Below are 144,179 nucleotides of genomic sequence, written 5' to 3' on the forward strand. Positions count from 1 at the left end.
CATATTCCATTTAAATCTCAAAGTACTAATTTATGCTAAAACCTTTTAAATGGAATGTGTAAGTTTCGCTATCCATCATATAAGGTAGTAACCAGTGGCAATGTGTCACAGAAAAGATATGAAAATGAAAAGAGTCAAATACTTTAAGAATTCAAGGTATGTTTCAAAGACAGGTAGGTATCAATACCCTCCCCCCACATTGTGTGAGAAAACTGTACAAGTATTCAGACAATTAACCCCATGCTTAAGCTTCTATGAAAGTCTCTCGGCAATACTGTTCTGCAAACAGAACATGTCTCTGCCTTCTCTAAGTATTTTCCTCTATAGTTACAGCATTTTCAACTACTGTTGTTGACGGCTATTTCTGATCGAAATGAAATAAAAATTATCCCCTGCAGGTATTGTTCACCTTTTCTTTTTCCCTATGGTCAAATGAACCCAGGCATTCATGACCAATAACAGGTGTCCAAATTCCACACACAATCTGAATCCCAGTTATCAGTTTCCATCCAAGAACTTGAGCTTTCCTGATCCCACAACTTCTTGATTTTATCTGCCACGTTTCACCCATATTTCACTCACAGCCTTTGGAACAATGCAAATACTTTCACATGTGCTACCACCAGATACAAGCAGCTTTTGCCACAGGTATTTCAGCAACCCTTAAGGAACTCAACTTAGTCTTCAAAGTGACTGTACCACTGGAGTCTCAGGCTGTACCTGCCTCCCAAAATGGGGCTTCACCAAACCAAAACAGACAGGAACCAGCTTGGCATTTTGGCTGTAACACTGTACCCTGCATGCAAGATGGGCCTAGAAAACATTAATGAGTTCTCCAGAACAAAACTCCCCTTCTAAAAACACTCCCACCAGTTCACTTCTCCTTTCTTAAGTTTTGCTCACAGCTCTACCAATAGTTGATCTCACACATCTACTCTAACAATCAGTGGAAAAAGGAATGGGATCTACATTTCCAGTCCACCTTTGAGTAATGCATCCATGTGCTTCCACTTAGAATGGAGAATATTATTGGAAATGTTTGGCAGATAAACCATCTTGTGCAAAAATAAATGTTTTATATATCGGGTTGCCTTTGTGTCCCCTGCTCTGCACATATTGGAACTAAAAACAAAGGCACACCGTCACTTCTCAGTCCTCAACAATCTTCTTCTTCCTCCCCTGTCCCCCCAGTATTTCAAGTTAGGTGAAGCAGTTCTCCCACACCAGCACAGAGAGCAGCCATAAGAAAATCTTGTGATTATACTGGGCAGTACATTATTACAGTGGTGATAAAAAGGGTAACTCTATGTAGCCTTAACTGGCTTCTAGATTTGCAGTCAAAAACCAGCTTAATTTTAAGGATCAGATTATGATTCTTATTACCTTCCCATCATAACAAAGGATTCAGATATTACATTTCTGTCTTTATTAACTGATAATTTATGTTATTTTGGGTGTCCACTGCTTTGTTTCCTTAGTTTCTCCAAGACAGAATGAAAAATTTCATTCCTGAAAGCTTTCTGATTTTTTCCTTCCCCCCAAATTTATTCGGTTTCATTCTGCTATTGAATGTAAAACAGCTGGACAAGAGCAAAAAAGGAGGGAGAGGGTGCTCCAATGGCCAGGATTAATTAATCAAAGAGGATATCCGTGCCTCCTACTGGCAGGTTTGCAACTCTGTATTTTGCTTCATGGATCCTTAGCAAAATCCAGAAATAGACACAGGACAGGGAAATGAAACAAGAATGCGGAGGCTGCTTTTTGTTTGGGTTTGATTCTAGCTTCCTCCTATTCTCTTCCTCCAGTCTTTCAAAATAAGGAAAGAAAAGATACACATCACACGACCCAAATTTATACTTATTTTCATTTTAAAAGAAGATTCACTCCTATTTTTTCTAATACTGTAAAGGCTGAACACTCAACTAACCCACTGCGTTTAGGTTTCCCTGAGTGCTTCACAGAGATTTGTTAAAGATATAAAATAGCACACCAAACAATGAAAGAGCTTGTTTCCCCCACCATTTCTTTGAAAGCTACTTTGTATATGTTCCTATGCAACAAAAATTAAGTTTATGTGTAGGTGTTCCATGTTTTTACAAACTCTACACTCCTTAGTTGTTATAAGATTAAAACAATTTTCTCCCTCAGTAAATGCTTCCCTTGAAAACCACTGGAAGCACATAATTCATCTGTCCATTTATAGCTTCTATTTTCTTCCAGGCACTGAGAAACTGCTGATTGTGATTGTTGTTTTCCCTTTTAAGAAGCCAACGTTGAACAAGTGACAGATAAGACAATTTAATGTTTCAGTGACCATACAGATCAATTTTTCATTTATTCTGAAGTTTAAAAGAAAAAAAAAAGATAGGCAACCAAGGTACAATTGCAGGGATTTTGTTTAGCAAATTATTCTTCTATACCCAGAAAATTTAACAGGCACTCTCATTAAACCTGCAGGGAGTTTTAAGGTAGCTTTAGTCCTAATATTTTTCAAAAAATGCATTCAAAGATTTTTCCCCTGAATCATTTTCTTCTCTATGGAATCTATCAGAAAGGTTTGGAGATACAGTACAAGTCTTTAACTGTGAATAATAGAAAAAGAAGAAAGAACAGAAATGTATTACCACAAGCTGCAGAAGATCTCAATAAAAAGATAGATAAGTGAAAAGGGAACATTGTGCAGTTTCTGTATTGGATAGAGAAATGGAAAAACCACACATATTTGGGAAAGTCTTTGTATGGAAAAGGTACAGGATTGGTATCACCTATTAGCACTTACCCATTCCACACAAGTCATTGTAGGGTGACGGGCACTTGATTTGCTCTTTCCACCCATTTCTTCCTGTTTTTTTCTCCCTGTGGACCTCTGCCTTCTGTCCCTGCAGGACCCAAGTGTGCCAGCTGATGTGCAACCCAATTAAACAAGCGAGCATTATAGCATCATGTGTGGGCTGGCAAAGTGTGTGTACTCAGCCCACTCACGATTGGGTCCCAGCAACACGATGGCCACACACTTCATACAGGTTCAAACGTGAAGACACTTAACACCAGTGCAATCTGTTGTTCTACAGCAGGAGACCCTTCTGGAGAGAGGAGGGGGCTTAGGTATCTGACCTGGCTGTCCTCAGAAAGATTAAGGAAGAAGGCCACCTAAGTCAGAATCTCCCTCTTTCCGTTTATTCATAAGGAGACTGAAATTGGATGCCAGGACTGTTTACCTGCACCCAACCCTGCTGCCAAATAAGATGGCACTCGCAGGAAGTTGTGCAGTCTTCATGCTGTCTTCCCACAAAAATAAAAACTGAAAGATAGCTAATCAACATTGAATAGTCAACAGAGACATCTAAATTGCTATCAGTAATATTCAGTGTTTTCAGCTTATTGAATACATGCAAGAAATGTAAAACTTATCTCAAGGATTTTCCAATGATATCCCAAGCAATCTTACAAAGGTCCTGGAGATTCTATGTTGGTTTATATTCACAAGTCTTTTTGCCTTTGCAACTGTAAACATCAGGGAACCACTAAAAACCCCAGAAGTTTAGATTCAGAAATGTAAGAAGCAATCCTAGAGATAAGCCTGTTCACTTTTTTTAATATTATTTTTATATATAACATGAAAGCTACTAAAATAGCAGAAAATTCCCATCTTTGTTCCTTATGAGGCAAAAGTTTTTTCTGCCTTTAGGCTAAGTCCTGCTCATTTTACTGATGGGAAGCAGCATTTTAAATCCCAGGGATGGATATCTGTGAGAGTAACTTAGAACATGAGTCTATAAATACTAATTCTGCCCAAGTATTGACTGCAATATTTTTCCATGGTCTTAACTGTTATTTTCATGTTTAAAAACGTTGCAAATCTTAAACAGTATTAATGAATGTTTCTGTGCAAGTTTTGCAGTATAAAAGAATTACACTACTATCAGTACCCTGTAAATAACCTTTGGCTCTGCTAAATGTTAGAAGCAGGCTTTATTGCCTCATATACTACTCTTGACCACTTAATTAAGTCCCACAAAAGCTAATTAATTAGACATCACAGTCTCTAATCATTCTGGAATTTGCTCTATTATGTTCAGCTGGAATATCCTCTTTCCTCAACAGACCCCCTAAAGTTTAGATGAACACAATAAAGCACTTCGGGTTTTTCATTCTCATCTTTCCAGATATTCAAGATCAGGGTGGGAATATTTCGATTTTATAATAGATTTCTCCTAATTAACTCTGTCTTTACTACAGTGGATGTTTCCATGAGCTTGGAAGGCTTCAGCCTATTTCAATGTTAGTGTTCTAATGTTTTAACATAACGTTGCCAAAAAATCATTCTTAAGAAGTCAAGAATTCCAGCAGCTTAACTCAAATGACTGCTACTGCTGATATAACATGCATGTCACACACATAGGTATTTTATGAAGCAACTTATCAATTAAGCTCAAAAGCTGTACCTCCAAAATTTTAAACTGTTTTGTCAACAAGATGCTGTAAAGTCAGCTTGTGCGTCGCAGTAGAATGAAAGTACCAATGAGAAACAAGCTGATAAATTGGTTTGACTAATCATTAAAACCCATCTAGTATAATCGTTTTAGTTGATCTCGTTTAAGTCATTCCGTGAAGCTGCCAAGAGAGTTCAGGGACAGGTCGATCTTCTATTCGCATCATGCAAGGATCAGGCAGATAAAATCCGATCAGTTACCTGAGCATTCTTGCATTTATATGTAATTATTCCCTGTTGTTTTAAAGCTTCCATCTGGAGGAAAGAAATCTGTTCTGCTCCCGACCTTTTCAGACCTCATGTCACTGTATTTAGCTTTAACAGATGGATTCTACTGATCTGATATGAAGATAGAAATAAAAGATTGAAAACATGAAAAGAGTGGAAAAATATAGAAACATTAAAGCCTTGAATTATTGCTAACTGCAGGTCAGTGGGTGAATCTTCACTGGATTCATGGGTCATTGATCAGGCCTCACAATTTGTTCCTGCTCCAAACTGCAAAAGAATTAAAAAGACTATTAAGAAGGTGACTGGCACTGCCTTCCTCTGATGCACAAGTCGGTGAGAGCAGGAAGAACTGCAACACGCACTGTATCTCCAAGGTCATGACTACTCCTAATGGACAGCTATAGTCTGAAGTAAGTACTAGTTCTGACCAACACTCAGATCTACCTTGTGGGAAACAAGAGCAATTGCTCTGAGCAGCGAGGACTCCTGCAGAAGAGCAGAATTCTTCCTATCTGTGCATTTTTTTTCTACCTGTTGTTGGCCAGCATGAGTAAATCAACCATAACTTTCTTGCAGACTCATATTACAAAACACTTCAGTAAAGGGGTTTATTCTTCCTTCATGAAAAAAAAACCAAAAACCAACAAAAATCCAACAAATCCACACCTGGAAAAATTACAACAATCAATAAGAAATAATGAAAGAACTTCTCAGAACAATGTACACATGAACTAGCTACTCACAAAGAAAGGAAGCAACTAAACTTTTGCAACAGGAATATTCAGCTTGGGCACGCATTTTACATTAAAGGAGTAAACTGGTGAAGAAACATTTCTGAATCTTATAAATGGCAAGGAAATTCAAAGCAAAACCTGATTCTCTTGGTTCAATTCACTTTGTCTGCTTTACGAAGATACACGGCAAGGCAGGATGCTTGGACTGATGGATGCTGCAGGTTAATATAACCCTAGATAGTTTGGGATAGGCTACAACAGCATAAGTTCCTGGGCATATTCCCAGAACAGTAGAGAGCAGAGGAAATGTGCTTGCAGAGAAGCCTTGTCCTCCTCACACACTCAACATTCGTGAATTATACATTTTAGGCTATCTGATGTGCTGCAATATGTGGATATAATAAAATAGGGAGACAAAGACAGATTTCACTAACTGTCTTTAAAAAAACCAGCATTACCTTCACAGTGTTCTGCATTTTTTAACTGTTTTCATCATTAGAATAGCTTCTCATCACAGCTTTACATTTCCAGGAACTGCATTTTAAGATGTTAAAAATGTATGTCTGATGTGTACATTTTTTCACTAACTGCTTTGTATGTTATCACATGAACAGCAAATTAAATTTTTCAGCGTATAACAAGAAGCAATTATCTACTTTTTCAGACATATGTGCATTTCTGAAACCTGCTGAGGATCTGCATATTTTACAATAGAAGACACCAAGTCAAACTACACCAGAAGACAGAGGACAGAACACAGAAAATCAGGATTTGATATTATCAAATTGGTAATTGGTATTACTAGTGCACATTTGCATAATCACAATGCTCCCATTGGAACTATTTGGCAAAAAGTCTCTGTGCTGTCATTGTCACCAACTTTCCAAAACCAGTCAATGTTCTTAAAAGAAAGCTAAAATTCTTTGAAGATGGCAGGAAATTAGTAATAAAGAAACAGCAAGCATTCTGCTTCATGCTCTTTGACTCCAAGTATTAATGTAGTAGCTCTATATTCATAATACAAGAAAAACTACATTTTCAAAAAATCCTATTAAAAGAAAAAAAGCATCCCCTCTGGAAATTACCTTGTGGGCTTCCCACCTAGGCAGCAACTGCCCTGCATGCCAACTCCTTTTTATGACAACGTAATGAAAATCAGACCTACAGTACAGAGCCAGAAAGTAGATCAGGCAAGATATTGACTAATGTGACTCATTATATTTTTCTAGTTAAATTTTCTCCTGAAAGAAATTAATGTCCCACCATTACCTTCCCATTTCAATATTAATTTCTTTTGAAAGATAGGAATATTGTCTAATAAACTATGTAACACAACTTTTAGGTCTCCCTATTCAGAATGTCTGGCTACTGTAATAGTTGTCCTCAATGAAAATTAATTTTTATTGAAGTATTGGAATGGAATTACACTTCAATTGTTCTTGCTCTCGTAAAGTATATCTCCCTCTCAGCTGTCAGTTCCAATTTTCTACTGTTTCATAGCTACAATTTTGCTGAATACAACAGAAAGGCACTTGTTTTCTCCAGAGCTGAATTTCTTTTGAGTTGTCTTTTGAATCAGAGATAAGGGCAAAGAAAAAAAAAAAAGTGTTTAACATTAATAAGAAGGGATGCAACTGTTTCCTATTATAGTCTTCCTGGTTAAAAAAGAAACAAAACACAAACCCACACCCTATCATCACAGTGTGACTACAGCTATCAAGTGATATAATTTCCTTTATTTTTTCCTGTCCTTAATATTATTGAGCATTATTAACCAGTTGTTTGTTATTATCTAACTGCTACCTTTTACTTCAGCAGTGGTTTCACTCCAGAGGCCAAAGCAATTCCTGCACATAGTGACTTTTATGTCAATAGGCAACAGTTAAATTCATCAGCTGAAACTGAGAAGTCTGAAACTAGTTGTAAGATCTGAAATCCAGAACATCTTCCGAAAATCCGATTCATCTTAAAGAAATCTAGTAAAGTTGTTCAATCTTGATCAGTCTAATGCTTTGTGCCATTTCTTGGTAAAGCATTTTGAAATCCTAAATTATTTATACAATGGTCAGCAATAGGTTTATGTTTTAAGGGCTATTTCTCAGTTAACATAAACTGGCATAACTTAAGTGAATTCAAAGCGCTATTGATTAACCAAGTGAAGACACCCATTTAAAAAAGCAAATTACCCATAACACCGATGATCTGATTTCAGTCATCAGCTGCCAAGACACCTAAAACTGGCCAACTGCCAAAAGCATGTGGCCACATACAAATATTGTCAGTGTGCTACTAGAAAATAGGTGAGGTCAAAGGAAAACTTTATTTATTTGTTTTTTCTTGTTATTTTTACAAAAATACTTTCACTACAGTAGTAATGAAATAAAATTTTAAACATGTTCTGGACATTTTTTTGTGATTGTGGAAGCATTTTATGTTTTGGAGGGTTACTCAGGATGTTTTGATGGAGATATTTAATATACATTAATGGTAAGGAACAGGTTCACAACAGAGAAGTAGAAAAGATTTTCTTTATGGAAGGATCTGCATTTATTCCTTCTTCTTTCATATCTGGACTGCCCAGTGCCTGGTTTCTGGAACCAGTGCTGTTTCTGCACCAGTGCCTAAGGTTTATTTGGGGAGGGGAGGGAGAAGGACTGCTAATGATCTCCCAGAGATAAATGAAATTGCTGATTTAGTCAAGCTCATTCTTGACCTTGACACAAGACGGGACAGGCAAAGGGAAGAGCTCAAAATAGAGCAAGTGAAAGAAAGGAAGATCAAACGAATGCTCAGGTCTGGCCAAGACCCCCCCTACATTCAGCTAACACCTGGCTGAGTTAGAAAACATGACCAGCCCAACCTTCCTGTTGGAGCCGATTGAAGCTGTCAGCTCCCGGCTTGTCACCCACTGCATCAGGAGGCCCCTGGGCTGCCACAAGAGCCCTAATTAGGCAGAAATGGCACTTCGGCAACTGACCCGCCAGGACCTTTGGCAAAGCATTTAACATCATTAGTTAACATTTTTATTAAAAAAAGTGTGAATGTAAATGAACAGCCAATGCATTTCAATAGGGTTTGTCGGTGGCATTGCACGCCCCCCCACTCTCCCAACCACACACACACTTTTTTGCATGAATAGTTCACTTGTTTTCTCTAAAGGGGGATGGGGATGTAGAGAATGTTTTTCCAAGGGAACTAGACGTGTTCAAAGCAGAAGCAAGGTCTTAAACAATCAGACACAAACTCTTGCCTTTTGGGGAGTGTGTTGGCGAGTGAACAAACAACTAAATGCAATCTTACCTGCAACATGCCTAAGGGGACATCTGAAAGGGAAAGTATGCATAACCCACGCTGGAGCAGAGAGATACACAATCACATATTCATCTGATTGTTCTAAGTGTATTCATTGTCTTTTTGTTCTTTTCTATTGCATCCGAGAATAGGTATCTAACCCACTAAACCTGCAACCCTTTGCAAGAGCTATCAAATGCTACAGCAATGTAAAAGGATGAATGTCTAAGAATATACAGCCCTTCTCTTATAATTTGTTTAATCTTTGCGCATTACCTTTGACAGAAGATAATCAAAAAATACCACTCAGGCATATTAACAAGCTACCTTAATTAAGTCTCCACTGGCAGAAATTTATGTGTTAAAAGTTATTTATTCATGCAAAAGAGCATGCAGCCATGAAACCATTTAGTAGTACTTGTTTTTTTCTGCAGTTTCTTTAATTGAGTTTTCATAATTTATCGATACTTGACCAAAACCCTGGCACAGTTCTTTTGCCAATAAGAGACACGAGAAAATGAAGTAATTGCAATCATTCTTTTTAATAAAGAACTGGATAGGACTTGGAAGGGTGTCCATCCTCAGATATTTTATGTCTGTTTCCCATGAACACGCTCCAATCCATGCTCATTTTATTTCCTTTGAACCCATTAGCTCCTTCTTCCTCTAAAGGATGCTACAAAATACAGCACTGGAGCTGTTTCCTTATGTGAGATAGAGACTACATTACCTTGTGTTTTGTAATTTGCTCCCCCAATCTGTAACAGCCATATGTTATCAGCAACATGTTGCTCCACCAAAGAAAAGATTTTTTTCATTTGTTAGGAAATCATTCCATTACATGGTAGCTGTACAGACTATCACTTATGCCATCTAAAATGAAGTACAAACGTAGTAAAAATTTATTTTAATCTTCCACATAAGGTACTTGGGACGAAGGTGCTTAAGATGTTGGTTCAAAACCCAACCCACCAGACTTGCTCTGCAGCCAATGGAAGGTTACCCTCTTTCTCAGATCCACGTATCAGAAGCTGAAATAACAGTATTGTCATTTTCTCACATGCTGGCATATCCAGACGTTCTGGGCTCTGACTGTTTCTGAACCACGTAAATGCCATATCAGGGGGAAAAAAAACAAAACAAAACAAAAACAAAAAACCAAAACCAACCAAACAAAAAAAACCCCAAAAAACAAAACAAAAAACCCACCTTGGCTACGCACCTTATCCCTGTGTGTTCAGTTTGTTAAATAAGCCGACCTTCCCCCTCAACCCTGGCCTCAGTACAAAGGGAGAAGCCATACACTTCTATACATCACCTGACAGGCAAAACCAGAAGACCATACCTTTGCACTGCATCAGATGACTCACAAACCTCCTGTTCTGTGACTGAGATGCGGCAAAGTTTGACTCCAAAAAGCCAGAACAAGCCTACACAGGACACATTTCTACCTCACAGTACAGACACAACCATTGTTACCCTGTTTAGTTTCTTTTCAGGAAACATCCACCTTGTGTTCGTGCTATGCCTAGTATAAAAAGGTCTGGTTGGGACTCCAGGACCTCTATGCTAATAATAATACACATACACAATAACAAGATGTGTATGTGCAGAGAAAACAAAGAATGTTACACACATGAACATGGTACACATGAATATGCTCACACACACGGTCTGTCCACAGGACGGGTAAAACCCTCTCCTTTGCAAATGCTCTGGGATCTACAGATTATGTCACATGAAAATTCTTAGTCTCTTTGTGTGTGTGTGCATGTACAGACAAACAAGTGCTTTCATTCTCTTTTTAAACAAGTATGCATAGCCTTCAAGGACACTCTAGAAACATTAAAACAACACAGACTTCTAAACATATATTTTTAAAGCACAATACCAAGTCTAGAAATCCACGTAGGAAGCCTGGCTTGATCTTTTGATTCACCTGTGAGAGCAAGAGAGTAGCTAATTTTGGTGGTATTAAATAATTGTTTAACAGTAAATTTAAAAAAAACCACAAAATCTGTATCTTTCTTTCTAGAGCAGAAATAAGAAGAGATAAACATTAAAAAAGTGTATTTCCTGACAACAATAATCTAGTGATTGCAGTTTTTTAGTGGTCGTTAGCTTAAAAGCAGTATTGGCAAAAAGAATAAATGCTCTGTAGGAATTGCCAAAAAAGCTGAATCATACGAGGCTCAGAAAGTTGGTAACAGTAAGGTGTCTGTATCTAACCCCTTTTCCCATCACATGACTATTTTCTAGCCTAGTGCTTCCGTATGGCTTTTCCTCTCCTGCTGGGAACCAGAGGGGTGGGTGAAGGGAGAGAGAGGGGACAGCTTTTTGAAAAGCTTGTGCTCCCTGCCTAGTTTTGGCACATTTTCTGCAGGTGCCTCGCACTATCGCCACAATAGGCTCTGGAAGAGAGGATTCAGACCTGTCAACAGCTACAGGAGGCAACTCCACAGCTTTGTCTTACAGCCCAACTTCATTGTCTGCTGTTCTGAACCCGGCAGCACAGGCACCCGTTAATGAGATGAGCCCCTTTTTCCTCTATTTGTTCTCTCTCTGTTTCTCTTGCTTTTCTGTAATGATTTAACTTGATCGTATTGGTTCCTTTCTAGTGGGGATTGCTCCAACGATCAGATAAGATAATTGCCTGTAGAATACTGCTCAGCAACAACTATTACTTCCTTGGCTGAAAATGTCAGAGCAATTGAAAGCTCTTAGTGAAGTTCAAGAACAAGGAGGCAAAAAAGAAGCAGCTCCTATATACAGATGTATCTCTGTATATATAGCAAGTTTGCAGTAGCCAGCTCTCCTCGATTACCTTGCTTTATAAGCACCACTTTCAGCATATTTTATATTTTCATGACTTTTTAAAGAAGCTAAACAACATAAACACAGGCACCAATTCACATTAGTTATTTCTCTCATTTACTTTGGATTTGCACGTCATTTACTTCAGCTTTGGATGACAGTATTACATAGTCGCCTCTTTTGCATTTTCCCCACTTTCTATTCTATTTCTTAGAAACCTAACTAATGCAATTCTTTTCCATCTTAAAGTATTGTCTATATACAGAAGATGCTGAGGGGAAGCCTGGAATGGTTTGAAGGAGTGGGTGGAGTTATTGACTAGCGCTGTGAATTTAATGCCCTTCTGATTTAGTCTCTTGCTAGCAACAGTGACTTGCCAAACATTCAACCAGACCATGTTTTGTGTAGCTCTGCTCTGTAGCTTTATGAAGTAAGAGCTGACAGAAAAATGCTATGCCATGAAAAGGTCATCACACTCTGAATCTAAATACAATTAAAACAACAAAAGTAGTTTGAGCCAGTATTTAGTTCATTTCTTCATTTGAAACACATGCTGTCACTTCAAACAGACGTGATGTTATGCACTGACAAACAATTCAAGAGCGCACCCAAAGACATGATGCTTTCTATCACTAAAGTATGTAGGCTGTAGAGATTTTGTATTAAATCAAGATCTCCATTTATTTAACTGACAGCACAAAGCAGCAGAAAAAATTCCACATGTAAAAATTTACTCAGAGCAAAATCAGAAAAACTGCACAACCCCCCCCTTATCATCTTCCAAATCGCATTTTTTCTATACTACATATGCACTGTCACCAATAATGCACCATCACAAAGTCATAACCATAAAATCTTTTTAGCATAAATTCTATAAAGAATGAATAGCTTTTGGAAGCTTCTTAGAGTATTGCGAAAAGGATGGAGAGCTGGATCAGCAGCCGGATCACTACAGGCTACTCACATGCTGAGTTGCTGAGGAACCACCATAGGGAAATTCCTTATTCTTTAGAAAGGAACTCCAACATAGACAACTATGTGATGGCTGGTTTATGCAGCATCACAAGATTACAAGCACCCAAATCGATGTGACTGATACCTGGAGGGATCCAGGCTGCAATCTTGCAATATAATTGAACCAGGCTTACACTAGTTTAACTACATGATGTAGAGAACGAGATGCACAACTTGTTTATACATTGAAAATTTCAGAAACTGAACTACCATTTTAGAACTAATTTCATGGTTATGTTTTGTTATGCAGAGCTATGTGCAGTAGGGCTTGCTCCCTGATAAGCTGAAAGAATTATAGTGTAGGCATCCAAAACTAAGAAGTGATTTCTAAAGTCCATTATATAACATGCAGAATTACTTTAAAGCTTTTGCTACATGATATAATGTTTTACAGCAGCGAAGTAAAGGATTCAGCAGACGTGTGAAATACCATTTCCTCTTACTCTTTTCACAAGTATAGTTAGAAAACTCAGTAATTGCAATAGGCTCAATTCTTTCAAATAGACAGTCCTACAACTTGTTTGTCAAAAACAGTGGAAATCCCATCTAAAACTTCAACATGAAGAACTGTGACACAGGAAACTGAGAATAACTGATCTCCCTTTGTGTCGGAAGCTTAGGCTAGCAGTCTGACTCTGGAGCCCTTGACAAAAACCTCACACTTCTAGAGAAAAGCTGGAAGTGGTAATTGCTACTGATGCTTGTCCTGAAACACATGGCCTTTGAATGAACTCCCGTTACAGGGCAGACTAGTGGAGTAGCTTCACAAACACTCCATGGCAGCCTGAAGAAATGACCATTTTTAAGCAGGAAACACAAAAGAAAAGCTCTACTTTCTTTTAACAAGTAGCCAAGAAATTTAAGATGATCCTGTGCTCTTTTTCTTGCTTGATATAGTCAATACTCACAGAACATGGGTAGAATTAAAATACAGAATTGCTAATTAAGAGCTATGCTGTTTATTAAGATATTTTGCTGCAAGCAATCAGCAATTAATCTCAAATTAAAGCCTAGAAACTTTTCAATTTGTAGATCATATGCAATAAAACAATGCAGGGCTTGGTATACACAGGAGGTCAAGAGCAGATGATCCAACAGTCCTTTGTGGATTTAAGCTTGTAAGTGCTAGGATACCATTTAACTTTAAAATAGAGCAATAGTAAGCACTTCTCAAAATAATTTGTGTTATTTACTTACACACAGCTACGTTATTGTTTTAGGTTGTGTGTGATGGACTGCTCCCCTCCTCGTGAATGAAGCAGGTAACTGAGAATTAAGAAACTGGCACAGTCAAAAATGTAAAGGTTTTACACTCTGACAAATACAGTTGTGCACATTTGGTACAACTCCCGGCTTGATCACTAGACATCAGCAGTTGACAATAAATACATCCTCCTTCCTTTGCTGAGGAAAGCGGTGATTTTTATGACGGATGTTTGGACACATTAGGTGTACTGATTGCTTTCTGGTTGAAGCCTGATGAGTTTTACACACTGTCCTTCCCATTGCTTTAAGTACGTTTCACAAAAGGTACAATTGCAGATGCACTGTCTTGCTCCAGTTCTAGAGGGTTTTCTGTCAAAAAATTCTTTCTATCAATTCTTCCCCTCATGTTGCTTTCAGTAGCTATTTGTAAGAAATGGAGACTAGAAAACAGCACTCCTGTATCACAGTTAAAGATACATTCCTATCAGTGCAATATACAGCGAGTGAGCTGTATTTTCAGTGGATAGCATGCTTTTTTTTTTAAATAAATATACAAATCCTCACAGAAATTCAGTCTGACACTGAATTCTTTTCTTAAGCACAATTCCAGTTATGCTCCATCAAATCATAATCTTTCTTATACTAATATCATCAAATAAATTATATCAATACACCATAACCAAACATGGTTATGCAATTTCTATCACTGCAATTAATGCAAGAAAGAGATGGACTGAGTGGAGTGAGTTCAGCACAGGGCACAAAGATGATTAAGGGACTGGAGCATGTTTCATAATAGGAGAAGCTGAGACAGCTGGAAGTCTTCAGCCTGGAGAGGGGAAAGCTGGAGGGGCTCTCATCAATGTATATGGATACCTGATGGGAGGGAATGAAGAGGAGGAAGCCAGACTCCTCTCAGTAGTGCCCACCAGCAAAACACGAGGCAATGGGCACAAATTAAAAAATAGCACATTCAATGTAAGACAAGAATTTGCTTTTTGCTGTGTGTGGTCAAACACTGCAGCAGGTGGCCCAGAGAGGTTATGGAGTCTCCCTCTGGGGAGATACTCAAAACCTGACTGGACATGGTCCTGGGCAACCTGCTCAAGCCTACCCTGCTTGAGGAGGGGAGAGGGAGTAGACGATCTCAGGAGGTCACTTCCAACATAAATGATTGTGATTCTGTAATTTACATCATAGTATAGTTTCAAGAAAGGAAGATCAAGTTAGGTGAAAACTTGTTTGAGAGGCATATCCTTGTGCTCTAGGAATCTGAAATATTGGGTTAATGTTAAACAGTATTTTTTTCTAAACATCATCATATGCATTACCTTACTTTTTGGTATAGTTCTCAATCATTATGTAGAACCAAAAGTATTTTCCAAAACCAAGTTACATTCAGAAGCACAATATTTCTACATTTGCCCACAGGTATTTGATTCCTAAAATCTGTTTATCAATGTTCAAAAAAAGAAAATGAAGGGAGGTTTTGTATTAGAGACAGTCACTGTCTCTATATATGAATCAGCCACTGCTTTATTTTAGAAAATAGGTATATTTGACACCTGAACTAATCCCTTCCGTGCAAATGCACCATGCCTGGCTAGTTTTCCAATAGTCACATCTTTTCCAAAACACAACAAACCCACCAGACTGACCTCACATTCATAGATGGCTTTAATTTTAAGCCACTCTGTAAGAAATGCTATGGATTTACAAGTCTCATCAACTTCCAGCAGAAGTCAAAGGTGTTCAAGCTCACTCAAAAATCTGGTGCTTTCAGACAAGCCACACAACTAGCTTTTAATAAAGTTCTAGCAGTATACAGAATTTATACAAACAGTATTTTGTGGACGAATATACTCAATATTCAACAGATTCAATAGAATCAATAGATTCTTTTCCTTCAAAATAAGGTATATTTCATTGCAGCAGCTGGATGTTATTCAAATAACATTCAAAATGGCTGAATATCTTAAATGGAACTGTGAATATTATGTATCTTTCAGAAGTCACACTGAAAAACTTCAGTTTGCAATCACATCTTGCTTCAAAAATGTGCAATCTTTTAATGCAGGAGCAATATATCCTTTTTTTTTTTTTTTAACTAAATGAATCTTGAACTGAAGAGAACTATTAAGGGCAACAACAGAAATCGGGGAAAATTGAGAATTTTATCTCCACAAATCACACAGCATTTCCCTACCTCAGGGGAACTATTGATATCTTGTTTATAGCAAAAAGTAGGATCAAAATAGTTAGAAATGTAATACGACTTTCATACAAGATCTGAAAATTTTGGGGGGGTTTGTGCAAAAAATGCCAGCAACAGGAGGCAAGTTTCTCAAAAAAATAAAATTTTTTTGAATTAAATAAACCCCATTTTTTTGAATTAAATAAACCCCATTTTTTTGAATTAAATAAACCCCATTTTTTTGAATTAAATAAACCCCATTTTTTTGAATTAAAGAAACCTAAATTAGTGAAAAATGAAGTCAGTTATAAATTTGTATGATCTTATGGGCTTATCCCAAAATGATAGTCAGGCTTTTGCTCCAGATGGTGCAATAGTGTTTGTGACATCCACTTTGAACTGCAATCTAGTTACGTGTCAAGCAGGAGAGTCCATTATTCACAGCATCAGTGCTGGGGAAAGAAGGTTAAAAGTTCAAGACATGCCCCAAGTGATTAAGGTTGTAAAAATCAAGAGATATACCATGGGGGAAAAAAATGCCATTCTTCCTTTTCTTCCATACTCAATTTGTCCCAAAAAATCACAGGATGCAGGAAAGCCCCAATTCTCAAGAGTAATGCAAAAATACCTTTTTATTTGAACTCCTTAAACCCCTTTGCCACCAGCTTCACTTTTCCTGGAAAGAAACAGAAAGACTTATCTAAAAATCTGTCAGCAAGTTACAGGACTTCAGAGTTAACACTTTCTCACTTGTTGTGATATTCACTTCAACTATTAAGTACTTGTAAGTCGTTATGATTTCAAACTTTATTTTTCATGTATCCCACAGATCACCAGTTCATCTGGACTAGTCAGGTTTCACTTCTGAGTCATGTAAACCTTTGATCCGCTAACCAGTAACGGACAACCAGATTGCTTCCAACCACCCCAAAAGTTTCCAGATTTGGAACTGCAAATTCAGGGGGTTTCTAATCCAACATAAAAGGAAAGAGGAAGACACAGAGCCTGAAGAGTGGAACTAAAAAAAATTAGATTAAAAAAAATTTCTGCAAAATTCTTTATAGAGAGAGTAATAAATGGAAAGCTTTACCAGGGGGAAAAAAAAAAAAAAAAAAAAAGGTGCTTTAGTGCTCAGAACCTTTAAAAAGATATCAAGTCATCCTTTTCAGAAAGGTATCTCATTTCAACAAACAAGTTAGAAAAGTAGAAAGGATTAATTCCCTTTAATACATTACTTTTTCTATCCGCTGTTTGAACTGCAAGTTGAAACTAGAACATCAAGAAAACCATTCTGACCATAAAAAAAGTTTATGAACAAGAATAAACTCTGATTTATGTAAAAGTAAGTTTTTCTTTAGCAGTAATTACCCAGCCTCAGAACTAGAAAACTTAAGTAAATGTTCCTGCTTTTCTAACTCTCTGTTCATCTCTAAGTTTGATTGCTGCTTTGTATAAATTGCAAATGTATTATGGCTACATCATCTTTGAAATTATATCAATACCTGATATGCAGTAACTTACATATGAGTACACAATTTTATTTTCATGTCATAAAAAATATTTAAATTAATTTCACAAAGCTTGACAACACGCAAACTCTGTATATATTTATAAGTGCATTAACATTTCAGAGTATGATATTGACAGTATACTGACAAAAATCCCTATAATCCATCATGTCAGCATCCCTCCACTAGGTAGGCTTCAATAATGCCTTAAAGCTTATAACAGTTACTTCAAAATGCATCCACAAAGAAATCATGTAGTAAACTCCTCACATCTGAGACAAAACCTAGCATTCACCAATAACCTGTGCTTTACATTAAAAAAACCTACATGCTACAAAACCAGCTATATCACAGAAATTAGAGGACAATCTTCTGTAAACTCAAAAATCAGCTCAAAAACTTGTCTTTAAACACTGTGTTCCGAATTATATTTAGAGTTGAATGATAAATCAAAGCCAATAAGCTCTCACATTTTGGTTTAGCAGGCTTCTTTGGAGAAGGCGAGGCTCACCCTCGCACAGCAGGAGCTGAACAGACCCACAGGAAGAATCCTCAAACTTTAGAAATAAATTAGTACTAAAACCCACTCAGCTTGAAGTAACCATTGGAGCGGAGAATGATTACTCAAGGCAAGTGAACTCTTATATGAGTACTCTGGAAATTAAATAATAATGCTAGAAGGAAAAAAACCCCAACCACTAAATACTTATTAAAAATTTCCAAATATCCAGTATATATATTACTCAAGTTCTTGGAAGTTTTTTATCTAGACTCAAAGCCCAATCTAAATTTTATGTTCAGCTGTGTCCCAGGACCAAAGCTTCTGTTTACTCTTGTACATAAAGTTATATTTAGCTTTGTTACTGGAGCTTATCCTTTACAGAATACTAAGAATTAAAAGAAACACTACAGAAGCATTTTAGGTGTAAAAAGGAAAAAAAAAAGTGCCTTTTTTCATTTAAGAAATTTAAAAAAACCTAAAACAGTAATGTACTTGTACAAGAGTATTTGTATCACTGAGCTAAAAAGGCAATCCTGATTTTATTGGAAATGTCATGCAGTTTTTATGTACTCAGACTTGACTTCAAAGAAGACCCCGTCAGCGGAATGAGCACACATTACTCTTCTGTGAAATCCTACAAGAACACAGATGGCAGTGAGACCATGATCTTAATTGATTTAAGGGGCAAGTTTGTATCTTTAAAGCAACATTTTAGAACAGCAAAAAGCAAATCCTTTACGTGGCACTTGAGCATGCTGTATTACACCTGGTTTTAGAGTGCCCCAGATTAGCACCACATACAAATACTCAAGTGAGATACAAAACATCTTGCAAAAAAAGGAATGCACACAATACAATATCATAAATGAGAAATAACTGATCATAATTTATTTCCTGGCACAACAGTTATAGTAAAGGCAAGAGGTGATAAAAAATTAGGTACAGCTGTTCTCAAAAGAAACACAAGACCCACTTCTCTATCCACCAAAAACACTATATGATCTAAAAGATTTTGAGAGAAAATCTGTTGAGAAGACATCAAAATATTGGCTTTTATGTTTCTGGACACTCCCAGGAAAGTGACGATTGCAAGCTTATACAGATGGCTTTGTCAATTTTAAATGTACATGTTGATGTAAGTGAGGCATCTCCACTGTTTAAAAACAAAAAAGAACGACTATAGGGTGTCCTTTGTACCTGGTCATTTCTCAAAGGCCAGAGTCACACCAATCACAGGCTTTTCCTCACTGGGTTTGTTCCTTGAGGCTTGCTACATATACTTTGATTAGAGAGTTTTTAATTACACTTTAGCCTGTTAGCGCCATGGGGCCAATAAAACTAAGAGAAATAGAACTAAATTCTTTTCATTCAACACAACTGTTAACTAAACACCAATTAATTACACCCACACAAGCCTAATGAAGATAATGGGGTTGCAGAGAGTTCACCAATGGTATGAAGTGGCTTGCAGTATCCTAACCTTAATCAGTTAACTACTTCATAATAGGTAGGATCATAGGATAAGCCAACCTCTTTCTACATGCTTACAATTACTGTTACTGTTAATGGAAATTACATGGCCATACAGATAATTCATCTAATGTTCACTCGATCATGAACCAAAAATGATAAATACTTGAAGGGAATCCTCACTAGTATTTCAAACAGTTTATTTAAAAAAAAAAAAAAAAAAAAGAGTGCAAGGTTATTAAATAAACAAGAGTATCAATCTGCTTCAGTTCATTGCTTTCCTAAAGGCAAAGCTGACAAGCTTCTTATCCCAGACGGTTGATCAATACCCGTAGAGCAATACATGAAGCTGTTTCTCCATGATGCAGTTTATTCAGAGCCCTTTAAAAGGCAGAAGGTGGGAAACTGATCTAGAGGCACTTGAAACATATCAGAAGGTACAGCTCTCGCATCGGGTTGTACTGTCTGGTGTGTCATGATGCTCTCAGAGCACCACACCAGCACCGTTACCTCCAGAAGCCTGTTCTTCCAGGGATATTTAATTAAACCAGAGCTTTCTGGGCCAAACGCGTGCATGAGACACAGATCTGGGACAACTCCACTACTGCCACCCAGCCAACCATCCACTCTGAATGAGGAAAGCCCAACGAGGGATTCACTGCCCGCTGTCCTCAAGGAACGAGTAATGCCAGTTTAGAGACTTCTTCTGAGGAAAGAGCTTAAAAAAAAAAAAAGTGTTTAACTCTCTGGAGAGGTACCATACTATTTCTGAAGGATGTGAAAGGAAAAGAAAATGATTCAGTGGGGATTTTTCTTCATTATCACCCAACCTAGAGAAGTGAACACACAATGAGCAAAGGTCTACACATATTGATTTTAGAGCTGAGGAAGTGTGCAGCTAACAGCTTTTTAAGTATCTCCATTTTCAGTTACTTCAACAAAATTACCAATGAACAGTGTAACAAAGTGAAAGTTTCTGTAGGAAATTGCAGACTAAAAATGATCATTTAGGTTGTGAAACGTTTCTTTTCATTGAAAGCAGAGGGCTTTTAAACGCAGAAGTAGAGTTACTGGGGCATTTTGCAGCGTTATCCTCACTAGACGTTTCACAAACCATAATCTGTCTCTCTTTCAGGACGATAATCTTAACACAATTTTGTTGTTCGGAGACTTTTAAAACTAAAGAGTACCTGCTCGAGGCATTCTGACTGGGAAGACCATAACCAGCCTCTGAGGGAAGCGCCAACACACGGCATTAAGAAAACCGAACCACGCCCCGGCTCTCCAACCGTGCCGGGCCCAGCAACGCAGCAGGGCCAAGATGTTCATTAGCGGCTCCGGGGAAGCGAAGCGCCGTTTACCGAGCGGCCCGGGGGACTGCGGCTCCCTGAGGGGCCGCCGGCTCCCTCTCCCGCCCCGCGGCACGGGGCGCGTGGCTCTCGCGAGAACACGTGCGGCCGTCGCCTAGCAGCCAGCCCGGCCGGCGGCCGCCGCAGCCCAGCTATGGAGACCGGCGGGCGGCGGCTGCAGCGGCGGCGGCAGCTCATGGGGCCGCGGCAGGAGGCAGCGGAGTATTACCGAGGCCACGGAGTGCCGCAGAGGATGGAGGAAGCGCTCAACGCCCTCTTCCCCCTGCGCCCCGCGGATCTCTACGGGGAGCTGGTAGCGCGGGGAGGGGAAGCAACGCGCAGGCGCCCGCCCCAGCTCCTCCTGAGGGGGGACCCCGCCGCGGCGGGCTGAGGCGTCCGACCCCCCCGCCGGGGTGAGCGGTACCGGAGGGGGATCTCCTCGGCGAGCAGGGGCCTTCCTGGCCCCGTGTGGAGCTCCCCGAGGCGCCTGCTATACCGGGCCTTCCCGTAGCCCCCTCCCAGCTACCTGGCGTGGACCCCGGGCTCCCTCCTTGTCCTCAGGGAAGGGGGGCGTTGCCCACCTCATGGGCTTTATAAACCCAACAGGTTGATGCGAGGAGCTCGATATCTCTGCGATGACAATTAAGCTGAAAATAATTTCCAGCTGACTCGGGTGGGGTCTGTGGTGGTTTTGTTTGTGACCAGTGACACTTTGACACTGGGCCAAATACATTTCCGCAGCAGCAGGACTTTCGTCCTATGCTGGTTGCTTGTCTCAGCACGAAAACAAAGTATGTTGCCTTGGGAGTGCACAGGTGGACATCCCTAATAAATCTGCTGCTCAGCATGGTGGTGTCTGGGGCCAGTGGCAACAAGAGTCTGGGTGCTGCTGGTCACACTGCAGCTGTGCCTGAAAAGCAAATGAGCCGCAGTGGAACTGCCAAGAATCAGACTAATTTTATCTGTGCCCAGTTGGAAAAATACTGTAGACAGTAGTCCTAATGTAACCTTTATTAGTGGTGATGCTGGAATTGCCAACGCTACAGTAGTGAGCAACTCTTGAAAAAAATAATTTCTAGTACATTCTTTCACGTGAAAGCACCTGTGGAAATGAAACATTTCATTACGTCTTATACCGTTTCCCATCTCCAAGTGTTTTGCCATCACCAGTGGAAGGGACTAGAACTGGAAACACCAGTTCTAGCCTTGCTTGGTGTTTGGCGTGTTCCTTCCTAGGAAACAGCTATAAGTGTTTCCTAGTTTTCCCATTTGGTAAATCATGGTTTGGTGACCGTCTCCAATACCAGACTAAAGAATGAAACTAGTAAGGGAGTATGTAGTAAACCTCAGGTAGCAACTTAATCCTTTTTTTAAAGCAACATTGGTGTTTATTAAATACGGACAGAGCCCCGAATATACTCTCACAGTTGGATGATGACAGTTCAACAGGCCCATTAAAGACCATGTTGGAAGAAGTAAGAGAACTGCCTGCCAGAAGCCCAGGTTTTCACTTTTCTCACAGGGCTCAAAGTTTGATAACACAAAATCCCAGATTTCCCATGGAATAGTGAGCCTTAGCTACATCAGTTGTCTTGTGTCCTGTGTGGAATACCCGTAACTCGTACAATTGTGCCAGCCTTGTTAGCTCAGTTCTGTCCAACCGAAAAAAACACTTCAGATTAGGAGAGTTTGGTCATCGTGATAAATAACCTGACAGCGAGTATGTTCTGTAAGAGAGGAGCCTAGAAAAGGAGTGGTTACCAGTGTTACTTAGAAGCTTGCTGGCAAGCTTCTCTTCCTTCCAGATTAAATCTTCTGCTATGAAGGTCTTTAATAATTGCAGCGGTTGAGTGTTGAAACACATGAGCCACTGTACATATGTATTTGATTAACCAACTTTGAAACATTATTAGATGTCTGGGACACTAAGTACTTTCTATAAGCAAGAAGTATGTTCTGAAAATACTTGTCATTTTTCCCTGGCTGCAGCCAATGCAAAATTTTATGGGTAGCATTTCACATGAGAATTTTTTCTGAGCAAGAGGATTTTGGTTAGAGATTGTTTCTAGTATTTTTATTAGGGAAAAAAATTAAAATATTATTTTAAAGCTTAATAACTACTTGTTAATAGGTAAATACATGAAAGCATGCTACAAAAAATTTAATATAACAGTAGGATTTAGTAGAGTTCTATATGGATTTCTAAGAGTTTTTCTTGACCAGGATCTTTCTTCTCTTCTAATGAGAGAAAAGAAACATGTATTTTTTTAAGATCTTATCCACAGACAAAATTGTTATTTGAAGCAGCTCACTGCACAGGGGAGGTGGATGCTATGTGAATTCTGATAGAAATGAGTTTCATGAGTAGCACGATGGCTATTTTTGTTATTCAGTGTAAAGCCAAATAGGCTTTGGAGAAATGCCTATTTTGTAGGAGAGTTAAGGAGGCCTTGATACTCATCACTAACTTTGCCAAATAAAACACATGTTCACCTAACCTGGATATGGTTTTGGATTTCCATGCTTAGATATGAGTTGGATCCATTCCTTGTAATCTCTTTCTTAAGCAGATAGTATCGAGCTATGTGTGCAGTGTCACAGAAGTATTTTGAATACTGGAACATATAAATGGATTTGCTCAATGGTGGATTTGATTGAAATACATTTAATGGAAATTAAAAACCTCTTTGCATAGAAATTGACTTTTAATGAAGTTCTTTCTCTTTCATTTAAGGCTAACTACTTTTCTAAATTCTCAAAAGCTCCAGTAATATGCAAATTAGTTGGAAGAAAAGTTCTTGATGGAGTTGGTCAGCCAACATTAGAAGTAGAAATATACTGTACAGTTAAAAACTATCAGAAGGTATGAGCTGCTTCTTATTTTATTTATTTTAACAAGACAATATCAGGGAGAGGTATTATTCTACTCATGTCCTAAGGAATATTTTATTTTCCATCTTTAATGAAAGGGTATGAATCTCTGGGACTCAACAGCTGAATGTTGTAACTTAGAACAAAACTGTCATGAGAAGTTAGACAGTGGCAGCAACTATAAAAGCTTTGTTTTCCATCAATTAGACAATACTTATCTGTATTATATGAGTGGGATGTTGACAGTGCATCTTTATACATTAAATTTTTGTCTGTCTTAATGATCATGTAGCTTTTCGTTACACCCCATATCTAGCCCTGCAAGTTCATTTTCCTTTTGATCCTCATATTTCTATTTCTATGATGGTGTTTCATGAAAAATATAGCACAGGTGAAAAACACAGAATAGGTGAAGGCACTTTTTTACACTGAGCTAATAGGCTGATGTGGGTGATCGTGAAGTCAAACATCCGTCTAGCACCTGCAATTCAAAATTGATGGTGCATTGCCATCTCTCCCCCAACCTGAAATATTCAAGATACTGTCTTTGCAACTCTAACTATTGTGGAATAATTGTTTATATTTTCCCTCAGTTAAACTATGTTTCACTTCATTCTTGAATTAAATATAATTTTGTAGATATTCACAGTATGTAAAGTTAATACTATTAATGCAGGCAACTGTGATATTTGTAAATTGTATCTTCATTAAGTGAATTTTCTTAAGTATCATTTATCCTTCAGCAGTACAGAACGGTAAGATTAAATTACCTAAGTAAGGCAAAATGTAACTGATCATGGGGGATGGCATAAGCATGAGTGCTGATGAATCCTGGTACAGCAGGCTACCACAGCTGCAATAAAAGATGTCCTAATGACCGTATGCTCTTTAAAATAACTCCATTCCATTCTGATAACAAAATATATGTGTAAAGCAGATCTGCAGGAGGTTTTTGCCTAAGTACTTATAATGTAGTTCAAGACATTTGAAAAACATCTGTGATTAACAAAGTATAAGAGACTAGGAAGAAGGTGCTGGATGAAAAAAGATAAATAGAGCAAACAGTAGATTTGGAGACAGGTACTTGTAGAGTTGTTAAGGACTTAAACTTACTAGTCTTTCAAATGACATTTGCAAGCTAGAAATTAGTGTTCTAAGCCTCTTTTCATTTTTTTTTTCAGAGGATTTGTTCCACTGTTATGTCTTCTCATTCTCAAATACCTGAAAATGCTTTACCTGAAACAACTGAAGCTGATGAGAAAGAAAGAAATGACTCTGTTAACACCGCTGTGGAATGGGTCAATGACTCACTGAACACAATGTTAAGAGACTTGGAGCCCACTGACCAGTGTAAAGTTGATAAGATCCTTGGGTAGGTTGCGCTTATTTTGCAAATTATTGCATTTGAAATATATACCATTAATTTATATTGTGAATTAAAAACATATCGAATATTCAGTGTGTTCTAGTATTGTTTTTTATACATTTTTAATATGTGATGTCTATCTCATACATTGCACTATATTATTTCCTGCTTTTTTCATAATTATGATATGAAAATCATGCTGTTTTTCACAAGGTTTCATACCTGTGATACAAAAATATCTAATGTCTAAGAAAAAAATCTCTAAACATGTTCATGAGTCAAAGGCTCTATTTAAGAAACTCATTAAGTGCCGGTTTAATTCAGCGGGGATGTTTTTTTCAGACTGCAGCTCCACTTCTTCTGTTCATTGCACTGCACAATGGAAGTGGTACCAAAGGCCCATGTGTGTCTTTTGCACTGAGCTTATCCACAGACAATGTATATACATATTAGTGTGTTCTTTAGCCTGTGTCCGGTGTCTACTTGTCATACATCTAACAATATTTTGAGCCAGTAATCTTTATGTCTCTTTCCTCAGTGAATATTTTACAAAACAGGCAGAAGAAAAAAAAGAAATTCAAAAGCAAGAAGAAGAAGAAGCAGAAGTCACTCTTGCCCTTACTTCATGCACTCCATCAGCAACAGCACTACCTGTGGGGAAAAAAGCAGCAAAACCAGGTTTTAGTTGATTTTATGTTAATACTTTCTGTAATACAGACATTGATAAGGGTGCTAAAATACTTTCTGAGGTATTCTGTGGACACTGAACACTTCCGAACACATGACACAGTGTCTCATGTTCAAAGGGTTTGATTGCAGTCTCCGCAACTTCATTCTGATCACAGCAGTTTCTACTGCAGAAAGGAGAGAGGGGAAAATGCAGAGTTTTCTCATCATTCACATGCATTGGTTGAACAGAGTTTCTGCCTTTGTTTTACAGTTGGATCAGACAGGAGGTTATTACTCTTCTGAGTGAGGAATAAGAATGGAGGAGGATGCAAATGAAGAATAAAAATGAAAATTATAAGGAAAGAAAAGGGAATCACAGAATTGAACAGGAAAATGAAAATAGAATTAAGATGGAAGTGGAAAAGAATGGAAAGAGGGAGGAAGGGAAGTTTCTTGCTAACACTGAGGAAAGGAGTAAATAAGGTGAAAAGCAAAAAAGAAGGAAGGAAGGGGATGAGATGTGAATGATGGGCAGTACAGAGTAAAAAGAAGTAAGCAAACAATGCTACTAAAGGAGAAAATTGCGTGAGAGTAGAGAAACAGGGTAAGTATACATGACAAAAAAAAAAAAAAATCCAAAGAAAAAAGCACCATGTTACCTCCATGTACACATTACCCTCAGGAAAAAAAAAAAAAAGGTTTGTTATCATTTATTGGAACGGCAGAAAATTTTGGTAAATTATTATTTGTTACCAGTTTCATTTCAGCTGTCATATACTATCAGTAAACCCTGCCAATTAATGTTAGATGTGTGCACAGTAAATTCACCTTTGACATGAAATGTAACATCTGCAATTGTCGGGCCCACCCAGATATCGTCATGTTGTATATTATACTTTCAGTCAAGCTTCTGCTGGTACATATATTAGTTGTTTTCATTAATTGTGTTTTCTTTATATTTGATTGGAACATTGACTGTAATAATGTTAGTGCTAGAATCAATACCTGCCTATTAGGAGCCAATGATTATAAAGCTACTTGTTGTTAGAGGAGGCCACTCACAGATGGTGACTTCCAGTAGCAGATGCTTTCAGAGGTAGCATCTATGTTGTAATTTCTGCAGGTTACAAAGCAGTGTAGTGGAAAGGATCTCTGCAAAACTCTGCAGTTCGTCAGAGTTGCTCAGTACTTGATTACTAGTATCTCTGTGTGTAGCTTTTAATCTTCAATGTAAGAGGTATAGAATTTGTGTATGGTACACAAATGATGTATAATCTAATCTACATATCCAATTAAGGTCCTATTAAGAACATTTTCTCATAAAATACCAGGTGTATCCTGTAAAACTTATGTTTTGTTGGAATCAAAATTTTTATGGCACTCTTATTAGGAACCAAAGTAGTTGGTAAGATTTACAAAAGAAGTACCCAATGCATGTGATTCTTGAGAACCAGAGGGCTTATTTGGGTTTCACGTAGGTGCTTACTGTATGTGTTCATATAAGCTCTGTAGGCAATAAATATGATGGCGGAAACTGCTGGGTTTCAAGCATTTTGACAAAAGATACTCTACTATATCTGAAAGAGAAATAAGTTCTTTTGAAAATTTAACAAGACTGCATGTGGAATATTTAAAAGACCTGTTTTCTCATTGGAAAATACAACTGTAATAGGCCTAAATTTTCTTCACAGTCATTTTTAGAAGAAATCAAATTTGTGCACTCCCAGGCAGGTTAGAATGTAATCTTCCAAGTTGTTTATGCAGAAGCTGAGGAGATTCGGAGGTAGGAGAAGGTATAAGGAGGATGGTAAAGAATATTGAAGTCATGAATATAAAAAGAACCTGAAAATTATATAACATTACTGGATATAAACATAGGTAAATAAAAATACAGATGTCAGTGGCTGCAAGATCTCCAAAGAAATGCATTTGAAATACATTTGACACCAGAGTGAGGACAGATGCTTTGCTTACTTGTAAAGTCATTTTGTATAAAACACCTGACAAGATTAAGTTTGAAAAAAGAATTGATTCTTTTGTAATAAACATTGAGTACATTCTGAAATGACTCATATAGCTGTGATACATCAGCACATGTTTTAAACCAAGAAAATATTTAGCTGATCCTCTCTGTCTTGTAGGAAAGAAGGTGTCAGTTGCAGAGAGAACGATCCCACCTGCAGAACCCATTGAATCGGTGCTTCGTGGCAGCTTGGCCATTGGGGGAACCTCACTTGCTATAGCTAAAGCTGGTGCCACCATTAGCCGTATCCCATTGTATTTACATATTGCACTGCTGAAACATGATCAGGTACATGTGACTTGTTTATTTTAGCCCAGTTATCCCAGTTATTCTAGGATTCTGAAGCCAGCAGTCCCTCGTAACAGTGGTATTAAATATACCTCATAGATTACACCCTTAAGACCATTCCCTGTAGCAATCTTTGAACCCTGTGCCATTATTAAAATATATAAGAAATTATTCTCATTTTTAACATTTTTATTTCCACATGGTACTCCCAACTACAGGATTTACCTAGAGAAATGACTCTACCACTCCCAATGGTTACTCTGTTGAACTGTGAAAAAATTCCACCTGCCAAACTGAAATTAGTGAAAGAAGTTATGCTTATACCGCCAGTTCAGTTGTCACTCAAACAGGTACTGTTTCATTTTCATTTTTATAAATTTATTCTATAGACTTCATATAAACTATGTATGTATATAAGTATATAGATCTTTTCAATATAGTCTTTACAAACTGTAATTTTCATTTTTTGTTTGCTTGCAAGCCCAAAGTTTTAACAAATGTTAGTACAGAGTTCCAAGACAAGCAACATTAAAAGAAGTAAATAGATGAAGATTTAAAAGAAGATATGTGAATATTTCAAGTTAAAAATGTATGTGTTAGTATAGAGGAAAAAATCAGTGCATTGAAGAAGATGTAGGGGAATTTTGTGTTACACAACAATAAGATATGTTAACGTTGTTTAGAACATGATTTTACTTTAGTAGATTATAAATAGTATCAGTTGATTGACAGAGCATACGAAACAACAAAACTCGTAACAAACTCACAGGAAAGCATAAAATCTTTGGGAATAAATTGCTTTAAAAATGAAATTGTGAAGATAGAAGGGAATACAAAGCAGAACAAAATCTATTCAAGGGGCAAGAAGGATGGATGAGACAGACTGGATCAACCCTCTCTTTTTGTTTAGCCATGTGTTGCGTTAAAGAATGTACCTGCACAAGATGCCTACATTAGGGTTGTGGTTTCTACTTTGTATGCTGGTGACCTAAACAAATAGCTGAGCTCAATTCTCTTTCTTTTTCCTTTTCCTTTAACTTTTTAGAATTGCCACTAAGAGCTCTTAATAAGGTTGCTGATTCTGTACCTTTCAGAGACATAATGCCTCCTAGTGCTCATGGGCGAGTAGCAAGCTGTTTGCTGCAGTGCGAAAAACGTAGCTGTTTGTCCTGTGTTGATGTGTTGTCAGCTGTGACTGGCTTCTGCCCCCTTCAGTACTCCTTTACTGGCACAGTTAAAGAAAATCTGAAATGTGATTTAGGAAGTTAGCATTAAACTTCTGCTAAGTCAGATAAAAAGGAAAGAGTCTTGTGTTAAAAGCAATGGATTCATTTAGTTGAAGTGTTTGTCCATTCCCCAATATTTAAAATGAAGATGGTGATGTTTTCCTGCTTCCCAGAAATGTTCTAAAGGTAGATACATTCAATTTTGTCAGAGTTTACAGCTAGGGAGTCTTAGATAGTGTCACAATTGAGAGCAGTGATTAACGTCTTCCCACTTCTCAGATACTACACAGACCCAAATATTGCTTACTTGTTAGATTTGGGAAGGGTTCCTTTTGGGGAAGAAGAGACTACTTTTATTGCCACCCCATTCAGCAGCATTATCAAATATTCCTGTTCATTCCACTGCTGCTAACCCTTTATCATTGGACACCTGACTGCCTTTTGTGGGTGGGGGTATTGCATTAAGGAAGTCTATAATAATTTTTTTTAAAAAGATGTTGTATTAAGATTTGCATTTAGAATAAGTGTTTTCTCTCTTCTGATTTAAGCTGCTGAAATGAAATAATTTATCTTTCTTTTGAAGATTACTGTTGTTTAATTTCAGGGCATAGAAAGAGTTCTGGATATTCAGAAAGAATTGATGAGACTGTTGGAATCCACAGGCAAAGTGGTACAGTAAAAATGTGTAATAATAATGGGATGTATTTCATTTGGTCTTTCTGCAACTATTGTTTTTTTAGGCTTAAACACGGAACATTTAGCCTATTGTCAGGCTTAGTATCATGGCACAGAATAGTTGTTTCTCTGACAGATGAATAAAACGTTGGCCATTTGGGGACATTAAATTAATGAAGATAGAATAACGCATTGTTCTAAGCACAGTAAGACTTTCTGTTTACCTGAAGAATTATACTGGGTGTGAATGGTGTCACAGCGATATACAATATATGGTTCTGATCTTGCTTAGTCTGTCACACACACAACATGTATTATTTAAAGTATTGTTACTGTAGTTGCATATCAATCTCAGTATGTGCATATGCTTTTGCGAAGTGAGGTTGTTGGGTGTCTCCAAGTACAGAATCTGGATTCTCATTTCTGAGATCCCCTGTTTTTTTGATGGGCTAGGTGGGAATCTTGAAAAACAAATGATGGTTGGGGTGATGCCCACATGAAAATAAAGATTGAAATGAGCTACCACCACAAAATAAAACTGGACAGTTACTGACAGTATTCAAGACAAAACAAAAGTTATTTCCTGACGAATATTTGCAGTCCCTTTAGACCAAAATTCAGTCAATTTTTTTATTATTATTATTATTATTTTTATTTTATTCTGAGGTTTCTGTGTCATTTTTTGACTTTTCCATGGCATTGATTTCTTTCTTCTTTCACTCCCAGCAGTCCAGCCCCCAACTAGCAGACAGTAAGAAAGGCAAAGCACAAAATGCAGGAAAGAAAGCCCCGGTAAGAAAAGAGATTTTCATTTTAAGCCTTCAGCAAGGTATTAACAACAGCAGGGAACAAAAAAATGTTCTTCAGAAATTAAACATTAATCTGCATTACCATTTTGGAAAGGTTGAGGCAAGAATTTTAAATATTCCAAATGCTCATATTTTACATAATAATTTGGATTCTTCTGACTATACCTTGTCTTCCTGTGAAACAATAACAGAAAGGGGAAATTCTTCTGGAATCTGGTCATTTTTCTCATATAGAAATCTCAGTTAATTGTCCAAAGGAGCATTTGCAGGCCTGTAACACCAGCAGAGAGCATGCCCTCTTGATTATGTAGGCCATAAAACTATTACCTGTACGACTTGCATATTGTTCTGTTTCCTAACTGAGAGCGTAACTCCCCTTTTAATCGTGCTGCATTAAGTTCCTGGTTCCTGTTTGAGGGTACAGATAATGGCAGATGTGAACCAGTAGCTAAAGGGCAGCACTCACCATAGCGCAGAGGACATTATTTTATATGACTCAAATGATATTTTTTTATCACTTCAAAACCTGTGGTTTATAGATGAGTTTTCTAAATGGGATGGAAAGGCCATGCCGGTTTTGCTCTTCATTCTGGTGATTAAAATATTGTCAGGTGAGAAATGTTGCTGTAGTGAAGGAACATTTATATATGCTCTGTAGCTAGGCCTCTGTTCTAACCACTGTTAGAGTGGTTAGAACAAGACAAGAGTTGACAAGACAAGTGGTTAGAACAAGACAAGAGTTGACAAGAGTTGTCTAACTCTTGTCAAAACCGATGCCTTCCAATGGACTTCTCCAGTCTAACCCAGGATTATATCCTGCTGCTTTCTGGGCAACTTTTAGTGTCATTCTTTATAATCCAAAATTCATAGACTCTAAAGCGAAAAACCAGTGTTTGAAAATCTACAAAAAATCCAACAACAGAAGGACACATGAAATACTTGCTCATTGGAACTCTGCTTGTGGCTTGTGTACAGGAGCACTGTTCCCGAGGCAGGCAACTCCATGCAGCTGTGCTAGGGGTATTCACCTCTATGAAATGTGTTCCTTCTAGAAGTCTTGGAAGATTCTAGTGTTTCCGGAACACTCCATAGAGGAAATATGAATGTTATAGTTGGGAATGAATGAGTAAAAGCTGTTTAAAAGGGGTTTTGTGACAAATGGATGGTCCACAGCACCGGAAACATTTACATAGCATCAATGACAACTCAGTGGTGGTTACCTTTTTGTAAACCAATACTGGCCATATAAGAGTGAGAACTGCATGACTAGACATACTTCCAAGGGACTAGACATATTTCCAAGGACTGTTACCTCTCTGCTCATTAGTACTGGGTTACCCCTCATTCATAGACAATTGTCCTTACAGTTGCCAGTGCGATTTCTGAGAACAGATTTATATTTTGTTGACAGAATGCAGACTGAAATGACAGTGAAAATATATATGTATTTTGTATATACAAGTGTGCAAATAAAGTGATTATTTTTGTTTTACTTTCAGCCACGAGCCTTAAAAAGAATATCACACTTAGGTTGCCTAATAACAGGATACGATAGTCTAGAACAACCGCTGCTCCTGATGCAAACAGCTTGCAGCAATCTAGGTCTGGAGCTAGGAACAGACATGTATTTAGGAATAAATTGTGCTGCTCATGAATTAATGGATTACGTAAGTTATTTTCAGTATCAGTTTTGTTGGTTTTTAAAAGGAATGTAGCAATTTGTTAACATTATTTATTATTACATTGCAAACTAACCTAGAAGCTTCTAACTCCATTTTTTAAGGTAGCAATCAAGCAAACCAAAATAACTGTCTCTGCATTTATAAATGATGGTTGAATCATTCCTACAAGTGTAGCGGATGTTATTGGGTTGTGAGTGCAAGGGGACAAGACACACAGACATCCTTCTGGTAGCTGGGTGGAGCAGTGAGAATGCATGTATTCCTCCTCCACAGCTGTACCAGCGTATTGGTGGGGCACCTGGCCTGGAATAAGGCTGACTGGCCCAAGGCAGACCTCCGTTACAGCTTGTGTCCTGCCTTGCAGGAATCTCTATTGCTTTCGTGATTTAACTTAAATCATTCAAATGGTATAGACCTGCCTGCATCATCCCTTTCTCTGTTTACTTACTAAATAAAGATTTTTCAGATCAGTCTGTGTCAAATATAGCAAACTTTTTTAATGGGCAAGCACCTACTACATGCTTTTTTTAATAAACCAGCTTCATGTCACATTACATCTCAGACAATTTTGAATTAAATTGTTAAATGGCAAATCCTGGTGGATTTTTTTTTTCATTTCATTTCATTTTCATGTCATAAATGTAATAATTGTCTTCTATCCACCTTGCTTCCAAGGATGCACAAGAAGAAACTATTTACACAAGTATACTTCTGTAATTCCTTCACACCACTAGATGCTTATTTCTCCATGTTATTACACTACATCTGTTGTTTTCTTCCAACTACCTTGACCTTTCTTTGTATTTTTGCTATGGTATGTGTGTATACCCACAAACGTTCATCTCATTGTGTATTGACACTCATTCTTTAACTCTTATTTTTCAAGATTTTTATTTGACGAAGTTTGTTTATTTCTAGCTGAAGTCTTAAAGTTCTTGTTGCTTGTTCCAAGACCAAACAGGTTTCTCTAAGCAGAAAAAGAAACCTCCTATTCCATTTAATAGCTAATAAGATTTTATGTATTTGGGTGTACTATAGTGAGAAACCTTCCATTATTAATGTCTTTTGTGAAAGCAGTTGCTTTCCTGACAATTCGTGATATCTGTATCCTGTACTAGAATGAGCAAGATCTTAGCCAATGAATTAATAGTAATTCTGTAGCTTTCTGTTATTGAACTGTTAAATTCACTAAAGTGATGGGTATTCTGGCACAATTTGACAGTGTGCCCTTAATAGTCTTTGTACGCTGCAGTTTATGCTTCCCATAATGACGAGACTAGTTTTAAACTAGGGGTTTTTTTGAAAGAGAAAAGATGGAAGGAAAGGCAGTATCTTGATTTTGAGGACTGAGGGTGCACTCCTTTCCCTTAGCAATATTGTCTTTATGAAAACAAGCACAAAAAATTAACTCTTTTTGGAACTGAAAGGTGAGATTTTTTGTGCAAGATTTAATAAAAATGTCAAATATTGCTAACTTTATAAGAAAGTGGGTTAAAACTAGCAGTGTTGCCTAGAAAGTGCTAAAGTACTATCTCCCTTCTTTTGGCAGTGCCATCTTTCAGAGACTTTGGCACGAGCCCACTGGAACCCACTGTTACTTAGGCAGGGTTTTCTCTAACAATGTGCTGATCACTCTGACACGGAGTAAAGTAGGGAAGTGAATGTGTGCTTAATGAAGAACACACAATCCACTGCCTGCACAGAGATACCAGTGTCACAAGATCTTTGTGCTTACATTAGTACTCTGGTTTTTCAATTGTTACCTTCCTTATCTTTTACGCTTTTTACTTTACTTTCTAGGGTAAAGGAAAATATGAAATACTCACTGGAACGTTCAAAAGTCCTGATGAAATGGTTGACATGTATGTGGAGCTGATTAATAAATTTCCTTTTATTATTGCATTAATAGATCCCTTAAGAAAAGAGGTAAGATACCACAGTGCAGTCCTTGAAAAATGGATAACACTGTTAAGTAGTATATCACTGAACTTTTCACATTTTTACAAAACATATACTATGCAAAGTTACTGTTTTCAGAGTCTGTAGGCACAAAAATATCATTATAAAGAAGTATTTAACAATTTATTTGCATATCTGTAATTGACAGCGACTCTAAATTTTTCTATACTTTTGACATAATTCCTGACAGAAAATAATCTTGGCATGAACAGAGTATGGACAGTACAAATATTTTAAAGAATTACAGGAAAATGCTTTTTTTTTTCTGATTCTACTTGCTAAACCACTGTCATTTTTATTACATTTTCCTTCTTATGTAAACAAATAATTCAAATTATAAAATTCAAGTAATATATAAATGATACTATGTTATGTGAGAGAAGCTGAAATTTGGAGATAGTTGTATATTCCTTAGAATCACTCAAAAAAATTATTGCTGCTATTCTTAGTGATTGAGATTTATACCCAAAGCGGGAACAAACCTGTCACTGGCAGCATTGCTCGGCAGAATTTTTAAAGTGGTAGTAAGGTACCATGTATTTACCACTGTGAGCAAAGTTAGAGTTAATTTAGTGTGACCAATAGATTACAACAATAAAGTAGAATACTATTAAGCAAGTTATAGATGAATGAAACAGATTGCATAATCTTAAATATTAGCATTTATACGTAAGATTAAGTTTCCATGTATTACAAAAAATATAAAATCTTCATTGTAGCAGAGCCTGCAATTGTTGACTTAGATTCTGTAGTTGCACAACTTAATAAAAATTAGCTCATGCTGTTGAATTGCACTCTTTATCTTCTTTAAAATAAAAACATGGAGTTTGTTTTCATGAACAAAACATGAAGACAGTGATTGAAGGGGGAAGCAAAGTGATGTCGTTGTGAATCAGCCCAGTGCCTGAATCAATAATTCTAAAACAGATGAACTGCAAAATCCATCTGATTCTGTTCTTAACTGGAACTTTTTAAGTTCATTTTTTTGAGCATCTGTTTATTGTTACCTCACTCCAGTTAACCTTGCCCCCCTGCGCTGTTTCAGTCTGACTCTCTGAATTGCCCATGTTCAAAACCACCAGATTATTCCCTACTCCTGCCAGGGCTGCAAACTTCCATGAGAATTCTTGTGAACAACCGTATTTGCAATATGAAAATCTGCAGGAGAATTACAAGAGATAGTGAAGTACAGTTTGACACAGAATACTGTTATGGGTCAGTCTTACAGCTCTGATCATCCTGTCTTGATATGTGTCATTGATTCTATGACTGCCTCCGCTGTCATTATTTTATATTCAAACAGATATTATGACACTTGAAATATTAACACAAGAATGAGTCCTCTGAATAAAACAATAGAAATTTATTCTATATTCCATTAAAATTAAATTCATTTCAGGAAAGAAATCAAAATAGGAAACTCCTACAGTTCATTTAATTTGAAATATTTTAAACTATACTTGTATGCAACCAGCTTTGATTAATTCCAGATTGGAATTTATGTTTTCTAGCAAAATCTTAAAATCCAAGCAAAATTCCAGTGGTATGTTTTTCTTAGGTAGTTAGCTTTAAAATACAATATAAAATGTAATATGTTTATATGAAGGGTATCTTTAGGATTAAATCCAAATTATTTTGTTTTTAATTTTTACCTCCTCAATGAGCATTTCATTCAGCTTAGGGTTTTTTTAACTCCGGTTATTTGCTTGATTGTTTTTGCAGGACAGACAGCAGTGGAATAATGTATGTTGTGCTCTTGGTTCCAAATGTTACCTGATTGCTGAAGATGCTGCTACATATATTTCCAAACTTAAAACTGACCAAAACGTAAACACACCAAGGTGCAGTGGTGTTGTCCTAAAATATATTAACCAAACCAAGGTATCAGACCTCATCGAACTTACTGGACTTCTCGACGGTGAGTAGAGGGGGGAAAGGGCTGACTTTCACACCCTACAAGTCAATAAATAGTGTTGCTACACCTGTAAATATCACATCTTTTTATTTAATTATTGCCACTTCTAATTTAGAAAGCGCTTGCCAGGAGAAACTAAAATTCATGTTTTGATTCACAAATCTCTGTTCAGGAGCTTAAAACAGCATTTAAAGCTTCATCTGTAGTAAATTAGTACATTGTGGATGTTTTGAAAGTGGGTGCCCTTTGACACCGCTGCTATGTGTCATACAGTTAGATACCAGAATTAAACAAAATAAAAAAAAAAAGATATAGTTGAGTAATCCAAATTTTGGCTAATTCTAGCGTGAATAATTAAGAAATCCAAACAAGTCCAAAACATTAAAATTGCAGTTTACATAGGTTATTGACTACATATTATTGAGCCTTTGTGCTAACAGTACTTGTGCAGTTTCATATGTAAGATTTCTCTTTGTATCAATTTTTCTTCATTCATTTTTATACCTGAGGAACAGATGGGCAGATTTAATATATAAGTTCCTTCTTTATTCCTTTTAAAAGCCCAGAATCACTATATCAAAGCGAGTAAATAGCAACTTAAAGATTTCATTCAGTCATGATGGTAAGCTGTTTTTTTATAGTGAAAAAAAATCATTACTATAGTAAGGAGCACATTTGAAATATACAGACCAGGCTCATAGCCTGTAGAATACATTACCAGGCACATCAGCTAGAGGCAGAAATTTGTGTAGAAGGTTAGATATTCCTTAACCACGCTGAAAATAAAACGTAATGTTAGTGGAACAAACTAATACACTTTACATCTTTCTGCCATGGGTTTCATTGGTTTTGCTCCTGTTTCTATTCGAGCTTAGATAGCCCAAAGGTAAAAAAAGAATGAAAAGGCCAAACAATTTGTGTGTCGAATATCTAAAATATACACTAATGAAGGTTTTACACCCCTGTTATATATAGGTCAAAGACATATTACCATATTAGGAAGTCCAGATGGAGAATCTTCTGATGACAGCCTTGTGGATCTGGTAAGTATTGAAAGCTGTTCAATTGCAGAATTGCCAGAATGCTGCTTTTAACGTGAACTATTTTTTTAAGGAGAAAGCTTGTTTCTGCTTGAGACAGAAACAGCGTTTTACAAAACGAGCCTTTTTCTAGAGTGTTGTTTTTTTCCCCACAGAGAGTTAATCTTTGAGCTTAAAGAGAACACACAGGAAATTTGCCAAAGCAGGGAGTATTTTCAAAAGTGTGTATGGTATATGAGGTTGCATTAGTTTATAAAAAAATGTGAGTTACTTAAAACATTTCTGAGTAGTAATAATATTTTAGGTGAAAATTCTTAACACTAATATACTTAGACTTTTTGCATTAAAGCTACATTTGCAAATAAAATTTCATTTCATACGCCAGGGAAAATTATTGTTTGCATCCGACAAATCTTTCACTGAGAGATTTTATTTCTATTTAAAGGAGGGGTTTTATCTGTAGAAAGATGAGAGTGTGAAATTAGAAGTAGGATGCCGTGTTTAATAATTAAGAAGGACTTCACTTCCCGAACCGTGTAGTTTTAAAAGCCGTACTTTCTCGTTTAAGGCTGTTGGACTGGGTGCCAGGTTTATCAAGTTGGGAGGTCTTTCCCGCGGAGAAAGGGTGACCAAATACAACCGCCTTCTCGCTATAGAGGAAGAACTGGCCAAGAATAGAACGCTACGTATGAGCTTCTTTCTTACTTTGTTTTCAGCTCGCAATGAATACGGGAACAAAGATTGGAGGGAGAATGATTGAAACTGCACCACAGGAGGGAAGCGAAATCAAAAGACTATAAATAAGTGCTGACAAAAAAAACCTAGGATAGCACTTGCCACAATGTATATTGTTGTCCTAATGGATTATCTGTTTACTGAATGTTAAAATAGACCCCTTCTTGAGGAGTAGCCTACATTAAGCTTTTTTCCAGAATTAATTGGTTGGAGTCTTGAAGCTCACAGTGCAAAAGGAACAAAACAAAAACCACGCATATAACATGCCGAAAAGCTGCCAAAACCGAATTTTAGGCCAAATACCCCACCTCCCTCAAGCCCCTAAACATATATTGCTAACAAAACTTCTTTTCACCACCCGCTTTTGTGTGTTACATTTCCAGCAAAATGTGTTTGGAAGGCTACAATTGCACGGGGAAGGACTAAATAAAACCCAAGAAAACCCGAAGTTGACGGATGCACATTCAGCCTTAGGCACTTGTGTGCATCTGCCCGCGGTGCAGGATCTGCACCTCCTTTTTCCACCCCGCTCTGCGCTGTGAAATGCAGACCAGTTCATTACAGCCACTTCTCACTTGCTCAGGTATCAATCAAAGACAGAATAAAGGCAGAGAGTCTGAAGGGGAGGCAGAGAGACAAGGAGAGGAAGAAAGGAAGGAAAGGGTTTGCAAGAATTTATTGTGCCTAAGAAAAAGAAAAAATGAAGGAGAATTAAGTCATTTTACCCTCTTTTTTCTAATCATTTTCAGTGTTCGGTGCACAGGATAGCAGCACTTGGCATGCACACCGTAGAACAAAGTTTTTATTTAAAAAATTTTCTTACTGAAAATATTCTGAGTTCTTGAAAGCTCCCCCTTGCTCATACGTAATCATTGCCAAAAATAGAATCATAGACAGAAATTATTTTTCACTAAGAAAGTAGCTTCACAACACACTTTTCAAAAACAAGACAGCTAATGACAGAACTGTGAGTTTGACCTGCCTCAGCAGCATTAACATAGTCCCTCTTCAAATGGTATAGTCTAAACAAAAGAGCTTGAGTTTGACAAATATTTAAACCTGCATCTCGTGAAATGAAATAGCAACAATTCCCGAAGCCGTTAATCGTTTGGCAGAAATAAAATCCAGTAACTAAATCATCAAGAGGGAAGTACTGCGATGGCGGGTCTGAGCTGCATACCAAGCTCCTCATTTGGCTGGGCTGGGGAATACACTGGAGAGCCGAGGAGGAGAGGACTCCGTGAGTAGATGATGGATGGGAGGTGACGCTGACCCATCAGGCGTCCCCCCAGGAGCGGCGGAGCGGGGCACGCAGCTGGGTCCCGGAGCAGCGTCACCCTCGGCGCTCCTGCTGCCCTGTCCCCTCTCACTGGGAGCCACTGGGGCTGCGGAGGAGGCTCGGCCCAAGCGCAGCCCCGATGCCGATGCCGCCTCCGGGTGCACCTGGAAGGTGCGTGTGAACCGTCTGCAGGCTGGATCCCCCACGGGCCATCCCTTTACCGAAAAGTAACATATTCAGTGTCATCACTGAGACATATTCCATGATGGGGTGGGTGTTGTGTATGTGGCAAAACAGGGAATTGGGTGGTGAGGACAGGGAGGAAGGAGCATCACGGAATTGGGAAAAATAGCAGTGGGAAGTGATGTGATAATTCGGAGAGCAACATCTGAACCTGGGCTCACACAGAGCTGTGAAAGGCTGGGGCAGGGAAGAGGCACAGGCAGCTGATGGGAACTTTGGCGAGAGAGAACCAGTGCAGAGGAGGAGGGTGTTCAAAAAAAGGGCACGGAGGTGAGATGATCGGTGCAGAAGGGAATGCAACAAACGTCCCAGCTCAAGCTGCACTGCACCATCCCCTGATTCTGTAACGTGCAGAACTGTCGCCCCTTTCTTTCTGAGGACCAGACTTTTAAAGATGTTTAGAGACTCTTGTAGCATAAAGTGGAACCTTAACGGTGGCCTACGGGAAAGGTGGGGAGGGACTCTTCATCAGGGAGTGGAGCCATAGGATGAGGGGGAATGCTTTTAAACTGAAAGAGGGGAGATTTAGATATTAGGAAGGAATTCTTTCCTGTGAGAATGGTTAGACCCTGGCCCAGGTTGCCCAGAGAAGCTGTGGCTGCCCCATCCCTGGAGGGGTTCAAGGCCAGGCTGGATGGGGCTTGGAGCAACCTGGTCTGGTGGGAGGTGTCCCTGCCCAGGACAGGGGAGTTGGGACAGATGATCTTTAAGGTCCCTTCCAACCCAAACCATTCTATGATTCTATGATCACATGGCATTAAAAAAAAAAAAAAAAAAAACAAAACCTGAGTGCACGAGAGAACATCACGAGAAACCAGATCACAGCAAACATGAGTTTCTCTTTTCTCTTCTATTTCAGGTGAAGCAAATCTTGAATTTGTTGCTTTTGCTGAAGAATCACAGCCAGAAAAAGAACCTTCTGACGTACTTCCTCCCCCAAAGCAGGATCCGTTGCCTCCAGAGCTCTCTTAGCTCCCAGGGAACAGCACACTGACTTAGGCTGTCAGCATTAACTTTTGGATAAATTTCTTAAAAAAAATATAATTTCTAGTAATAAACTCAAATATTAACTATTCCTGAATCCATTTATTTGCAAGCCCTTTAGCTAAGTGTTTTTAAAAGCATTCAAATACTACCTGCTCTTTTCCCAGGAGACCGTTGCTTTTGGCTGAAACCAAGTTAACCGAGCAGCGGCAATAGCTTGAAAAAGCCACAAAATTCTGTGCTGTATTTACAAACCGACAAAACAAATACCTCTGTGTTAAATCCAAAGCTAAATGTTTGTTTTGGGAATAGTGGAAGTCTCTCTCCATACAAAGAGCAAGCTATTGACAAACAGTGAAAAAAAAAAACAAACCACAAACAACCAACATTTTACAAAAAACAAAGGCCTTGACTGTTACGCTGCTCCATCCCCCCACGCCCCCTCAACGCTGCGCTTGGATCTGGCCTGGGAGGGAAATGTCGCTCCAGTTGGAGCCGTCAATGCAACCCCAAATGTAGGGCACGAGGCTGTAATTGGCATCAGTAGGAAGCTCGCTTCAGTCGCAGGCAGGGAATAACAAGGCAGTTCCACAAGGTCTGGGAAACTTGTCAGGAGTCTTTTTAATAAGCAACAGTGAGAAGATAAATAAATAATTGATGTCCTAGGTAACAAACAGTTTAAGTCAAAGAAATGCTTCTTAAAAAACTTGCGGGTTTTGTGTCATTGGAAAATTTGAACGTATAATACAGCAGCAATAATTCGAGGAAAAACACGTATATAAAATGTTGCATTTTGAATTCAGTGTAACAGATACTTAAGTGAAAAATTAATCACCAGAACCAACCGCCCCCAGAAACGAAGATACCAACGAGAGACAAATTTCCCCAAGTTTAGGAATTATACGCAGTTCAGTAATAAGATCAAGTCCAAGATTTTCTTAGCAAACATGCAAAAACGCCAAAAAAGATGTGAAACTACCACAGTCATTGCTATCGTTTTATTTTTAGGAAGAGCACCAGACAGTTGCATGCAGAGCCAAACCAACAAACTCCGAACATTCATCCTTCGATACTAGCACTGTTTCAAATCATTAAATAAAAGATAATCCAAGTGCATTCAAGTACTTGAGCAGCCAATTTCAGTTACGCTGATCTTTAGGTAAATTCCTGATGACGTTTGTTCGGTCATTACAGAAGAAGGAGATACCGTGTTGAATTTAAAAAGAAACGAGTGGAATGGGAACAGGAGAGTAGAGCACATCAAATACGTACCTATTGCTCTGTCTTCAGAGCAAATATTAAGGGCTGGGGGAAGCTGGGATTTGTGTTATCAAATGCAGATGGCTAAAGTGTTACCTAATAAAGAAATTAATGCCACCGTCGTGTGCCAGGTTCAAAGCAAAGGCTTATTTGTCAGTGCTGCAAGCTTTCAGCTGGGCGTTCTCAAAACGCTGCTCCCAAATACCTCACAATGCCAGAATGAGTGAATCCCGAATGTACTCCATACTCATGGGAACCCAGGATCAGTTATTTGTTTGCAGCAGTAAATGCAGACTCCGGTTAGGATCACCGAATTGTCCGGGTTGGAAGGGACCTTTCAGATGATCTACTCCAACCATCAACCTGACTCTGATAAACCATCACTAAACCATGTCACTAAGCACCATGTCAATCCGGCTTTTAAATACCTCCAGGGACGGTGCCTCAACCACTTCCCTGGGCAGCCCATTCCAATGCTTGATAACCCTTCCAGTGTAACAATTTGTCCTAATATCCAATCTGAACCTCTCCTGGCGCAACTTGAGGCCATTTCCTCTAGTCCTGTCGCCTGTGACTTGGGAGACCCCCACCTCTCTACACCCTCCCTTCAGGGAGTCGTAGAGAGCAAGTTCCAAACTTGCAGCAGTTCCAAACTTTGCTACATTAACACTAGAACAAAAACCAGGAGATAAGTCCTCCTTTGAAAAGCTTTTCATCCAAATGAGAGCATCAAAAGCCTCGGTACCAAAGGGACGCGCTGCGCTGCCCCTGGGCTCAGCCTCGGGGCTGGGGATCCACCTGGGAATCCACCGGGGAATCCCGAACTCAAGTGTTAGCTTTGTGCTTTTCATTTTCTCAAAAGAGCGTGTGCGGAGGCAGCAGGAAGGAAACCTACAGGATCTTGGCCGAAGCAGATATCAAAATAGTTTTAAAGCAATGTGTCTAAAACCTGAATTTTTAATTATCAGTAATAACCCCCCCCATGCTAAAGCTGATGTGTGCATAAGCACCTCCACAAGGTCTAACCCAAACCTCTCCAGTTCGAGGGACACAAGGGGCTTCTGGCAAGCTTCAGGATGGACCTTTTAGCAAGGCATCTTCTCAGAACGGAGTAATTAAACAAGCCTTTTCAAATACAGTTTTAAAGAAAAGGTAACTGACAGTATCTAAGAAAATCTTAACCATAATTGTAAAATAAAAACGGGAAAGGGATTTTGAGTGATACGTAGCTGTTTAACACTTTAACGCGTGTAACAACACCGCGTACAAAAGACCATTTCAGTCCGTATTACTGAAACCGGTTTGGAGAGCAGACCACAGCCCCTCGAACACACCCACGCAATGTACACCTCCAGACAACGATTCCCAAAAGTTACAGCCTCGCAGAATAACAATTAACAGCTAGAGCTGTCCGTTTCTTTGATTTTCTCAGCGTTAGTTTCTTTGTGCAGCAGCTTGCTTTTTCCTTCTTTCGTTTTGTTCTGAGTCAGCGCGTTTTCCGATGCCTGGTCCCCGCTGGTGGAAACGGGATCTAAAACCACAACGGATTCTGTCTCTTTTTCACTGCCAGAAGCTCTTCTCGTAAATTCTGTATGACTAGTTGATCTAAAGGAAAAAGAACAAATATATGAATACAGGTAACAGTTCACATATTTAGGAGAAAGAATATAAATCCAGAGAAAAGCATTTCTATTATTAGTAGCACGTATGACTGGGACAGGTCTACTTAACTACTAAATTTATAGATTTAACAGCTGTTATATACAGACAGTGGTGCACAAAATGCAACAGTCCCATGACCCCTCCTGATCCATGGAAGATATTTAACAGGAAAACCGAATTCACAAAGCACTGAAAAAAACTCCTGAGACTATGAAAGAATCAGTGTTAAGTTTTAAGAATTTGTTTTCTCTCTGCTGCTCTCGGAGGTGGATTTAGATTCCCCCATGTCCAAGGGAGCAGCTGCAGCCGGAAAACACGCTACCAGTCCCTGGTGTCTGTAGGCGACCTGCAGCCTGCGAGGAGGCCGTGGCTTCTCCACAGCTCCATCCCACCACAGGGCTTTCACCAGACCGTGCTCTCCCGTGTGACAAGGGAGGTCCAGGCACCACAACCAGATTTTCCACCGTGGCTCGGCACCAACAGGCTGCTCCTGGTCTCACCGGGAGCAACTGCAAATGATTCCTGAAAATTCACCTACTGGAGGGCGTTAGAGCTACATCCTGCACCCCAGAAACGGGGCTACATATCCATTGCTTGCGGCGCAGGGATTCTTGCAGATAAAAAGCCCCCTGAGCCGGGAGAGAGGAAGGTAAGGTCAGAGACACCGGGGTTATTGCTCGAGGCTGGCATCGTGCTATAAAAGCACTTGTCTGTATTCAAAAGCTTCGTACTAGTGTTGGAAACGTGCAGGCAAACCCTTAGATTAGCTGGAACGCACCAGCGGAGAGCGAGGCATACGCTGGGGAAGGACGACCCGAAGAGGTGGCAGACGGGGGTATTTCCCGTGCCGTGGTGGGCAGAGCGGCAGCTCCCACGCAGGGGCTCGTACCTCCCCCGGCGCGCTGGCCCGGGCGCTGGAGGGCACGTAACCGGGAGGGCAGTCACACAGGCACGATAGTGCTCGGCCCCTCTTTGGGCAGGGCTCTTCACAGTGGTGTGAACACCATATAGATGTCCACGCCGTACAGGCGTCCACACCTACAGCTATAACCACCGAACCCGGCAGCTGCAGAAACCCTCGGCGCAGCGAGGTCCCGCGGGCCCCGGTGGGTGTGTGGCCACACTCTCCCGGCTGAATGCAACCGCATTTGCTAGTCCAGAGCCTTTTTTCTTTTTTTTCCTCTTTTTTTCTTTTTTTAATTTTTTGTGCTTACTCATAAGGAACAGCCTTCCATACTGCTAAGGTGACACCCTTGGAAAGGAAAAAGCAGAATCAACCGGAGGCCAGAGAAAGAAATCCAGCTACTGGATCCATCTGCTACGAACTGCCCTTTATTGTGACGGTCTTTGTCCCAGAGAAAACGACAAAGGAAAAAAGAGGTCACCCCGCTCAACAATTAGAGCACGGGGCGGAGAACGTACAGGCTCCCACCTGAGCGGGAGAGGGTAAACGGACAGGTTAAAAACAGATAAATCATCACAGAAACTACAGTTGCTGCACTTTCCATCCCAGAACGACTTTACTCCGCTCGCTCCGGAAGCGCTGGATACAGCGAATGAAATTCCATGTTCAAGCTTTAATTACAAGAATTGTCTCCAACATTAGAACTTCGGTATAAGTTAATTAATGCAGAAATTGGCGCTAATAGATACAGTTTCAGCCTCATTTGATTATCATCAGAAGCTAGTGATTTCATACGGAAAATAATGCTTATTTTATGCAAAAGTTGCCAATCATTCCAGAAAATACAAGGTGGGGTATTTTGAATGTTACAGCAAATTAAACTTTTCAAAGCCGCGTAACCAGAAGACGGTTATTTTAAAAAGTGCTACCTCTGAAAAGCTGATTGCCCAACACTATAAAAACGGTCAAAGCCATAAATGCCAAGTTCATTTTTATTTCACTTTGGAGGTAACTATCTTTCAAATCCCAACAGCTGGACTATTTAATACAATCTGGTGAATCAAAGTCTAATTCTTCGCTGGGCTCACAGTGGGGAGTCTGCATTAGTGTATGGCAGCATTCCAACAACTGATGCACAGCCAAACGCTCGCAAGTCTGCTTCATTTATAACAAAAATGGATAAAACGGCAATCATATTTACCACCTTCAAAGGACAGAAAAATGAAAGATGTCGATATAAAGTAGTTTAATGGAGAAAACCCGTGATTAAATCAGCGTTTCAAGCATAAAAATAAGAATTACTATTCAGACTTGGTCGTACCAGCGTTCCCTTCTTCAAATCCTTTGCACTGTTGCAGCACCAGCCTGAGGGTGCTGCTGTTACAGCTGAGGTATTGCAAAGAATTATTAACCCTATTTATCAGGTATTCAGAGCCCATTGTCAATAGTGTGTCAAGAGCAGAATACAGGCATAATAAAGTTCCAGTGCAAGAATGAACATAATTTTTGGTGTTCCCTTTCAAAAACCAGTTTTTGCCACTACAAATAAAGCTGGGAAAAGCGATTAGTAGAGAGGGAGTTAGCCACAGTTTTGAACAATTACAAATTTGTCCAGCCAAGGTATTTGCATTTAGCTCTATGCAAAGCTCTTCCTTCATTAAGATCGTTAATGTCGTTATCAGTATTCTTGTTATTTGTCCAACTATATATTTGAGCCAGAAATTGAGAGCCTAGTTCTATTGTACGCATTCATACATAATCGTTCGGAAGTCTGCATGTATTTTTATGACTAAACACATAAAATCTGGCCTGTGAAATCCAGATTTAGGTGATAAGTGCATCTGAGATTAATTGTATGGGATATGCAAAGTCCCATGCAGTACTGAGGACTGCCTGTGATACAAGAGTCTCAAAAGCAATATATTCCATTTGTATGATTACAGAAGCTACAGAAGGGGTAAAACTAAAGGGCTGATGGGCCGTCTGAGAACTCGCACTGCTACGCCCGTCGTAAATAATTTACAGTCGGAGTACAAACGGACAAACTAAAGATTGGATTGTCAACTGAGGCTTGGATTTTCTTTGTTTCCCTCTGGTTAATATTATAACCTTGGTATTATTTAACCCTGCTCGGTGCTCTGTTCATGGAATCATTGTAGTGTGTTTCCATTAGAAACCAGAATTTTATGTAAATATCATGGAAAATTTTATTGGATGAAGTCCCATCCAATTTCCTAACAATACGTATAAAGCAGAAGGCAAAAGGAAACCATTCAAGGAAAACGCTGTAGGAAAATCCATGGCTTTGACAGCATATTTAGAAAATACTAGTAAAAATCTATTCCAGCAAAGGCTGGTTTTGCAAGTACACAGTATAAGCATGGGGACTCCACGTGGATACTCTGCCTGGAATCTGAGCTGGTAGGAATGGAATAATTTCTGCTACTGGAGCTGACACTAACATGGCATCAAATCAGCATCCTTTGTCTTTCAGCGAGCTCCCTAATCTGGGACGCCGAAATAGCTGTCATCTCTCTTCAAAGCAAAATCGCTTCGGAAACCAAAATAAACCTCAACCGTACTCCCCAAAAGATGAGATTTGAAGCATTAAAGCTAATTTGACAGTTGCTCACCACCAGTTGCTTCTTTATAACGCTCAAAAACCGTGCCTGCAGGTCACTCACAGCTTGCTATTTGCCCAACTACCACCCACCCTGACCCCAGCGTCCCCACTTTCCTACAGGATCCCCATAACTGAGGACAAACATCACTCCTGCCACAAAGCTCATGCTCCAATCACTACGTCCTTTCCAAACTGCTGTGCTAGGAGGGTTTGCCAAAGAACAGCAATTCTATCCTCAGTCAAAAACTTGTCTTGAGAATAAAAGTCACAGATGTGTTTATTAATTATTTCAGAATTTTCAGAATTTTTAACAAGGCAGTGGAACGTAAGAGACAGGACCAAAGGCCAATACTGTACAATAGTAAAAAATTCCAAGTCTTGAAAGCCTTCAATGGATAAAAAATTCCATCACATGACAGTATTTGTCAAAAGGAAATTATGGGGAATGCAAAGCAGTGAATTAGCCTGTTGGTGCCCTCCTCTGAGAGTACCAGCACTATCCTCAACAGCAGACATCTGTGAGGAAAGCACAAGAAACCTTCTCCATTTCAGGAATGCCTCTGCTAAGGAAGGTGGTCAACCCAGCAGCAAGCAGAATGGAATTGCAGACAATCCTTAGTGTGGAAACTGTTCCCATTTTTAGGTGCTTTTGTGAAAATGCTCAAAAAGATTGGCAAATTCATTTAAATGTGGAATCTTGGAGAGCTTCTACCTGCACTGAGAGACTGCATAATAAGTACAGTCTAAGAAAAATGTGTGACAGTAGCTTTTAAAACCATTAAAACTGAGGACACCTCAAGCTTCCAGAACATCCCATTGTTTTCTTCGTTCATTGTTCAAACTAAATTGCCCACGTGGGAGCTGCAGAGGAAAACCTTTGCCGTTGTATCCAGCTGAGGCTGAGCTGCTTCCCGCAGAGCTGGTGGATGATTCAGGGGTACTAAGATTACAGCCAGGAGAAGGAGGACAAATCCTTTAATTGTATAAAATCATCAGATTAAGACTAACCCTCTCTGCGGTTCCCTCTGTTAGCAGAGAACTCTGCTGCCCAGAAACAAAATGTTTACAAAGTGCTGGAAAAAACCCACAAATCCCCCCCAAACGCAGGGGCAGAGCCAGACACACCTTTCCCCTCTGTGTCCACACACCGCAGGGGGCCACGGGAACCCTCTCTGCTCCCAGGGGAACTCAATTGTCACCTATTCTCTTCGAAGCAATTGTCACAGAATTACGCTCACGCTGGGCTAAACATTTGGGAAGGGATTTGCAGGGGAAGTTACCTGAATACTGGGGTACGGCCTCAATTTCGCTATAGGACACACATCATCGATGTCTTTCTTCCCCCTCAGCACCACCTCAGGCAAACTCCACACATCCCAAATCATCTGCTTCATGGCTTCAGGCCCTTCTTCTACCAATCTCCTGCACTGAAGTGACACCTCACCTACTGGTTTGAAACCCAAATTTTTCTCTGAATTCATTTCTCTGAGCTACCATCACTGCATTTGGTGAGAGGGAAATTTCAGAATCAACCTGTATCTGCTGATGTTACAGCCCTTTTCCACAATCCCTCCCTTTGGCAACTCACCGGTTCAGCTGGAGGCCAGTGCTTTGGTAACACTTAACCACAGGAGAAACCATATTCTGAGTCTTACTTCAACCACAGACTGAGATTCCTTACCCTGTTACTGAGATTCCCTGCCCCTTTAAGTATTTGGGTTAGATTGTCATGGACTTGGGAGCGGGGAGGATCCGGGATTTTCCTCCATGAGCTGACTTCCATCAACGCATTGTTCACAGATACATTTTCAAAACCGGGTCTTTTTCAAAGGTTTGACCTTCTTTCTCCCCGAGAAGGGGTGTGCTCAACTGTTACTATCCATGAACAAAGAATGAGGAACAGGGCTGTTCCCATTTAAATGTCTGTAAGTATGGCCTCCTCCTTCAGATTACACGCCTTAGCAAATGGATGGTGCAGCAAAGACAAGCATCTCGCACACCGCTGTTGCTAAAGTTTAACGTACAGCTTCCTATAGAAAAATCCAGGTGAAGAAAAAAGAATAAACCCTGCACCACAAGAGCCACCTGGTAATTAGGAGACACACTACCCTCTCCTGTGCTCTGAAAGCTTTGCAGACATCTGAGGCGGGTCACACCTTTGTCAGATTTCAAGGAATTGCAAATGATGATGGGACAGCTGCGTCCTTTTACCTCAGGTATGAATAAGGAGACGAGGAGCCCCCAGTACAGCCTCTGTACCCCTTCGTCATTTAGAGCAGCCGGGCAAAGCAGCACAGTTTAGTTAACACGCTCTGCTTCAGGAAACTGTGGTGCAACGGGAGCAGGTGTGTAGAAGGAAACAGCCTGGGCTTCAGACCGACATCCTGGGAACACACGTTTCAGGGGGGTTACTCCCTGAACTAGCTCTCCCGCGGCCCCCAGGCCAGCCATCAAAGGCTGGGTCAGGTCTTCTGGGTTAGTTCCACCCATCCAGGGAATCCAGGGATCCAGTTTATGCACAAAGACCACTCCAGGGCTTTGCTTCAGAAGCGTTCTGCTGATCCAAACTCAACCGCCAGTACAGATGTACCCAGGGAAGCCCAGAAAACTGCCTAATTACAGAGCTGAGTAGTCAGACAAATGAACTTCTATCTCACATCTGCTTCAAAGGAGCCCTCTTTCAAAAGAGCGCTTACACGCCTTGGAGCCTGGAGGCCGCTTCTACTGACCTTTGCTGCAAACAGTGTCCAGGAGAAACAAGAAAAGTAACTGCACTTCGAGGTGGTACGAAGCATCAAGGTTATTCCTGCTCCTTACTGCCAGCCCAGCCACACAAGGGTATGAGAGCACCAGCACCTTCTCTCCTGCTGGAGAACCGTCCTCGACGACGAGCCTTTCCAATTAAGACCATTTACACCAGTGACTCGGTGCAAAGAAGCCCCGCAGCATTAAGGGATCTGGCCCACCACATTTGTTTTAATGCTTTAAACAGATAAATTAAAGTGAAATGTGTCTTTTAGGATGTCACTGAATAGGCAAGCTGAGAAATAAATTGAGCTTCACGTTCGCTTTTATAACACATAACAACTGTGACTGTCAACACAAGATCCTTTTCACTGTCAATTCACCGCGCATTCTGAGAGACCTTGGGGCCTGCAATTATTTCATTTCCTTTCTTGTAAATGCAATTTCCACTTAGTTCGGTGGAATAAAGGTAGACAAAAGGTGGTAGAAGTTGCCGTATTTTCTGATTAAGGTTATCTGTTCAAAATTACAGAAATCCACAAACTGCAAACACAGTATTTTTCAGGAACAACCTCACCTTTCTGTCAGGGTAGCAGTTCAAGAAAATGCAATGGCATCATTCACGTCAAATTAACCATTGAACAAATCTTCATCTTTCTGATTAAATTAAAATGAAGATCACTTTTCTTCTGAGGATACTTAAATGAAATAAAAGGGGAAAACACATATGATTGGAAAAGGCATTCTGCTTTTAAAACTTGATGTGAATTAAATAAAACTGTAGGGCACAAGAAGAAATTGGGCTCTTTATCCATTCAAAAATAAATGATAAAAGTACCTGCAGGAGACTGAAGTAAATATCAGTTCAGAAAAATAGACGTGAACTGAATTTCCAGCTCATTTGTCGTGACTTACTCCTTTGAACCAAGCAATGGAGACTTGCTGGAATTGATGCTGGTGGTATTTTTTAACTGATGGAGCAGGAAATCAGAGGGTTAATTAGCCATGATTACAATATTCTGCCAATCTGATTTGTCTCATCTATTTCCTATTCTTGAAGTGACAAACAACCTGGCGAGGGAACTGGAGCAAGCGCACAGCCTCATTTCCAAAGGAGCTTGGTTGTTGTTGTAAAACAAACCCATCCTCCACGGGATCTCTCTGAAATAAGTATTTCTCAGGCAGGTTTAACTCTTTGATGCTTAACGGGCACTTTGGGTCTTCAATCTCTTGTGACAAGAGGTTCTTCAGCCCGTCTGTGCAAATGCAGCACTAACTGTATTTTTTTAAAGACGACGACAACGACAACTCTTCATCTTGAGATTTCAAGGGAATGCAGAATTTTTACCAACAGGCATTTAAAAGTAATAGTCAGGATTTGTTTTGGTCCAACAGAAGCTGCCCTGCACACCTGCGCACAGATCAGTATGATTTACATGATTCTGTTTTTTAAAATATTGTGCCAGAACTACCTTTTTTTTAAAATCAAGAGTTAACTCATCCCTCTTCTCAAAAAAAGCCCCTCAACCTTGCTATTTCTTAAAAACTCTCAAGTTGTTTTTTTTTTGGCAGAGAAGATGAACTTTTTTTTGAAGAATGTTCACAGATTTTACAGGAAAAGAACTTTATTACAGAGAATTCGATTTCATTTCTACCTCTACGTGAGACTGCAAATTATTTGAGGAGTCAGTGTTAAACAGTTGCAGATTCTACATTTATCCTGTTAACCAAAATTGGTATTAAATCATTTTCAAAATGCATCAGCTAAACAGATCCGGCACTAAAATATATAAAAAAAATCCATCTTCTACTTACTGTAACGTAGGCTTGGAGCCTGTGACACCCTTAAGCTGGTCAGAGACAGCACCTGAGTCGGGTACTTTGGGAGTGAATTCTGTCTCCAGGTCTTTCTTGCTCAGCGCTGTTTGTGCGGCACTGGCTCCCGAACCTAGCACAGGCAGAGATTTTGATTCTGATGTGGCCAAGGTTCCCGTGGGACCTAAAACCCAAAGAAAGTTTAATGCTTCTGTTACCCGGACTGGCTGGTCCAGAACAGACACATAAGCACAGCAGAATTCAAGCTAATTGCAGAAATCAAAACGGAATTTTAAGGAACAGCGTCCAGCACATGGAGAGTATCAAAATACCATATTTGCAGGTTCTGCTCTCCCTGCCAAAATTAACCCTTTCTTGCCTGCTCTACTGACACAGTTGTGCTCTCCATCCCCTTCCCTTCTGGGACGGTAAGTCCTGCTGCCCGCACAGCGCTACCAACTCACAACTTGCCAGTGCCCTCCCAGCCCGAAGCGCAGCTGGGCGAGAGCCAGCCCAACCACAAAAACGCCTGTTCTCATACTAACGAGTAGTCAGTGAACTGTCTGTCTACAAAGTCCAAGCTAAAACCACACCGTGACATTAAAACCAGCCACATCAGCATCGACTACGGCATGGATTCACACTTCCACGGACTGTTCTTAACCAGGGAGAACATCAACAGTTTCTTACAGCTGATGACAGTAAAGCACAGCTTAAAAACTGCAGACCCTGGCTCCGCAGAAGAGGTTAATTCAAAACATTAGTCCTAAACCCTCATTTCTCTGGTTACCATTGCTTTCAAGAGTATTTTCCCAGTAGGCTCAGACCAATAACTCCAATAACAATGTCTGAGCCCCAGGCAGGACAGAGGAACCTGTGTATGTGCGGCTGCGTGCGCGGAAAATCCTGACAGAGGCATCTCTTGGAGAAAATGGGGATGAAAAGCGACAGGCGCGGCGGGGAAGTGAGTCACTGCAGAAGTAAGCAGAGTTCTCCGAAATGGCTGAAATGGCAATGGTCTGGAAGAGAAAGTAAAGCTTCAAGAGTTACTTAATGCAGGGGGAGGAAGAGGACTACGATGGAGTCCAGGCACTTACTGCCACTGTCCTGGTCTGTGGTCACTTTCCGGCGTCGCAGAACTCGTTCCAGCTCTGTTTCACCGCTGTCCGTTTCCAGGGACTTTAAGCTTCGGGAACTAGTGGATTTGTTCAATGTTTCCTATGGCAAGAAACAGGGATTAAAAGCTCTCCGAGGATGTATTATGCCATGCCAAACATCCCATATGCACAACATGAGAACCTTTTAAATTGCAGAGAAGCACCTGCAGTTCTAGAGCAGTGTGGGAAGGTCTCTCTCCAGTACAGCAGAGAGCACCTGGGGCCTGGCTCACCACCCTCCCCTTGCTTGGATTTCCCCAGGCAGGGATTAACCATTCTTACCTACACCTTAGAGGGTTGGTGTCAGGCTTAAGAAGATGCTCGGGATCACTAATGAACAAACTCTGACGTTTGCAGGGAACTGCCAACTTCCTCCATCTCAATATTTTAAAAGACCTTAAAAAACTGCTGGAGTGTTATCATGCCCATAATTAACCTCTATTAGGAAAAGCAGAAGATCTGTATTTTACCACTCCAGCATATTTTCTATTTTAGCATGGTCCTGTGTTGCTGCATCCCAGTGTGGACACACATCTGCAGAAGTCAGTATGTACTAACTGCAACTGCAGCGTGTTGTTATGTCCTTCAACCCAGCTGATCTGGCACAAACCTCAGCCTATAACCACATACTCCATGGTTTCTCTCATGCACAGGAATAGACCTCAAGTTGAAATGTTTTTGTTATACATACCAAATAGAAATCCACGCTCTTACTGCCTTAACCCAAGGTTAGTATTTGGCATCAGCTAAGCTGCAAATCCAGCAGCACTTTTCTTAAGGAAATGTAAAAAAAAAGGCTTTGATCAAAGCCTGAAGCCTCCCCAAATTGCCCATATTTAACATGCACAGAGTGCACACTCCATGCGTTTCCCAACTGACAAGAGTCAGTTACTGGATCGGCACCCACTTGACTGTAAAATTTCCACAAAATGTTTATGATGCAACTGAAAATTCGGGATCCGTGTGCTATTTCATTCTTTCTCTGAGTCTTGCCATCTTTAGGAATCCCCAGGAACCCCATTTATTCAGCCTCCCAAAACGTGTCACACAGCATCTATCCAGAGCATAAATAAGATATTCTCAACACCTTTTGCCAACAAGCATGTAACTTCTCAGCAGAAATAGTAAATGACTAAAAGAAATGGCATCTGAAGTTGCAAAAGCTGTACTACTTTCAGCTACTAATTCGTCACTCCCACCCAAAAGTTAAAATATCTTCTTTGGCAACTATTTGGAATATAAGTGAGCAGGTGTATTATTAATGAGTAGTGTGCTCCAGATCTGGACAAACACTCCCGTACGAAAGCAACTTGTGCAACAGAGTCACTCAAACTCTGCAATTTACAGAACATAAATGTGCTTTGTTTGTAACAATTATCCAGAGGTCTACATGAAATGCATAATTAGCATCGTAACAACAAATGTTTACGCCGTCACATCCCACCCCCATGTTTGTTGTCTGACTGTGCATAATGATTGGTCTCAAGAATCGACTGGAATTGGATTTTATATAGTTTGTCTTATACTGCAAATATCCTGAAGGGCTGGAAAGCAACAAGCTCGATGCAGACGCACAGCGACTGCAGGTTTCTTTCCGCTCCCTCTGAAGTACATAATCAAGCCTCCCCTGATGTCAGCGAGACAGCGTCAAAGAAATAAAACAGCTATTAGAAAACGAAAGGACCTTCGGCAGGATCGTTGAGCCCAACCCTCACAGGTCCAAGCAGCAAACCATATCAAACTATGCCTCTACTCACAGAGTTCCATTTAAAATATAATCTCCGTGTTGCACTTTATTTCTTTTCTATTTACTGCCACGTTTAATTATGTGTGCCTCTAATTTGAGCTCAGCATTAAGGCCGGGTGACTCTCTAAATCACCTCCTCCCTTCTTCCCCTGCTTTCACACGATTGGGGGAACAGTTAGTTTAATGTGTCACTGGTGCCACACTCGTGATTTTAAATCACAGCACAGCCTATTACCATCGCAGTGGCTGCACTCTTTGCTGTACTGTCTTGCATCACCCAAGACAATGCTGAAGTTATTTTTATAAGGGCTGTTTAGGTGCTATCACGGATGATTAGGAAAACAGCCTTACCTGCCGGGGAGTGGATGTGAAGCATTTTGCTTCAATATGGGCAGAATTTCACCGTATTTCACCTTACAAAGGCAAAATTTCACCTGATGTGCCGAAGTTGCACTTCAGCCTTAAAAGCTTCAGGGTCACGGAAGTCAGGGAGCAAGAACTATGGCTCCTCCTGACTGTTTGATACAATTTTAGCGCTTGTGCAAAAGCACCAACCAGTTAAATAAGAAACGCAACGTATGAGTAAAGGACAGAAGAGGAGCAAACGTAGCACATCGCTCCGAGCAGGACCGAACACACACCTAGTGTTTTTATTTAGTGATAAATGTGTATGTATACAGCTATTCAGAATCAATTTTTCTACACATAAATGCCTACAGACTAGAGAGCTCCTGCTCTATTTAGGCTCCATCTACGCTAACAAGAAATTTGGTACATCAAGAAGAGAGCAGGAGTTCAGAGGAGTTGATGAGGGGAACCCTACATCTACTATACATGCGCTTCAGGGGCTTTACCTTGGACTAAATTTATTCAGGTGCTTCTCTCTCCCTAAGCATCCCCCCTGCCAGTACTTGGGAGTTCCCAACAGCAGGTGCAGACCACAACATCCCCTCTAGTGGCAGGAACACACAAATCCACAGCAGAGTTAACAGGCTCGTTTTCTCCTATATAAATTCCATTACCAAGACCAAAACCCATCTTTCAGTCAGACCAAAGCCAAAACTGGAATTGGGGGATTCACTCCAAAACTGCTCTACAGCTTCAAACCCAAACCCTGATGCAGAACTTTCAAACACTCACCTACTTTGCACAGAAGGCCCTGTTAGTTCAATGAGAATTAAAAACTGAAATATAAATTACAAGTTTTCTTACCAGAATCCCTTTTAATTCTTTCATTGCACTTTCAGAGGGCTTTGGTGTTTCTGGCTGTAAACAAACACAACACAAGCAGGTTAAAAACCCTGCGAAATGGACCGTGACAGACTTTGTGCTTGAAGACAGACGTGGCACAAGGGTCTGAGGTTGTGTGATGTTTCTCTGCTCCCTCCTCTCATGGGCACACGGCTAATGTTCAGTCTGTTTCCTTCTATAGATGAAGGGAAGAGTCTTAGCTCACAACACTATAAATCACAGCCTATACTTAAAGAAAGATTATGCTTTTGTGAAGATGGCAAGCAATATTTTATAGTAGCCACATTCATGAATTTGTGCTAAGTGTTGCATGAAAGGAAGAAATGCTGCTAAACACAGCCTATTTCTCCATCGCCCCCTTTACCCAAGTCAGTTATTCCCTCTGTGCTTTTAGTTTCTCAGTAGCTGTTTGATTACAAGATGTTTGCTCTTGGTTCCTTTCTGTGTCAAAGCAACTGGGCTTCTATTTACTTACTGTTGGATTCACTTCTTTTTTCTCCTCTTCAGATATGTGCTGCTCTAATTAATTTTATTCAGAATCAAGCAAAGCAAATGAGGTGAGGCAAATGTCGTCTTTTGAATATTTTACAGAAAGCCTGATCTATTTTCAGCGTAAATTACTGTACTTAGCTAATATTATTGCTCTGCTTTTTATTCCAAACCTTTGTTTTAGGTCTGCTTGACTGGTTGACTGGTCTCAGATGAACTCCCTTTTTAATTCTGTCCATCATTTCCTCAACAGCTTGTCTCTTCAGATCTGTAACTTCTTCACCTGTTCCAAAAATCAAAGAGCATATCACCTTCCAGATATGAACTACAAAGAAATAGTACAAAGAAAAGGCCATGATCATAAATTAGTTTTAATGATGAAACAGCATTTACATACACAATGTACTTAGTTATACTCCCTGCAGTAGGTCTTCCTGCCTTTATCTGTGATGTGTGTACTATCCAAATCCATGCTGCTTCTCAGTTTTATTAAAAATGTAAATGATAAGCATAAATATATAGGCTTGTTGTTCTCCCCATAAGTGGGAGACCCTGTTCACAGGGTCTACTTACAGGACCACTGTTTCACCCTTAATTTTCCCTGCCACAAAGAGGCACTTTACTATACATTGCATACATCTATGCAGTTGCAGAAACCAGCGACCTCATCTCTAGTTATCAGGAATTCTAGTTTCTGGATGCAGCACCATTAGTGATCTTTGCTACCAGCTAAACTGTCACAAGCTCTTCAAGGATAAAATGCCAATCTACACACACTGAGGATCCAGCCGTGGACTTCACCAATGCCAAACCACAGAGTCTGCAGAAATTTGGACAGAAGTAGAGCCCAGACCCCGAAAAACACAAAGCTCCTATAACTGTTTAGGAATCGCAAAGCCTCAGTGCTATAGGCTGAAGCACCAAGGACTGAAGGATACAGCCCCGCTCCCACTCTATCTCTTCACTGTGGCTCAACAGAAATTTCCACAGCTTCAGTGACATAGGACCAGCTGATCACACCCCACGGCCAGGCCTAAATGCAGCCTGTTACAGGACTCCTAAACATGTCTCCTATTTCACATGGGTTTAAGAACTTCACTGGAGGACATACCAACACCTCAGACCAAACTAAAACCACACATTTAAAGAACACTGCATCAAGTCAAAGGGCAAAACTTCAAATACTATGAAAGGAAATGGTCGCCTTTTGAAAAGATTCAGTATCAGGACTGCAAAATATTCAGATGAAAGGGGAAGCTGTGTGATGAACCTAAACAATACCTGTTAACTTATCAGTGTTCTGGATAATGGAACAAAAGACACTTAACATGCCATACCAAAAAGGGAAAAAAGGAGTACTTAAAGCAAATAGATGGGAGAAATAAGGTCGATGCTATTCAAAGCTGCAACATTGTACCTTATATAACAGGAATTTTAAATAGACTTTCGCTCTCTCACTTGTCAGGGTACTATTGATGATTCATAGAAATGCAGTTTCTGTATTGTAAGCCGATTTAATGTCAGGCTTTAATTTCACAAACAGGCTGTTTCAAATATAAAAGCTTAATTGGTGGTATGGGATAGAAACCACTCATTCTAAGTCCTTAACAAGGGTCAAAACAAGCCTCAAGTTGGATATAATAACTTGATCAAGAAAGAACTTTCCCCCTTTTTTATTTTTATTTTAAGAACAGCTCAACTATTAAGAGAAGAAGGAATTTATATGTGATTGAAGAAAGGTCAGAACTGTTAAAGTTTGCTAATAAATAATGACAGAATGGGGTGTAGAGAACTTACAGTGAATTTCATAGTATTTCATGCAATCACTGTTTTTAACAGTCTCAACAAAAAGGTGTAATCAAAACATCTGGGACGTTTCAAGGTAAGGAAACTTGATAAATGAAGGCAACATAATTGAACTTCTACTGAAAGATAAGATTGATTCTTCATCAGAGATCTTGTTGCAAGGTCACTTCTCTAATTATTTTACCCAAACCAACAACCTTGTTTCTCTCAGACTGGTAACCAGTTCCCAAAGATTCCCCCAGGGACCTGCCCAAGTCACCCCATTCCTCAGTTCCTCACCTGAAAAACGGGAGGGGTAATACTTCCTTTCCCCCACTTCCTGCCTGTTGGCCCCATCCAACAATCCAGCCATGCTTACATACCATTACAGTCTGCTAACTGCCATTTTTTCTTTAACATTTATATCCTACATGTATAATTTCAGCCAAGTTCCCTTCTTCAGCCTCCTCCTTTGTTTAAGTGGCAGCAAATGAGTTAAGCAATTCATTACAAACAAACTCCTGCTGTTTCAGAAAGAAGAGAGAAACAGCGAGAAAAACCTTGGTTATTTAACTGGCAATGCTTGTCTAACTAGCTCTGACTCTTCAGGCACTCATGATCATTTGTAAATCTGTACTTAACTCCTGTTCTCAACCTACTAAGTTTCCAGCTTCCATTAACGACAATAAAATGCAATTTCAGCTGCTACTTTGCATGCAGAGCCACCTTAGTGCAAGATTCTGTTTTGTTTTAGGTTTTCAGTGTTATTAAAGGATTAGCATTACAGTCAACTCTGAGTGGTAATTTCATAAGATATGAATAGAGGGATGAAAACTGAAGCATTTAACAAACCAGCTCTGCAGAGAGGCTCTAGACGGAAGAAATCACAAACAAGAAGCCATTTGGAAATCGGAAACTTCCCTGTATTATCCTGTATATAACCTGCTCTCTGCTTAATGATTGCTGGGCTTGTTCTTCTGCCTTTTCCAGATACCCTGTGGAAGAGCAAAGCCTTGGCCATCCCCTGGCTGCAGCTACATGCTGCAGTGTCCCCAGTGCAGAGGCACAGGTTGAGCCTCTCAACGCTGCCATATCTTGTCAGGTCCTTCTGTGAGCCTACAATAAACACGACCACCCCTTCCCCAAGGCAAAAAAAAGAAAGATAAATTTTTCTGCCACATAAGTGAATGAAATCTGCTCAGTGATGCCTCTGATAAGCATGAGAGCCAGAAGTATGAAGATAAGTTTTTTTCAGTTCCAGGAAGTGCTAGGTCTTCCCTTAATGGTTTTGATCTGCAGCCTCAAAAATTATTCATATTAAAATCCATTTGGAAAAAAATTAATTGGATAAGGATCACCAGCTCAGTTGTAAGGGCACAGACTGCTACGAGGGCTACGCAAATTTGCTTGGGATCTCAAGGAAGCTCACAGTACCAAAGCTGCAATGCCAAAGACACCACTTTCTATCTCAGAGCACATATGACTGGGCTGCAATCACAGTTCTGGACTGCAAGGTAGATGAACATGCTGGGACATGGACAGCAGTTGTTAATGTTGACTATTATAAGAATTTGCATCCCTACCTGTACACACAGCTTGCTTTCACGAGCTTTATCTGCAGTACCTGCTTAATAATCTGCATGACTTGAGAAAGGATGAGCCATACCTGACTCCTGCTGAGGAGGTTTCTCCTTCTTGCTCACGTTGGTGTTGGCATGAGATCTCTTGCGAATCATAGACATGAGAGACCTTTGGGGAAAACGAAACTGCGGATTGTCATTCTGTGCTGTGTTACACACTGTCAGAATGAACTTGAACGTGACACACAAACAGCTTGCTTACACCTGATTATACAGCTACTTACAAAAGGCTCGTTTAACAGTTCTTGACTGCAGATGTATGTAACAGAATTACCCCCCACAATGCCTCCCATCAAAATGCACCAGAGAAATTTGTTTCTTTTTAACAGATATTAGGCACAAATCAAAACACTCCAAGATCTGAATATTAAAAGACAGTGTCTCACTGTGACACATGACAAATTGAAGCTGCTCCAGCATAATAAAAGGAAGGAAAAGCTGTGGATATTGAAGTGAAGTATTATTCTCCAGAGGACACTTAAATATGGTGATCAGTATCTCCTCACCAACACCAAGTTTGTAATCTTCTTACAGTGTCAAATAATTATCCTTTCACTATAGTCAAAACGTAAAAGTCCAGGCAAGGAAATGATTCATCTTAAAGCCCAAGTATAAGCTCCTACATGCACCTGATGTGTCTATGGGACCTGTCAATCCCTCCTGAATATTGCTCCTTACGGAGATATAAAGGGTCAAAATTCTGTCCCAGAAAAAAGCAGGATCCAGTGCCCACGCTCTGAAACCACCCCTACGCACGTAAAATTCACCGTGCCTGAAGGAAATGCTCCGATTTAGCTACTGTAGGACTTAAAATGAATACTGTTGTCTATTCCAAATAATAAAGGGCACAAACTTAAACAAAATAAAACGAACAAACAAACCCCCCCAACACCCCATACAGTTAATTCATGCTACACATTAGTGAGCAAGAAGCAAGCAAGCCCCATGGGTTAACAGACGTAAAAGCAGCAAAAGACCAAATGCAATTCTTTGGAACATGTTTAGTTTAAGTTGCTAAAAACAAAGCAAGATGTGTAAAGGGATGAATTCTCCCTACTAATCATCTCTATTCATATATTTAACACAGCAGTTAACACTAATCCTGTATATAATTTCTATTACAGCTGGTTAGAAAGTGTCATCAAAGTCCATTTATTTTTAAAACCAAGCAGTCAACATGAAGATTAGCTGAGTTCCTAAAATTAACTAAGCACACTTTAGGGCTTAGTTAATTACTTTGGGCCTAATGCCTGAAACATCATATATTGTTCAGCTTCTTTTATAGTCCTTCGCAAAAATCACATATAATCTTGATAATTTCACCCAAAACTGCTTGATGATAGGGTAGTGATTTTCTGGTTTTGTGTTTGTTTTTTTCTTTTTAACTTATGAAAGCAATTGTGGGAACTCAACAGAGTCTGCACTTTCATCACCAGTATCCGACAGGAAGGGGGACACAGTAATCCAACATATCCTTTGGTTCAAAGGAGGTTTCTCAGCAGTAGCTTCAGACAAGCACCTCACAAGTCTATAATTACAGCTATCAGGTGAATAGAAAAAAAATAGTCTCCTAAACTTAGAAAGACAGGTATCCCTCCTCCTCCAAAGTCACAGTCTAGACCATTTGTTAGGCTGGGCACGGCAGACACTGTTCGGAATTGGTGAGGGTGTGAGTCTGATGGCAGGTGGGGCACAGAGCGCGTCCTGCTGGTAAAGAGCCCGAGACAGATGGAGAAAGCCGTTTTTTGGTTGGTTTTTTTTTTTTTTTCTTTAAAGACACTCTTCCTGCTTGGATGCAAGCTCATGTAATGTATCCTGCTTCAGCAAAGCATTACTGCTGTGACCCTTGATTTAAGCACTTACCGTATAGGGTTTGGAGGAGGGGGAGGAGGAAGAGGAGGAGGCGGCGGCGGTGGAGGAGGTGGTGGAGGATTTTCAGACTGTTGTATTCGTTTCTGAAGCTCATCAACTGCCAAAGACCAATAAAACAAACTAGAGTGAGTTCCTGGTGTCTCACACCTGCTCTAAAAACCAAATCTGATGGTTTAAGCAAAAAAGCTACTAATTAACTAAAAAACAAACAACAAGACTAAACCACACAGCTGCTAGGAATTCCTATTTTTGGCAATATTTTCTAACGTGAACAATGTCTAGATGCACAGGATTCTCATTAAACCAGTTACCTCCAACCTGAGTTACTTTTGAAACTAAAATGACTCTCTCCCTCATACAGGATTCTTCATATAAAATGATGGAGCACGGAAAAGTTTATCACATCCCTGCGACAGTCTATTTGAGGTAGCATTTGAGAATAAACTAACAAGAGATAAAAGAAATGAATGGTTTCAGGTTCCAGACCTAATCTCTGTCTTGCTGATGCTGTGGGTTTTCCCCATAAAAATGGTCAAAATTGGGCAGTGGGCAGAATGGATTCTTCCTCTCCTGTTTTCGTGTCAGTACTAAAATGGGGAAATTACTTTTCTGTGCTTGAAATGTTGTCAAGTGTAATTAACTGGGGAAGGGCAGAAACAGAATAAAAAACATCTTAAATTTCTTTTAGTTACAAAAATTCTTAAAAATTGTTCTGAATACAATAGGAATTACAGCAGAAGTACAGAATATTACTTCCAAAGTGGATACAGTTCTTTGTTCTCGTAATGATGGATTCAAATTACAATTACAATCTTTAACATTTACTTTTAAAAGGAAAAAAAAAATATTCAACTGAGTGACTTTAAATTCCAGGTACATTCTTGATGCTGATAAATTCCTTCTGAAGCACATATCCAGGTTATGTGTCAGAAAAGCGTTGCTATACATGGAGTCATAACTCATGATAGGGATTTTGGCCTCCTCTGACGGGGCTCAAACGCTTCCCTGACCAGGCATCACGCTCACAACTGGCACCTGCTTCAGCCATGAGCTGAACAAGGACTGGAAGCAAAGGCACATGCAAATATTTCACCAGCAATAGCCCCACATGCCCTGTAGCGAGGCCACACACACCAGGGGCCCTTTTTAAAAGCAATTTTAAATAAAGAGCATTAGGTCAGAAATTTTCTCATTCAATAGACAGGATGCTGCAGAGAAGCCCGGCTCCATCCTGATGGCAATAACTGCAGGAACATCTGCACTGCAACAGTTGCCCCCTCCAAAGTATCCTGTGACCCTTTCCTGTCAGTATTCCTCAGGCGTTGGTTTAAATCTTTAGAGACAGACACCCACCAGCCAGCAAGAGTGTTTCCTTCCTCTCAGTCACTTGACGTGAAACAAAATATTTGACCAAAGTACAGAGATTTAGATGTGTAATTCTCATGGATCTGAGTCACAAAAGCCCACTGGATTTGTTTGGCTCCCTCCCTTTGGAGGGCTCTGAAGGTAGGACTTACCTTTCTAATACCTGTTTAAAAAAAAACAAACAACAAACCAAACAACCCTCAGATCCTCTCACATCAGCAGAAACTGTTTTCTCACATGTCAATATGAAGAGCTAAATCGTGCCTTTATTTCCACTGGTGTCTTCTACCGTCTATTAAGCGGTTAGGTAGCTCGATAATTATGGGATGTTTTTGTACGATTCATACAATGCAGACTCTACAGTCTGATAAATCACTGTGCACCTTTGCAAAAAAATAAAAACCCACCAAAAAAAAAAGAGCAGAGTCTTCCCATTTTAATTATTTTAATAACTAGGTAAGAGGATACATTTTGACTAACTACAAAGATTTGTGTCTGTCACACAGAAACCCATTCACATGTCTATACCCATCTGTAAGACTCAGGGCAATCTAACGACACTATTTTTATACCTTACAGAAGTTTTACAAGGTTATTCTTCCATACACATTCTGGACACAACAGTTCTGAGGTTGAAGGCAGCTGCTGTACTTTGTCTTGTGAAGCGCAGCTCTAGGTCTCAGCTACACAAAAACTTGCTTCTGAGGTCTCAAATGTAACATGTATAATTCTATTAGACATGCACCGCTCACCCCCCCATTGTACCTCTAAAATGAAAATTATTACATTATTTTACCTGAATGCTTTAGGTCTCTAGCTTTTTCTTCTGCATTCTGACACTTAAGCTCTAGTTCCTTTTTATCTTCTTCCAAAAGTTCTAGTTGCTGTTTAAGACGACTGATCTCCTTATGCAGCGTTTGATTCTCCAGCTGCTCTTCTAATTCTTTGATCTGCAGTTGGAAAACAATAGTATTCATTACAATAAAAGATATATTCTGTCCTTCCTTTTGACAAATAACCCATTAGGCACAGTTATTCCTGAAAACATGATGTTATAATATAGGAGCGAACTACAAGTCCCAGAAAGATGACACTTTTGACTGAGAGCTGGAGAGATTTTTTGAGAGATGTCAGAATTTTCTATTATGATCCTAATTTGTTTTATTTCTTCTTTAGAATACGTCTGTAGCTCTAAAGCACTTAAGCTATAAGATGTTCCCTTTTTGTTTTTACAGGGTTTTTATCACATAATTAGAATTTAATTTCAGAACATTTCTTCATTTGAAGCACGGGAGCATTGACATTTTTGTTCTCTTACCAACTGCTTGCACTGGCAGGTCAGTTATTTAAAATCCCTTGTCTCAACTCGTGCAGATGCCAGTGGGTGAATTATGGAGTATCGGGTTTGGAGGCAGCATTCAGGTGCAAAGTAGCAATCACTTCCCAACTCCCTAAATATATACATTTTGCTCTAGACTTAAGGAGCCAAAGCTGCAGAGGTTTTCTATGAACTGGAAATTATTCTTCCAAAATGCTCATTCAGAAGCACGTGAGATTACATATAGTCTTGGTGTTGCTGCAGTGATGAAAGCACAGGAACTGCCTACCTACTCCTACCATTATTCTCTCGCCGGAGCTTTAAGAACAGGCCTCACAGCTAAGGCAAACTCCCCCCAAAATACCATTTGTATTACTCAACATCCAAAATATTCTCCTGTCTTCTCTTCTTTATTTAATGGAACTTGACTTAATGCTTGTAATCGCACTTTATGGCATCCAGAATAAAATATGTAACTAAACCAGAGCCTTCAGGATGAAAAACCTTCAAGTTGTGTATTTCTGTCTTACCAGTGACCCAGAAGATGGGAATCACAATCTACAATCTTTAGATTGTGAACTTCTATGGGGGACAAGATCTCAAATAATTCTGAACATAACAAATACATGACATTCCTTAAATTCAGGAGGCTTTCAAAGACTTCTGCATGAGATGAAAAGTAATCCTGTTTTACCTTTTGTTGGTGTTGAAGCCTCTCTTCTTCTAACGTGTGGGTTAGCTTCGCATTGTCATCCAAAGCCTTCAAAAGCTGCTGATCAGGAGCAGAATTTTGCAGAAGCAACTGACTTTGCCTTTTCATCTTGTTTTGTTCAATAAACATCTGCCAAAACAAAACCCACCCCCAACAAAAACAATAGTTAAGCACAGTCAAGTCAAATGCTATCCTGGGAAACACGACAATTGGAAAGAAAATGAAAAAAACTGACATTGTGTTAATCTGGTAGAAGTAGAGGGGAAGAAGATGAGCAGGAAAGGGGAAAGGAAGTTTGAGAGCAAAATTTGCAAGAGCTGAACTCGCACTGAAAGGAACCAGGTGTTTGCTGAGAACCTCCCACTGCTACACCTCAATTACCCACAGGTTGGCAGCATTCAGAATTTAAACACATCTCTGAATTTTGTTTCCTGGAAATAGGAACAATCTGATCCCTATTCTCAGAGCTCTGGAGAGATTAAAAGAACTCAGTGCAGAAAAAAAGGTCTATGAATTCATAAGCTTTCTCCTCAAATGCATCTGCAAGCCTTGGTTGGCATAAAGCCCACTGATTTGAGGGTTACCTGGTTATGAATGATGGAGTGTCTTTGAGAAACGAATTTCAGTCCATGTTTGTGTAATCAGTCTATGCACTTGCACCAGAAAAAGGCATTTCAGGGCAATTTCAGCTTTTTACTTCTGATGCTTGCCTTTTTCCCTCTTCCCCAGTCATATTTTTGATGTGGGGAATGGATACATTCAGGAAGGTGCAGGGGGGAATCAAATGGGCTAGAGACATGACATTGATAAAAATATCACACATTTCTCTAGGTTTCACCTAAGAGGCGCAGAGGCTGTCACAGCACATGAAGTTTCCATACGAGAGATCTGCTCCTTCCAGACTGTTTAGGAACTCGCAAAAAAAATGACTGTTTCCTGCCAAAAAAAATTCCTAGTGAACTTGTTCTGCATCTTGACATCTCTTTCAGGTAGAAGGTTGCCCCCCCAGGCAACAAGGGTTTCCACTCTTGACAAACTCAGCTGTGCCTATTCTCAAGGCAGAAACAGGGACTGGGTCAGGCTGAGCTTTCAGATGAGTGTGCAGAGGTCAGCAGAGTGTGCCACTTATGGCAGAACAGAGAACAGCCTGAGAACACAGACACTCCCTCAGACTGTAAAAACACTGTTGTACAGCTCAGCAAAAGCAAGAAGATATTTTAAGAATAAAGTACTAGAAATACAAAAGTTCCAGGAGATCTTTTCAGGTTTCCATACTATTTGTTCACAAACCAAAATTAAAGATACAACATATGGTTTCTTCCCATCCAGTGCTACTGCAATGCTCCATGATTTATTTATTTACTTTTAATATAATTGAATTTTAAAGAACGAGCAGCTGATGCAGATTTGCCGCAGGCATTCCATCCCACTTCAACTGAGTCTTCTTAGCAAACAACTCTCTCTCTGGCTGGACATACAGACCTGCTGACCGGGCTGAACTTTTAACTCTCAGCGCAGCCTGCTTGACCTGGTGTGCCAAGAAGAGTCAATTGGTGTGGCCTTAATACTAATAAAACCTCCAATGAACACTTCACTGGGCAAAGCTGTGCCACGGGGGTAGGCAAGAAAGGACTGGAAGTATCCGATGAAGAGGGAACAATGAATACAGGCTCTAGTACTACATGTTGCTATAAAACAAACCAAAATAAATTTACCGCAATACACAGGCCACTGTGGCGTGGTGCAAATGTGCACTGGACATCAGCTCCCTGTCCCAAAATTCTGTCAGTCAAACCAATCATGCTGACGTCACCTTACACTAGTAGGGCTGTGGCAAAAACACAGGCATGAGGAGTTCAGAATCAAAGCTACCCACCCCAACCCATATAGGTTTGCCTTTGTATCACAACTCATCTACCTGATTAACATTTTATCTTCTTAAAAGAAACAGCATCTTTGAAACATCATACTTTATAATGGGCTCTAAATCACTGCTAAAGGACTCAATGCTGTCTCAAAGCCTCCTGCTTTCCTGCTAAGTCAGTCAAAAGTTACTTAACCCTGTCAGGAAACAACATCTTTATAGAAACAAACACCTTTAGCAAACATCGCCGTTTACCTACTGTGACCTTTCAAAGAAAAGTGAAAACTTGGGTTTCATTTTTCTGGAATCTGAAAAATAGATTGAGGTGGTAATTCCACATTTTTGTCTGCTAAGTTTCTGCCACTAAAACCAAGAGAACAGAGTTGTTCCAGCCTGAGGGAGCAGAAAGCTGCCAAAACAAGAAGAAATCAAGTAGAGTTACTTGATTTCTTCAACTTGAGCAGATACTTCACCAAATGTAGAAAATTCGTATTCACTTTGTTTCATGCTCCTCTGCAACAAAATGAAAGAAAATCCTCTTGAAGAACTGGGTGAAAACCTTTTCATTCAGAAGTTTTCAGATGAAGTCCTGCATTTTCAATTAGTTTTATAAATTCATTTCACGACATTGCAAATATGTTCCTGCTTATAGTGTAAGGAAAATGTACTTCTCCACCACAAAAAAACTTTGCTGCTTATAACTTAATGCTGCAATCAGATACATGGGAATCAATTTCTCATGGGGAGTCCCATCCGTTTCAGAAGTTACTTGCACACACGTCCTTGAAGTACAAGCACATTCTAAATGGAAGGGACTGAACTAGACAAGCTGGTCATGGCTGACAGAGCAGAAAGAGAGCTGGTGATGAACTGATGGCAAGTTTTTGAGAGGTTGCTCTGTGTGTTTGACGTGGGACAAAAAAGACCCTTAGAAATTAATTCTAATTTAAACTTAAATAATCAAGTCCTGCTTCAGCAGGGCAGAAACCCGACTGTCTGCACAAGCCTGAATATTAATTAAAGTGACTGCTGAAAGGGCAAAACAGCTACTAACAGGATTATTCAGACTAGGTGGAATTTAACCAATTGATGGATTAGTTCCGACTTTGCCACCTGCTAGACAATTATCTGCAGAGTATCCCAATCAATGCTAGAAACTTAAGGCGATGCTAGAGGAATCTACTGAGACCACAATTGCAACTAAAGGCAGATCACAAAGGACAACAGTTTGCTTACATCTACCATTTTCGTTTACAAAATCTCCAGGTGTTGTGCAAACCAGCTACCTGTATTTCCCTTGTGAGTTTACAAACAGAAGCTCCAAAGTGCAGGAAATCTGGGACTTGGCCACTTCCCATCAGCAGAGTTTGCACAGGAGCTGGGGAGCCGGAAAGAGATGGGAGTGAAATTCCGAAAATAACAGAAGTTTTTCCCTTGACGTTAATGGGGCCACACCTCATTCTCAGACCCCCCGCTCTAACCATTACCCTACAGAGCCTTCCCTGCAGCTGTTTTTTGTTTACACCAGAGCTGAAAAAGGAATTCTTCCTCATTAAAAAAGTTAGAAAGCAACTCTGTTAGTGTCAAGCCTCCGAGAACTTCTATCCTCGTTCACGTAGCATTCGGGGTATATAACTGGATGCTTTCCAACTAACTCCTCTCCCAGGAGCAAAACGAGGCCAAAGGAAATGCTTTAATATCCACATGTTGCTTCATTTCCATCTACACATCGTTTGAGTACTCACGTGGAATAACTTTTTTGTCTTGGCTACAGTTTGAAGGGAGGAGAATGTCTCAATACTCACTGTTATAATAAGGTAATCATTGGTTGCATAAAGTAAAATAAAAATCAGTGGTAAACGCTATGAATAGAATAACAAAAGGTACGTAGCAAGGCAGAGTCAACCTTTGGAAGTCTCAAACAGCAAAGAGAAGATCAGTCAACTGAGCAGTTGGCCCTTATTTCAGTCCTTGTCAGCACTGCTCCATCCCCTCCACATCTGGGGGAGAAATCAGTAAGTCATCCCCATGGAGTGGGAACGCACTCATTTACATCTGCCACAGTTTACAGGAGCTGATGTCTTCCGCATTATGTGCCCCCTGAAGCCTTATAGTCTCGTGTTCAGACCTGAAATAAGTTCCAGTAGAGGTAGGGTCAAGGTACTTGTACCTCCCCCAAGGAGCAGGCTGTTACAAGGGTGTTATGTGATGGAGAGTCAACAAAGTGGTTTTGTCTGATTATGCCTTGACAGGGCGTTAAGTGGCTCTGAAATCATCAGGTACTCAGTTTAAAATATAAATACAATAGTACAATAGTTAATCAGGGGAAAAAAAAATAAATATATATATATACACACTCTAACTTTGTAACTGCTTCACTGTACTGCATCATCAAGGACACCTGTGCATGTGAGCTTCACTGCATATAAATATTACAGCAGGAAACAACGGCTAGTGGGTTTTTTTGATAGAAGATTTGAGAAACAGATGTATCTTATTAAAATACATTAAGAAACACTCTCATAGTTTGGACATTGACCTAGAAATGCTCTCTCTATGCTCAGGCTCAATACTGTACATCAAGCAATAATATCAGCCTCGTATGGGTTACAAATCCTTTGTGGTTTAGTGGGTTCACAGCTGTCTGAAGTGCTATTCAGGAAAAAAGCTACAACAAATAAATGGGTTCTGCAGTTAGGACACAATCCGGAAAAAAATAAGTATGTATGTGCTGAAGCAAGTTAAGTGCATGTGGCTTTACTCTGATCGAAAAATTTTGTGTCCGCTGCATATATTCTTCCCGACCTGGGAACTGCTTCTGTGGAAAGAAACCGTCCCACAATGTCAGACAGAAAGAGAAGATTACCCAAAGGGCTAATATCAAGGGCATGGAAGGCACAGGACAGGATTCTAACAACAAAAGAAACCAAAACAAGTAGGAAGTATGGATATTATAGAAAACCACAGTGATGCATTTCTGGCAACGTGCTGTGACCTTCATAGAATTCCTCCTTCAGAGGAGCCAAAGACTAACTCCAGTTGGATTTTCAAACTGCCACAGAAAACTGAGCAACAGATGATGAAAAAGGACAGATGCATAGTGATGGGCAGACAACAGTCACTCCTCCCTCTCCAGATGACTCATAATATTTTTATGGTTAATAGTTTCTGTTAAGACCTGCATCAATTTTAGACTAATAAAGATGCAACACAGATGCTGTAGTTATTTGGCTAACTGCCAGACAGCTTCTGAAGGGACAATTTCTCAAGAGCATCAGTAAGTTTTGTGGCTCAAAAGAGGAGGTCTAATTTATCCAGAAGGTGAGAATGGGAGTAGATGAGTTAACCCTATTTCTTGTCCATCACCTGTTTCTCACCACAGAGGTGCTTGCAGCATGCATTTTGAGCGTGAGAAAACTGAATCCCCATCAGCATTCCGACTTCCTTAAAAACACAGTATTATTTATTTTACCAGCCTCTTCTGTACAAAAGGGTTTGTCAAAATACAGCACTCATTCTTCATTTACGAGGCATAACTGCCCAAGGCCCAAAATAAAGGGAAAAAAAATAAACTCTATTGTCATTTATTTCTTCATTTCTGGCAGTTTTGCCACGGTAGAAGTACAGTCATACATTCTATAATGCTCACAGTTTTACAGCATTTAGACACCATCTAATATATTCAGAAATAGATCATATACCACATGAAAAAGGAGGAAACCCCTTCACTTTTTTTTTTCCCCAGTAGATTAATTGCCTGAACAAAAAAGAGAAGGGAAAAAAAAAACAAACCAGAGATGGAGACCAAAGAGATGGTTTCCTAGAGCATACATCTGTTACCATTTCACAAGCCTGTTCTTGGGAAAAAGCTTGATGAAACATATTAGTGTTACATCATGCTTCAAAAGTGGTAACATTCAAGCTCAGGAGAATTCAAGTACTAACCACTTATCATGTCTCTTTAATTATTATTTCCAGTTCAGTCAGCTGGTCTGCAAATTAATTATCTTCAGATACCAGTTGCTGTTGGACTGTCCTCGGTAATGCACAGAGTGTGGTACTCGTGAGCACAGAGTTGCTCCATGAGTGCTGGTTTTGCAGAATCCACTCACAGATGTAGCACGTTAATGCCAAAGTCCTCACAAATTAACCCAAAAGGTCACAAATGCATCTCAGGAAGAGTTCTTTGGGAGCTCATGTCACCAAGATAACCAAATCCATTGCACGCAACCTCCTGAGTAGGGCAGACATCTGTTAAGAATGACAATAATTTTTCCTAAGTCTTATAAAATGATAGCCACCTTTTATCTTTCCACGAGGGAAGACTTGGTCCCAGACTAAGTGATGTCAGCTGTGCGCTGGCCCAGGTAAGGGATGGAGGCATCTTGAGGTTAACAAGTTAAATGCAAACATGTTGTTGTGTAATAGTTACTTAGAAACACAGACATATAGTATGCTGTTTTAATGCATCCATAAATACGGAGAATTGGAGGGAAAGTCAAGGAAAAGATGAACGATGCACATTACAGATTCGCTTTATTTCTTTAATCCATCTGGATCACAGCTCCTTTGAACGCAGCCTTTCAACCTCTCAATCCACAAACTATTTTACAGATAACCATAAACATTTGGGAAACCCTTCTTTTTTTTTTTTTTCCAGTTATGTGTTTTGAGAAAAAGCCTAGGGTAGCCTCAAAAGTGAGAGGAACCCCAACACACCTGCTTAGCAGTGTGACACCTCATTTCTACTTATCCAAGCTACAGAGGACAGAAAATGAGAGCTCAATGGTAACTCCGAGAGCACGCTGCCTCTCCTCCGGGAGGTTTCCAGAGTAACTTTAGGTGCAGGGGTTGTCCCCATGCCAGCACACACGACACTAATAAACCGTTCACTTTACAAAATATTGTTGCAAGGCAGGATGTATGCTTAATAAACCATTTATGCCAGATTATTTTGTTAAACTCCCGAGATTTTTACATTGCTAAGACTTTCAATTTACCTCTCTGACTGTGTTCCTCCCCTTTTGGCTTGCTTTGGCTGGATGTATTGTATTTTGCTCATCTTTGTGGAAGAGTGCTTTTCAGGGCTAGCCTCTATATTCTTGCGATGGCCTTCAAGATACTCTCTGCCTTCCTTTGTTGTCTTATAAACAGCTCCACAAAGAGCTGAGAGATCTTAAAGTGTCTCTTAAAACATGACACTAGAATTCTGGTTAAGCTTGCCAAGATTCCTGTGTTAACAACCCTGTTTTATTCAGGTAGGTACAGATTCTTCCATGCCCCCGCCCCTTACACACTCTATTTATTTAGTTCTTTTATGCAGATTCCTGTACCTTTCACAATGGATTGTGACTCATTTCAAACCCTCTTTCTTTTTCCTTCCCCCTCTCCACACCACGGCTGACAATATTTACTCAGTTTCTTTAGAATCTCTAAAGAGCATGAATTCTAATGTTTGAAGTTGGATCATTTTTGATTAATTAAATATAAATTATGGTGGTGCCAGCAGCATGACTATAATTAAAGCTGTATTGGATTTTTTTTTTTTTTTAATCAAAAGCTCTGATTTTCAAGTGTTCGCTCATTCCTATATGTGCTTGCTCCCCCCGGCTCTCGCTCCTCGCCTTTCCTTTCCCCCCCCAATCTGTGTTTGCTTCTGCACACACGCTCACCCGCCCCATTCTCCCTCACACCTGCACTCCCAATTCTTCACATTCTGTGGCAAATCCTCCTCGCTCGGCAGAAGGGCAGGACGCAAAGAGCATCACTTCGAACCACCGCTCGTTCCAGCCGCTCATCTGGCCTCCCCTCATGGCAGACACAAGGCAGCCCCAGGAGGGGAAAGCTAAAAGATGAAGCCAGGCCACGGAGACAGGAGTTCATGGGAACACATGGGCCAACTCACCCCCATCAAGGCAAGCTGCAGATGCCTCAGCCCCGTAGAAAGACACATGTCCACCACCAAACAAGCCCCTCCACAGGCAGTAAGTCCATATTTCAGTGAGCTGAAAGACACATCTAGGCTGAGATGTCACAAACAGTAACATGAAACAGGAAAACGTGCTGTTCGGAAGTCTACGCCGTGGTGACGCCCATGTTATTCAGAGCCTATCTCCTTTCTCAAAGTGCTCCTGAGGAGCCAAGCACAAAGCACTGAACGTGCGAGCGTGGCCTTTACTCAAAGCTATTCCTTCTCTCAATGCTGCACACCTTATCACAACCAAATGCTGTGGCTTCTGCAAAACTCAAGGAAAAATCCAGCAAGATTTCTTGGTTTTTTCAAGAAACATTATATAGGGACAGAGAAAACACGTGGCTGATGAAAGAAAGCAGAAAATCCCTGCGCATCCTTAGTGTAATCCAAGCAGCTCCTGTGAACACACCCCAGTGTCCCCCTGGTCACTCAAGGGACACCATCCGTATGAAACCAGGTCAATGACAACACAATTTTAAAGTCATTTGAAACACTACCAGTTTCCCAGAGCAATGCCTTTGCTGTCACCCGCTCCTGTATTTTAAAAAAAAAAAAAAACAAACAAACTTTCCAACAATCTTTCTGAATCCCACGATACCAAAGGAAGAGAAGTAGGAACACAAAGGGGAGTGTGACGCAGGCCTGAAGCTCGCTGTTGCAATGACTCCATTTTGGACGGGAGAATGTCATGGAACGAAAAGCCTCAACTGAAGAGCGACGCTGTCAATCTGTAACAACGGAGGCCCATATATTCGGAAGAGACAATAACGAAATAATGCCAAAACCCAAGAAGCACTTGTTTGCAAATAATCAGCATTTCTTTGGCATTGTACTTAACAGCTTGCCTGTCAGTTTGTTCTTCAAATACAAAAAGTACTGTAAATACCATCTTTCAAAGTGCACAGGTGTCTGAATAGTAGTTACAAATCTAAACTGGGCCCAGAGTATCAAATTATATTCTTTTATGATCCGAAAACCACCTTAACTATGCATTTATAAATTACTCATTTCTGAGAGATGTAAGACCTTTACGTACAATCTTCTGTTGTCAGTTAATGAACAGAAACACATAACTGTTCTGTACTTCAGAAGATAAAGCAAAGCAACAGTAGGAGATGCAAGACAGACACTGTAATAACGCATGGTAAATGAACATGCTTAACATTCTTAGAAATTTTTCTTAAAATAACAGTTCTGCAGATATTACAGTCAACAAACACCCCTAACAAAACCATAATGCCTGCACAATCTCAGGAGGTTTAAAGAAATTGCATTACAAAAATAGTTATCATAAAAGCATAGGTAATGAGCAAATCCAGGTTTCCTAAAACTTAAAAATAGTTGCAAGAAGGTTATATTTTATAGCACAGGCTGGTAACAGTCTTGCAAAAAAATTCAAATGAATACTTAATAAACATAAAGAATATTTTGTGTAACAACTTGTGGTCACTGTTGTTATAAATGCCTCTCCCTTGAATAAATTTGAATGGAATTTGCAGATCTCATTTTTATTTCTGAAAAACCACAGTGAGCCTTTGATCAAAATGTAAATGGCCCAATGGCACATGGCAGAGGGAGGTGTCCAGTTCTGCTCAGCACCCACAAAGCTCCATAGAAGCAGAGTTTGGAAGAGGCTGCATGTGCAGTCTCTTTGATTTCAGAAATCAATTCTCTTGAGTGACTTCTCTCCCACATGTCTTGACTCCAGTAGCATCCTGAACTGTCCCATCTCTATACCTAAAATTTGGCAGTTAACAGTATGTTTTAATAATTAGTAAATAATTTTTATTTCTATTGTTTCTTATTCCCTTGGGGGGGGAAATGTGTCAGCCGCTTTAACTTTGCCTGAAGTACATTTACATTTTCAACATGTGGTAAGAGATACTGACAATAGGCAGGAGACTGCAATATGTGTATATATATGTTACACAAATTTAAATTTACTTCATTTACAAGTTGACTCATCAAATGACTGAAGGTTCAGTAGTGGAACTGATAAAGCAGTAGTTTATCTAAAGCAAGGCTATACTATATACTTGTTTGAATGAAAAAGAATCTGCCACAGCTTAATACACTTGGATTTGCAAATATTTTCTCCTTTAGCATAAGCACCTGTTACCCAAATGCAAATTTTCCTATTAACAGAAAGATAAATTGATCTGTACATAGAAGTTATTAGGTTTCTGCCAAATTAGTTCCTTCAGTAGGTTTCCCAAAGGGTCAACAGGGTGACCTTGCAAAGGAAAGAACAGGAGAGAGTGGCAGAAGGTGGAATGAGGAGAAAGAGGAGCAGTTCCCTTGGCCCAGGTGGCCTGAAGTTCTCCAGCCTTTGTGCAGGGCATAGAGAGAGCGAGACCAAGCAACATCGAGGTCAACTTCCTCACCCCTAGATTTTCAAATCTGTTTACAGTTTAATCTCAAACCTCACAAAATTCAGGTCATTTAAAATGTTGCTGTATGATTCTGTTCGTATCCAAAACACTCAAATACCCAGAAAAACACCACAAGATCAACAGAACACAGTAAGCCTACTCACTGCTTTCTGTACAGGTTCAAAATGCATATATGCCCTTGCTCACAGTCACTGACGGAACGCAGTTAGATGTACAGGAGTTATCAAATATATTTTTTAATTTTTCGAGAGAGGAAAACAACAGCAGCAAAGACAAAAAGCAAGAGAGCCCTCTACTCTGACAAAGCTGACTTCCTGAAGGCTAAATACCTGCTTGCTGGCAGCCACGGTTTCAAAATCTAAAATCCATTTAATATCAGATGTCAGATGTTTCCCTTATTTATGATATTTCATTACTGTTGACTCATGTAATTTTGATATATAATGGCTTTCTTTAAACCCTGAAAAATGATTACTTCGGAACCCAACTTTTATTAAATAAAATATTGATGCCTGGCTTGGGATAGAAAAGCTTGAAAATATAACCCAAGTGCAGAGCTCTCACAAAACCAAATGATTTTGTAGGGTTGCAGTCTATCAACAGAATGAAAGAATTTGTCAGCATTTTCTAAGGCAAACATTGCTGGTCACAAGGCCACCACAGTAATGACCAGCCATTCCATAACGCTACCCAGTAACTCATTTTCCTCTTTGGGAGTTTATACCTATTCTAGGACACAGAAACATTTTTTTTCAGCTTGAATGCTCTCTGCACTAGGTTATTCAAAAGGCATAAGTTAAATAGCAGCTAAACTTGCACAAACCTCAATATTGTATCTTCCAACACTTGTTTTTTTGTGAGTTCACATGTTTTTCAGGAAAAACACAGTGCTTCAAATTATATCACTAGAAAGGCAGCTAATCCTTCCCAGACCCAACCACTGCCTATACCACACTGAAATGCTGTGGCTGACTAAGCCCATTACAAATTTAAAGCCTTGCTTTACAAGGGGAAAGAGGTAAGACTCCATGGATAATTCTGAAGTGCTTTATAAATGCTGTTGAAATAGTAAACCTATTTTACAGACAAAGTGCAGCAGTCAACTAAGTAGTATGTGGACATTTGAAGACATCTTTCTTTTATGTGAGAGCTGGGAACTGAAATAAAGTCATGGAAGCTGGTAGGTTTTTGCCCAGTTGCAACATCTTCATTTTACAAGATCCCTTTTTCTTGACTACTCACCTCTTGTGCAAACGACTCTGCTTTCTTCCGCAGGTTCTTTTCCAGTTCAAAGTTTTCATGAAGCTCTTCATATTCCTCTACTGCCAGCACAGACACTGTTTATAAGAATAAAACAAGATCAGAAGTGAAAGTGGAATGGATCAAAATAAGATGAAAGTACTGCTTGATTTACCCAGATAAGTTGTTATTCCCCAGCACCACAAATCCTTGAACGAAGGTATAACTTAGTTTTACACTTCTGTATATAGTTTCCTTTGCAATACTTGTCCTGTTTGCTCTAAACTTCACCATATATAGATGCACAATTACTGATATTCTGAATAGAGTAATAGTGCTCCTGCCTGGACTCAAAACTCCAGTAACACATGTAGCATGGAGCATATTTTACCTGTTTGGGTGCGAGCAATCAAAGCCTCGAGAGCTTTGCTGGACCTATCACATATTACTACATTATTTTGGAGGGACCTGTATTTGCCTGCCTGGTTTGAGTGAGGTTTGATGGGTCCGTTAACAAAAAAAAAAAAAAAAAAAAACCCAAAACCAAAACAACCCAATCCACATACTTTGAAAGAATCAAGATAAATTCCCCAACTCTGACTGAAATGTATTGATTACAAAGCTCCAAGACAGTGCTGCACACACAGAGAATACAGTAGGTATTGAGTAGATACTTTGGTAGCTCATTTCAAACATGCAAAAAAAATCTTGCTTTATTTGCCTGTGCATTAGGACCTAACCTGGCATAACTCCTCCTTCGTGGGAAATATAAAACAAGGGGTTGTTCTTTTTTTGATTATGCTTAGAAAAAAGAAAACATTTCAGAAACATTTGATCTGCCACACTATCCCATCAAAAGCTTCTTCAAGCTGGTGTGTTTAATCAACCTACCCAATATTTGGTGTTTTAAGAGTCTTCAAGTACTGCCTGTCATAGACTCAAGCAATGCAGACGTGTGAAAGAGGTAAGAGATGAACATTCGATGGAAGCTTACAGAATACACTCTACTATGCAAACCTCCTCTCCCCATGCTGAGAGACAGCTGCAGCATTCATAGAAGACACTGTCCCACTGGACAGTAAAGGAAAAAGAGAGAAAATTTCCCACTGAGTTCATACATTTCTCTGTAATTCAAAACTCAGCTGTTTCCTTGAAAACATGAACTATTCTAATTTTGTACACTTTTTCCAAAGAAAAAGAGAATATTACTGGCAGAAGGCCATGGCTTGACTGGAGTATTCACTACTCCAAAGACTGCACTTATCTTCTGTATTTTCAATATTTAGCTGTGACTATTTCCACAGGCCCTTCCGTGTGAAGGGGCAGCCCTGGCCATTCTCTTCACTGCCTGACAAACATTTCAGAATTCCTGGGAGACATCTTAAGAGCTTTTTACTTATTCTCCCCAGGTAAGGAAGTAAAATACAGCTGCAGAGGAACAACATGAAGATAAATCAGAATAACTGGGAATGTGGCTGAAGACCTCCAGGACATATTGTTAAGGTGATATTGAACAAATAACAAAGTGCCTTTGGAAGGCAGAACAAGTAATGTATCAAGACAGGCAGGCATTAGAGGCCAGATCCATCATCTGCTGCTTCAGGAAAATGTGAAACAGTCAGTAAAATTGTTAACCAAACAATTTTTAATTTTACAAGGCTAAACTGGCAACAAGAGAAAAGGGCACAGTGATCTGAGGCACTGAAATCTTTCCCTCCCTTCTGAACTAATTTTGGGTCCACTATTTCTTATGTGGAAGCACTCACCTTCATTAAGCAAAAGCTTTCCTTTTTTGAGCCCTATGTCTTTGTAGGCTTTCCTGGCTCTGGTTTTACCTCTCGTCTCTTTCCAGGAAAGGAAAGTCCCCGCTTTCCTTCCATAACTTGAAAATTCTATTTATCTCATTTCCCAGCACTTTTGCCTTTTTCTCATCATCCTCTGAACATACAATTTGCTCCCAAGTCTTTCCATGTTCAAAATGATTAGCTGTGCCCCAACTAAAAGGAAGGCAATGTAATGATGTAGGAAAACCGGAGATTAAGGTTTGAACTACATCTCTGAAGGACTGCCTTCTCCTAGCTTGCCACTTGTGCCACAGAGCAAAACGTTTTCCTATTCTCACATTCAACCCGCTATTTACACTGTCACATTTTCCTGGGCAGAGACAGTCTAGAATAGTCCATGTGTTTACGCAGTGCCTGCAGCAATAAGGCCAAGTGTCAGAACCGGACCACAGTCACTGTTCTGTAACCTGCTCTTTGTACTACAACATAAAAGCTCTGAAGCTTCTGCAAAGGATGTAGCAAACTGTTAGTGAACCTGCTGAGATCACACACCTCTGTTACACTTCTCCAACAGTTTTTGCTGCTTATTAACTTCTGTTGTCAAAAGAGCCTTTTCTTCTTTCACTTTGTTCACCTAGAAAAGTGTAAAGATCAAAAATAAGAGTATTTTAGTTAGTGATGTAAGGCATATAGCAACACATAATGCAAGCAATATTTTGCTTTCAGTAATTCTGTTTCTTGGGTTTGGCTTGATCTTAGCATTTGCAGTGGGATGGAAAGCACTTTTACCCCAAATTACAGACCCCATAACAGATGGCATTAAAGGGTTATGAACTAACCCTTCACATGGGGCTCTCATGGCCCAGTCTCATGGCACGTACCAGTCACAGCTGCAAATATAACATCTTTGGAACCTTTCAGGACGAGGCGCCATAGCACCTGGTTGAAAAGTTACTCACTTGCCCTTGACTGTTTGCATTTTAATATAGTCAGGCTGCTGTTTTAGTTTTTTTCCTGGGCTCTGTTTATTGTCCAAGAGCTGTCAGCTGTGTCTTTCTGAATGAGAGTGTTGCGTAGACAGGAAGAGCTACTAAGTCCTGATTTGCATCAGTACATGGCTTATCCAGTTTTCAAGCAGGAACGAAACTGTGCTGGCTCAAAAAGCTAATTTGCTGGTCTAATTACCATGACAGGGCACTGGCAATGGCTAAACTCAAGAATATGCTCAATGAAGTAGCACCAGTGATTAAACTGAACATTCTCCAGAATTATTTCTTGCACATCCACAGGTTTAAGGAAATAAATAAAAAAAAAACCAACCCCCAGGCTGTGATGGGTGAGGGGCTGCCAGGAAGTGGAGATGAGAGTTATAATATGCGCATTAGAACGGATCATGAAAAGTCATGTGCCAGCAGCAGACTGGACTCTGACATAGAAGGCCCCTTCTAGGTGTATGCTCTAAGTGGTTCCATCATATGGGCTGGCTGGAAAGACTTGCGATTAGATAGTATTCAATTAACTTCACAACTGAGTGTTTTTAGCAAAATTAGATACAAAAAGTACTGACTACACACTAACGTGGTCTCGCCTTCCATGGTACAATACATACTTCTTCAATTACTTCTACAAGTTTGCACCTCAGGTTTTCCAGTTCAATGGCTAAGGTCTTCTTTTCCTCATGAACAGATATGATTTGATCTCGCAGCTCTACAGTTTGAGGAAGGAAATGAAAAATGTATTTTATTCTTGGAAGAAAACAACAAAGGGAACGTCATAGCCAATGCAAGTACAACCGAGTACGAAACACCTTAACTGCATACAAAGCATCAGCTGTATTCAAGGTAGGTCCTCAATAATTTAGGAATTTGGCATAAGTGTCAAGTAACAGATCTACAACTGGGCCACAGTTTCAGATTTAATCTATTGAGGTAAGCTGCCTTGTTCAGCTCTGCCGTCTCTATTTGTGTTCTGAATGATTCATTCCCTGCTATAATGGGGCCAATCCTGCCACCACGGAGTATCCTCAGTCCTACTCAGGAGACTGTCACATCACAGACTCTGGTACGGACGGAGCAGAACGCAATTTTTAATAGGCATCCTTTAAAACAAATTAATGCACTTCAATTCTTTTTGGATCATGAGTTCTTGTCACAAGAGAAATAAACAAAACAACAGGCAGTTAATACTTGGGAGGTTTTCACTGAAGAAATTGTCCTGAACAGCTGCCAATTTATAGTCTTTGTAACATTATGTGAAGAGAGTCAGAATATAACCTTTACTGATGGAAGAGCTAATGCTTGCAATTTTCCCCTCAGAATTTTTGTTCCTTAATTATCAAAATATGAAATAAATTAAATTCACAATGGAATAAAACATTTGATTATAATCACTTCTCAACAGGAGATCAGTTTGCATACATAATGCATCAAGGTTTAGGTTAACATAAAAACACCACAAAAATATAAATTTACTGATATATATTAGCTTTCAGTAAGTGCTCTCATTCCCCACCTGCTTCCAGTATTTCATAGCACTGCTGTTCATTGAATACTGGCCACAAGTTGAGAAAATTGTTGCTAATCAATTGCAGATGATGACGACACACTGGATGTCATTCTGTCTGGTCTCACAACTTGAAAATGTTGATTCTACCCCAGTACCCCCCCAACCCCAATTCAGGAGCCTCACATTTATTTTCTTCTCAATTAAAGGCACACACATTCTAAAGTAAATAGAAAGACTTGTTTTCCTGGAAGATTCTTGAACCAAATCGTCTGCTTTATGGATTTGTGCTTTCTGGTGAAATTAAGGGAAAAAAGGTTTCACTGAAATTTATGGTAACTGGTCTAAGTCAGGTCTTACAATACATATATCAACCTTAGGCAGAGAAAAAAGCATATCCATGTCACTAAATCTTTATAAATGTGTACAAGAAATGTTTCTTTTCAGATACAGGGTATGCACTAAACTGTCTGACCAACACAGTTCAGTTGTCAGTTCTCGTTATATCCAAAAGGTCAGCTAAAAAGAAAAAGAAAACCCAAAACCTTTAAATGAATTTCAGGTACTGCTCTAAGACGCCTCTACACTTCCATTAGGAATTACAGCTTTACTATCACCTTACCCTAATGTATGAGATAGCAAAAACAGAGGGAGGTATCTGAGGGACAAAATTTTATCCCTTTAATAAATAAGAGGGTTTTAATCAAAGAACCTCCAATTGTACTACCTTATTTGTATATCCTTACAGAAAAGCGGTGAGAGGGATGGAATCATTCCAGGAAACAAGCAATACGTTGTTGAATGGTAAGAAGGCTAAAAGACTTCCAAGGTTTCCAACACAAAACACAACTCCTTGGAATCATAAACATGCATATAAGAGCAGATTTCACCTTGGGCAACACCAGAAAGCATTAAGGGGAGTTTTGAAAACACATTTTTCATAGCATATGGTCTTTCACTTAGCAGGTAAGCTAAGATGTAACTTCAGTTTTTCCCTGCAGATGAACGCCACTGCAGCTTGGCTTTGGCAGGGGACACAGCCCTAACACTGCCTCTTGGTACATGTCATCACATCACTCTGCTACCAAACACACACATGCTTCTCTCCAGGCACAGCGATGGAATATCTTCTCCTACAGCAAATGGGATGTCAATGCTTTTAAAAATACTCATTGCTTGTAAAAGTAAGGTCATTAACATTTAATAATAACGCCAAAGAGAGGAGCAGAAGCCAGGAATTCTAAATCCTTTACAACATGCCACATTTTGCTCTTTAATGAACTCTTCATCAAGACAGAAAGCATACACGTCAGAGCTCTTCTTCAAATGTTTCTCTCGTTTGACCCTGCTACCCTCCTAACCACCTTCTCTGATCTGCAGTCAGAGTCTCTGCTCTCTTTAAATGTATCCTTGACGTCTTTCTTTAATAAAAGGCAGGAGGAACTCCAGAGCTTTATTTCCCATTCAGATGGGTTGCATGGTGTGGATCACACTGCTCTCTGCCTCTCTTCCTACATCTATAGGATGGAAAACTACTTATTATAGATGGGTACTATCACATCCTGTTTCTTGGGTGGGATTTTTTTAAAGCATTTTCACAACACACGTTCTTTCTGCTCAGTGATACTTTGTACCACTTCATTGCGGCTGCTACATTCCAACAGAAAACAATTAACAAGGTCAGGCTGAAAGTTCAGGAAAGCTGTACTTAGACATCATTTGCTATGGTAACTTGCTATCAGAAAAAAAGTGAACCACTTAATCTACCTCTGTTACCAAGTGCAGAACATGGCCATTCCCCTTTTTTTGGATACTACGATATAACAACATATAGAATCATGGTGTCTTCACAGTTAGACGAGAAAGGAAGGCAGATTTTGGGTGACAGAAACACAAATTGCCTTTCAAAAAATAACCCTCAATTTCTTAATAAAGCACAGATTTCTCTTATCAATGTACTTCCATGTTCCCAAGCTTTGCTGTTTTACCCAGCACAACAGTCCCTTTTGAAATGGGTTGTTTGGTAACAGCTCTGGAACATGAATGAAGTTGTGCATACAAAGGTACATAATGGAAATAGAAATGGAGAGTCCTGTCTCACAAGCTTTGAAATAGTGCCACTGCAGTTGAAGCTATACCAAGGTGACCTTGTCCTTCTGCTTAACTTTTACTTTGTTAAGGATCTGAAGATATAATTCTTTTACTGACTCAGTAACATTGAACTCTTCTAGCTGGGTAGATCTCATTTTCCTATTGCATTGTAACTTCCTTTACAGGCTGTATATCCACCATATAGATTACACAGCGTCACTACAAGCCTGCCATGTTCTTACAGTTCTTCCAGGGAATCCTTTGATGACCCCTTTCAGAAGCGTGACTGGGAGCCAGACGGACGTCTGGTCCAAACCAACACTGCCATTCTTTAGGCAACTTTTCCCTTGTACGGAGGTGTAGGCTCAGCAGCAGCACTCACCTTTCATTTGCTGCTGACAATGCACAGAAGTGCACGATCCAGAGTTAGCTTCTGCTTCTGCGGGTGAATCGTCCCCATCAATGTTAATCTCCTCAGTGATAATTTCTGGGCCCAGTTTTGCCATATAAAGCATACTAATTCTTTTCAAGGTCTTATTTTCCTTGTTCAGCTGGAAGTCGAGAAGCACAAACAGTAAGAATCTAGTTTGTCTTTAAGCTGCTGTTCAAGAAAAAAAAAGAGTCAACTAAAAAAGTAAACTGTATTTTTCTTCTCCCTTATCTTTAAAAGATCTGTTAAACACAGAAGACAAAGTGACATTAGATTAAATGCTCCATTCAACATTAAAATAGTCTGAAGATGAGAAGCTTGTCCTCCTTCTCCTCTGAGGAGGCCTGAATTCAACATGATGCTTCATCCATGCCCTCCTTTCCTTTCTGGCAATTCTGACTAATAAATACCCAGTGTAGGTTCAAATCAAATCAAATCAAATCAACTATCAAGCCTACTCAACGCTATGCATCCTTTGTGACAGGTGCTTCAGCTCCTTACCCTTAAGCATGTACCAGCATCAACAGCAGCCCCAACTGAATGACCTGAAGAAGGGCCTGTGCTCCTGAAAGCTCATCTGGTTTTGCCAGCTGTATCAATTGGTCAAATAAAAACTCTTACCTCCTCCTATGCCCTAATTTGGCTTATAAACTACAAACACCACAACTACTATACTCCCAGTCATGGCAGAATTACCTCAAAATTCTTTTGAATTATTTTCAATTCTCAGCAATTATTACTGTAGAGTCGATACACGTAAGATGAAAACTGTATCGTAAACCAGCTCTTCACTGGTCAAACCACAAGTCAGACGCCACTCTGAGCTGGATGCTTAAACACATGCCTGGTTGGTGGGTGATACGAAAGAGGTTCTGTAAGGCATCTCGTCTTGACCAAGGTGCCAGGAAAAACTGAACAACAGAGATTACTGCAAATGTTTCATTCTCATCATTACTTTCAGGGTTCTGCATCTGGACACCCCATGCCAGCAGCTCTCAGCAAGCTCAGCGCAGTCTCAGGGGTGTTCAGGCATGTATTGGGGTGTCCGCCCACCCACCAGCCAAGCATTCCCTGCATTCAGGTCTAAGAATAAGGCTCAATTTTCTACTAGGGATATACAACATGTTGAAGTCAACACGCACTTCAGATGTCCAATATTTACCTTGAAAAAAAACATATACTGAACAGTTAGGCTGACCCTGAAGTTTTAGCTAAGCAATCACCTTTGATCCCCTCTTTCCTCAGCCCACCAACTACAGCAGATTTATTTAAGGACTACTTCATCTCATTCCCAAAGAATGAAACTGAGCGAGCGGGAAGGGTGGTGTAAGGAACCTCATTTCATCAGCTCACAGCAAAAAACAAATCAGCTTTGGCAAAGCAGGCCCATGGGGTAAAGCTAGTCTTTGAACTGCCCCTGTACGTGCATTACAGGAAAAGTAAAGAAAAGAAGAAAAGTTGCATAAATATGTTCATTTTCTTACTTATATGCTGATTGTCTCTCTTATGAATTCTAATATAGTGTCATTATGCAAACAATTAAGTAAATACCTCCAGAAAGTACATTGCTAATGCATCTAAATTAAAGTGATTTCTTGCTGGTGTGATTTTTACCGTATCTCAGAATGTACTTTGGGCAGGGGATGGGGAGGGGAAAAAAAAAAAAAAAGAGAGAGGAAAAAAAAGGCAGTCAGCATTGCTAATGAAATTTGGTTCAAAATTGCTGTAATCCATTTTCTGATGAAGTGGCTCAGATGCATTTTACACAACCAAAAATATATAACAGAGAGATAAAAACATTCTTTAATAATAATGCACTTCTGATGAGATGGAATATAGAAAATTACACACTTGCTAAATTCATCAGACTAGACGCAATCAACAGAGCAGCGGAGGTCACCTTTCCCCTGCCCTCGCTTTGCTTTCATAAACAATCACCTGAAATGTAATGCAGTGGTTGACTTTTTCCATTTGATTTAGACACTGAAATGCTCATTATTGTTTTATATCTCACACAGGACAGTTCTAAAACTTGTTTTCCATTTAACCTAAATGCATATAAAAACTAGGTATCAAGATGCTGGTCCACGACTTACTGTTCTGAAACAGAACTAAATCAAAATGAGTATTTTTTTCTTTAAAGGGAGGAATTATATTTTGCGTCTCACAGACAGCTTACAGTTTTTGCCACTTCAAAACAATTTCACAGATCCGCAAGATTATATGAAAACATATAAGGTATCTGCATACAATCTCAAGTTAAAAAAAAAAATAAAAAAGAAATCTGATGAAACAGAATCACCATAATTCTTCTCACCTTAGAAGCCAAAGCCTCAGCACTTTCACGGCATGTCTTCTCAATTTCAAGATTGTTCTGAATACAGTTTACTTCCTCAATAACCATGTGAGAAACTAGGGGAAGAGTTTAAAAATTAGTCAGTATTTTCCTGCATTAGACACATGCATCCCATGATCAGAAAGATTACATCTTTTTCTGTTAACGTTCTATGTAAGCATTTCAAATACAGGGAAGTACCTACTTAGACAATCTCCATGGATAGGAACTGTTTAGAACACTGAATATCTGGTTCATTGCTTTAAGCAACTCTCTCAACCCGTGTCTGCAGCATTAGAGGGGGAAACTGGAAAACTGAACATAAACTTATGCAAGTAGAAGGCCAGCAGGAGCCTCCCTGACCACCATCATTCACCGTCCTTATTTCATTAACACTTGAGGAATCAGTCAAACAACTAGGGTTGCCCCTTCAGATTGCCATCATAAATCTCATTGAAAATCTGGTATGGACACAGTTTTCAGAAGATTGGAACCTCACTGTTTTTAAACAGCAAGATTAACTCAGGTGTCTTACAAAGACTATTTTCACCTTCCGATCTTCAGGTTTATATGGTATTTTAAGTATCATCACACTTGCTAAACACACTGTACAAGAAGAGCTGCCGCATGGGCACACAGCGCAGGCCTGGGGCAAGTTTACTAGGAAATGGAGAAAGGAGTTACATGACCAAAGCTTCCATATTTGTAGTGCCTCCAAAAACACATGCTCCACTGAAGTCAAATCATTAGCACAGCACAGTTCTTTCTTCTGGTTCTGCCCCATCAGCTTTGACACTAGCTGCAGCAGCTGGGATGCACCCTGATGGACGCAATCCTGATAGAAACTCAACTCTGCTTGCACTGTCTGGTTTTTGACAACCTCAGCTGAACAAACCAATTTCTGTATTATCATACGGCTGTAATGTCCAAACTGTTCCTTATTTGAAGTCTCTCTGTGCTTGAGCACGCCCTAAAATAAGCACTGTGGTCTCACACCCTGTCTTCACAGTCCTACACAGACTCTGACACCAGCACGCACACCGGGACACACACAGTCCTCCACGAGACCAGAGCCGAGAGCGAGCTGCCTGACTGCACCTGAAACACACGACTGTGCCACTGTATTTCATGTCACAGCTGGAAGAGCAAGAGACACATCTGTCCTTTGCCCTTACAGGATCCTATTACTGCAGTGGGTACACGTCACTATATCGAAGATACGCAATATTCCTGGAGTGACCAAAAAGTTATAGAATAAATCTTATTTCTTAACCTAGGACAACAATGCGAGTTAGAGGACATTTAAAAGCACAAACACATTTTGGCTTCCAACTCCTCTCAACTTCCAGCAGTACATAGGTACTTAACTAGTGTTGAAAGTCATCTTCTAAGTGACAAGCTTCAGGTTGCACAGGGGATCTAGAGCCAAGCAGGAAACCCAACAACAGTTTCCCATTTCTCAGACTACCGCCTTGCTCCTCCTTGGCTCCTGACATCCTTATTCATCCTAAGCAGCAGCCTGGACCCTAATTCTGCAAGTCATCTCATGACCCAGATTCCTTTTCAGCCCAGTGTCAGGATTTTGACATGCAGAAAGGACTATTCGCAGCTGAACAGTACTTTGCAGCAGGAACAAGGCTGGAAGAATCTAGTGTAAATAGGGAGGACTTTTTCTAGTATCTTCTTTCATTTTCATGAAGATAAGCTTTAAAAACTAGTGATTTCATACCGTTGGGTAGAAAGTCCTGCTTGCCCTCTTCCAAGACTTTTGCTTAAATACTGAAGAGAGATATCTAAGTCCTCTTTGATATCCAGACTACAATTAATGACTACAAAACAGGAATTTAGGATAAGAAAAATCAGGCCGTTAACAAGTGTTATTTATGCAGCTATACTGACACTTAGTCAATATTAACTAATTTTTCCCTTAATAACACAGGAAACCAGCAACACACTGGAGTTTGCTGTCAAATCAGTAGCTGTGTGCAAGAAACAAGTTCTACAAAGTACGAGCAGCAAAAAAAAAAAAAACAGAGCAGGGCAGAGTATTGGGAAATCTTGGTCCAAAAACTATATTCCCATGAAGTCTTTAACAGCAAAGCAACCACATCTCTTTCTTTGGTTGTCTTTTTATTTCCATTTTTTCTGACTTTGAAGAAATTATCTGCTCAAAGCATGCCATACCAGCTGCTATATTTAATTCGAGAGAGGAAAAGCTTCAGGTACTACGTTTTTATTCTACCTCACTCTGGCAATTTGGAGCAACGAAATGCTTTGGGCAGGATGAGGGAGCAGTGGAGATACAGAGCTGCTCCCATTCTACAGACAGGAATCTAATGGCCTCAAGCAAAGCTAAAGTTAGGAAACAAGGATTGGGCCCCCATGGCAGAACTAGGGATTACTCTTGGTTCATTTAAACTTAATTAACCTGCAATTATGATTAACTCAGGGGAAAAAAATCTTTCCAAATCAAATACAAAAATATATTATTTCCTAAGTCTGTCCAAAGTTCTTATTATGTCAATATTAAAATTCATAAAGCAGCACTAAGTGGCCTGAAACATCTCTAACCTTGACAGTTTTTTTCAGGGGTAATAATAATCCGCAGCAAATGCAGGCCAACCAAAAACCACTTAACTAATTAGTAGTTGCAGTCACCGAGAAAACATGAATCAACACTGTTATTACAAGTGGCACATTTGAGTGGCATCTAATTATGACTTGATGAGCACGATACTTGCATTATCAACATTACTACTGCATCCCATCAGGGACTAAAAGCCGCTGATGGCATTGACTGCGAGAAACTCCCACTCAATGGTACTGCAGCACCCAACAATCTCCTTGGCAGGGGCACCCTCACTAAATGACATGTTAAGCGTAATTACTGGTAGACATTGTAAATAAACAGGATTGGAAGTGAAAATTGTACCAAGTGCATAAGACACAATCTGACACATTGGAAGTGGCAGCCTTAATTGAGAGTTTCTTTGACTGCTCAAGATCATTTCAACTGCATTTCTCGGAGGACAGTGATTATAACTGTGGAGACAGACGGCATAATGGTATCAGCACTGCTGACAGAGCAGTGAATTAAATTGTATCTGCTGTTGTGTGAAAGCCTTGATGAGAGGTACAGATCCTTAGTGGTCTTATCATTATAACACAATGGTCATGTTGTCATCAACCTTGCTGGCTCCAATTGAAAAGAAATGATTGTGTGTTGAAGCTTTCCCCCCCACCACCACCTTCTATCTCTTGTGCTCAATAGAACCAATTTTCAGAGAGCTATGAAATCACGCAATAGGGCCTAAAATGCAGCTGCTTGGCATACAAACGGGGCCCCATTAAACTGGAATCACACACAATATGTGTTTATGCCAGGAGAACAAATAGAAGCTGAGTACAGGCCAAGTTTATTCACAGACACAAAGCCGATGTAGCTCTTCATCAATATAATTGCCTTTTATATTGTCGTTTAAATAATGGGCTCTATTATTGCCTTAAAATCCTAATATTCCTGGCATTTTATCACTATGTTTACAAGGTATGTCCTTTAAAAATGTGAAAGGAAGATAAAAGAAACCTATAAAATTTTACAACATCAAATATTACTTCAAATTTTAAGTCTTAACTACTTGACATTTTCTGCCACGCTCCGGTATTCCTCATATCGTAACAAAACCAAAACAGGCTGCAGTTTTTTCCAGAGGAATTAGACTTCTTTGAGAACATTCTTGCTTCGCAGAACAGTTATCTAGGATCATTTAGGGCAGCAGACCATTCCTGTTGATTTTAGATTATTTTCCATAATTGTATCATATGAACAATTATAAAATAGAAGTGAGCAAATTCCTCTATTAACAGAGTCACACAAAAGTACAGACCATGTGATTTCCTTCTCCTGCATTAACTCCATCCACATTTCTGATGCTTCATCGTGCAGTTCACCGTACTGGCACAAACCAGACATAACAGACCACAATCCTATTGTAATTGTCTCTTCTAAGGAGCTATTCCACCAGGATACTTCCACTCCCATTAGATGTGCTTTGTTGCCTCCAGACACCGTACAGTTTCAATAGAATCATTACCATAAAAGTGTAAAACTGAATATTGACATTCTCACAGCCCAGACAAGGCAGAACTTGCTCTAGAAATTATCAAGAGCAGCAGTTCATTCTAAAAATCTTTATTGGTGCATTTACGCTTAAGGTAGTTTTACTCCTTCTTCATGAAAAAATGACCATTATTATTATAATTAGCAATCTCAGCAATAGGATCAAATCCCACTCAATCCAAGCATACATCATTCCAAAAGCCACTTGCAGAATCCAGGTGAGATAGAGATGCCTTGGTACCACTGCATTTTCAACACTTTGCACCTTAAGAATGGCTAACTGTGTCAGAGCGTATAAATGCTGTGACAGCAGTTAGCCTGACAACGGTCAAAGTCTTACCAGATTAGCTCCTTAAAACAAGGCTTTGAAAGAGAAACAGCAAGTGAACCTGAATCTCAGCATTCTTAATGCTGCAGAGTATTGCAGAGCGATGTTCATAACTCTCTATACAAAAAAAATCCCACCATCAACTTACTTTTCTGAAACTCCTCCAGTTTTTTGACAGCCTCATCTCGTTCTTGCTTGATTTTGTCACACTGTAGGAGAAGAGAAAAATAGAACTGAACCACTGATCCCGGTTATTTAATTAGCAGTCAGTCACAACATGCAAAATCAACAAAGATCAATTGCCGGCATAATAACGTACAGAAGCCCATCAAAACATTGTTCCTTTTTGCTCTCAGTCATGTAAGATCGATGAAAACTATGCATAAAAAATTCATTACCCAGAATATTTCCTAACCAAACTGGCAAGTTGTACTTGATTTTAGGTTCCAATCCAGAGCTACTCTGAAAATATTTTAGAAGAGCCAATTATCCAAAACTGATATAAACAGTCATATCCATGTTCCACACAACAGTATAAGCAGTACTTTGCATGTCAACAATATGCTTTAAGTCTAGTTTCTTTAACACAAATAGACTTGGAAAAAAGGCCTACATTTATATACCTACCATGTGCAAGGAAAACCTCAAAGCCAATAAACAGGGACATGCTGTTCAGTTTTGCAATACCATGAGGAAAGCTTTGGCCTTGAAGAGGGAGGATATTCATTTTCACACTTTGAGGATTCCTTATCACCTCAGTTTTATTAATTTTGGGGTTAATGCTAATACTACACAGGGCTGCAATCACTGATCTTATGACGGAAAGGTTTTTTCAAAGAGAAAGAATAAAACGGACGTTAAAAAGACTTCTCTAAGAAAACCTCCTCTATAAGAAAATGAAATAATTCAAAGAAACGAGCAAAAGAGACACAGAGACAAGAGACACAGTCAGTGATTAACCACACTGAAGAACACATGACCCAGGGGGAAGTATGACTGGCACACAACGTGTCTCACACACACAGCGTACCAGACATCCTTCCTCACACGCGGCTGGGTACGTTCACAGTAATAAATCAACCTAAGACCATGAGTTAACTTCGGGAAGAGATCTGTGTGACTGAGCTCCTTACAGCGTAACTGCAATTGCAAAGATACTGGTCACTGGAACAGAACTGGGAAAAAAAAAAACCTGAAATGATTTTGCTCGATTTTCAGTTTTTCCACATGAGGACCCACTTTGAGTTAGCTGGGAAATGAGCCTGCTGTTAAGTAACAAGAAGGGGGAGAGCCCAAATCAAAGGCAGCCAAATTCAAGAGAGCCCTTCTATCAGCTCCAGAGGACCCTGGATGAAGCCCAAAGAAGCATCTGCTCTTGGGCAAAGAGAGGATGCCATTGGCATTCCCTCAGCCTTTGGAAGCCGCTGCTGATGGCTCTCCGTGGGAGCAAAAGGAGCTGCACTCACCTAACAATCTCCCTTATAGTGGCACTGGAGTGATGAGGCAAGGGACAGCAGCTGAGCCGGGGGGACAGGTCAGTCACCAGCTGCTGTGAAGGTCTGTGAAACAAGGGAGGAGCTGCAGAAGGAGCAAGACGTGCTGAGTAAGGAGCACTGGACACGGACTCACCATTTTATCTGGCCCTGTTAATGAAGAAGCTGTTTAGAGAATCTCGCACAGGAGAGGTGGGGAAGGGAAATCCGTTCATGGATCTTGCTGCCCTCCCTCTCAGTTTCCTCAGCAAAAATTTGCCTTACCTTACTTGGTAGAAGTGCAGTCTAAGAACAGAAGGCAGAAAAGACGCAGAAAGGAAGTATTTCTGACTGTGCAGAGCACAGCCCCACTGCAAAAAGAGGATCAGTGTGAGCTACTGCCTCTTCATATTTTACAAGAGAGCCACTGTAACCACACTGGCATAGCTCACCCACGGACCCGTCTGCATGCTGCAGGCTTTCAGCCCACTGCACATTAAGTGAGCAGGCACTTTTAATGCTCAGCTTAGAAACCAGGACAATCCGCGTCTTAAGAACCTGATCTGTGGCCCGTGGAAGTCAAAAAGGCACTTTCCTACTGATGGAAAGCTTGATGTAGAGAATGCGGTACGCTCCCTGTCCCAATGGTAGGACAAACTCCTTTTGAAACCCTCCGGCAGCGTGCTGTAAGGTGTGACAGCTTTCCCTCCGCAGCCGAAGGGGAAGTTAAATGACCTGTTCCACTTCACCTTGAGTGCTATTTGCGGAGAGCGCTCCATTTGGGCCCTGGCAAACTGACTATTCTCCTGATAGCGACGCCTGTTTCTCTGCACAATCAGAGGCTGTAGGTTTGGGTCTCTGCAGAGCAATTCCTGCTCCCAGTTGCAGCTTTCTGAGCTTTTTCCTTTCGCTGCTACTGTGCTACAGAATGAAAGAGCAGGAAGAAAAGGAGAGCGGGAGATTGTTGCCCTTGCTGAAATGATCAATGGAAAGCACTTTGCCTTTTGTCTTGCAATCAAACCTGTGCAAGCAGAGCTGTTACAAGTCCTGCCTGTCCCTAAAAAAAATATCTAGTTTATCTCCAATTTAGCTAAGAATTAGAAAAAGTTGAGATTGTCTTTAACTACCTGTACTGTTTCAAACTGGAAAGCTACGCAAACAAAATATTCATACAAAGCAATTAAGTTTCATAATAAAACACACTGGCACCCCTTAAAATAAATTGACCTTCCCTTTACAAGAGGAAAGTTTAAAAATATCAAAATTTAGAATTGTTAGCTTCTCTCAGAAAGCTGCACAGAAGCCTTCAAAATTCACAACCACCTCCCTTTTCAAAAAAGCAATTTGAGGCATATACAATAGAATTGTTAATTGGCAAGAATATCAATAATCCTAAATGTTACAAGGCAAATAGCATAACTTTATTACAAAAATCTACTATTCACTTTTCACATTGAAGCGCACGCAACTGTTGAGGAGAAACAGCTTTCAAGTATTTACTAAGTCTCCCCTTGTCAGTAATAAGAGATAGCTCCATACTCAAGAGTACTCTCAAATGAAAAAAAAAAAATAAATAAACCACAAACGTCGATAACTCCTGGATTGTCAGTCAATTTTCTGCTTTTAGCTTTATTTTGTTAAGAGTTTTAGCTTCTCTGCAGAGGAAAATAAGCAATTACACTATTTTATTTACTATATTTTCAATCTAATACTTATAGCACCATTATTCCTATATAAAAACAAAGGTAATGGACAATATTCCCATTCCAGTCCTGAACTAGCTACAGAACTCAACGATAATTTCTTGGCAATAAAGAGAGATTGCATCTGTATTTTTAGAAACAAATTAACAGCTCTGTTTCCATTTTTCTGAATTTTCTGAAATTCCAATTTTCTGAATAAATTCCCTACAATCCTTCATCTTTGCAGGAGCAAGTTCAGGAGCTTTGCTGATTCCACTCAATTTCAGATTTTTGCCTGCTAGGTGCACAAGATATGAAGCAACACTTGCATTTCTAGCACAGAGAACTGATATGCTGACTACATACAAGTAAATCACATACATGTCAAAGACTGGGGTTCACACCAAATACTGCATAGATAGTGAGGTACGTGAACTTGGCCTGTACGTGGAGCCAGCACAACACCAGGACAGCACCATGCCAGCATGGGAACCTGACGCTACAACGTGATGTTGGGAAGTGGATGCACACAACCACCTGGAAGCCTGTGGATACACAGTCTCCGCACAGCCGCTCCCACCAGCCTAATGACTCTTTGCCACTAATTCCAGGAAGGCCTGGGTTTCTTGTCTATTCTCTTCTAACAGGCTTCTTTTTTTGCCAACTATTTTGCACATAAGCTCCTACTGACTTCAGTAAAGGGCCTTCAAAGGGCAAAAACAAGAAGGAGATTGTTCAGTCCAGATATTAAGATGCAAGGAGTTCTTGTAGTAGCCATATAGTCAATTAAGCCATTGCTAAGCAACACAAGATACATTCTTCCCCATTTACACAGATTGTGAAATTGATGCAGATTTAATGCTTGTTCTAAAATTATGAGTTTGGTACAGTGCTCAAAAGTATCCTATGACATTTGCTATACTCAAAGAAAGAACGAGCACGTCATCAAGGCAGAATCCCTTCTCCATTCCCATTTGGTGACAAAACATATAATCCACTCTATACATGTGCTTTAACAGAGCAAACACCATGAATGATGTATCAGAGATACAGTATTACACCTACTGTTTTGGAAAGCTGTCTTGCCTTTTTTTTTCTTCCCCCTACTGGCAGCATGACAAAACACTGTCAAAACCAGTGTTCAGAGTCATTTCTGTCTGATTAGCAAGTAGTCAAATATTTATTCATGGTCTGACTCTGAATATGTCAGAACTGCACATTAAGTTATCTGCATTTGTGTGCAGCTGAATGTTAGTTATCTATTTTTTGGGGACTGGTATGCGTGTTTAAGTCGCCTACTTCAATTAAAAGGATAACCTAAGAGAAGTAATCTGCCAATGTATTTTTGCTCCAGTTTTGGAAAGTATTTAAAAATACTAATGAAAAACATGCCTGCACCAATTTTGTCAGAGACCCTGCCAGAGGTCTCCAAATTGGCAGTTTAGCAAGGCAACGAGGAAGAGATGCTGCGGATCAAAGATCTTATATTTTGCTCCTGAATTTTCATGGTTATTAGCATCCTTTTACATAGCAGTGCTTTGAACAAAGTGACCTATGTAAAAGTCAATTTACTTTCTAATCTTAAGAAAAAATATAGAACAAAGCACAAATTTTCAAAAATTAAAATTACATCTTATTTTAAGTTAGCTGCCTGTTATGCACCAAGATCCGTGTTTCTAATATAAACTAGGATCATTTCTCCATGACACAGGTCATCTTTCAGAGCCATACAAGACTACTGGTGACTTAGAAAAAAATTCCACTGAGTGCATCAAAAGCACGTAGATACAGACTCCTGTGTGGTACTTTCCACAAATAATCTGCAAATCTTTTTCTAAAGAAATTAATTCTCTTTTCTCTTCCTCCTATTGAGGCAATTATGTGACCACAATTGATACAGAGAAAGCCATGTGCTTACACTCATACTGACAGACAGTGGCAGAAAACAGAACAGAAGTCACCCGCAACTTCCCAGAACCACAGGCAGAGATTGCCTGTGCTTCCTCCAGTACCAGGTTTGACCCTGCAAAGCATAAACTAAGATACAAAGTTAGAGAGACACTAACGAGTTTTCAGGATTATCCGGCCCTGCAATAAAACGAGGAATAGCTTCTTCCAGTATTGGCACTGTAAACAAACATAACCATGAACTCTGTATCAGTAGATTCTTTTTTTTTTTGTAGAAGAAATGCACTTAGGGCCTTACACTTAACCACTTGAGACCAAGCACTTAAACAATTAAGCAGGGCTACTTACACAAGCACACCAATCTACAGGATGGAAGTTCTTGGATGGAGAATACTTGTGTAACAACTGAAAATCCTCCAACCCTGAGCACGTGCTTAACTAATTTGGCCAGCTGGGGATTTAATCCCCATGTACTCAGGGCTGGAGGATTTTCAGTTGTTATGCAAGTATTCTGAAAAATACCATACCAGCCTTCAGGAGAAACACACAGGAATGGTTAGAGATACGCAGTTATTGGAAAGAAGTCTTATAAGAGAGGGAGGAGCAAGGAAGAAAGAAGAGCAGAATGCAAGAGAGAACCTCAGAACAAATTTTTCTCAATAAAAATGCAGCTCAAGAAAAGCCCCCTCATTCCTGCCCCCCTCTCCAACCTAACCAAAGCTTTGTTGAAGAAACACCAAAGCCAGCAGGACCTGGGTTCAGGGCAAAGCTGGGGAGCTCGTTTTCCATGCAGTGGACAGTCCTGGTATGGAACTCCTCACACACGGTTGAAGCCAACAATCAGCACAGACCTGGGGGGAACGGGACAAATTCAAAGAAGAAAGCTATGGAGGGCAGAACACACTGAAACCATATGCAGCTGAGGAAGCCCCCAGGCTTCAAGTGGTTTGGAGATGAGAAGAGGACTCCGTGGAAGAGCCCCTACGGTCCTCCTTCTCTGTTGCTGTCAGAGACAGGATACTGGGCTAAATGGACTCTTGGTCCAATTCAATTTCATTCTCATTTTCTTCTGAGCACTAGGAGATGAACTGCCACACACTTCCAAACAGTAAAAACAGAGGACAGATTTCCCAGGATATCTGAGGCTCTGATGTAGGACAGCAGAACAGGAACGCAGCAACAAGCACACAAAAAAAGACAAGAAGTCAGTGGGTAGGAAAGAGTGAAAGACAGTATGCTGGGCTCAGACGAAATACACATAAACACTCCTGAAGCATAATATAAAGATAAACCTCAAGTTTTCTTTAATAATGAGAAAGTAGTTAAGGACAAGGTCTTCCCAATACAGCCTTGAATTGCAACATTTATAACAATTGGACTAAAAAACGATCCCTCCCTCAGAAATGACTTCATGAAAAGCTAAATTAACCCTACATGCCTTGGCAGCTAACAGGGATTTAAAAACTAATATGTTTATTTGCATCTTCAGCTCACTAATACTGGAGAAAGGAGAATTTTCTGTTTACAATACAGCATAGCACTGACTCCTCTGCCTTCCTCACTATCTAGAATTGATAAGAGGCTTTTTCTGGCCACAGTTTCTTTTGGCAGATATCTGCTAAACACCTTTTGCACATTCTCTGTGCAAAAGTTCTCTTTTCCTGTCAGCTTCCTCACAGAAAGCAAGTGTGTTGAATGAGAAAAAGTCCTGGGTGGGAAAAGATATCTTACTGAATGTGCTTAATTTTTACTGCTAGAAAGACAGTTCATCATAATTACAATGAACAATCTAGAAAGCGGTCATTATTTCTTACTCCAGTATCTCTGAACATTGAAAACTGAAGCCTGCAGGAATGTATGAAGTTCAGTCCATACATTCAAAGCTTCTTTTCACATTGGACAGGCACACAGATTCCACAGAAGAATGTGTGATCCTTCAGAAATCATTTTCCTACATTCAGAATTTTCAGAAGAGCTGGGTGAGGGGAATTGTTCTATTTTCTTTTCAGTAAGTCCTACTGTGCAAATCAAGTTTAATAAAACAAGGTTTAGATACAAGAGAAACAAGTTTTCCTAAGACTATCTAAACACTTGAGTTGGTCTATGCTCACATTGTAATCCTATGCAAACTGGCTATAGCAACAATCATTAAATACATATATATACATATAGCAACTTTTCTGGAGTGGGTCAGCTAGAATAGCTGCTGGGAATTGCTTTCATTACTCCTTAATACATACAGGTACAAGTAATACTTATTACTTGTAAGTAATAATAGCAATTAATAAGAGTAATAATAGTAAGTAATAAGCTGAGCTCACTAAAGCAGACAACAACCTACCATAGCCAATAAGGTATTCTGATATTTAGCATTTAAGTATTAAAGAAATAACCAATAGATACAAACCTCTTCTTTCGTTTTCTTATTTTCTGCTCTAAGCTCTTCATATTCGCCAATAGCTAAGAGAAAAAAAAAAAGAAAAAAAGTTAGTATTGCAGCACCTCATTTCCCCAAATTAGCACTCCATTTCATTCATTTTAAAGCTCTTCTGGCTATCTACACAGACTTCTTAAATAACATGGGTCATAAACTTCATTAATAGCCTATGGATGAACTGGATATCCTTTTAGAATTGAAGTAATTGGAAAGTGTCTGAAAAAGATGGTGGCTCCCAAAACAATCAATTTTTGATCAATGGAGAGTTAAACAATCTTATTGATTGAGTTCAAAAATTACAAGGTGAATGTACTGGCTTGCAGTCACCATTTTAAACCCACAGTGGCTCAGGTTACAGATCAATGCCAGAAAGCACGGTTAACGCAATACTGTAACCCGTATGTACCTCCAGAGTAGCTCAGCACCTTCCTTTATTTATTTATTATTTATGTAGTAACATTTTCTTCCAACAAGAGTCCTACCAGAGATTTTTTCTTTAAACCCCACAGTGGAGACATGAGAAGACTGCATGATTTACCCAAGATCACACAGGAACTCAGCTGTAGGGATCAGCAGGGAAGGGATCAACCTCCAGGATGCCGGAGGTCTGTTGTTTCAAACCAGTAAATAATATGCAGAAACAATCAATCAGCTACCAATTAAGCTTCCAGTTTACTGTGTATTTTTGTGTGCCCTTCTTAAACTTTTTATTTTACTACCTTAGGGACGTGCCATCGTTACCCCGAATCTCCCAATTCTATTGTTCTTTCAGTGTGTCCCACACGGGCTTTTTGGCCTTTGAGACCATAGAAGTTTTATTGTCGCTGGAAAGAAGCCAAATACACCTCCAAACATTAGAGAAACAAACCTTGCTAGAAAGGAACATTTAAGATGCATACTGCAAGAATAAAATGAGAGGGCTGTTGACATCTGTATCTTATTCCAGCTCCTCAGATCTCCTCCATTTTTTTGTTGTACCTAACAGAAGCTACACTAGCATACAGGTGTTACTTCAAGCCCACTTAATTAAAATTGTATAAAGGGTATGAATATATAGTTTTCAGCTGATGAGAGCAGTATTTTGGAGTTTCCTCTTAAGCTTAACATGTCTTACCCTACACCTGAAGATATGAACGTGTAGAGTCTGTAGATTAGCCACCTGAAAAACCTACTAGCCCTTTCTAGCTTTAGATAGTTAAAACTTTTTCAAACAAGAAGCTCTTATAAAGTTACACTTTATGCTGTTTTGACATCCCTCTTCTCCCCTCTCCCCAGTTTGAAGACCTGTTGAAATAAAAGTAATTCAACTCACTCCTGAACACCAGGTCCATGGCATCACCGTTCTGCTTGCCTTCAGCATGAATACTACTCTCAGCAGCAGCACAGAAGTATCTCATATGTAAAAAACTCGAATTATCCTAATTCCTCTTTTCTCCACGATCACTCCATTTCAGAAATGTGGGACTGACATACGTTAAGTCTGGATACAGACAGCAGTGTTAGCCCCTGGGCTAATAACTCAAAACACAGGACTCTGCTCCTCACATGCCCAGACCAGGCCCAGGGAAATGGCAAGACCCTGTAGACTACATTAGCTAGAAAGGGAAACTGAGGAACAGTACAAATCTCTTAGCCAGAATCTCAGCTCTGCTCTTACCAGCAAGCGTTGAAAAATTTCCAGGGCTCTCAAAGAAAAAAAGTTAAATTGAACCACTGAAAGCAAAGTCACAGGCCACATGCAAACTCACAGGAATAATAATGTAATAATTAATTACTATAATAATAATATAATAATAATAACAACAGATGGGAAAAATCCTCCCTCCTGCTCATCCAAGTAAAAAGGTTTATCTAAAGAGTGGAATGAACACAACCAGATTTCTTAAAAATGCGACCTGCATCCCAGCACCAGTAAAACCCAGGTCTCTCATCCACCCCTTTACTTTGTCTCCACTTCTCCTTATCTACCCGAGACCCCTACCCACCTCCCATAATCAAGAAGCAGAAAAAAACAACAGGTAGGTGAGCAGGGAAGACACCACACTGACGCAGTTGCTCTAAGAAAGGGCAGCTAAAGTGAAACAACGTATTTCCTACACAGGAACAGAGAAGCCATTAATCACTGTTCCACTTCTAAGCCATTTCCCTGTTCTCTTCAGGCTAATGGGAAGAGATTTCTAGCATCCAGATGCAAGAAAAGGAATGAAAACTGTATCAACGGATACAGTTCAAGCTTCTTCATACTTGAAAACTGCTAGTGTTTGCTCGCCTTTAAGTCAAACTTATACTTGCTATTCAATAAATGAATGGAAAATGTAAATACATATTTGCCCCACCCTTGACAGTTCTCCTCTCCATGAACCAAGAACTCTGAATCATCAGCCCTTAAGGCATGAATACAAGAACAAGTTACCCAAACCTGAGGATACGAACTTGCACAACGCTCCAGCAATCCCCAGTAAAGGCTCACCTGTGAGACTGGAAATTAAACTGTCTCTTTGGGGGGTAGCCCTTCCTTCCTTTACTGCAAATGGTAAACTATGGCACATTCGTTGTGGAACACAAACTCAAAATCATCAGGTACTCCATGCTGAACTCACACGGCAACTTCAGTGCCTTTTTACCATGCCCACCCCCTTACTGTCCTTGCAAAACCATTAGCTCTTCCTTCAATACAGCTAATACATAGTAAGGGTCTGGTATCTTAAAATAAGATTGTTCTTCATGGATGGCAACCTTTAGGTGATGCTCCCATACACATCCCATCATACAGATTTTCGGGTATGGCTTTATAAAACACTAAGTCTAATGAAGAAACTGCTGCTTCTATCAGGCCTGGAAACAGAAATAATAATTTTTAAATGACTACACACACTTTATGCTGTATATCAGATTCTCTGCAAAGGCAGAAGATGACTTAGAAGTTACAAAGTGTGACTGGGAAGTTGGTGGATTTTTTTTTTCTTTTTTTGAACATTAGATGGGGGCATTATTGGGAAGTTTTTATATGAAGTTTTTCAACTGTTTTATGCACAATGAAGTTTTGAGGCCATCTCAAAAAAAGCCAAGAGTCTACATAACCTCCACTGAAGCACTAAATGGCATAAATGTGACAATGATCTCTTTGCTCTAAAACTACCCTACAACAATTAATACCAGCAGCGCCAGGCAACACTTCACACGTTCCAAATCTCATATAGATTATCGAGCCTTAAAACCTCTTTGGAAGATTAAGAGGCACCATTACTGCTCATTTATAGATTGACAAGCCAAAAATCCTGTTGTATGAGGAATTCCCTAAACCTTTTCTGAGAGACAGGACTATTTTTTCTCCTTAACCTACGAAGGCTCTCACACAATATACATGATGGTACCTGAGCATCTCAATACATCTTACACCTCACCTCGACTCAATCAGATGATGCTATATATAAATTACCCTAAAATAAAGATCTCTCTTTCCAATAAATTAGTGGTGAATGAAGCAAACAAGTGAAGATGCTTTACTAAAGGTGCTACTAAAATTCCAGAATTATACATCATTTTCTCAAAGAATCAATATTGTAGCATGTATTGATAGTAAAATGCCTACTGATCAGCCTCCAGTGAATCCTGACGAAGTGTCATAAACATGTATCAGAGACCTCTTGAAATACTGTCACTGTCTGATGCTAACTTAAGTTCATCCTTGACAGAATTATTCCTGATATACAACAGTACTACATAAAATACTTATCAGGATCCACATTTCTTTGCTTCAGGCTACCTTCATACAGCCTGAGAGTGACACTACAACTTAATTTCAAGACTAAGGAAAGAAAAAAGCTGGAAAAAGGAGAAAACAACAGAATATTTTGGGCTATAGCTCCTAACATACCCAAAATGTATTCCCAGCCCACCCTTCTCTTATTGTAAAAGTCAAACCACAAAATAGCCAACACAAGTGAACACAGCATGTTCCTTCATAACATGAACATGCTCATGCCCCAACTATTCACCCCTCAGCTCAGTTGGGCGGAAGAGACTGTCCTGTCAACGTGTATCAATGCACTTTATCTGTATTAAATTAAGCAGGTAATTTTGTATACAGAAGCTCCTTTAATTATATCTTAGTCTTGATTTTTAGTTGTGAACCTGTGTCTCCTGAACCTGGATTTGCTAACAGAAGATATGTATTATCTAAATTAGATGTTTTATATATTAGATACTTATTATGGCTAAAAAGCACTTATTAGTAAAACAAGGTCATAAGGGTAAAAGTATGTAATGACTATAATCCATAGTGAACAACAGAAAAGACACCTTAATTTACACAGAGCGAGATGGTGAGAATCTTCCTACTCTCTTTATTAAAAAATTCATCAACCTCTTTTCTAAAGCTATGTATTAAAAAAATACAAATTAAAAAAACCAACCTTTAAAATGCTACATGCATATACTCTAGCATTGATATTGTAAACCAGGGTAGCCTTCAAGTAGATTGAGAGCCCAAATCAACAAGAAATGCCACCTCAGCATTTCAACCGTACTTATTTAATCAAAAAGTAAGCAGAGCTGTCAAGGAAAGCAAGTGTCATTCCACTATTTATTCTTCCAGACTACAGACCAGGCATGTCTGTACTGGTACAGGCAAGAGAAAGAGCTTACAGCGCAGGAAGTCCTTCACTCTGGATGAAACAAGCTAACCTAATGAAGTCATTTTTTTGTCGGTAGAAGTAAATTAACACCTGGCTTTTTGCAGGTTCAGATAGATGATCATAGATAGAGAATTACCCCTGACAGCAACACGCCACCAGAAGCTTTAACGGAACTGCTGCCACCACCCTCCTCATCCCAGCACACCTGGAACAGGAACAATCAGGTCAAGTCTGTTGTACAAACCATCTCTCAAACACCAATGGTCTCTCTACAGGCAAAGCATGCACAAGACCTGTGAATTGCTGTCAAGAGTATCAACAAAAGTTAAAAGGGCTCAATTTTGCTCTTGTTCCCCAGTTTAGGCTCAAAGGTCCCTTCTGCTAAACCCAGGTGATCTCTGTTTCAACGGGACGCAGGAGCACCAGCCACGTGCAAACTTCAAACTGATGCTGGGTGGCATTTTTAACATCTCCTGGGCCTCCACGAAAGAGAGATGGAGCTGAGGAACAAGCCCTTATGGGCTTGTGTAAAGGTGAATGTATGTGATGGTATTATACCTGCTACTTTATGACTCCAAATCTTGAGTCAGTCAGAATATATAAACTTATTACGAGGCTTAAAGCCTGTATGGCCAGACCAAGCCCTTGGTCACGTATCAGTTGCACTACTTCATACCTACAAGATTCAATTACCAAACAGTTCTTTAAAAAAAATAAACAAATAAAAATCATGTGTGTAAATATATAAAGGTAAGCATTAAGCACAAATACTGTAAGTCAGATCCTGCACCTGTGTTCCCGCATGCTTTGATTTGATACAAATCTGTAAAAGTGTATACAAAGAATTTTTTTAATGAGACCCCAAATTTGCATCCTGCAGCCTCACAGCTTCCTGGAAACCGGACAGGGAAATTAAACACATCACAGCCTAATAAAGCCTAAGCATTAAGCTCACACCAAAAGATTTCCCTTTACAAGTTTCTGAGAAACGGATACAGTTCAACACAAGAAACTTAAGTGGGAAACACTTTTAAGCTCTAATAAACGAAGAAAGCATTCAAGCAGGATGGGTTCTGCTGGGGAATGATGATGACCGTGTATGACCACCAACATACACAGGTACATGGGGGAAAAGAATAATCTACAGAGCAGATGGTTACAGAGGGGAATGCAGCAGCCAACAAGATATCCTACCCTAAACAAAGAAATTCCTCTGGCCATAAAAATTACCCCTCTGCCACAAAGAAGAATAAATTTGTCAAACCACATTAAGAGCTTGTCAATAGCATATACTTTAAAACTACTGCTCTGAGATATTGCTGTCAGATTGGCAGTCTGTTCCTTTGAAAGATATATGGTATTCCCTTATTGAAAGTTTCCGGCATTTTTAATTTTATTTTTTTTTTTAAAAGATCAAATAGAACTTGAAAAAAAGAAGAAAAAAAAAAAAGTCATACAGAGCCACAGTGCTTGGGTTAGAGCCCGGAGCTGATCACACTTCATCAAATCCAGCCAACAAACACAGAGCAAGACAAGACCTTTAAAATTAGCAAAGAAAGTCCAGGCAATATAAACATGTTTAGTAGATGTGCAGTTACCAGTACTTGTTAAGCAGAGTAATTTTGCGAAGTGAGGAGAAATGTGACTTTGACAGTGGCAGCTGAAGTGTAATTTTACTAGTTTATAACTCCGGATGTTTTGGTTGCTGACTCCTGTTTTCGACTGAACAAAGAAGTGACCACAGCAGAAGATGACTCTGTCTTTAAGGGCAAAGTTCCAGCAGTGCCAATAAAACCAAAGACAAACAAGGCAACCTTCCAGGCAGGTAACCGACTGCTGCTACCATGCAGCTGTTAGTCACTTTGCTACGGTTCCTCAGCTTCTACAACCAACCATAAGGTTTTGCCCACCTGATTTTCACTTTTAAGTTTCACTTTTAAGTCTTACCCATAGGAATTATAAGGGCCAGCTGAACACAAATGTGCACTGGTGGAAACGTCACTAGGTAATACTAATATTTATAGCGGATCTGCTTTATCTAACCAAGCCATCTCAGAAAGCTATTCACAGGATTAAAGCTCAAACAATACTTTTAAGTCCTAAATATCATCAAAACAGAGATCGTGTTTCTTCATGATGCTCACCTTAAACTTGGTAATGGAGCAAGCCGAAGAATGATCAGTATCAGGTATCTGAGTGTAACACACAGGACTTGGAAAATTCAGTATGGATGAAAGATAAGCATATCTTGCACACAGACAGCTTCGGTGTCCTTGTCAGCATTCAGAGCTCTACCGAACAGCCAAGTGAATTTGCCCAGACACCAGTCAGTGTCAGAGCTGCCACTGAGAATCGAGCGGGCAGCTACGAAACACCTGCCTCAGTTTCAATCTACTGACCTTGTTCAGGGAAGGTATTAGCAGCAGTTGAAACCTGACAGCAATCAGCCACGTACGCTGAGGTTTGCCTTCCCCTCTACCTTTCACATCGCTTCTCGGCCAGTTTAGTTACCTGCTGTCAGGCAAATTTCTCAAGACAAGAAAAAACACATGCTGAAAGAGACACCAAACAAGGGCTAGTGCACGAATGTTTTCTGGAACCCCTTCAAATCAAAAACCTTAAATTCAAAAATCTGACTACAGACCATGATGTTACAGTAATCTGAAGCCAGATGCCACTTCGAATACAATAGAGATAGGACTCCTGACCCGTATGTACACTCATTACCCCAAGTATTCAGAGACAGCAGATCCTTCCATCACTGCATTTACTTCCAAAGTTAATACTGTTTATCTACACCTGGAAGCAGTAAAGAGGAAACATAAGAGAAATTTTTTCCTCCTCTTTTCAGGTTGCTTCTGTTTAACAGAGCATCCTAAAACTGCTTGAGAAAAGTTGTCAGTATCTCAAATAGTTTTGTTGTCAATAAGAATGGAGAGCAAACTATATACTCCAACTTACAGTATGTAAAGAGGAAGCAAATTTACTTACTTACAGTAATATTATTTAGGTTGTTATTGTTAGGATAATTTTATGCATCTAATTACCTTTATTCATCACTTGGACTCTTTACTTTGTCTTGTCCGTTAACATAATTTAACTACCATAATCTTGTTATAGATGTACAACAGCATTTAGAAGAGTATTTTCAAAAGTTCCCCACGGGGTAACTTTTCACCCACAAAAACCAACTTTCTTACCAGCCGTAAAATGACAAAAACATTTGTGAGCCTCCAACAACATACTAAAACTCCCACATTTGGGGACAAACATCCATCAAGAACAGTGCCTTACGGGACAGAGTCTGCCAAGTACAGTTTCTATTTCAACAGCTTAAGTGGATCTGGGGCAGCCAGTCCTCAAGTTACAGTATCTTTCCCTTAAACTAATTCCTGCAGTGCTGCAAACTTTCATCAGACGTTAAGAGACAGCCAGCCTACTGGAGCAGAAGGCTTTCAGGCATCAGAACTGAAGCCCCAACCTAACCAATTTCAAAAGGCTACGATTTCTCTAAAGAATAACCCAAACTTGCCTTTTTTGCAACTGATTATTGCCATTTTCACAACTGTATTTTTGGCACAGCTCCTCTAGAGCCAATGGTATTGGAGGGAGCGGTGTCAGTCAGCAAAAAACAGCTTTTCAGCCTTATTTTTTGGTCCTGTATTATGAAAATGTACAGCTGTTAAGATTATTGTGAATTTTACACCCATTGAAATCCTTGTAAGTCAGAATCTACCCACTGCAGCCGGTAATCATGAATTTACAATGCTGGGTGTACAGGAACAATCAAAAAAGAAGTGCCAAAGCAGGTCATAAATAGTTCATAAATATCCAGCTGAAATTTGGCTAAGAAAAGCTTCTGCTATACAGCCAAGGTGACTGAGCACATTTGTGGTCAGAATGAATGACAGAAAAAGGGGCGCTGATCACAGCCCCGTAAATTTCACTCTTTTACACAACTTTGTCCAACAGGTCCTTTCCCGACAGCTCCTCCCAGGCTCCCAGGAGACCAGGAGAATGCAACTGCGAATTACAGCATTGGTACTTGCACCTACTGCCCACGAAGCTGCGAGACAGGAGGCACGCCAGCCACTTGATGCATGCTCACAAGCAGATGTCCACAATTCAAACAGATGGTAACGCTGGTTCTTCAAATGTTGCCTACCTGCTTAACCAAGCTTTCCTCGACCAGCCTGATTGGGGGATAGACTGACCAGGGGAATTAAAAAACAGGCCTCCTTTTGAGCATCCAAGCTCTTTTCCATGGCCCCTCTTGCAGAAGATGAAATATTACAATGTTTTAGTTTCTGACCCACTATGCACTCACAAAGCTGAACACAGAATCACAGAATCATCTAGGTTGGAAAGGACCTTTAAGATCATCGAGTCAGACCATTAACCTAACACTGCCCAAAAGCACCGGACTTTTCTACAAAAGCCCCGAGAGTGACTCACGCGAGGAACCAAACCAGCCCGGGACAAGCGCTTCCTTTCATTTACACTGGAACTGTTACACAGGCTCTACAGAAACTTCGGCCATATCAGGGCAAGCCTCGAGCTATCAGCGGGAAGTTTGGATGGTGAGGGACAGAGGATAACAGAGGGTGACAGAAGGACTGGGATCCCACCACGCAGAGAGGGAGTGGGGACACAATGGCAGGTTAGGAGCTCCACACGAAGCTCGGCTCCACAGAGAGACAGGGAGGAAAATGGACTTTCACCCCTGGAGCCGGCCGGGCACCCGGGCTCATCGGATCCACGCTGGCTGTTAGCTGGGCACCCGTTACCAGCATAGGGGCCAGGCTGCAGGGAAGGTCGGGGCTGACAGCAGCGACAGCCCACGTGTGCCGGCACCTCGGCCTCCTGCCCTCGCCCCTGCCCGCCATGGCCCACCGCGACGCCCACCCTGCTTCAGCCCAGAGCACCTGTGGGGAGGCGAGGCGGGTGGGACTGGGCGGGTGGGGACAGCCAAAACGTTTCACTTCCCTTTTATCTTTTTTAAGGCTTTTTTTTTTTTTTTTTTTTTTTTTCAGAGAAAGGGGCCTGGGGACGAGAGGGCACCCCACCACCGGGCCGGGGGACCCCACCACCGGGCCGGGGGACGCCCAGGCCGCAGCCGCCCGCTCCCCCCCGCCCCGGCGCAGGCCGCGCCCGCCCCGTCCCCCCGCGCGCCGCCTCACGGCCCCCGCCGCCTCACGGCGCCCCGCGGCGGCCGCGCTGCCACCCGCCCAGCCCGGGCCCGCGGCGGCGGAGCTGGGGGAGCCGCTTCCCTCCCGGCGCCGGCGGCGCCGCCCGCCCCTACCTCGGTCCTTCAGGCTGGCGAGCAGCTCCAGCTGCTTCTCCTCGTCGGAGCTGTTCATCCTATCCTGCCCCGCCGCCGCCGGCCAGCGGCTGCCCCGCTCCGCCTCACCTAGCGCGGCTTCACCTGGCGGAGGGGGAGGGCGGCGGCGGCCGGAGCCCCGGGGCGCGGCGGGCGCGGCGAGCGGCCCGGCCCGCTCTGCACATGCCCAGACTCCCGCGGCGCCCCAGTGAGCATGTGCGAGGGTGCGGGCACGGCGGCACCTCGGCCCGCGGGCGGGCGGGCCGGGACGGCTCGCACACTGGCGGGCGCAGGGCGCCTGGATCCCCCCCTTCATGGCCTCAGGGGACAGCTCTGTGTGTGAGCGAAGGGGTGCGAGGGGAAGGAGCCCCACCAACAGCCCACCGGTCTGAGGAGTCGTGTCCTCCTCGCCTCGTCGGCGTGGTCGGCGCGACAGCTGCCCTCACACGGGCACCGACCGTGGAGGCCCTTCCCCTCGGCCCCGGGCAGGGGTCCCCCACGAGCCCCCCCACTCTGCTCCCCACACAGCTGAGGGTACCTGGGTTTTTAATTAGCCCTTTTGCCCAATTTTCCTAGGGCAGCTTTCCACTTGGGATCCTGGAGCAGGATCCACTTGAGACACTGGCACAGGTTGCCCAGAGAAGCTGTGGCTGCCCCATCCCTGGAGGGGTTCAAGGGCAGGCTGGATGGGGCTTGGAGCAACCTGGTCTGGTGGGAGGTGTCCCTGCCCAGGGCAGGGGGGTTAGGGATAGATGGTCTTTAAGGTCCCTTCCGATTCAAACGATCCAGATTCTATGATTCTGCGATCCCTGTGCTGGCCAGAGGGGTGGTGGGAGGACATAAAACTGCTATTTGAGTACCGTGGAGAATTGGAGGGTTGCACTGCTGTTTGTGAGGATCCAAGGGAAACAACTGCATGCCAGCTCCAGTGTCCAGCACTTAATCGCAACTTCAGAACGACATGAGGGCAGAGGGCTTTGAGAGGGACCCTGCTGTGTTCCTCTCAGAAGAACACGTTTCTTCTCTCTGCTGTTCTCGGGTGATCCCTTTGTGAAAAAGGAGGGGATCCAGCGATGATCTCTATTAAAATGGTTACCTTATCCCACGGCTGACACTGAGTGCACTGCAGGATTTGTTTCTGCCTCTGTCTTTCGCTAAGCCTTGGTAGCGGTCGGCTGAGTGGCAACTATCTTCAGCTTTGCATGGGCAAAGGTACAATTCATACACTTCCCTCCCTTCCTCCCTCCTTCTTTGGCAAACATCCATTGTCCACTGTGGCAGGCAGGTCAGAAAACACAGCATTGCCACAGACGTGGCAACATTACTTAGAAATATCTGGGAAGAAAAGGAAAAAGACCTCACTACGAAGAGTTGCTGAGTCCTCCTGCCTCCTTCATCCTAGACTGCATCCTCTAGTCTTCTCATCTTGACCTAGTCAACCTTTAAAACGTGAAGAGGCTCCATATTGATGCTTTACAGCATTATCTGTCCTAGAGGTAGTTAATAACACGTGTAGCATCCTGGAAAGAAGCCAGGAGATCCATGTGAGCCGTACTCGTGTCTCATAAGCGTGATATGCTCACGTAAGGCAAAGGAGGCCACGCAGGGAAGTTCATAAGCTAGTCAGCTTCTTCTGAACCAGTCAGCACAAAACATTTAACTGTACCAACTGCAAAGTTATAAATTCATGCTCCTAGAGATGGAGTCATATGCAAAGAATGGGAAATTATCTTGGAAAACGAAGGCTGTGTAGGGGAAGTGGGAGGCAAAGTGCAACTAATTACATACGTGCTGCCAGTAAGGTACTGCAGCAAAAGAATGGGATGTACACTGACAGCAGGGAAAAAAATTCCTCTATGACATTGACAAGACTAAAATAAAGTTACTGTATCCAGTTCTTCAAAAGATGGCACAGAGACATTTACGGAGAAAGCACAAGAGAAAGAAAATGACCTCAGTTTTGAGGAGAGCACTTTCCAATGAGACCTCAAACCCTTGATCTTTTTAATTGAGCAAAAAGGAAACAAATTATTTGATAATGTTAATTTCGCAGGAGAAAATCCTCAATACTTGAGGGCTTTTCAGCCCACTGGAAAAGAGTTAACCAGAATCTGTGTCTGTAACCAGAACGTAAAAACTACAAATAAAAGTCGCACACCAATAAAAGCCTCCATTTGAAGGAACACAAAGGTCCCATTTAGGTCCTTAGAGTTCGGGGCTGACCTCAGTTTCCAATAGCCCCCACTTTGGCTCAGAGCAGTTTTGCCAATGTTTTACGTTTTATCGTCCTTCCTTGGGCTCCCTGTTGGCTTCCCTTCAGCCACAGGTTTCCTTCCAAGCCCCTCTTCCCATTGCTGATATCACCACACACACACCCCCCGCCATTTCCAAACCAATTTCTTTCATGCAGCGCAATAGCGGGATTTGCAAAAGAGTCATTGTAGGGTTGCTTGTCCCTGCACCGTGCCAAGACACCGGACATCTTCGTCTTGCAACAATGTTCTGTCTGTTGTACGCAGCCAGAACAGGGCATAAAATCTCTTTGATATCCGCAGAGACAGTGAGCCGATTCTTCCATTATTTTATTTATATATTTATTCAAATTAAAGTATTATGGCTCTGTCAAAAGAATTCCCTTCCATAATTTCTATATTGCAGCTTCATCATTGTTCTCATTGTTATTATTCATTTCGATGAATGTACACCAAGTTACAACACCTTGAAAAGTAGGCATTTAAAACAAGGATGTCCTTGTAGCAGACCCTTTTGGTTGCAATAATAAGATGGGTGCCTCTACAACATTATTGCTGAAAGATATTAATTGATTGTTAATCAAGTGTTGCTTTTCTTTTTCTAAGTTAGCAGACAACAGAAAAATTAACTCCATTACTAAATTTGCTAATGGATCCCCCAGTGCTCTAAGGCTTTAGCATCCCCAGAAATGTTTCCCTGGATCACGAATTCAGTTCATTGTTTCAGGGTTATTTTAAATAAAAGTTAGTCTGTAATACCTATTTCTACATAATACCATGTCTACATTGTGATTTGATAACCAATGCCGTAAACCACCAAGACCATAAAAGGCCTGACCAGGCAATTCAAGCATCCGACATAGGATTTCACAATGTTTCAATAGGGATTGGGTAGCAAGAGCTTCCTCTATCAAAGAAAATCAACATTATACTTTTAACATACATAACCGGTTTCAAGAACGCTGTTTTGTATTTGTTAAATGGGAAAGCTAAAGACTAAAGGTGCCTGAAAACTTGTCCAGCACACAGTTGGTACGAGTGTTGGGGAAAAAAGTCAAGGACTGAGTCACTTTCTACATGGATAATCCACGTAAGTGGCTGGTATGTCATGGATAATCCCTGTCCTTTTTGAGAGGAAAATTCAGATGGATTCACCATATCTTTAGGTTTCACCCATATGTGCCTGTTCTTCCCAAACCTGGGACAGCTTTGTCACAGACTGTGCAAAGTTTTGAGAATCACAAATGATGCTTGGTAGTAAAATTGAAGACAGAGATGGGGAAGGCCAGAAGCACTGTAGAAAGCGGGACTGGAATTCAGCTCTTGCCCAAGTGGAGCAGTGATTTCAGCTGGGTATCATTCTACACACTGCTCTGTTGTGCCACACGTAAAAAATCATAATCAAATGCATCAGTACAATAAGTGCATCATTTCTGGAAATTTGAGTAACTGTAGTATATGGATATATGGCTGTGAAAAAAGACAAAATTTGGAATCTAAATAAGTATATAAGACACACTGTGGTTTCTTCCTGCTGTGCTTGGCTCTGGTGAGACATCAGACATAGTAGGATGCCAGCTCCTATTGCCACGTGTTGAATAGAAACACAGACCTGTCAGGGAGAGTCTGCAGAGAGCCTCTGACAAGAGCAGTCAGTCCTAAATGTAACCTGGGCCTGCGAGAGGAAAAAAGAATGTGCTTGGGGGGGATCGTTTCCTGTAGGGAAACCCCAGGGAAAGAATAATGATGTCAGTTAAGGACTATCACAAAGTTGTTAATAAGCTGACCTCAGTGACCGTTGGGTTGGAAAGTCAGTGCAGGGTTTAAACTGTAAGAGGGGAGACAGGTTAGGTATTAAAAAGGTTTTATTAGTGGAAGCACTGGAATAGGCTACAAAGCAGAGGGAAGGTGAAATCATCAGAAGTTTCTGACAGGTCTAGGTGACCTGTGAGAGCCTGCCCTTCTGATAATCCGTGTAGGTGACAGGACAGAGAGCAAATATACCAATCCTGCTCCTCTCTGCCTGTAGTTCCCATCGTCCACACCAAGGCTAACTTCACAAGAGGTCTCCCCTGCCACGTCTCCAGCACTTGGCAGGCAATTTCGTGTCTCCAGGCATGTCCACATATAGCCAGGAGCCAGTGATGGACTCTGACTAAGCTCTAAGAAGGATGTGAGAGAAAACTAGAGCTGAATGGCAATATCTCTTCTCTGCTGAATCTCTCAACATAGTAATGCAAACCAGATATTTGGAAGGGTTTGCAGAGCCTGTGTTTTGAGGGATGATTCAGTCTTCCCATATCTCCACTCCCACCCCCTGTTGTTCACAGATGATAATGTTTATAAGCTTTATTGGAAATAACACTCTGACACATTGGTTCAAACCCCTTTGTTGTTGTTATTCTCCTTGCTGCCGGACAGATTTATTCTTCGCATCTGCTGCTCACTGAGCCTTGTACAGGTCTGTGTAGGCTCACCCGTGGAAGCGGGGTATGGCCACGGCTCCACACCTCCTGGAGCTGAGCGGGCAGCGTCCCTGAGGAACAGCAGTGGAGAGCAGCAGCTCCAGGTGTTATCTTCAAAACAAGACGTGGCTGCTGTCTGTCCATTTGTCTGTGCACCACCTCTCATCACCTCACTGTGCAGCTGGCCATTTCTCCTGTAGGACTTCCAGAAGGAGAGTTAGTGCTGATATGCAAGTGAAAGAGCGGGTGATAAGCGAGAGACCCTCAAACTCTTGCAAACAGGTGAGTCACAAGCCTGTCCCCGAGCCTGCTGATTTCAGAACAGCGCAGGTCTTATGTTCATACCCAGATAAAACAGGAGGGCAGTGCCAAAGCGCTGGGTACTTGTGAAATGATGAAACCATTCCCAGAAGGTCGATTTCTTTTGTGGCCGTACGTGAACTCTCCTAATCACAAGATTGTTTGGGACCTTCATTGCTTATCATTTCTTCCTGCTACCATTAGCTTTTGATAATATTTCAGGAGGCATTTCCTCACCATCTTTTGGAATTTTTTCAAATTTTCATTTTGCCAACTACAACTTTTTACTGACTTGTTCCTACTCATGACGTATTTAATATATTTACATGTATGTTAATGTATTTACATGTATGTCTTTTCACCGGTGCTGCCCCTCATCTGTTTAAGCTGTGTGCAGACAAACAATACAAATATTTGTTTACTTGGTAAAATTTAATTGCTTGTATTTCTTGCTAAAGCTTATATATATTATATATTCCTGCACTTTTTATGACCAAAGATTTCCAGTATCCTCACAAACAAACATAATAGAGATGAACAAGAGCTAAAGGGGAAAAAAGCATATAAAGCATTCAGAATTTGCCTAAGATCAATATTCAGTATTGGAGTGGCTTCAGTCTTGTGAGACATCATTATAAAAATCACATCCATCTGCATCAAATCGTATCTGCAGTCAAATAACCAGCGCACAATTTGGAACAAGAATAATGTTCATAGTTTTAAGAGCTACTAAGGTAGCCAAAAATTAAAGAAATCACTGTTTTCCCTGTATCCTCTGCTCTGTAGACATTCCTTTTTAATATCTACAGAAATAGATGCTGAGGTGAGTAAGAAAAGATATTCATAGCAGACAGCGTGAAGGAACCGTGCAGTTGGGGCCATATCAAAAAGTAAGAGAAAAATAAGTAGCAAAGAACTCAGAGTTGCAATGGATGAGAATCTGGCTGATATTCTCAATTTCACAGTAGCCAACAACCGTATAAAATAGGATAATTATATAGAAAATGGAAGATAAAGAAAAATACTGAGAGGTTTGACTTTCTTTGTCTTCCTTTGGGATAGATCTTAGTGAGATGTTGGACACCTCCTGTTGTTTTCACTAATGCTTGAAGCTGATGAAAATGAACAGTTCCCAACACGTGTGTGTAACTCAGACTGTTGCAGCTGTGCAGAATCTTACTAATAATTAGCTTACATATCATTTTTGTGGTTTTTTTTTTTTTTTTTTCATGGTTAAGAACATGTGTTATGCCTGTTCTCCTCCTGGATGGGACTTTGATGAGTATTTACACAGACGGACTCTGCAAGTTGAAAATATCACAGAAGGACAAAGTGAAGCAAGTGCTAGTGATTATTCACGTAACTCCTAAATTTGTAGAATTTAGAGTGAAGAGCTAGGAATTGGAAACAATTGTCTTGTGAATGAGTGATTTTGGCCTGGAATCATCTAGAGACAGTAGATTGTGAACCTTATCTATTCATCCTTATAGAATGCAATATTTTTTTTCTCATAAATTAGCTATTTAACCAAACACCGCACATAATTGTACAGGTAGAAGTGAAGAGTGTGGTATCTTATCAAATAGATACTACAATCAGAAACTTGATGTAGTTGTTATCCATGCTGGAATGTGGATATTCCTATTCCTTATTCGGGCTAAACATTACTTGGACCTTTTAATGGATACAGAAACAATCTTACCTTGCACATGTAAATAAACCCCCAACACCTCCAACAACGAATGGCAAAGAAGGGAGCAGTAGACCTCCTCTGGCTGGGAGAAAAAGATGTTCTCTTCTGAAGCAGTGGCACCCATCAGTCCCTGCAAAGCCTAAATTATCTCTTGCGGAGTCATCGTCCTGTTGAGGAGAGCTACTGTGTGGAAACTGCGACTCCAGGCTGAAGTCACCCTCAGCCAGACATTTACCACTTTCAGAGCAGACATATTTTGAGGGAGGGGAAGAGGGGGACAAGGAAGAATAAACTACATAATCACTGCACAGATAAACAACTGTTAATAAACTCCATAAAAAAATGAAATGGCAATAGCTATTTGAGAATATAATTAACACGATGAATAAGACTAAGCAGCTTATCTGCTGAGGTAATGTATGTTTTTTCATCAAACCAATCAGTGCTGAATAATGACTAGCATAATATATCTGGATAAATATAAGCACTTCTTGTTTCCCTAAGATGACAACTAACTAATCAACACACATTCAAACTGGAGTATAAGTATGATTAAACATAAAAAACTCAGATAATATGGATTCATTTGAAAAACGTAACCATTTGATTAGAGACACTGGCATGATCTTTGTGAGTTGTCCCCATCTAGGATGGCAAACATGTCTATCTGCACAAAAAAAGGCACAAACTGATTGGAGGATAAATCAGAAGAAGATTAAGTATTTAGCATGGCATTTTAAAATGCTCCAATTATACCATAATTAACAACCCTGCATATTAAATTTGCAACTATAAAATATAACTAGGCAAATTATATCTTCGCGCCCTTCATAGCAGTACATTGTACTTTATGGATGCTCACCTCAGATAATTTGGTTGAAAGAGGTGGTTCCTCTGTCTGCAAGCACAGGCAGGTGGTGGGTTTCACCCGCTGAGATACGAACACCTGCCAACACATGCAAGGACACCTTTAGAGATAATAAATAGCTCAGAAGTGACTCACTGTGTTCCTACCAGCAAAATATGAGATCTCCTTTGCTTCCAGCCTGGCAGGGACAAATATCGTGCTCTTGGAAAGCTAGTAACTGAGTTGCTCTTTCTGAGGTGGGGGACCCCATTTCACCAGTATCACACTGGGAAGGCTGCTTTTCATCAGTTGTTGAAGTTCATGCTCCTCTGAGGTTCTGCTCTGGTTTATTCTGTAGCTCTTTGAATAAAATGGGCTGCCAGAGCAGAGAGGAGGAGGGTTTGTACAGGGGTGTCCTTGCAAGAAACATTCTTGTGTGTCCTGTTTCTTCTTGGAAACTACATTACTGTGTTCACTCAGAGTATCTGAGGGTTGTTTTATCCAGTTTGAGGGAAGGAATAGGCCACTAATTGAGGCACCAGATCACTTCTTTAAAGCAGTTGTAGCATGGGGTTTTTTTCTGTAGATGTTACTCCAGTGACCTGAGTCGTTAAAACCACAAACCCGCTTACAGTTCCCAAATTAATTCTCTTGGTTTCAGCTGGAAAATGTTGCATAATTTAACAATCAATTATTGATTCTTAAGTGTTAAAGTTTGGGGGTTTTTTTGCGTGTAAAAGAGAGAGGTAGCAAAGAGCCTAGAGGTGATAAAGCAACTGGAGCACCTCACACGTGAGGGAAGGCTGGGAGAGCTGGGACTGTTCAGCCTGGAGAAGAGGAGGCTTGGGGAGGTGTCTCATCAACGTATACAGGTATCTGATGGGAGGGTGCAAAGAGGATGAAGCCAGGCTCCTTCCAGTGGTGTCCAGTGACAGGACAAGAGGCAAAAGGCACAAACTGGAACACAGGAGGTTCCATCTGAACATCAGGAAACACTTGTTCACTGTGAGGGTGACCAAGCACGGGCACAGGTTGCCTAGAGAGGTCGTGGACTCTCCATCCTTGGAGATACTCAAAAGCTATCTGGACATGGTCATGGGCAACTGGCTCTAGGTGACCCTGCTTGAGCAGGGAGGTTGGAGAAGATGACACTCAGATGTTCCTTCCAACCTCAACCAGTCTGTGAAAGACACTCTCCCTCCACTGATACCTCTGGTTGGATGCTCTCTCTTCTATGGTATTCTGCAAAGAGGAGAGATGAGCTGGTAAGACTGTGAACATGTCTGCTTGAAAGAGAATCCGATGTTCCCCACTACAAAAGAAGTTACTCCACACAGTCTTATCAGCACTCTGGAAATTTCATAAATTGCCTGTTAACAGGTATCTGGTCTGCGTATTGCTCGTCTACAAATACTTTAATAGCATTTACTCCCAATAGTCCCTATTCTGATATCTTTATACAGTTACAATATGTTACCTGATGATAAATGACAATAGCAAAGAAGCCTTTTTTTTCTTTGTTCCTAGGAAGAAGGGATGATCTATCAGATTGGGTGAAAAAAATAAATCTTAGCCATATAGGATCAAGTATTATGAAACATGGACATAATCAGATTTTGCTATGGACAGATGTTTATCATGGGGGAAATCTTAGTGAAAGAACACACTGAAATCTAATAAAGTGTCACCAAATACAAAAAGTTATTCCTCCTTCCTGGAGCTCATGCTGCTATTTTAGAGCTTGTTCTTTGATAAACAACTAACATTATGTCAAACTAAATAATAAAATCAGTTAGAAACTTAAGTGTTACTATACAACAGTCAAGGTCTCTTGGTACAGATCATAGGCAAGTTAATAGACCATTCATTATGCATAGCTTTTGAATTCAATGCCACTCTTATTTTGCCTACATCTTTATTACAGTGCTCTGTAAAGTTGCCTTCATAATTAATTTCTACAGGAAGGGCAATTCATTTCACTTATATTTAGCAATTTTGCAGCTTATGAGAAATAACCCATTGCCCTGCTTCCTCAACACTTTCCATCAAGTATTTATGTGCAACTGGAGCCACTTTGTCTGCCTGTCTCTCTCTCTCTCTCTCAGTTGAACTTTGCATACAGCTCAACAGCAATTGACGCTTTTGTTCCTGTTGCAGACTTGTCCATTTTCTGGTGCTTGCACTACCTCCGTTTTCACTACACAATTAGGCTCAGATGCTAGTCCCTAGAATTAAAGGGCATTTGGGCTCTCCTGCCAGCAAGCCCTTCTACTCCTTGCAAAAACAAAGCTGTCACATGCATTCTTCAGATGGTGTTGGATTACTTTACACCACTTGACCACACTTGTGATGCTAAGATAATTATGCCAGGTATTTTGCTGATAAAAATCACCATGACATTATTGTATGCTGTGGGGCTCTATCAATTCATGCCAGCAGAAAATTGGGCTCTTTGTTGAGAATTTAGGGACAGAGACAAAACTCGGAGTTGCCATAAGGATTCTTACTAGGCTAACCAGCATTTCTGGAAGTCCTTCAACAAGGCAGAAGTAAAGGGACCCAGAAGTAAGTAAATTTACTTCCATAAAAATATCAGACAAACTTTCACCCACTTGCCCAACTGTTCATCATCAGGTACCAAAGAAATATATCCTTTGCAACACTCTTCATTTTGCTGATCTGCCTTACCACGGAGCAGCTCCTACAGCTCACTCAAGCGCCATTGCTGGCCATACTATGAACAGAGATAAAGAAATTATGTAATGAATCTTGCACTAAACATTCCAAGAAGCTCATAAAGGGCTGTTCAGAAGCAAGAAAAAACGGCTCCCAGTGGAGTTTTACTGGAACTAAATTTAGCCCAAAGTGTTTGCTAACGTTTGAGAGGACTCCCTGCGCTTGGAGCCTACGCAGAGCAACTCATTTCTGTAAGTCCTCAGCCACCTGAAAGAGCTCGCTGCAAAGGTCAGCTGGAGCCAGGGTTCACCCTGTAGCTTCTCAGTGTTGTGGCCTTTTAAAATGTTGCAAGTTCCCACTGGAGTCTGAAACTGAGACTCACAGACAGTGAAAATGGAGAAGAACCTTGCAGGGCAGTGCACCCGCCAGTGATAGCCCCCATGGAGTGTTCTGGCCAGCAGGACACTCCACTGTGTCTTTCCTATTAAAACAGGTCATACAAGAACTCCTTAGAGTGGACATTGAGGGTAAAAATCCTGTGTGCCACACTAAAATTAGTTTTCAGTAACCACTTTGACTTTAAAATTATTCTTGGTTCATCCCATTTTAACAAAATGAAGTTTGCTCTATTCCTTGTATGAGAATATATACTCCTTCTATTGCCAGAAGTAGTATTTATCATCTTCTCACTCTGACAGTGCTTTTTATTTGTATGCTGATTCTACATTAAGGCTCATTAATTAAAATAGATGGCAAATCATGCATTAACTACATCTCTGAGTCTGATCAGAAGATTATTTTGCAGATGAATTGCATTTCTTTTTAACTCACTTCTTTCACGTTCCAAATATCAAGCATATGTTTACTCTTATATAATAAAACAGCACAAAACTATGTGAAAATGCTGGTTTAATGCAAAAAATGGGGGAAGTCTCCGACAAAAAAATTATTCCCTACATTGTACAAAACTAGTGCAATGCAACAATCTAATAAATCAGAGTGTTCTCACAAGGTGAGTTGTTTTGTCAGTTGAGTGCTTGAAATGCTATCTAATGTCTCTGTGGAAATGCCTGAAAGAAACAACAGATGTCTCAGATTTTTGCCTTTCACGTCTTATTAAAATCAAGAGAAGATGAAAAGGGAAACAAAGGGTTACTCATCATTTTTCTCTCCCTGGAAGAAGTTCCTATGAACACCGCCTACAAGAAGAGGCAGCGATAACAGAGAGACAAAAAGCAATTTAGATAATGATGAGCGTTAATAAACCAAAAGGTTCATCAAGAACACTGTTCCCGAGGATTAAAGGTAGAAAGGAGCCGAGAAATTCTGCAAGCCCCTCAGCTGAATAATGTAGCAGTGCCACCGCTGCCTTTGGCATGGCCGACTCGTCTCATTCCCCCCCAAAATGCATCAAGCCCAGAAACTCCGAATGAGATGCGTGTGATCTGATTTGTGCTGGATACTTTTGACTTCACCCTCTCATTCAGACTCACAGCTGTGGCCTCTGAGCCACATCCCTGCTCTGCAGGGACTGAAAAGCTGTTACCTAAGTTGGGCTCAAGCTACTTCGAGCGTCTCGATGTTTACAGCAGGGCTTTCCACTGCCATTGTCTAAGATGTCTCCACCTCCTACTTTCATCATCTCCCCATACTGCCTTGTACATGAAACAGCAACGTTTGCCATTGTTGATTATCTGCTAAACAGCAGGAAATATCAAAATCTGCTTCACATTGCTATGGTAGCCACTTACACTTTGCTCTAGAAGCCAAAGCAAACACACCCAATCCCTTATTCTATTATTCTTTCTCCTTCTGTTCCTGGAGGAAGATGGCTATGTAATTTGCATTGGCTATACCAAGCGTCTCCTGATGAAAACACTTAGAGAAAATACATATGCAAAGCGTGACCCAAGCGGCATTTCTGAGCCCGTGTTTCAGCTCTGGGAAGAAGGAATGAGCACACTCTGGGGATCAGACGTTCAACCAACGCCCCTTGTGCCTGTCTCCGTGCGTTTGCCATCACACAGCCCGCCGCAATGGCTGCGATGCTGCCTGGACTGCCCAACGCACCCCTCACACCACGGCTCCCTGGGGATTCTTCTTCCACCGCACCTCCGTAGGCAAAGGGCCAGATATTAAACTCTGAGTCATCCCAGGCTGCGTACTGCAGCGCTCAACAAAACGTTGGAGAGAAGGTGCCAGAGCAGATCAGACTGTTCTGCAGGGTAAGCCACTTAAAAATGTGCAGAAATCCGGCTGATACATTAAAAAAAAATAAAATAAAATCCCACTTTTGCATTCCTGAGCCAAAATCCTGTAGAGGAGTTCACACAGAATAGGTTAGCTTTGATCTTAAAAATATTATGCTGCAAATAAAGAAAGTGAAAAGACAGCGTTTCTATCCTTGGTTGTTTTTATTTAAGGCCTCAATCCCAAGGTGTTGACACCGATGGGCTGCGCTGATGCCAAGTGCCACTGAAAATTGTCAAAACCAGTCTTTAAACCATTCAGTGAATGATCTCCTATGTAATGCCAAAGGCTATAGGCGTTGAAAAGGGTTCGGTTGGTGGGTAGTGTGTGTGAATAGGTTTTAAAAGAGGGCTGTCAGGGATTGTCAGTTAGGGGACCATAGAATAAATAAAAAAAATTAACCCTATAATTATAATTGACTAATTTTTGGATACTCCCTACAAAGATACAGCACTATGTATTTATATACAAATGCATGGGAATCAAAGAACTTCTGTACCTACTGCAAAAGGTTTCAGAGTAATGTAAAGCAGGTCTAGTGTCAGGTACATGTCATTATAAGGAGTAGTTTGCTTTTCTCCATAGCATTGCCAAAAATACAATGATATGGGCTGAAGAATTCAGTGGCAAGTTTCCAGCTAAAGCCAAATTTTGGGATTGTTTCAGTGGTTACACCACAACGGATTTTGGGTACCTTAAGGAGAAAAACCCAAAAGAATTTATTGCCATTTGGCTGGGAAACTGTAGCACTTCACCACCTTGTGGCAGCTATAAAAACCCAACCAGGGATCCCTGCGGTGGCCAGGAGACCTCTTGACCACACAGTTTGGTTTTGCCAAAGCAGCAGGCCAGGAGAAATGGGGCAGGGGCATCCTGGAGAGAGTGGCCTCTGCACCACCTGAGCTGAGCAACCTGGAGATGGGCAGCGACAGCCTTTTTGCCTCAGGATGATGAGGGGGGACACAACGAGAGGAGATGGCCTACACTGAGGCTGTGGTAAGAAGGAGGAGAGGGAGCGCATGGGAGCGAGTCACTAACGGAGGAGGGGAGAGCAGCTGGGAAAACAGGTGACCTGGGCGTCAAAGAGGGTCAGTGGGGTCCATAATAGCAGGACCCATTGCCCAACTGGAGTGGATCCCATTATTTCTGAGCGTCAGATTCCTCCCTGACCCCACAGCTGATGATGGAGCCCCCTGTCAAAGGGTTGCCATCACCTCCGGTGAGGTGTCCACACTGCAGTGAGCCCCCTCCTCTGGCAACCAACCCCTCCAGACGGCAGCTCAAAAAAATTCATCCTTGGTGATCATTCATGTCGGGGCGAAGCTCCAGACTATTCCTACCTGTCCCCTGTCCCTCCTCCCCCTAGGTTTTAATGTGCTAAAACTTAGGAAATAGCATCCAGAAATATAACATGAAGCATTACCCAACTGTGGAGCACTTGCAAGTCTGTTCCCATTGCAAGCCTGGCTTCTCTTATCTTCTCTGCACTTGAGGATGCAGTTTTTGGTATGTTTGGCATCTTATTCCTTACACTGCTATTATTAATAGTAGCTCCGCTCATCTTATTGCAGGAGCTGGAAGATGGACAACTAAATGCTGGAGCCTATTAGACGTAGTTAAGGAAACATTCTGTTAAAGACAGTATTTATGTTTTTTAAAGTATTATCTAAGTGCTTTTATAATTTTTGTTAAGAATTTAATTCTATTTTCTATACTGAATTTAGATTATTACTTTTTTCTGGAATATGGGGAGTTAAGGTATAATTTTAAGCCTGGTTTTACAGCACAGGTAAAAACTTCTTTCTGTTTGGTGGTAAACAGTTGTGTGTGGGGGTTAAAAACAAGACCTTTTGAGTAAATCAGGTGTCACAGTTATTCTCACACTTTTCAAAACAAAGCATTCCAGCTCGAGAAATCACAGGTAGAGTAAGAGAGCACCATTCCTCGCTGCTTACAGGAAAAACTGTCCTGTTTCCTCACACATTAAGAAGAAATACCAGAAGGAAACTCATTTCTACAAGAGGTGCTTCAGTCTGAGTGTGGCATCATGATGCCCTGATGGGAAAGAGCTACATTTAAGCACTGCAACCACAGCATCAGCTTAGCAGGAAACTCCCCTGGGGTAGGGTAGGAAATGGTCCCACTGCCTGCTGCTGGCTATCCTGCAAGAGTACTACCTAGAAGAGTGCTCCAAACTCTTCTGTACATCTTGATCCACTGCTTCACCACATTTTCATTCTCCATTTAGGTTTTCCAATACGTACATGAGATACCCTCAAACTTAATACTCAGGTAGATTGCCTTCCCAAAGCCTTGGACTCTGAGCCATACAGAAAGGGTAGCCAGAGCAGTGCAATGGCCATATTCCCTCTCATTTTTGAAGTAACTTGCATCTGGACCAGAACATTTTCAAAGTTGCCACTGCAGAAAAAACAATCCCTGCAGAAAAAAATAATCCCTCTTCTGAGAAGTTTGCACAGCTGAGTAATACTGGTGAAACTGCTTTGATGTCTGCCAGGAAGAAAACATCACAACTCCTGTGTGACTCGTCTTCCTGGGGCTCTCACTTCTGGGGCATCCGGATAAAGAAGAGCCTTGAAGACTGTGATTTTCAGAAAAAGCTGAGCGTTTGTCAACCCAAAGTCAGCTAAGGCCTCTAGGTGGTATTATAAGACAAACACAAAATAACTACCCTTTTAAGGATGCTAAGTTAGGCACTCAACTTTGCAAAGAAAAGATTTGGGTCTGAGTGCTCTAAACAAAGGCTCTAATCTTGACAATTCTTCACTGGAGCAGGAATTCACAGCAGCAGGTGCGGGAGGAAGGAATGGAAAAGGGAACACCGCGAAGGGGGGCATTAACCCTGCTATTAGCCCAGGCTGCTGTAACACGCATTCCTGTCTCACAACGGGATTATAGCTACAAGTCCGAGCAGCTCCATCCTGGAGGGGAAGATATGGAGCTGCTTCATTCTCTGCTGTCACCGAAATCAGGTCGCCCATGCCTATGACACTGCTAATGTGAGACTATCGAGGCAGGAGAGTCATCCCTATGGTTTGTGCAACACCACCAGCTCCCAAAATGTTCACAGACTAGCTGTTGAAATAGGTACAGCATGGCCTTGTAGTAAAGACATCACACCAACACTTTCATAGAATCATAGAATGGTTTGGGCTGGAAGGGACATTTAAGATCATCTAGTTTCAACCCCTGTGCCATGGGCAGGAACACCTTCCACTAGACCAGGTTGCTCAAGCCCTGGCTCAAACCCAGGTTGCTTCACCCTGGCTCTGGGTCTCCACACCAAATGAACTGACCTGTGGCCACACCAGCTTTTGCAGGAACTACTCTCCCCTCCACCAAACACATACACACGCCTCTGAGCCGGTCTGGAGGCAGCAGAAGAGCCAAGAACAGACAGTCTTTATCGAGCAGCAGATTTCTTTGGAACAAATGCTTGGCAAAAAGATACTTTTACATGTTTACTTCCTACAGTGCCTCAAGAATTATGTCTGTTTAACTAGCATGTGCTATTAAACTGGTAAAGAATGCATTCTGGTGTGGTTAGTAAAAAACACAGGCAATTGTGTATTGCATGGGACCTGGTCCAGCTTGCCTAGCTCATCTGAACAGCCTGTTCTGCCCTGCCATAAATGGCATTTGACTTTTATAAAGGAAGTAGCCATATTTTATGGAAGTAAAGGCAGTTCCTCCAACCAAATCTGTTGGCAGGAAGAGTCTGGAAACAAAGGCAGCTTGCAGAGGTAAGAATCGCTGCCTGTCTGAGGAGAGCTGGCACTGCAGGTCTATGGGATCTCCTCCAGTTCTGGCTCTGGCATAAGCGTCAGAGTTAGTAATGAGTCTCAAACCCATCCGGGTCTGATAAAATCCTTAGCATGCACTGATGGTGATTTAGTCTCTATTTCTACTCTTTCTGCTGAAGAACAATAGACTGCAGTCAAAACCCACTATAAGTTGTTCCACCCACTACTCATTTATACAGTTTACCAGTGCTGACAGATGCCAATACCTTTCCGTCTCTTTTTAGAAGCTATTTACAGCAGCAAATAAATCTTGACCCAGTATGAGCTGGCAAACTAAAGATGCACAATTTGAACTTCAATCTCCTCTCTTATACTGTCTCACCAGAACACATTCCACACATCCAGAGCTACTAAAAGCCAGCCACATTTCCAATAAATTTAAATGTATGGACCAGATGATACTTGAGGTCCCTTCCAACCTGGTATTCCATTGTATGAAATTTTCTAGCTTTACTGCTTCTAATGCTTTATTGTCTTTGTCTCTGTTCTGGACAGTTAGTATCTCTGTAATGGTTTTGAAACATGTCTTAGGGTTGAGTTTCAGGTTGAGAACCAACTGGCTTTTGTCAAACATCAGAAAATCATCCTCCCATCAGGAACACAGTAGGAAAATATCTTCAAAATACCCAGCACTTTCCAGTTCTCTGATGTGTAGGATGAAGCCAACTGCCTCAGTGGGACTACATCAAGTTCAAGGTGTCTACAAATGGTCAAGGAGTTGGACAGAAGTGTATAAAGAAGCAAAGGGGTGGGGAACATCAAAAAAACAGATCAGATCACAGTAGGAAAGAGTTCAACTAGATAGGCAACATTTAGCATTGGAAGAATCAGCCTTCTAGTCTAGTGTGTACTTTGTCTCCCCCTGCCTTTCTGCCCTCTTTCTTTCACCTGCTCAGCAGATTGAAAACATTGCACTGATCAGGTATTTTCCAGGCTCCTTTAGGTTCCATGTTCATTCTGCTCATGATGCCCACTGCCCACCCTTTGGAGCTGGGACAGGGATTCCCCACCTGGAATTGCTGGGAGTTGTATTCAGTTTATTTGCTTTGCAATGGCACCCAACCAGCTCTAGCTGAACCCTATACTCATCATCCGAGCTGCCATAAAGAACTCCTAGAGATGGTATACCAGTTAAATCTCTCCACCCCCTTTCCCCCCGCCCCCCCCCCCCCAAAAGAAAAGAATCAGCTTCAACAGACCATGCAAACAGAGGCTTGTAGCCTCTGTTGCTGTTTTTCCATCTCCTTTTGCCTATCAGCAGCCCTTGGGCTCAAGGCTCTGGACCTTTTGTCCTTGCTTTGGCACATCCAACATGTGGGATTCATCACCCTCATAAAGGTAGCATCTGCTTTTAACTATGCAGGAATTCTATAAAGCATCGTTATCATTGCTCCAAGAGAGAAGAGCTATCAGCACAAATCATCCAGATGAACTGAAAGAAGATTTTCAGGATTAATAGGTCTGAAATATTTCTGACAGATCAGTTAAAAGATGCATTAAGGCAGAATATAACACTCATCAAGCTCAAGAATTGCTTTTCTTTCCTTCACTTCTACCCATTGGAGCAAATCCTGAGCCACTAAGGCAGCTTGTTGACATACTAAGGCAGGAATAACTGAACACCACTAATGAAAATACACCACAAAAAGTCTGTAATAATATTCTGTATCTTAACATTACTAATATTTACAACAGTCATTCTTCAGAGGGTTGCTCAGTATTCTGGGCAGCCAGAAACCACATTCATTTTATATTATTTTTACTTAAGGTACAAGTGCATCTCCATTGATGTAAACTTGGAGAGCTATATCTAGGGAACAAAAGTCAGCTCTACCTTCCATGAAATTAAATCAAGAAAGATGACTGCAATAGACGATGGTGACAGAGGGCCTGCTGTTGAAATATTAGTGTTATAACCAGAACTATTGGCTTCCCACTTTGTTTTAATATAGAGAATCTAATGCCTTATTTTCAAGTGAAGAAAGTGGTAGTGAACACCTTGGAGGAGCCACGAAGAATTCAAACATCTCCTTGCCAAGTTGCCAGCAGTGGTGGAGGAGTTGTTCACACCTCCTGGCCATGGTGTGGCTCAGGGAGGTCTGGGCTCTCAGCCCCCATCCCACGAGCTGCAGGGCTGCCTAAGGAGACTGGAGCAAAGCCCCAGGAAAGACTTTTGGGCTGGTGGAGTCTTGCTGAACTGGAGTCAGGCCTACAGTCTGATTCATTAAATAAAGGGTAGTTTCTATACCAACGCCTCCAGAGCAGCAGGGAGGTTGGAGTGGGAGACCTTCCCACCTGGGGACAGCAAGTGACCCAGAACTGCCTTAACTAAGACAACTGCATCTTAGCAGCTGCTTAGCCATCAGCAGCAGCTCCAGACAGGAGCCATCTCTTAGCAGGTGTCTCTACGTGGGCAGGGATACTGCAGCACTTCATCCTCCCATTGCTCAGACTACACAGTCACGCTTGAAATGGTCAAGCTGTCGATACTTCGTCTCCTCTAAATAACACCACTTATCCTATGCAGCCGAGTTTACTTTTATGGCATTATGGAATCCCTGGACACTTACAAATATAACAACTGCATTGACTAATGCTTCAGCCAATATTACGTGTATATAGTTCAAAGTTAACTGCATGACTGATTCGTACTGAAGGAGGATGGACTATTATCCATCCTGGGAATAAATGTAGGCACTGCATAAACGCACTTAGCTGCCAAATACAAACTGGATTATGGCTTTATTCTTATATAAATAAAACACCAACTTGCTCCCATAATGGTAAACAGGAACAATATTTGAAGGACCTAAAGTACATGATGAGCAGTCTCAACCATTTTATAAAAGGAAATGTAATAACAGAGAAAGAGAGGGGTCTTATAAAAATATTATAATGAAAATGGCATTCAGAAATCCATTAGCAAGTGACTGTGCTTCATCACAGCACTGGGAAAGTATTTTAAATGTAAGCAAAGATCTTTGCTTTTAAAATCCTTAATGAAGATGTCAAGTACTAAAAGCCACCGGGAAGTCTTAAAAAATGAAAACAAGACCATGCAACAAAGCTAACACCTTGGTTCATAATGGATTACAAGTCGATACTGTTGTTCTTGCCTACATTACTGCAGACTACCATTATCTGAGTGAATGATACTGCAAAACTCACGTACTTTTTTTTTTTTCCCCTTGGCCTCCCTATTTCTAGTAATATTTGCTTCATTTATTGATCTTCCTGGTGGGTACCGTAGCAATGGATGAAACAGGAACATTTATTTAAACTGCCTTTTATTAAGGTAAACAAAATGCATTCAGCTGAAAACTCAGAACACTAAGAAAAGATAAAATAGGCACTGAGAAATGGTAAGGAGAATACTTGCAGAGGATTGGCTTTTGAAACCTAGCTTAAAGTCTGTACTTTTGGCAGGAAATGCAGTATGATCTGTACATTGCAAAACTCCCAACTCATTTTAAGGAGAAAGTTAGGATTTACTAGGTGCAGAAGCTCCTAGTTGGGCAAAAGGATCCTGTAGCAACATCTGGACTTCAGAACCTCCCAATGCAGATGGTGAAGACACTGCTACTTAAAGACCTCTTTAAAACACCTTGCACCACAAGGGAACTTTTTCCCAGAGATGGATACTTCTTGCTATGACCACTTTTTTTTTTTTTTTTTTTTGGGACAAGTGCTCACTCACCCTCTGTCATTTCATTGCCAAGTGTGGCTCTAACACAGTGTGTTGTGCAGCCCCTGAATGTCTTTGAGGAATGCAAGGGCAGTTTATAAAGGCAGAACTTCACTTCAAACAACTCATTCAGTAGCACATAGCTTACTCTGCCACATCAAGGAAGAGAAAATGCCTAGGAGTTGCAGAGCCCAGTAGTTTACCCTTTGCCAAGAAATGAAGTGAGGAAAACCAAGCTGATACCTCATATTTGTTAATGCAAGCCACGATTAAAGGAATCACAGAATGATATGGGGTTGGAAGGGACCTCTGGAGATCATCTAGTCCAACCCCTCTGCTAGAGCAGGTCCACCCAGAGCAGGATGCACAGGAAACCTGTGCAAAAGGAAGAATAGCTTCCAAGTGAAGTGGTGTCTAGGAAAACCGTATTTTTAAGACTGCATCCTTTGCTTTCACATTTGGGGTTTCTTCTGCAACGAGAACACATGTCCTGCCTAAGCTAGCAACGCTGTGGAGCTCTCCTTAACAAGCCATCTCCCACCGCTGCACTTGAACCAGTGCATTTGTGTGGCAGGTCCTGCTTAATTCATATTTCATGTGCAGGGAGGTGTGCTGACAAGCACTGGGGAGGAGGGGGCTGTCCCGTGGCTGGACAGCGAGGCATATCCCTCCACGTGGGCAAGTATTTCTGCCATATGGCAAGTTCCATTTCTCATCACTGCCCCGTACAAGAAACTTACCTATTTACTGGCAGTCTTGTATCATCATTTACTGGTGCGAGGGCACTGTCTCAGCTCCTTTTGTTTGCAGGCATGCTCAGCCTGCAATGCATTACGCTGTTGGACATGTAGAGAAAAGCAGACATACAACCAATAACTGAAGATTAACTGCTTGGCAAGGACTGAACTCCAGCACCTTTATAGTGGGAAATGAAATCCCTGAAAGTAATCAGTTGTAAACAGTCCCCAAGGTCTCCCCTTTGGCCATCATTCCATCAGAAGTCCGACGTACCCCTGGACTCCTGGGTCGCTTTCTGCCACATGCAGCATCTGCTCCCGTTTTGCACTTTCTGAGTAGGTATGCGAGTAGCACAGCCTCCTTGCACCTGCTTTGCAGTGCAGAAAAGGTTAATGTTCAACCCCACATTGAATCAACCTGGCTTTGAGCTCTCAGTTATCCTAGATACAACCAAGTACGCTTTTCTAAGGTGAGAGAAGCTGATGTAAGGGCACACAGCTACATAACGGATGAGTAATTCATTTCCTTATGCCTGATGGAAAAGAAAAGTCAACATCTTAAGTGTAACAAAGTTGATGAATTATGGGATTAGAAAGGTGGATCTTGCATTTGAATAAAAGATAATGCAGCAGGCATCCAGGGTTGTGAGACTACTGTTTATGCACTCCACAGCTTAACAAAGAGCATAACAATATACAGACATTGATTTTATAAGTTCACATAATGATTTCTTGCACAGTAGCTATTATAAAGCAATGTATTGTTTGGTTTTTCGGTCAATGACCAGCAGTAACTGGTTATTTGCTGTTTCCCTGCAGAAGAGGGGAGTTGGCAGCAGTCTTACCTTGAAGCCAGTCATAAGACTCGTTTTTAAATGGTTGGTAAAAAGCCCTCAAATGACTACTTCACTTAAGCATTGTGAATGTCAGTACGCATTTCTTTAGAGATCTGAATTAGTGCAGTTAGTTTTTATCTCTCTAAGCCTCAGTTTACCTTTACAATCCAGATTCTGCAGTCAGGGTGGGAAGAAGACTCCTTTTTCCTCAAGCACCAAAGCTCTTTGCACCCAGCCACCCCTGGTGTGATCTCTTGCTGCTCAGGGAATTTGAGCCATCCAGGATGTGCTGTTCAGCCCCATGCATCATTTCACACAATACCTCTCATACCCTGATCCAGCTCCCTTTTTAGGACCGGGTAGACACTACTCACACTTACTCTGGTCGCAAGGGTACTCATATGCTAAACTAGAGGTTAGACAATATCTAACCACCTATTCATAGCATCAACCTTACCTTCTAACTTTTGTCCCTCAGAGCTCTTCTCCCTACATACTTGTAAAGTATGATAATTTCCCCTTTTTCATGCTCATTTTGATAGGATGAGCAAACAAAGCTCCGTTACCTTCTCTGAATCAAAGGCTCTCCATTTCCCAAAGTTCCAGCCCTTTGCTCACTTGCCCCACTCCCTTCCTCCTTCACACTACATAATTAGCTGCTTTCTTATCAGTCAAACATAAGTACAACTTGTTCCATTAACTCTACACAGGCACTGTGACTGCTATGGCTAGTAAGTTTTGATCAGGACCTGCTCAAAGATTGACTTAAATGCTCAAGCTTAAATACCTGTGTTTCATCAGGATCACTATGGCATGAAGTACAGGCTCCATCTTTCACCTTTATGCTTGGTTTTCAGAAAAGCACTGCCTGCTCAGGACCTCTGCTTTGATGAGAGAGTCCATCCAACTCTCTATAGTCAGGACTAAGGGAAAGCTCATGATTTGAGCAGTCCTTTCAAGCACTTACTGTCCAGATACCCCACAGTTTACTTTCACAAGCACTCCCAGCAGTCAATAGTGGGAATCTCCTAAAGGTTTTTTAGACAAAGCCTGCTTATTTGAGATAACATAGAGTATAGAAGAATAAGGTGCAACAAGCCAGCCCAATAGTTAAGAATAAAACTTAAATCAAGGTAACACACCAGTGATGCAGGGTTAGACAGAAAGCAGCCTATCAGCCAAGCACACAGGATACAAACTCTCTCAGAGACTCACTCAAGCCAAGCCAAGATGAACTGCACAAAAGCACTCCCCCTCTGTGGGGCTGCTTTAAATAGAGCTATAGCTCTCAGCAGGGTGACCACAGGTGTAGTTAGGAGCCAGTAATTGCTTGGTGGCCTCAGCTGGGACAGCTCATGTCCTAGCCCAAGAGCCTGATGCTCATCAGCTGAGGAACACAACCATATGAGAACAGTGTGGCTCTGCCCCGCTTCCTGATCTCCTTTGTCTTTTCCCTCAGCTTCTCTGTCTTCACTTCTTTTCTTTTTTCATTTTTTCAGGACTTTCCCATCCTTTTCACAAAGTGGACAGGGATGAGATTATTTGAGATACACGGATGGACTTCCTTTCTAAGACAAGTTAGTCACTTGTTGATAGTTTCTGATGGTTGCCTATTCAGAAGGTGTTACAAAAGCTATATCTGTGTTGATAAACACAGGAAGTCTAGGGAGAATTCACTGTCCCCAAGGTCAACAAGCTCAGCCTGGCTTGTATCCTTGCTGCTCAGGGCTAGTTCCACTGGATGGGCTATGTTCACACTACACTGGAGGTGGCTTTCGATATTTCCTAGGCACACTGTGGCCTTAGACAGAAATAATTGTATTTTGGGAGTTTCTTTTTAACTTTCAAAATACCTGAAATAACACAGGGGCTGTGTCACAGCCCACTAGATTATTTTTTTTTTAATATTTTTCACTGAATTTCACTGAATTTTTTTAGAGTTGGAAGGGACCATATAGATCATCTAGTCCAACTCCCCTGCTGAAGCAGGATTGCTTAGAGAATGCTACTCAGGACTGCATCCAGGCGGGTCTTGAAAATCTCCAAAGAAGGGGACTCCACAACCTCCCTGGGCAGCCTGTTCCAGGGCTCTGTCACCCTCACCGTGAAGAAATTCTTTCTCATATTCGAGTGGAACCTCCTATGTTCCAACTTGTGCCCGTTGCCCCTCGTCCTGTCACTGGCAACCACTGAAAAGAGTCTGGCTCCCTCCTCCTTCAACCCACCCTTGAGATACTTATAGGCATTAATAAGGTCTCCCCTCAGCCTTCTCTTCTCCAGACTAAAGAGTCCCAGCTCTCTTAGCCTTTCTTCATAAGGGAGATGCTCCAATCCCTTAATCATCTTTGTTGCCCTTCGCTGGACTCTTTCCAGTAGTTCCCTGTCCCTCTTGAATTGGGGAGCCCAGAACTGGATGCAATACTCCAGTTGTGGCCTCACCAGTGCAGAGTAGAGGGGGAGAATGACTTCCCTCGACCTACTAGCCACACTCTTCCCTATGCAGCCCAGGACTCCGTTGGCCTTCCTGGCCACAAGAGCACATTGCTTGCTCATTGTCATTTTGCTGTCTACCAGGACTCCCAGATCTTTCTCTTCAGAGCTTGGCTCCAGCAGGTCCACACCTAACCTGTATCGGTGCCTGACATAATTTCTTTAATTACCATAAACCAAGACTATATGTTGTGCACTGGGGTTGAGACATGGGGGGCTGTGAGAATGTTTGGGACTGCAAAGCCTGTTGGGATAACACCAGAGGAGCCAAACTGCGTGATATCACAGGACGTGCTACCTTCTGGGAGCAATCCCTGCGACAACCTGTCCTTAATGTTACCTTAGAGACTTAACTATAGCCTTGAGAGCAAGTTGGGAAGTGATCTAAGCAATATGGTCAATGGAAGGCCCAGGTGTCCAGCCTGCTCCTTCCCTTCTTTTATTTAACCACGTAGATGGAAACAAGGAGCACCTCCCCTGCTTTCTGCTGCTGGTCACCTTGTGAGGCTGTCCAAGTCCACTCAGCAAATTCAGCTGGAAGGTCACTAGCTCCTTTTCCATACCTCTTTCACCTGGGGTAGCCATCCTGGGTCATTAGACACCATAACCTCCCAGTGACTGGGACAAACACACACAGAATGGAGAGTCTGGCATGGTGTTTTTATCACAGGCAATTTTTAATGGTTCTACTGCTATATGGTTAGAAGAGCGGAGAAACTCTTCCTTATTAGAAATAGGAGGGAAGGAGCTACATAGCCCTACTGCTTTTCCTTTTTAATCAGTATTTTAGGAGACCTCTCCATTTAGGAAATTCCCACAATGAGCCATGCAATGGGGTAGGTGAGACACCTTTCATAGAATCATAGAATGGTTAGAGTTGGAAGGGACCTTAAAGATCATCGAGTTCCAACGCCCCTGCCATGGCCAGGAACACCTCCACTAGAGCAGGTTGCTCAAAGCCCCATCCAGCCTGGCCTTAAAGACTTCCAGGGATGGGGCATCCACAACTTCCCTGGGCAACCTAGGCCAGTGCTTCACCACCCTCACAGTAAAGAATTTCCTCCTAATATCTTTGAATATATAGAGAAGAAAGATGGCCCTGTTCCCCCAGTTATCACCCAGCCCCCCTGCCCCTCTCCTGCACTGAGATTTTAGGTGTCACTTTGCTGACATAGGTTTTCTACTGATGATTAGGGGCCAGGAGTGAGAGAGAAAGAACCATTGCCCTGCAAAGCCAAGAAGGGCGTTGGGAAGGGAAAGCAAAGCTGATGCTGAGCATGCGAGTCTGGACATGTGTGTTTTGAGTCCTGGCTTCATGGGGACTTCCCAAGTTGCCATGTGTTCAGGTCTAATGAGATAGTTGGTCGTTTCTCATAGGTCACACGCATACCAGACCCAGTTCTTTCCTCAACTGGGTTATGCGAAGTCCCATTATTTAGTGGAAGTTGTGCATCTCTCTGAGGACAGTGGCTGTGTGGTGGGACAAAGACTCGCCCTCCTCAGAATGGGAGAGATGTTAAGAAAATAAACATTCAAAGAGTGAAATGACTTGTGCAGACTGAAACAGTGAGTGTCTGTGTGCAGATGTATGTGGCATCTGTGGGCACACGCACCAGCTGGTTCTCTCTGATGCATTTGATGGTGTAAGTTATACCTGCCAAACCCCAGGCCTGATCCTTCTTCCTTCTTTGAACAGCCCGTGTCCTTTTTCTTTTAATTTGCAGCAACCCTACAGCCCTTGGGTGGTGGCAGAGAGGATTCACCATTCCAAAGCATCTTTATTTGTATGATTTACTGCATTTCACATCAAGCTGCCTGCTCCAGTGGGCACTGGTAGAATCAGAGCCGTGTCTGTTCTCCCTCCATAGTACCAGGGAATTAGGATTTCTACATAAGATCTTGGGGCCAAAAGACTTTTAGCCATTCTGGTGTCAGTGGAGATATTCTGGCATGTCGCTGCTGAAGTTCTGGTCTGGTATTACTGGGTCAGCAAGGAGTTTGATGTTGCAGCCTCAATGGACCCTTTTTACTCTTATTATTTTTTCTGGGAGAAAATAAAGCTTTGAAACTGCTCAAATATTGTCGGACTTGTCTTATCATGTGTAATTTTGAAGCATTTGTTCCAGGCACGCTACAATTTTTGCCATTTAGTGATTATGTTTAAATTCTGCGAAGCCTTTTCTCATGTGCCCTTGTGCAGCGCTTTGGGAGATTGTCTGATGTGAAAGGCACTATTACACATTGAACTGATTATTGTTGTTTGTTGCTGTTAACACAGACAAGAAACCCTCCTGGCAGGGAAACAACTTCTTTGCTAATAAGTATTCATAATTTGTATTTCAGCAAAAGATGTAAACATATATTATCATTAAATAGGCTGTAATTTTAATTGCCTATAAATGTTATTAATTCTGATTGTGATTATTCAATAGGTAATAAAGATAAAGGCTGTCAAAATTAATTAAGTACATATTCATTAAATTCAAGGTAGCTTCAGTTTCTTTATTGCACAAATACAATTAACACTTAATCTGAATCTCAGTAAGTTACATAATCATGTGACTCAAAATAAAGGGAGGATACAACCTTGGCCTTTTACTTTTTACATGGGAAAACATTAATGATGCTGACATTGGAGACAATTAGACAGTGTCGGCCAATTGTTTTTAGTCAGCTTTCTCTCACATCTGTGGTGTCTACAAGCAAGAAGGGCCATTGTTTCTGCAGGCCTCCGTCGCGCTTTGGCTCTTTGTGCGAACCGTCAATCTCTTGCTGAATATCAAAGCTGTGAGGAAATTAGAACAGACCAGCTCTACTGCACCACACTAAAGCTTAGCAGGGTGCATCCACTATGCTACTAATTAGGCAGTGGCCAACAAAATAACCTGTCAATGTGTGCTTGCCATTTCCCACACACCTGCATTTCATACACTAATAAGCGTACAGCCAGGGAGAGAAAGGGATAACTGCTGAAGTGTGAAAAATGAACAAAATATAACAATGTTTCTCTCCCCACCTATACTACTGCCAATTACCATTTAACATTAGGTAGAATCAACATGTCGGAAGAAATACAATACAGTATCTGAAACTAAAGAGGGGGTAGGAAGGGGCAAAGCCACACATAGCGAGTGTATTAATGTTTGCTGCAGAACGTTGCACTAAGTGGAATCTCTCCTTGTTTGTATAAACCAGGAGGTTGAAAATGATCATGATTAGGGTTTTTCTATTCACGTCAACCCGGAGAGAAATCCATATTTTTGTTGCTTACCAACAATACATGAATAAATGCCATAGTAAATGACATCCAGTGCTCTTCTAGCAGACCACATCCTTCACGTGTACGGGTGCAGCTAAGCCAACGCAGACTGACCAAACTTCTGATCTCCCTCTACTTTTAGCCTGTTGGTTGCAAGCCTCTTGGAAACTTTTGTGCACCCTCCTTCCACTTACAATTCCTTCATTTAAAATCATATCAATCAGGATGTCAGTACCAGCTTGCCTGGTGGACTTATTACATTCACGCTATTATTTCCTATCATGAGTCTTTTCCCTATCAAACACATGGTTAGAAAACTTGCAGAAATGGCTTTTCGGTCCGAGTGATAAAAATATACAAAACTGCCCAGTTATTACTATTATGAAAGGGGGAGGAATAATGCTTATGCGGTGATTACAAATATTGTGTTTGAAAACGGCTCATCCTCCAAATGCAGAAATCAGTTTCATTACAATCGTTATAGCATAGCATTGCTGCAAATTCACACAACTCCCACTTACAAGCCTTTGTAAATTGCTAGGTTGCCTACAATAGTAATTCGCACACCATATATTTCTTTCCCTTTCCCTTTGCTTTAATGCCTGATCAGATTGCAAGAGTGATGATTTAGAAGTGATATGCGCTGAAAACAAAGCAGAGCAGAAGTAAAGATATTAAGTCAGGTGCAAAATACCTGGGGCCAAGCTGCTAAGGCCATTACCTCTGCTGAGGATCTGGCTCGGCTGAATTCAACACTTCAAACTTGGAGCTCTTTAGTTTTTTCCCTCTTTGCACAAACCCGAGGGGTATAAATGCAAATTTACTCATATGAAACACAGCAATTCCCTTGCAGGACTCCCTCCCCCTCCAGCCTGATGCATATACTTAAATTCTCTCTTATGTTTTTTTTCCATGCGCTTTGGTGGATCTGGTAGATGAATGGCACGATTCCTTTCAAAAAGAGATTTATGGACATATATCACTCCTGAGCAGCCATCCTACCAGGCGTCTTTAATGTATAGCTGAATTTAAAACAAGAAATGAAAACCAGAAGGGCCGATGCAATGTGTGGATGAAGCTGTTTTCCTCCACAAGAAAAATCACTTCATCTCAATATGTAGGAGAAATGTCTATATTGTTATGCTATCCTTGATGGAAATCATACAATAAAGGCCAATATTCAAATGGTATTTGTTAGATACTTTTGAACACCACTCTGCCTTTCATTAGACTTTATCCAGGAGCAGCATTTTCAATTATAAATAAAAACTTTCTCCGCCTCTTCCCACTTGAGCTCAAGTACAGAAGGCCCCTATTTAAAATGCAGCTCCCGAGCAGGCCACCAGGCCGCCTGTTCAGCTGCCAGTGGCTTTTGTGTACAAAGATGTTAATTGGTCCTAATCCCCTCCTAGAAGCTGTTTTGGTAGCCTGACCTGGCACCCCAAAGGACACCTTGGTGTGAAAAACTAAAGGGCCCATTGAAAAGAGAGTGAAAAGCAGCACTGAGCATTCCAACACATTTTAATTTCAGGAATTAAAAAAAAAAAAAAAAAAGAAGGGAGGGAGGGTGTAGCCAGAGGGGTTACGGCAGAGGGGGGGATGGCACACACCATCTTGCTGATTCTGAATCAGTCGTACAAAGCGTTAGTAACCGTGAAGTAAGCTCTACAAACTCCCTTTCCTCTCATACACTAAAAAATAAAGCCAAGGGCTGCTTATATTTCAGCTTCAGGTTTGGATCCTTCTTCCATTTTGTTATTTCTAACGCACAAAGTGTGTTTCGGAGGGCTGGCGAAACCCAAACGCAACCCAAGGGTCCGACATCCCTTCTCCCCGTCCTTCTCGGGAGGAGGTGGGTAAGCCCAGGCCGAAGTCCCTTTCCCTGCGTATTCTGCTGGTCCATTATGTGGCACAAATAAACATCCAGGATCTGAAGTAGAGAAGACATTTTGATTAGGCACTACCAGAGCAGCTGGGGGCAAAAAAAAAAGGACGGAAAAAGGAAAAAAAGGCTGCTATTATGGCAAACTTATAATCAAATGTGCACAAGAAATGTTAGATATAAACACTCCCCCTTAGGAAGTTGTAAAATGCTATCTGTTCAGCATGCCATTGTACAAAGTGTACATTTACAGCTTGGGTGGTAAATTATGCTAATAGAATGCACAAACCTCAACCGTGAGGTTTTGAATTTTTTGACACAGTTCACAGATCAACTTCATAGGTCAAAGGAGTTTGCCTCCCACAGCCTGATAAAGTAGGAAGATAAAAAGTGCGTGTGTATTATTATAATCTTGCTGAATGCAAGTTTTTAGGGAGAATACATTTGGCATACTTTCATCCCTGCGTTTGCTCATAATGAATATTTTTCGTTAGACACTGCGCTAAGCAAGGGCAAAACACTTAGGAGACTCTTTTCGTGGAAGTGTTTCAAGATGTTGAATGTGAAAAAAACAGTAATAAAAGCTTCCACGTACACAGAAAGAAAACTACAGTAGCAATTCTTTCACCAAAGAACAACTACTCAGATGTACTTTTTCATGACAGTTTACAATACAAGATAAATAAAAAAATAAAAAAAAAAAAAGAGGCATATAAAATGATAGATTCCTTAACCAGCAGAGACTTGCTGCTCAAAGAACAAGGACCCATCCTTAGAGGTGGAAGGTAACACAGATACACAACACTTACCATAAGACAAACAAACCAACCCTCCCAATACGAAGTGCCGAGGAAATGTGGAGTATCCCTCTGGAGAGAACAGCAAAAAGTGGTGCGTTCTCCTACCGATCTCTAAAGCACTTTTGGTGATGGAAGGGTTGCAGATGAGACTCAGCATTTTCCAGACTCATATTTTAAAAGATGAGTATTTTTTTTAATGTCAAATAAAGAAAGGATAGCTACCAGAAGTTAATCTTCTTCAGTTATCTCAAGGTGCATTTTCGATGTGAATGACTGATTCACTGCTCTCATCATGATTAAAGTAACTTTCTCTGGCTTGGCACTTTCTGGGTCAGCTGCTTAAAAATGTTAATGCAAGGTATAGCTCAGAAACAAGGCAGGATCACAAAAGCACCTTAAGAGATGGATGGAAAAGCAGATGATCAAGCTGAAAAAAAAATTCCCTCGGAAGCTGAAAAATTAAATAAGTGGAAATGTCAAAACTTCAATGCATGGATGAAAAAGCTGATAACATTCCTTTTCCTACAATGTATTTTTCATTTTAAAGCATAGAGATGGATTTTAATGATTTTTTGATGTTTCACAGGTTTATTTCTCTTTCAGTTTACTTCTTAGCAATAAAAGCAAAAGCAAGAAGAAGGAATTCAAGGTGATTCGAGGAGCCAGGGTTGGGTAAGTCGCTTCGTGCTTTCATGTGCCTCCCCTGTGATGCACTGGAGGAGCTGCTCAGAAGAGCAGAGCATCTGCTGGTGGAAAAGGTGACATAATTGACAAGTTTTGACCAAAAAAAAAAAAAAATAGAATCACTTCTGCAGACCTAGACTTCAATCTCTGAGTCGTCTGGAGGTGAATTGTGCTCTGTCTCCTGAACTGAACTGATTATTCACATGAGGAAGGTGAGCAGGGCTTGTTCCAGGGTCATCCACGTACAGTGCTCATTATAAAACAGGCCTGAAGTCGCAGGAGGTGAGGCAGCAGAAGAGACTGAATGAACTAACCCAAGAAATCCTGCTGCAAACCCCTCCGTGTCTCCCCCAAACTCTGCAAGCTTCTCTGGAGCTGCACAGGATCAGAGCAGGAGACAGTTTACCTCAAAGAAAGGGCTTTCCCTGAAAACCACAGCAGATCATTAGGAACAGAAAAAAAAAATGGTATTTATTTTCAAAGTGAGTAAAAACTAACTGCTCTGGAGCACCAAATGTCTCTTGTTTTTCACTGACCTGCTCAGAGAGAGAGCTTCCAGGTGAAGCCATGCTTATGAACTGCTGCTGGTGTGTGCGAATCTGTGCTTTTCACTAGTATTACTGCACTAAAAAAAAAAAAAAAAAGCAGGGAGAGAAGTAGCCTCTGAAAACAACTCCAGCCTCTCTGGGGAGGTGAGTGTATAGTGAATATGTCCAACTTTTTTTTTCTCCCCATTCCAATCATTTCCCTCCACTCCCCCTTACATTTACAGCTCTAGTGGTATTTCAATCCAGTTAATGTATGTGTGTTGTAAATGTCACAGGGGTTAATCTCTACCAAGCTTTTAAGAAAATAAATCAGCATTTTGACTGATTTGATACTTTAAAAAGTTTCCACCCAGTCTTCCTTTCTTCTCTTGACGTGGCAGGAGGGGTATTAAACTCTGGGTGAGCCCATAAGAAACTGTTGGGTATTTTCTGTTATCCCTGCCAGGTGGCAAAGAACCACAAGAATATACAACTCCTTTTTGCAGGAGATTAGTAAAATAGAAGGAATCCTAAATGAGGGCCTGATCCTACTGGATACTGTCTGTTCCCCTCGATTTCTGTAGCAACTTAAAAAAAAAAAAAAAAAAAAAGAAGAATTTAAATGAAAGAGGGGAAAAAAAGGAGGCAGAGCATGTAGTGGGATTCCTCGCCCCTGTTGTTGCACCCACAAAACTTTGAGCTGTGTAGCCTCTGGGAATTTCTAAAGTTGTATTTTTTGCCTTTGAATTTACATTTGTGGCTTTTCAGGGACACTGGTGAAAACTGCAACCACACTCACACCTGCTTAAATCAGCTCTCGAAGGGTGCTACTTGCTCTAAATGCACGTACAGCAGCGGGGCTGGCTGAAGGCAGGGACGGAAGAGAGCTGTAGAAGGCAACACATTTCCAGGATGCAAAAAATGTCCTTATTACCATTTTTGTGTATGTCAGCAAGCGGCAAAACCAGGTGGCTGGAAAGGAGAGGTCGTGGTGTGTACAATGCTGGCTGTTGTGGAGGAAGGAAGACAGACACACTGTGACCAGCAGCCCCAGAAGCAGCAAGTTCAGCCCTTCCAGGGTCCTCCTCCATCCTGAGCCAGGGACGCAGGGACCCCACTGCTCCCCATCGCTCGTGAGGGGCCTGGGGTCAGCTCTGGAGAACAAGGGTGGGGATCGAAATGGAATCAGCAGAACTGCAAAACTGACCCAATCTCTTCAGAAGGATGAAAAATGTGACTCCTGTGATTTTATTGACAGAAATTCCTAGAGTGATTAAAGAGGTAAACAATACAAGTGTTCTCTTCACACCCCATCTACATCAATGAGATAGACTTCCCATCATCCTACTCTAAAAGGAGAATATTAATAGCCATGTTTTAGTAGTGGGGTGGTTTAATAAAAGACCTGGCACATGACTTTCAGAGATAATCTGTCACAAAACCAGGGAAATAACATAAATATAATATTTAGAACTTGGGTATTTGACAGTATGCACAGCATGCCCTCCAAAATCTGCTGGTGTTGAACCCAGGCTGAACCCTCCCTATTAAAGGAGGTCTTATGAAACTCCAAAGTGTTTAACCTCTCACATGGGAGACACTAACCCCCAGCTCAGAGTTAGATGATAACAGTGGTTTCTGTGAATCAATTAATTCTTTCTCCAAAATCTCCATTCACTTTACTCTCTACCTTTTTTTGCAAAAGTCTAGCAGTATCAAAATGTGTAGTTTTTCTAAAATGGACTAAGAATAAGGTGCCAAAAAGCCTCTCTTGTTCTCCCTAAATAACCTACATGCCCAGAAAACAGAGAATACTCAATGAATACACAATTTAAGGAAAATTAATCTACATCTGTCCCCAAAAGCACAGCAAAGGTAGCGGATGTAGATTGGCTTCCTGTATTTGCATTTCCTTCACACAATGAGTGGATCTAGTTACATTTGTTTCACCTTTCAGCTATTTCTCCAATTTTCCTTTCTGAATGGAGGAATTTATCCCTTTTTTCCCTCCCAGAGTCAATGCTGGGGAGGGGAGCAAAGAAGTTATCAAAGGGGGGAGGGTGGGGAGAACAGCCTCGCCAGAGCTAAGGCTGTAATTACTTTAGAAACATAAAGGTCTATTCTCTCATTGCTGAAAAAGGGGAATTACACACATAACTTCCATTAGCATTAATGGGACTCACCTACATAAATCCCTGGCACATCAATGGGAGAATAGATCCTGTATAACTATAGGTACTGTTTACTCAAAGGAAGTGTGTACCAAAGCATACTGCCTAAATCAGGATAGAGTGGGTGAAAGCTCTACCTTACTCATTTCATTGTCATTTGCTCTTGAAGGGCAATTATCAAGAAATTATTAGGTAGTGGCATCTTAATATCATGCTCTCCTGCCTTTTTACTTCTTGTCTGACAAAGGCAAAAGCTGACAGAATGTAAAATATTTTCATAATGGATTTTTTCCTAGTTGTTTTTCTGGTACTCCCCCAAGTTAGTTTTCTGCAGAGACATATATCATTTGGGTTTATTCCCCTCTTCTCTGTCTCTCTGTGTGATCATGAAGGCTGGGCCAATTTATAGCCAGTAATGTATTTGAGGACTTTATCTCTCTTTCTTTTCATGGATATATGGATATATGAGAGAAAGAATTTGCCCTTTCTTTTTTTTTCCCCAAATTGGTCTGCTATTCAGAATGGTTAGGTGAATGTCTTGCATGAATGTCACTGCAGAGACTGCACGTAGCAACGGATTTAGTACTCACTATTAGTGTTCCACGCGATGCAGGAGCATCTCATTGGGTCAGTGCAGTCACAAGGAAGAAAACTGGGAGCAGCAGCTCCCCGCAATGCTATGGATTGCTCCAGATTTTTGAGTGTTACGACAAGAGTAAAGAATATTTAGAGCAATTCTGAAACTACTAATCGCTGTCTCAAACTTTATGGCTATAAAAGTTAAGCTCCAGTAATTTTACAGGTTTACCCTGGCAGGCTGTCTCAGTGCACTGCCAACACAGGGGCTGAAACACAGAGTCCAGGCAACTATAATGTCCCATTTCTTATATTCCTAAAATATGAGTCCCAAAGTACTGAGTGGTTAGTCCTGGTGGTTATTTAAATCTCATGTAACTTAGGGTTGGTTTTTTCTTTCAGGGACTGTAAAATTGATCCACAGAAGAGCATTCATCTTTGGTGGAGGCAGGCATCACCCTCACCCAGGAATTCAGTGAAGGAGAAATACTGCTCAGGACATGCAGAGCAGGACCCCAGACATGTCCTACCAGTGAGCTGCCTGGTCTGCTCCACACCTTTGCTCCCTCGCTTGCTCTTTCCTAGTTTGTAGGGGGCTCTCTGGCTGCTCAGATGGTTGTATGGGTTTCGGAGGGAATGCCTTTACCTCCTATTCCAAGGAGACTATCTGAAAGGGACTTTTATCCAGCTTGTGGTGCGATGCATCCCATCCATTGCCAACACAAAATCTAAAATTAAAGCAAAATGTTATAGGGGAGAACTTAGCCCAGAAAAATGTAGATGATGCTTCATCAGAGCCACCAACTTTAAGTCTGGAAGCACTGCAGCAAACTCATCCTTTGCTCTAGGATTTATCAGTGTCCACAGTGTCTATTGCTAAGTGGAAGGATAAAAGGAGGAGGAACAGAAAATAAAAACCAGACCCATTCAGGTCTGATACACATGCCAGGGACTAGACTGGATGGAAAGACTGGATTTATAAAGCAACACAGCTAATGTGAGTGGCATGAGTCAGCTCAATATATCATATTCAGAGAGGGAAATCATTTGTGATTGTCTTGCAGCTCTTCCAGGCATCTGCAGAGATCGTATCAAATCTGTTTAAAATGTGAAATTTATGGTTCTGTAAGTCAAAGTCAATTAGTGTCCCTGACTTTGATGAGGGCAGGGTTTCACTCACTGTAAAGACAGAGGGTGCAGGGATGGAAGTTCTCACCGTTGGCTTGTTTTATTCTTTGGAGCTGCTCCTCGATGATTCCCCTTTTAATCAGACGTATTGTTCTGGCTGTGAGGCAAGGCCGTGTTCTGCAGTCCTTATTTCTGTAAAAGTGTGGCTGAGTCAATATGAGTTTTGCTTGAGCAGGGGCTGCAGATGTGACCCTGCATTTCAGTAAGAGGCAATTCATTTTGTAAGAAGCAAAGGTGGGGAGAGTGGGGCCAGACGGCTACAAGAAGGGGGTATAACTTCAGAAAACTGGTGAAAACGGGAAAGATTTTAAAACCAAAATGCTATTTTAGTTAAAAACAAGTGTCCTGCAAAGCTCTTACAATTTACCTGCTCAGCACAGTATGCAGCCAGTTGAAGCATAATGTATTGACTTTTCTTGGAAAGATTAACTTCCCTTTTGTACTTAACTGCCTATTTTTATGCTGAACTTCTGCCTCTCCTGGAAGCTCCTCATATGAACACTTGTAGCCAGATTTTATATATGTATGTAGTGATCAGGCAGGAAGAACACACTAGGTATGCTATTTTCTTCTTTTCATTTCATAAGCATAGAAGATTTCTGTGTAAGTCAAGCCTAATAAGAGGCCTTGGATATAAAGTAAACTAAGATTAATAGAAAGCAGTGATTTTGATAGTTCAGCATCAAATAAATGTATTTCCTCATAGAAAGCAGCTAACCAATGTCCTCTCTTCCTCAAAAAAAAAAAAAAAAAAAATCTTGGCATTCACAATTTGGTCCACAAATGATGTAATCCTTTCAGAGTGTGTCATATCTGGGAAACCTCCCAGGACCAGGTAATTCAGTTTGGTTTCGTTGGTGAGTACACATCCAATATCTGGCACAAATGTAGTAGATGCTTATCAAACATGTAATCCTTATCTCAAAGAGGTTATATAAATGTGTGTGTGTATATATATGTATAACTAGACAAGACTGGGCTGCTACATGAACCCATCTATGGAAAAGCCTGTCTGTGAGAAGGAATAGACTATCAGCTAGATGATGCTCACAGAGCAGCTCTAAGGGGATAGAGGATCTTACTCTTGTCACACTGTCCGACAGCTGTAGAGCTTGAATTAATTACCTGATGTCCAGGTCCAGCATTGTAGCCACAAATCCATCTCTGCAATTTTCGATATGCCTGATGTAATTCGTGAAAGGCAGTTAAGAGACTGAGGGATTCTTTCCTGCATTGCTATTTACTCTTTGCAATTTCCTGTTGATGTGACTCTCTGCTATAAATCATTTCCTGGCATAAAGGTTAAGGATAGCAGGACTGTGAAGAAGAAGGGAATCCTTGGGTCAGTGCTCCATGGGGCTCCCCACAGATACGACACCCTCAAACAGGAGAGAGGGACCAAGAGCCTGGCAGCACCTCTGGTGCTTCAAACCCTGGGTTGCTGAGGCTTCTGTACCTCGAGTTTTGAGACTGAGTAATTAATTACATTCCCCTTCCATGATTAATTTTGGCATGGAGTTGCCTCATCTTAGAGCTAAGTTCTGCAGAAAGTGGTGTGTCAAGCTATGAGACATAGCTACAGCCTAAAGCAAATATATGCACTTAGA

General features: G+C 40.8%; 2 protein-coding genes across 2 annotated transcripts; one reads left to right on the forward strand and one right to left on the reverse strand.

Moving 5' to 3' along the window:
* Nucleotides 1–20,959: 20,959 nt before the first annotated feature.
* ENO4 (enolase 4) lies at nt 20,960–40,557 on the forward strand. Its single transcript, XM_074158900.1, has 14 exons — nt 20,960–21,118; nt 23,540–23,668; nt 24,858–25,048; nt 25,581–25,720; nt 27,853–28,022; nt 28,241–28,372; nt 29,853–29,918; nt 30,650–30,715; nt 32,232–32,399; nt 34,215–34,340; nt 36,096–36,291; nt 37,264–37,331; nt 37,897–38,014; nt 40,445–40,557. The coding sequence occupies exons 1-14, from the start codon at nt 20,960–20,962 to the stop codon at nt 40,555–40,557; spliced, it is 1,842 nt and encodes a 613-aa protein (XP_074015001.1).
* Nucleotides 40,558–41,168: 611 nt separating this feature from the next.
* On the reverse strand, nt 41,169–107,621 carry SHTN1 (shootin 1). Its single transcript, XM_074158937.1, has 17 exons — nt 107,413–107,621; nt 97,444–97,496; nt 90,123–90,183; nt 85,509–85,603; nt 83,144–83,312; nt 79,778–79,875; nt 78,721–78,802; nt 76,388–76,482; nt 64,897–65,043; nt 63,681–63,834; nt 61,511–61,616; nt 59,674–59,756; nt 56,396–56,505; nt 55,695–55,748; nt 52,676–52,796; nt 51,579–51,762; nt 41,169–43,434 (listed from the first exon to the last, which is right to left on the reverse strand). Exons 1-17 carry the CDS (start codon nt 107,468–107,470, stop codon nt 43,224–43,226), a joined length of 1,881 nt encoding a protein of 626 aa, XP_074015038.1. The 5' UTR covers nt 107,471–107,621; the 3' UTR covers nt 41,169–43,223.
* Between the last annotated feature and the right edge of the window lie 36,558 nt (nt 107,622–144,179).

Source organism: Numenius arquata, chromosome 15 (genome assembly GCF_964106895.1).
Source record: "Numenius arquata chromosome 15, bNumArq3.hap1.1, whole genome shotgun sequence".
Lineage (NCBI taxonomy): Eukaryota > Metazoa > Chordata > Aves > Charadriiformes > Scolopacidae > Numenius > Numenius arquata.

Excerpts from the sequence above, each read along its gene's own strand:
- ENO4 (XM_074158900.1), top strand. The coding sequence starts at position 20,960 with ATGGAGACCGGCGGGCGGCGGCTGCAGCGGCGGCGGCAGCTCATGGGG. Across the intron at positions 25,049-25,580 it reads AAAGTTGATAAGATCCTTGG|TGAATATTTTACAAAACAGG; the intron begins GTAGGTTGCGCT and ends CTCTTTCCTCAG. Across the intron at positions 38,015-40,444 it reads GGCCAAGAATAGAACGCTAC|GTGAAGCAAATCTTGAATTT; the intron begins GTATGAGCTTCT and ends CTTCTATTTCAG.
- SHTN1 (XM_074158937.1), bottom strand. The coding sequence starts at position 107,470 with ATGAACAGCTCCGACGAGGAGAAGCAGCTGGAGCTGCTCGCCAGCCTG. Across the intron at positions 90,184-97,443 it reads ATAAGAAAACGAAAGAAGAG|TGTGACAAAATCAAGCAAGA; the intron begins GTTTGTATCTAT and ends CTTCTCCTACAG. Across the intron at positions 85,604-90,122 it reads ACTGGAGGAGTTTCAGAAAA|TTTCTCACATGGTTATTGAG; the intron begins GTAAGTTGATGG and ends CTCTTCCCCTAG.